The 144,179-nt window shown below is 34.2% G+C and overlaps 10 protein-coding genes, 1 long non-coding RNA gene, 1 other non-coding gene and 6 pseudogenes across 34 annotated transcripts; 8 read left to right on the top strand and 10 right to left on the bottom strand.

Moving 5' to 3' along the window:
* Window positions 1-7,609: 7,609 nt before the first annotated feature.
* Window positions 7,610-8,847, top strand: LOC146908121 (uncharacterized). The gene has a single exon (XM_085727699.1). It carries the CDS (start codon window positions 7,625-7,627, stop codon window positions 8,774-8,776), a length of 1,152 nt encoding a protein of 383 aa, XP_085583825.1. The 5' UTR covers window positions 7,610-7,624; the 3' UTR covers window positions 8,777-8,847.
* A 3,828-nt stretch (window positions 8,848-12,675) lies between these two features.
* LOC146908120 (uncharacterized) lies at window positions 12,676-13,020 on the top strand. Its single transcript, XM_085729230.1, has one exon. It carries the CDS (start codon window positions 12,676-12,678, stop codon window positions 13,018-13,020), a length of 345 nt encoding a protein of 114 aa, XP_085585356.1.
* A 508-nt stretch (window positions 13,021-13,528) lies between these two features.
* LOC146908119 (uncharacterized) lies at window positions 13,529-17,339 on the bottom strand (annotated as a pseudogene).
* An 11,438-nt stretch (window positions 17,340-28,777) lies between these two features.
* LOC146908118 (uncharacterized) lies at window positions 28,778-35,176 on the top strand. Its single transcript, XM_085729228.1, has 4 exons — window positions 28,778-29,020; window positions 29,084-29,367; window positions 31,634-31,847; window positions 33,600-35,176. The coding sequence occupies exons 1-4, from the start codon at window positions 28,778-28,780 to the stop codon at window positions 34,905-34,907; spliced, it is 2,049 nt and encodes a 682-aa protein (XP_085585354.1). The 3' UTR covers window positions 34,908-35,176.
* A 5,519-nt stretch (window positions 35,177-40,695) lies between these two features.
* LOC146908117 (protein NODULATION SIGNALING PATHWAY 1-like) lies at window positions 40,696-42,466 on the bottom strand (annotated as a pseudogene).
* A 656-nt stretch (window positions 42,467-43,122) lies between these two features.
* LOC146908116 (uncharacterized) lies at window positions 43,123-46,802 on the top strand. Its single transcript, XR_015017738.1, has 2 exons — window positions 43,123-44,010; window positions 46,535-46,802. It is a non-coding gene; the product is annotated as an uncharacterized LOC146908116 (long non-coding RNA).
* Window positions 46,803-50,820: 4,018 nt separating this feature from the next.
* LOC146908115 (uncharacterized) lies at window positions 50,821-54,468 on the top strand (annotated as a pseudogene).
* A 16,064-nt stretch (window positions 54,469-70,532) lies between these two features.
* Window positions 70,533-71,822, top strand: LOC146908114 (uncharacterized; annotated as a pseudogene).
* Window positions 71,823-76,981: 5,159 nt separating this feature from the next.
* On the bottom strand, window positions 76,982-78,991 carry LOC146908113 (protein NODULATION SIGNALING PATHWAY 2-like). The gene has a single exon (XM_085726325.1). It carries the CDS (start codon window positions 78,815-78,817, stop codon window positions 77,162-77,164), a length of 1,656 nt encoding a protein of 551 aa, XP_085582451.1. The 5' UTR covers window positions 78,818-78,991; the 3' UTR covers window positions 76,982-77,161.
* A 5,731-nt stretch (window positions 78,992-84,722) lies between these two features.
* Window positions 84,723-89,081, bottom strand: LOC146908112 (phragmoplastin DRP1B-like). Of its 23 annotated transcripts, none has more exons than XR_015018904.1 (10): window positions 88,775-89,025; window positions 88,528-88,665; window positions 87,203-87,291; window positions 86,497-86,564; window positions 86,266-86,418; window positions 86,086-86,194; window positions 85,736-85,780; window positions 85,476-85,619; window positions 85,301-85,362; window positions 84,723-84,933 (listed from the first exon to the last, which is right to left on the bottom strand). XR_015018904.1 is itself a non-coding variant. In XM_085726309.1 (10 exons), the coding sequence occupies exons 6-10, from the start codon at window positions 86,128-86,130 to the stop codon at window positions 84,889-84,891; spliced, it is 306 nt and encodes a 101-aa protein (XP_085582435.1). In that variant the 5' UTR covers window positions 86,131-86,194; window positions 86,266-86,418; window positions 86,497-86,564; window positions 87,203-87,352; window positions 88,528-88,671; window positions 88,775-89,081; the 3' UTR covers window positions 84,723-84,888. The 23 variants fall into 23 exon arrangements, 8 of the variants coding, with proteins under 8 accessions (XP_085582435.1, XP_085582436.1, XP_085582439.1 ...); XR_015018903.1 differs by having other exon boundaries at window positions 87,203-87,352; window positions 88,775-89,015; XR_015018902.1 differs by having other exon boundaries at window positions 87,203-87,349; window positions 88,775-88,976.
* Window positions 89,082-90,754: 1,673 nt separating this feature from the next.
* LOC146908110 (uncharacterized) lies at window positions 90,755-92,518 on the top strand. Its single transcript, XM_085729227.1, has one exon. It carries the CDS (start codon window positions 90,755-90,757, stop codon window positions 92,516-92,518), a length of 1,764 nt encoding a protein of 587 aa, XP_085585353.1.
* LOC146908111 (small nucleolar RNA R71) lies at window positions 90,803-90,909 on the bottom strand. The gene has a single exon (XR_015020883.1). It is a non-coding gene; the product is annotated as a small nucleolar RNA R71 (small nucleolar RNA).
* A 5,755-nt stretch (window positions 92,519-98,273) lies between the features above and the next one.
* Window positions 98,274-98,928, bottom strand: LOC146908109 (uncharacterized). The gene is made up of 2 exons (XM_085729226.1): window positions 98,819-98,928; window positions 98,274-98,709 (listed from the first exon to the last, which is right to left on the bottom strand). The coding sequence occupies exons 1-2, from the start codon at window positions 98,926-98,928 to the stop codon at window positions 98,274-98,276; spliced, it is 546 nt and encodes a 181-aa protein (XP_085585352.1).
* Window positions 98,929-102,269: 3,341 nt separating this feature from the next.
* LOC146908108 (uncharacterized) lies at window positions 102,270-103,158 on the bottom strand (annotated as a pseudogene).
* Window positions 103,159-103,807: 649 nt separating this feature from the next.
* Window positions 103,808-106,507, top strand: LOC146908107 (uncharacterized; annotated as a pseudogene).
* Window positions 106,508-110,609: 4,102 nt separating this feature from the next.
* On the bottom strand, window positions 110,610-112,846 carry LOC146908106 (protein NODULATION SIGNALING PATHWAY 2-like). Its single transcript, XM_085726324.1, has one exon. The coding sequence runs from the start codon at window positions 112,554-112,556 to the stop codon at window positions 110,790-110,792; it is 1,767 nt and encodes a 588-aa protein (XP_085582450.1). The 5' UTR covers window positions 112,557-112,846; the 3' UTR covers window positions 110,610-110,789.
* Window positions 112,847-122,048: 9,202 nt separating this feature from the next.
* On the bottom strand, window positions 122,049-123,224 carry LOC146908105 (uncharacterized). Its single transcript, XM_085722429.1, has one exon. The coding sequence runs from the start codon at window positions 123,123-123,125 to the stop codon at window positions 122,325-122,327; it is 801 nt and encodes a 266-aa protein (XP_085578555.1). The 5' UTR covers window positions 123,126-123,224; the 3' UTR covers window positions 122,049-122,324.
* Window positions 123,225-123,621: 397 nt separating this feature from the next.
* On the bottom strand, window positions 123,622-129,824 carry LOC146908104 (ethylene-overproduction protein 1-like). The gene is made up of 4 exons (XM_085722428.1): window positions 127,666-129,824; window positions 125,931-126,222; window positions 125,509-125,818; window positions 123,622-124,361 (listed from the first exon to the last, which is right to left on the bottom strand). The coding sequence occupies exons 1-4, from the start codon at window positions 129,675-129,677 to the stop codon at window positions 124,132-124,134; spliced, it is 2,844 nt and encodes a 947-aa protein (XP_085578554.1). The 5' UTR covers window positions 129,678-129,824; the 3' UTR covers window positions 123,622-124,131.
* Between the last annotated feature and the right edge of the window lie 14,355 nt (window positions 129,825-144,179).

Below are 144,179 nucleotides of genomic sequence, written 5' to 3'. Positions count from 1 at the left end.
ACATCGAGTTTCCTCACTGGCTACTCGCCTAGGCGAGTGATTGTGTTTGGGAGGCGAGCAGCTGCTCGCTGTGGCGAGTTGAGGGCGAGCAGGACCCCCTGTTCTTTGGCCTAGCTCACCATGGCGAGTAATAGCTTGCCCCGACGAGTTATGACAGTCCAGCACCTTCAAAAATGGTATTTTTGACCCAAAAACCTCAAAGCCAAGTATCTCCAAGTGTAATATGACTCTAAGGGTCATAGGAAACCTGTAAAACATAAACTTAGCAAGTATACACAAGTTAAGCAAGTATGGCATGAAAAGGAGTAACAAATTTTCTATGTATAAACCCTAAAAGTTTCATATTTTCTTACAAGAGCCAACACATAAACCTATGGATTAAATCTATCTAAGAACTCACCTTATACAAGCTGAAGATAAGCTTAAAACTCCTAGACCTTGACAGCAAAAACTTAAGAGAAGAAATCTCTAGATGAAAGAAACTATGTTGGTGAAGCTTCCCTCAAAAACATTCCTAGCCAAACTCTTAGTTCCTCTAATCTCTTGCTTAATCCTTGCTAGTAGAAGTTTGAGTGAAGATTTGGTGAAAAGTGTAACGCCCTATTTCTATTAAAGCGATAAAACACGCGAATATAATAAATAGGGTTAATCATGTTTTTGGTCCCTACAAAATTGCGACCTTGTAAGTTTAGTCCTTACTTAATTTTAATAGCATTTTTAATCCCTACAAAAAATTTCTGCACTCAATATTAGTCCTTACTCAATCCAAATTTGTTTAATTTATGCTTAAACTCTTAAGTTTTTCAACAATTTTTTACAGGCGTGTTAAGAACGTTATTAAAAGGTCCTCCCAAAAAAATATCGCAAAAATTTGATTTCTACGTCCATATTTTTGTTACTTATATCTTAAACTTTTGTCGTTTTAAAAAATTCATATTTAATTTATTTCATGTTAAAAAATTATAAATTTTAGTAAATGAACCTTTCATAGTGTTCTAAACTTGTATAAAAAGAATCGTTAAAAAATTTAAGAGTTTAAGGATAATTAAACAAAATTTATTTTAGCAGGGACTAAAATTATAAGTAAATTTTTTTTTGTAGGGATTAAAAATGGTATTAAAATTAAGTAAGGACTAAACTTACAAGGTCGCAATTTTGTAGGGACCAAAAACATAATTAACCTAATAAATATTCAAGAAATAGACGCTACGTCTCAACAAAAAATCCAAAATCCAAACATACATGCATATATATATATATATATATAACATATCTCAACAGTCGCAGCGGATACAACATATATCTCCATCAATACGTATGCCATGGTCAAATAACATCAACATAAAATTCTCCAAATCTCAACAATGAGTACACCTCAAAATAAAATAATCCAACAAAACTAGGACACCGACTTAACCGAATCAGAGCCCTAGACTACGACACCAAAAATGATAACGGAGAAAGCTCCCGCTATCCAAGCACTCACCAAAGCAACTACTCCTGCACAGCATCTACCCATCCATACAGACAGGTAGGTGGCAAAAACCACTGGGGGTAAGCATTACATTAATCATAATCAACAAATCACAATTTGATATAAATAATCCAATTCAAATCTCAAATAGTTTGTATGAATGGTTAACATCAATAATTACATTCATACAATAAATTCAACATCACAACTAGTACTCATCAAACATGTCCATCACCAACAAACAACGTTCACATACCACAACAAGACACCATGTCAATATGCAATGTGCCTATACTCGACACATATATGCATGTGGTACCAAATCTCCTCAAGGTCGTCACCTATGATGCAACAAGAACATCATATGTAAGAGTCCATCTCCTCTTACAATTCACCTATGTAAAGTCCATCTCCTTTACATTTCAACATATGACTCAATATGATTATGATGCATGGACATACAAGTAAAGACCCAATAATGCAAAAACTCCAACAATTATATCACCAACAACAATGTAAAAGTCCATCTCCTTTTACATTAATCAACTCAACAACAATTGCATTATCAAGTATTCACGTCCACACAATCAATCATAATTCAACTAAGAGTCATCATCACATTATCATCAACATACATCTACATCAATTCACAATATACCTCCACATTCCATATACTTCATAATTAAGTAAAATGGCACAACACATCATTTCATGATAAATATCATATTCAACCTTCAACAATCATCCACATATCCTCAATTAATCATACAAAACCATTCATGAAAGATTTATAAGGTAATCGGTTTAAGAGAACCATTTTCAACAAGTTTGTCTCTCAAAATCACAACATTAGAAATAATTAAGAAATTGAGCCAAAACCAAGTCAACAAGTTCCAATGCCTCAACTAATCATACCTCTAGGCCACATATGAGTTCAGTAGAGGATACCTTGGCGTTTCACCGGCTAAAAATGACAAAATCATGAAAATCACAAAGTTCGTCTCACTTTGTCATTTTTACAAAAGAATCCCATTTTCAAAGCAAAACATGTCAAGACTTGATGAAACCAATCACAACCATTTTTAGAAATCATATAAACATTATACAACCTTAATCCTACTTCAATTTCCGAAGAAAAACGAGTTTCCGAAAAATCGGCGTTCTTGGACCATTTTTCAAGAGAATTTCACAAATCCAAGTCCAATTTGATTCAAATGAAGTTCCAGTAGGTTTAATTGTATAAACAGAGTTAAATAAGTCAGAAGAAACATTTTAGAAAGCCCGGATTGGTACCCAAGTGCACGAAGTGAAGAAATAAAAATGGCTGAACTGGGAGCTGCACGCTTAAGCGTCCTCTGCACGCTTAAGCGTCCAACTTCCAGTAGCTTCTGGACTTAGCACGCTTTTGGCTCGCTATTGGTATACATTAATAATGAAGTAGATAATCATATCATCATCAGTCCTTTATCACATCATCATCAATCATTCATCATATCATCATCAGTCATTCATCATAATATTCGTTCAATTTATTTCATAAACATCATTAACAGATACATCTTATGCACACCTCACACACACACACACACACACACACACACACACACACACACACACACACACACACACACCATATTAACATCATTAGAATATATCACAGTTAACATAACATGACCTTTATGCAACATACCTCATTCATAGACCTACATGCATTCCGGCGGATCCGATCATCATAATAATGTAGTTCAAAGATGTGTTTCTGAAACATACATTTTGTCATTCGTCATTCGTCATTATGCAGTATGATATGATGCATGAAGACTCACCAAACATAATTTAAAAAGACACATGACAACACATCATCTTTACATCATAGTCATTCGTCATTTTCCATCATTCGTCATTTTTCGTCTTTCGTCATGTATTAATTTCATCATTATTGTCGTCTATTCCCTTAGATCACTAACATCGTACACTTATTTTGGAGGTTTTGTATGAATTCTTCAAATTTAATCTACGTTGTATAATACTTTTAAAGTTAAGAATATAGTAATGATATGCATTAACTTATCATTTTCTAAAAAACTACTCTTCTAAAAAAATTTGAAAGATCTTTCCATTTTCCTTCATATTTTCCACCCCTCAGAGTTTTTACTTCCCCTCCCCTCCAAACTCAAACAAAGCCTAAGTGATACAAAGTTATTGCCAGTACAATTTGGTGAGTTTGTATCTAAGCGATACCATTTTATCCTTAACAAGCACAATATTAAAAAGTTATTCTATGCTACCATTTTTATCCACATATCTCAAAACAACAATAGCCATTTTCCCCTTAGAGATTCATCATGCGATTGATCAACGATTATACAAAATTTTGAATCTCCTATTTCTTCTTAGATACATCTTTTCACTTTAGAAGACATGATATGCAAAATTTTCTTTTGAATTTTACGAGGTACACTTCGAATTATATGGAGCATTCTCTAGGACTATAAAAAGAATGTTCTTTGAAATTATATAGAATTTAATATCATTTTTTGGTAAATAGAGATAAATTTCATTAATCAAAATAGTTATTACAAATAGAAGCCACAAAACAAAGAAGCAATAGTTAATCTCACAAAAACAAAAACAAAACAAAAAAAGTCAAAGGCCTCACAATCTTAACATTAGACTCTTCGTCTTTTTAGATTTCAACCCACTAATGTAAACAATCTTTTTGATGTGATTAAGGAGTTCCTGAACTGATTGGTGAATGTGCTGAAATCTTCTGGCATTCCTTTCCTTTCAAATCATATATGCGTAATACTCAAGAGCATTATGCTCATATGATGAGTACCAGTGTTCATGTTGTACTAACATTGAATATGTTGCATCACAATCTGCCAGTTGCAAACATTAATGTTCATGTTACTCCATTGCATTGCACCTGTCCATACAACCATTGAATACTCACAAGTAAATAATAGGTGAGAAGAGGTTTCATTCTCTTTTTTTACACAAGATGCACGTTTGGTCACAATTAATTCCAACTTTACTTAATCTGTCAGAAGTTGGCAATCTACCATGAATAGCTAGCCAAGTAACAAACAAACACTTGGGGGGATAGGGTTATTACATGTCATTTTCCTCCAACTAACTTTGACAAAATCACCTCTTAAGCATTATACATTCGCTTAATAGAGAAGTTAATTAGCTTGTTGGAAAACATTACCATTGACATTGGAAAAAGTCTTTGCTCCATTAAAAACTTTTTTTACTACCCATGAAGCTTGTGATGGTACTTCCATTGGAAGCACATTTCTCTCTTTTATGTAATATTCATGAACCCACTTACCCCAAAAGACATCTTTCTTATTGGCCAAGTTCCAAAACTGCTTACTAAGAGCAGCTTGGTTCCAACAATTCAAATCTATAACATTTCATCCACCAACTGATTTTGGCAAACAAATATGCTCCGAGGCAATAAGAGGTCTTTTTGAAATACCAGATTTACCAGTCCAGAGGAGGACTCTACAAACAGTTTGAATTAGTTTCAGTACTTTTTGAGGAAGGGAAAAAACTTGGCTCCAATAAGTTTGCACACCAAATAACACTGACTTAATAGGTTGTAATCTTCCAACATAAGATAACAACTTAAATGACCAGTTTTCAATCCTACTAATAATTTTCTTTACCAAAGGTTGGCATTGCATAACAGTTAATTTTTTAGAGGATAAAGGAACACCCAAAAATTTAAAAGGGAGTTCACCTCTAGTAAGACTTAACTTGGTGAAGATTGCCTCTTGAACATTAAGTTACACCACCAAAGATATTGAGGTTTTAGATTGGTTAGCTTTGAGTCCAAATGTATTAGAAAACAAATTAAAAACATCAAACAACTGCGTTAAAGACCCCACATCTCCTCTTGAAAACAGAAGTAGATCATTAGCAAAACATATATTGCACCATGTGTAATAATCTCCTATTGTTCTTACCTCTGAAAGATCATTCATGAGAAGACAATCTGCAAAATCTTGAATTTCCTATTGAGTATAAATGGATTACCACTCAACCTATAATCAACCAACAATACACTGTTCAAATCACCTCCAATTAACAAGTTCCCTGAAGTTTTATTACAGATGTCATTAATAAAATTCCACAACCCTTTCCTTTGTTGCTAGGTCTTAAAAGCATACACATTAACTAGATTAAAACAAATGTTTGATTCTAAATGAACCACTTGACAATGTATAACTTGGGCACAAGATGCATCAGATTTAACATCCCAAATTTTTGGGTTCCAAGCAATCCAAATTCTACCATTTGCAGCAGCAACATCATAATTATTAATAACAGACCAATCTTTAAACATCAAGCCATAAACCTTTTTGAATTTGTCAACTTTAACTCTAGTTTCAAGCAGAACACAAATTTCAATCTCATAGTGACATAGAAATTAAATAAAAAAATAAAATAGCATTAGTGACAGAGAAACAATTTTATGACATTGAAATTTTATTTACTTTCGGTTCACATATTTTGATTATTTTAGTCAACGTACATCTTGAAAGAATATTTTGGGAAGGTGATTATTTTCAAAATGACATTTTTGTCCTCGAAATCGGTGAAATTGAGAGATCAACTGATGACATATTAGAATTTTATGAACTTCTATTTGCGGAAACTTTTTTTTCGAAGGGAGGAAACATTTTATTTTGTCATGATACTATAAAGTCCATATTATAAAATAAAGCAAAAGGTAATGATTGATTTTTTAAGTAATTTCAATTTTAGTAGTATTTATATTAGTAGTTGATAATAAAAATGTTTTTGTTCTAAACCAGTTGAGTTGTTCTAGTGATGCTGGTTTGAGACTTTCGTGTATGCTTATTACTTCGATTATCCCGATGCCAATTTAAATGGGGCTAATTTGGCTTCTAACAAAATGATGTTACCACTTCAATAGCCACTAACCCTATCTCTCAAGGAACAACCACTTGCTATAATTATGGCCACCACTTGAAGAGACCATCACTTCCTATAATTATGGTCACCACTTAAATTTTGTTGTTTTTGTTATGGCTTCCTTTTAGTCTTCACAAACTAACCCCAAATTCCTCTATCGTGAAACAACCTCTTCCTATAATTATTCTTCCTAAAATTATGAAAATAATTATGAAAACTAATCGATGAGATAATTAACTACAAAATGACCATATAACTCTCCAAAATAGTGAGATTAATATATTAAACGAGCGAAAAAAAATAGTTTATATCAGTTTTTAATGAATTATTTAGTAATATAATTAAAGCATAAATGCACTTTTAATCTCTTATTTATATGTATTTTAACTTTTAGTCCTCGTTTTTGTTGATAGTGGAGCTACACAATTTTTAGTCCCATTTTTTAGAACTAACTTTTTGATCCTTCATTCAGAAAGTTTAAGCTTCTCAATGGATTAGGGTTTCTCCTCCTCGAAAAAAAAAAAAAAGACCAGGGTTTCTTCTGCTTAATTTCTAGTTTTCTGATTGATAGTGGAGCTACACAATTTGATTTTCAGATTGTTAATAGCGCTACTGAAATTGATGAAACGTCCTAAATCTTGTATGTGTAAGTGTACTCTCTGACTTATATGTCATTTTTGTCATAGACTCATAGTTGCTTGTTTTTGTTGGCTGCAGATTTACTGAGTGTTCGTTCTGACTATGTACACGTTTCTGGTTTTGCTTTGTGAAAATTCTAATAACTGTATAAGTATAAAGTGATAATAAATTATACTTTTAAGCTAAATCCACTTCCACTCTGAACAATATTGGTGCTTTCATTAGTGGCGTCTATGTTATTTTTCACTTTTTCTTATTAGTCTTCTGACTTGTATTTGTTCTCTTAATTACTATCGTATAAAGCGTCGTATTGATTACTATGATTACACTTTCAAACTATCAGACTTGTATTTGTTCTCTTAATTACTATCGTATAAAGTGTCGTATTGATTACTATGATTACACTTTCAAACTATCAACCAGTTGAAATTCCTTATATTATTGATGATGTCTTATAACATCAATTAGCCTTTTATGTCAAAAGAAACATATACTTCTTGTATACCACTAATCTTTGCAAATGGCAATGATTATGCAGTGTCTCTCACTGAAAAATATGAGATGGAAGTAAAAAACATATTGACAAATCTACCAGTTGATGTGTTGGAACGGATTATGAAGCGTTTGCCTCTTAAAGATTACCTTGGATTGAGAGCCATTTGCCATTCTTGTAGGAAAACGGTTTCCAAAATCATTGAAAACAAGCATTGCTGCCCTTTACCTGAACTGCCTAGCTTGAGTACAAAAAGTTTACATTGCCTTAGGACACCACTGTTGCGGGATGATATATGTATTGGCTCAGTTGAAGGCTGGTTGATTGTGAGTGACAATTCTGAAAAAGGTTTTGCAAAGTTTTTCTTTTTGAATCCAGTGACTGATGTTAGAATCACGATACCATCAAAGTTACAATTGCCCTCTTCCGCCCAATATGATGGAAGATTACCTGTGAGAAAAATGGTGGCCTCTTCCAAACCAAACTGTGATGGTTCGGATTGTTATTTGGTTGGCCTTTTGAGTGATTATTGTCACATTGCAATTTATAAACTCTTTGAAAAGGCATGGACTATAGTTGAGTCAGGTAAGGATTCAACGACTAATTTTACGGACATAGAAATTATTGGTCCAAAATTGTATGTAACAGACTTATCCTCAGGTTCTATATTGGTTTATGATCTTAAAGACTCCACTAATGGACCTCCGAAGGCTGAAGTGTTGGCTGAATTGCCAAGGCCAGAAAGATCAAGTTTTTATATCTGTTTTCTAGCCAAAGATAAAACGTTAAGAGAGTTATACTTCATTTATATGTTCTACAAAGGTGAGATTGAAACTCAACAACATGTCTCTGACCGTTTCAAAGTCATCTCAGCATTTTCAAAGCCACCTCATGTTACCAGCTTTGAAGTGTTCAAGCAGGGCACGAACAAGAGTCCTATTGGGTGGCAGAATGTGAAGCTGGAAGATAGAGTGGCTTTTCTTAGTAATTGGAACAGCATGGTAATGACAAGAGATGAACTTAATTACAGTGAAGAGTTAGTTAGAGGGAATAGTGTCTATTTTGCCATTACTTTTCCATGTCCAAGATTAAATCCACCGACAAGTTTAGAGTTTGGGTTGTTTTGTTTGAATGTTAGAAGCATCATATACCTCCCTGAGGAGACATTAAAGCATGGTGATGTTCCTTATCCTTTATGGTTTGTACCAAGTTTATGGTAATTCCACTGTGACATTTTCATATGTTTGATTGTATGCCAATGATGTCTTCAATTTGACTTCTTCACGGCTTTAAAATTATCCATCATGCATTTGGCATACAATTTTTTTTTTTGTTATTGAAGAATGTCCAGAAGGTGCCCTTGCAGCAACCACACTATCCTTTGCCAACTCTTTTATTTCTTTTTTCTTTTCCATTCTCTTCTAGGATCTATATTTCTTAGACCATGATTTTTATTTCTTTCTTTAAAGCGTGCAGTGGTGATCCTAAAGAAAGGATTTAGTTAATCTTGAAACATTGCTCATATGTTCTTTGTTATGGATTTAATAGTTTCATATTTTTCTGTTGTTTTCCTTGCTAATTTTTATTTCTTTCTTTTGGATTTATTAGTGTCCACATAAATTGTAATCTATGACTATGCATAAAGGACTAGAATTATCCAAGTATGTAGGCAATGATCATATATGATAATCCAACGTAAGTTAACATCCATTGTTTTTTTGATTCTCCCAAAGTAACCAAAAATATTATTTCCCTTCCATAATTTCTTGATGTCATTATCGTAGCTTATTTCTTCTTGAAAAAATTGAATCAAATAGAACCTAACAATTTTTTCAAACTGTTGTATGAAATGGTTTTCGAACTGTTCTGAATTAGTTTTCTGCACTAGTTTATATCGCTTCAAAAACAGCGTTTATTAACTAGACCATGCAGCATATTACTAAAAGTTCACAAATTCATATCACAATGAATATCAAAACCAAGCCAAGTCAATACTTACTTAGCTTGAATTCAAACTCTGGTGAACTATCATGACCTTATCATTCAAAAAATAAACAAGCTCATGATGCTAGTTTTGGTGGTCTTTTACGTGATGAGAGTGAAAATTGGTTAGCTGTTTTACAAAATATCTGGACTGCTCAACTTTTGAGGCCGAGTTATAGGGCGTTTTAAAATGTTTATTCTTAGGTAGCGGTTACAAAAATATTGAGTTGCACTTGAATTCTTAAATGGTGGTTAAGTGTCTTTCAAGCAACAAAATATGATTGTGTTAGTGGCTACTAGTTGATTATACATATTAAAAGAATGCTTTGTGAATTGTGATTCTGTCAACTTCCCAAGTTCAGCGTTCCATTCAAAATGAGATAGTGTACATGTTGCTTATTTGGATTGTGATTAGATAAAAACTTTAGTTTTGTTTATGATCAGTTCCATAAGCCCATTGTTACTTTTTAACATCATTGTAAGATTTTCATTCATAATAAACTGAGACATTGACCTCTTCAGTCATTAAGAAATTGATGGTTTCCTAACACAGCACTTAATTTGAGAAATTACATAGGCTACAAATATCATCCAACAGAGGCTTATTTTATATACATCAATCCCTTGCTATTTTCCAGATGTCACTACATCCAATAAGGATAGTCGTTTCTGATGTCTCGGATTCAAGTTTTTCCGACACATATTTTTTCCTTTTCAACGATATTAAAAAGGAAAAAAATATCATTTAAGAATATCTGAAGAAGAAACATGGAGGAAAGAGAACGGTAAACTCAACCAAATTATACAGCCTGAAATTTTTGATTGATTATCCATGTTTGGAACAATATTTCTGACAGAACAATTCATGGAAAGTAGCATCCTGAAATGTAAAAATTAGTAATTAATTCTTGACATGAAATACACCTTGATGAAGCTTAGTAGTCCACAACCCAATATAAACATTGTAAGAAGTTAATTCATAATAAATTGTGACATTGAACTCTTTAAACATGAAATAAGTGAGTTTTCAGATTCCTAACATGACACTCAATTTCAGAAAGTAAAAAATGAGGGATACTTTACATGCATCAATCACTTAATGTTTTCTAGACATCATTACATATGGCAAGGATAGTCATCCATGATATGTCGTATTCAAATTTCTCCGCTGCATAATTTCCTTTCCAACAATAGAGGTTTAAGGAGGAAGCAATTCTTGCCTTTTCAAAGGGCAAATAATATCATTTACATAATACTTGACGAAGAAAAATAGCATCATGAAATTTGTGACAGAAGCATCCATTGAAAGTAGCATCCTGAAACAAAATATAATAATAAATGTATGTTCTAATTTTTTTATATGGGAAATGTAAAAATCAAGAACATTCATCCATCTAAAACAAGTAATTGACTTTGCTATTGGAATGAGAACACATGTTCATGTTACTGCTCAAGATCATTGAACTCGTTTCTAATGTGTTGATGTAAGATTGATGATCAGGTACATCATTTCAAGAAGATTAAAATCTAAAAAGAGCATGCAATTGAAAAACAGGAAACAAATAGACCTAAACTCCTTTTTCAAGTTCTTCATCAGATTCTTTCTGCAAAAGCTCTAGCTCTGCATCAGCAGCAGTCTCAGATCTACTTTTTGGCATCCTCCATTTAAGCACAGTAGTTGCATTCATATAATCTAGTTGAGTTAACAAGAATTACCTTCAATCATTGTTATTACTAGTAGATCACGGAAAATAGCAAAAAGCACAAATTCCGCTATGTTAAATACCAGATAGTGGAAGCTGAAATAAATCAATTATAAAAATGAAAAGTATGCTATATATATATATATATATATATATATATATATATATATATATATATATATATATATATATATATATATATACACCTAAAAATAAGCTGCATGCAGATAAAATACTTAAAAAACCCCCTAAAATTGCTATGTTTCGGGAAAACTAGAATTACAGACTCAAATATAGAAAACATTACAAAAGTCCCGAAATCATAGGGAATTGTTCTAATATACTCCTCCTTTTTGCTGCTAAATCCTACTAAGAATAACTGAAAAACTTACTAAGAATAACGTAAGATGACATGTTATCACCTACTTATGAAACGACTTCGCAAGCAATTTGCTTACCAAAATCTAAAAAAACTTGCAGTCGTAATGTGTTGGAGCCTTAGAGGAACACCCTTGCTTAGTACGGGTAAATATTTGGGTTTACCCTCTATGACAGGTAGGAACAAGAACTCCACTTTTGCTTTTATCAAGGATCATGTGTGGCAAAAAAAAAAATCATGGAGTAGTAAATGCTTATCTAATAAAGCGGGATGTGAAGTCATGATTTAGTCTGTTCTACAAACCATTATGTCTTTTGTGATGAGTATATTTCAACTTCCTCCTGCCCTTATTAACACGATTAAAAAGATGATGAATTCCTTCTGGTGGGGTCATGGACGCACTAATAATTGATGACAGTCCGTCATATCATATTTTTAGTGTCATTTTAATTTAAATTTTTGGTCTAATTATATTAGTTTAGTATTAATTTAAAGTCATTTTAAATAAATTGTCGTTTTTAATTTATTGAGTCAAATGATATAGGCTAAACTGCAACTTTGGCCCCTTATCTTTCAAAAAGTTGCGATTTTGGCCCCCTAACTATGAAAACTACAATTTTGGTCCCCTATCTTTTAGCCCCTTTGCAATTTTCGTCCTTTTGCTCAATTTTGACTTTGTCAACGCTGATGTGTCACCTCATTAAACGCGCTGGCATGCCACATGTGTATATATTGATTTTTTATTTATTTTAAAAGCCAGGCAGGAATTTGGTTGAATTAAAAAAAAAATGAAAATACAAAGGTTGGCACGTGAGAGAGGTATAACGGTCATGATTTAGGGTTTAAAAAGCCCCAAATCGGACCCCAATCTCCATTGTTCTTCTTATTCTTCCCTTCATTCATCCATTATCACAGAATTGTTCTTCTTCTTATTCCATCCTGCTCCATCGTTCTTGCTTCTATTGTGAGAGTTTTTTCTTCTTCCTCTCATCCTTCCATTTTTCGTTCTTCATACTGTTGTGTCATCATCCTGTTCGATTTGCAGACACAGAAAATGGCTGGGCAATCTTCATCTTCAACCGTGAGTGGTTCATCATGGATGGGGAAAACGAAGTTGGCATGTTACTGTGGCGTCGACTCCCCTCTGGTAACATCCTGGACAGATGAAAATCCAGGTAGGAGGTTTCATGGATGTGGAAGGTACTGGCAGAGAAGAAAATGTAGTTTTTTCCGATGGTTCGATCCAGAAGTTCCTGAAAGGCAGAAGAAAGTAATTAGAGGCCTGTTAAAGAAGAATGATGCATTGAAGAATAAAGAGAGAAAGCTTATGTTGATCATTGTAACTTTAGGAATACTGTTGTTTGCAAGTTTGTTGGTGATTTTCATTAAGTTTGGATAAGTTATGTAGGATTGCTTGTATGTAATGTAAACCTATGAAATGATTTCTTTTATGTAATGTAAACTGATGAAATGTTCTTATGATGGAAGAAATGAAATGAATTGAGTTTGATGTTTTCAATGAAAACTGATGTTTATTGAACACCAACTTGTAATGGTTAATGTTAATGTAATATAAATTTGCTATGATGTAAACTTATGCATTAAGAAAGGATATAACCAAGGCTTAAGAAGAGTACTTGAGATTTAGATAGCAAATTACTTATATCATTACAGTACTTAACATTATCAGTACTTAAACACAAAAGATACTCTTTAGAGTACTTAAATTCAGAGTACATTTCCAAAAGCTAATTATGTGTACTTTAGAGTACTTAAACACAACTTCTTAAACACAACTTAAGCAAAAAATAATCAAGGCTAAAGAGTACTTGACATTACATTACATAACCAAAATATCAATAAGTTTCATCACCAAAACAATAGACTAATCATTCTCCTATCATAGCCTAACTCTTATTCACTGACTGTTGAGTCCCAACATTTCCAACCTCTTCAAGTGACCTATTCACCCCTGTGGTTCTACTTTTTCTTGGCACAAACAAAGCTACCTCACCAACAACATGGTTTCCACCTCTCATTGTTCCAGAAGTGTTTGTTGTAGCATTTGATACAGCAGGGGCAGAATTGTTGTTGACAGGACCTTTAGCAAGTCCAGAAGTGTTGGTAGCTGTAGTTTTAGCAGGCACAGAAATGTTGGCAGCAGGTGTTTTAGTTGGCAAAGAAGTTGTGCCAAATGCAGCAGCAGTTGTACCAGCATCAGTCTTAGACTTTTTCTTCATTGGTTTTTTTCCTCTTACAGCACCAGATACAGCACCAGAAGGTGCAACAGCAGCTTGTGCAGGTGCAGGTGCACCAGAAGCTGCAGCACCAGCTTGTGCAGAAGTATTGTGTTGTGAAGATTGTGCAGCAGTGTTATCCTACAAATGTTAAATACGTAATTATTAATATTTTATGAAGGAAATTACAGTTGATATAAGGAAGATATTTAAAACATTACCTTGTTCCCTCCAGGTGCAATACTTCTGTCAGCACCTGTCTTTCCACCACATGTCCTGGCATTATGTCCAAGCTCTTTACACCTTCTCTATCTAACAGTTTCCTGGTTTCTCTTGCCTTTCTTGCTTCCTGATTTGGGCTCATCAATCTCTTTCCTTCTAACCTTTTTAGGCCTCCCAGGCGCCCTTCTGGCAGGAGGTGGGAGTATTGGTTCTGTAGCAACTTCTGGCCATAGTCTTGGGCCATTTGAAGGAAGGATCAAATGGTCATAGGTCTCCAAAAATGTTTGTTTCCTATCATATTTATACAAACAGATTTTTATACAAACAGAGCAATCAGCTATCATATAAACTAATTTTAACACTACAAAATAAATAACAAGTTAATATTCACTCACCTATACCAGTGTGCCACATAATCATCAGGATTAGCTTCATTGTAATAGATACAAGCAACTACATGAGCACATGGGATACCACTTAAATCCCATTTTCTGCATGCACATGTTCTGTCTTGGAGATTGACAACATATGTGTCAGTTCCATCAGTAACTGAAAACCTAGAGGAGTCTCTATCACCACACCACATTGGGGTCCAACCATTAGCATCCTTTTTAGATTTTTCCACAATCTTCCTTATCATTGGACAGATGTCCCCTTGAAACCTTAACATGTAGTCCCTTAACTTAATTATCCTATTTGTTATATAAAACTTCAACCCCTCAACAAGTGAAATAATTGGTAAATCCCTTAGATCAATTATTGCAGAGTTAAATGCCTCGCACATATTATTGACTTGCAAATCACAATTTGTGTGAGTACTATATCCTGCCCTAGACCACATACCTGGTGCATACTGCATCATTTCCTCCCAAGCTGGTACACTTAACATTTTCAGATGATCCATGGCTCCCTTGAACTCAGTCATTGTATTGGCCCTGGCTGCTCTCCATAAAGCTTCTTTCAACTGCTCCCCAGCATGCCTTTTCCTCCAGTTTTGTCTGACACATAATCTGTGCTCAACATGTTCACCAATAGCAGCTATGGTATTCACCAATCCCTTAAAAAATAAATCAATTACAATATACAATTAAGCAATGTAAATAAAACTTCAACAGAAAACTATTGTAAAATTCAAATTAAATGAATTAAATATGAAAAATAAAATTTATTGAATTAAATATTACCTTTTGTTGGTCTGATATGAAAGACCATCTCTTAAATTCTATTCCATTCAAATCTGATAACAGCAGATCCATAAACCAATCCCATGAGTCTTTTGTTTCAGCTTCCACAACAGCAAAAGCTATGGGGATCATTTGATTGTTAGCATCTTTACCAATAGCTGATAACAAATGTCCACCATACCTCCCTTTCAGAAAACAACCATCAAGTCCTATCAACGGCCTACATCTACTCACAAAAGCCATCTTACAAGCATTGAAACAAACATACATTCTCTGAAAAAACATTCCCCCTAGACCAGGCTTACATTGAATCTTAACACTGCTTCCAGGATTACTTCTGAGCAACTCCTCAGCATAGTTTCTTAGATGACCATATTGTTCATCACTAGCACCATGAATGGTTTCCAAAGCACTGATTTTTGCTCTGTATACCTGATAAGAACTCATCACCACATTCCACCTACTCTTGCACTCTTCTTTCAGACCCTTAAGGGTCATAGAAGGTGTATGCTTGAGTATAGGAACTAATTTTTTTGCCAACAATTTTGTGGTTAACACTCTAATCTTACCAGTTGGATGGCAACTATGATCAGGCTTCAAAGTAGAAATAACATAATGAGTTTGAGGAGGAACCCTACTAAATCTAATATAATATGGGCAACCTTTTGAGCACTTCACCACAATTCTTTTTGTCTCATTCTTCTCTAGGTAGACATTCTTCTTGTTCTGCAGACCATACTCCTTCACAGCATCTTTAACTAACAAACCATTTGCAAATATTTGACCAACCTCAAATACAACAGGTTCATTAATACTTCCTAACTTAAACCTATTCCTTTTCCTCTTTCTAGATCTGTCATTCTCTTCAGATGAATCATGACTTTCTAACACATCAGAGTCTTCATTCTCATCTTCAAAGTCTTCCACACCAGTCACTTCAGGGTTCCTAGATACTTCAACACCAACTATAGATTGATTAGGGTTAACTGACTGACTAACAGCAGTTGGGTTCAAAGTTTGGCTAGGCAAAACATTAGTCCAATCCCACCCTTCATCATAATCACTATCATCAACAGATACACCATCAACACTTCCATCCTCATCTTCTAATTCACATTCAGGAACATCTCCCTCATCACCAATGTAATCAGGATCTGTCTCCTCACTATCATCACACTCATCAGCTGGTTGCTTCCCTTTGTCAACTACAACTACAAGAACCTCTTCAACCTCACTTTCATACCTGCTATCTTCAATTTCAACATCTTTGGCTTCAACATAAAACTCAACACTTACTGAATTCTTATGCTCATTAATGAACCTAACAACATCCCTATCAGTTTTCAACAACCTTAGACCATCAACTATGTCAAAACCTGGACAGATATACCACAACTTGTAGTCTCCTACCACCCCAATCTCTCTGATCACTTTGTCCAGATCTATTAATTTGACCTTATCAATGTCCCACTCACCCCCATATTCATGTATTTCACCCTTCTTGTAAGTGACAACAGGGTCACAAATGAAGTAACCCTTGTAGTGAAACCTTATCTTTAAACTGTGGTCCTCAACAACCCTAAAAGGAAAGAAAAAATTAAGTACAGCTATTGCATTATACAGTATTCAGCTGTATACATTAAGTATAATTATACAATATACATATAGTATATTTATACTCTATACATACTGACTTTTTTATAAAGCTTACACATACATACATTTCTGATACGATTTTACACATACAAAGGAATCTACAGTTGGCATTTTCCATTTTAGGGTTAGGTTTCATATTTAACACATTGTTCAATACATCCACCCACCCTATTTTATTCAGTAATAAACAACATAAATGTGCTTTCCAGGTATAAAACAAAAGAAAAAAGACAAAAGGTCACTTACTTTGATATATTGATGTCACCTACATTAAGCATGTTTCCTTCATCTGTTGTTGAACTCGTCTTAGCTGCTACTGTGACCTCCATAACCTTCTTCGCCGTCCCTGCTACTTTCTTCGCTGAACTCGTCTTCTCCGAACTCGTCACCTTCGACTGTCCATTTTCGAACCACTTCATTTCGTTTGGATTTCGTTTGTATGTTGTTTTTGGTAAGAACAATCAACTTTGGTAACAATTTAGTTGTGATTAAGAGTTGGATTTGGCAGAAATTTTGATTTACAAAGATTGATTGAAAGTAGAGGGCCAAAATTGCACACCCAAAGTTAACCCTAGAAGTTGAAGAAATGAGAAAGCTCCCACGTGCCAAGCCATTTATATTTTCATTTTTCTTTTTTTTTAATTCAACCAAATTCCTGCCTGGCTTTTAAAATAAATAAAAAATCAATATATACACATGTGGCATGCCAGCGCGTTTAATGAGGTGACACATCAGCGTTGACAAAGTCAAAATTGAGCAAAAGGACGAAAATTGCAAAGGGGCTAAAAGATAGGGGACCAAAATTGTAGTTTTCATAGTTAGGGGGCCAAAATCGCAACTTTTTGAAAGATAAGGGGCCAAAGTTGCAGTTTAGCCAATGATATATTATTATTATTATTATTATTATTATTATTATTATTATTATTATTATTATTATTATTATTATTATTATTATTATTATTATTATTATTATTATTATTATTATTATTATTATTATTATTATTATTATTATTATTATTATTATTATTATTATTATTATTATTATTATTATTATTATTATTATTATTATTATTATTATTATTATTATTATTATTATTATTATTATTATTATTATTATTATTATTATTATTATTATTATTATTATTATTATTATTATTATTATTATTATTATTATTATTATTATTATTATTATTATTATTATTATTATTATTATTATTATTATTATTATTATTATTATTATTATTATTATTATTATTATTATTATTATTATTATTATTATTATTATTATTATTATTATTATTATTATTATTATTATTATTATTATTATTATTATTATTATTATTATTATGAGTGTGAACTATCACATAAATATATAAGAGGTCACATGAATGAAGAGCAAGTGTGCATGTCTTAGGAGGTGTGAATATAAAAAAAGATGAGAAAATAATTGGGCTGGCCCGTATTGGAAAAGGAACGGCATTTGGAGCAAGAAAGGAAACTAGGTTACGTGAACTCATGCTATATAACTATAAGGCAGCCGCATAACAGGGAGGGGATTCACGTTTTGGGCACAAGAGAAAAGCCACACTTTTAAAGACAAATCACGTTTTGAGGAAGCCATGGGACAAACAGTATGACACTTTTGGAGTGATTTGGTTTCTTAGAGAAAGATGGCATTTCTAGAGAGAAACACAAAGCAATGTGTTCGGAGTAGATTCTATCCAAGATTTGTTGAGACATATGAGTCTAGGCATGGAATCTTCATCTTTCTTTCATCCATTGCCAAGCTTGCATAGACACATGTAGCTACATCTACCCTTGTAGGTTTTGAGGTATTCAAACAAGCCATTATGTAAACTCTTGAACTTTTAATATATGGTTCTAACTTATTTATTCAATATTGTTATTATTCTTGCATTTAAAGCTTTATTTGAGATTTGAAATGTTATTGACAAATACTTTTGGATCTAGGTTAGAATAATAATCTATCTAAGTTTTAATTCTAGACATAGGATTTAATCTTTGATAATCACTTTGTAATCAAGAACTTAATGCTTTTGGGTCGTTTAATAGATTGGGAAATCGTCAATTAAACGATCCGATCGACTTTGTGACTGTTTAATAGTTTAGGAAATCGACTTTTGAATAGTCCATTGGAAATCACGACATCATTTGGACACGAATGATGTTGTTGAGTGATTGTGATAATATCGTTTGAAAAGCTAGAATCCGTTATTTGATCATGAGATTGCAGTTGTTACGCTTGGTTGAGTGTCTCTGACCCCAAGCGAAATGGCTCTATCTCTTCTCTATTTATTTTATGTCAAATAGTTTATATAGGTTTACACAAACACACATTTTAAATCCATACACTTAGAACAATATTGATTGTTGAATGACTTGAATATCGCGCTAGTCCCTGTGGACACGATATACAATACTTACTTTTGATTGATAGAAAAATACTACATCAATAATCAGCGAGGAATTAATTGGTTAAGCTGGGAGACATTATCTATGCACAAAACCAATGGGGGCATGGGTTTTAAGACCTTACGACTTTTAACCTTGCCATGCTAGGTAAACAAGGTGGAAATTTTTAACGGAACCAGACTCCATAGTTTACAAACCTCAGATTCTGAGCTTACAAACCTCAGAACCCCAAAGTCAACTTGTTAATTAGATTAACAACAATTAATCAATTTTAAATACTATTGTTTGTCATCATCAAAAAGGGGGAGATTATTGGAACAAAATGTGTTTAACAATGAACCTTAAAGAGTTTTGATGATAACAAGGTATTAAAAATTGTAAATTGGACTAGCTAATATTTGTTCAAGTGTACAGGACCATAATTAAAAAGTTACATCATTTATTGGTTCTAAATGAGCAAATAAAGAGCAAAAGGAATCAACAAATTTGAAGCTTAGACGCTCCTGAAGGCAACTCGCTCCTGAAGAGAAAAAGCGCTCATGAAGTAAAGCCGCTCCTGAAGTTAGAATAGTGCTTCTGAAGAATAGTGCTCCTGAAGAATAGTGCTCCTGAAGACAAGAGGTCCAGAAGCCACATCATCAGAAGCTGCGTTATCAGAAGTTGTATCATCAGAAGCTACATCATCAGAAGCTGCATTATAAGAAGCTGCCTCATCAGAAGTCATTTCACCAGAAGCTGAAGATCAATTGAATTTGAGAAATTCAAGGATTCAAGAGTTGTTTCATGGATTGAAATTCATCAAAGGACAACAAAAGATCAGTGGAATTTTGCAACGGTCATTTCAAAGGTGTTTGACGGCATGTGCTTGCAATTTGGACGAAAGCGTTGACATTGTACTATTGTACGAACTGTACAACCACCTTCTCCACTACTCTGTTTTGTGTCCACGCTACAAGACAAGAAAACAACTCCAGAATACGGCTTCGCCTGCATAGATGTTCCTTTGGATAAGGAATGGATTTCAAATTGGTTCTTCATAGGACAACAACTAAATCAGGCAAAAGATCATTGGTGAAAGATCAAGCTTCAACAACGACTCTTTGATGTGCTGGCAATTTCACAACGTCTCTTTCACACCTCTATATAAAGGAGTGAAGACTTAGAGATTTGGCAATGCTGAACAAAAAGACTCTCAACATTTTTACAAGTGCCAAACCTCTGCTGAAATTGTTTTGCATTCACTTAGAATTTCTGTGTTTCAAAGTCATATCTTAGAAATTCTTAAGTCATTGAGTCTGTATCTGATTTGTATTGTGAGCACCTCTGATTGTATATCAAGTGTTCAACCTTAAACAATTTTCTGTGTAATTTTGTTTAGTTAGAAGTCTCTTGCAGTTGTGCTTGAGCAGGGAAGTCTCTTGATTGTGTTCTTGAGCAAAGGAAGTCGCTTGCTTGTGTGCTTGAGCAAAGGAAGTCTCTTGCTTGTGTGCTTGAGCAATTGTAATCAGATATTACTCTTAGTGAAATCTCCTTGGAAGTGCAAGAGGGACTGGACTACTTCCGGATTGTGGAAGGAACCAGTATAATTGCTTTGTGTCGTTCTTCTTCTCTCTCTCTCTGTTTTATTCTGCTGCATTTAGATTCTGATTACCACTTCAGAAGCTTTCTCACTTAGCTTCTGACCAGTGTGTTCAGTTTTTAGGAGAAACGAAGAATTTTCCAAAACACAATTCAACCCCCCCCCCCCCCCCTTCTTGTGTTTTTCTCACCTTCAATTGGTATCTAGAGTCTGGGTTTGTTGTGTATCACTTAACCGTGTAACAGTCAAAGATCTGAGAAAAACATATCTGGTCCTATTCCAACTCCTATTCCTGATGGAACTAGCTATAACAATGTCTCACATGATTATAGTGATGGTAAGAAATCCAGTGTTGGAAAGATTCCAAAATTCAATGGAGATGCTGAAGAATTTTCTTGGTGGAAAACCAACTTCTATAGTTATATCATGAGCTTAGATGAAGAACTATGGGATATTCTAGAAGATGGTGTTGGTGACCTAGTCCTTAATGAAGAAGGAGCTGCTGTGGATAGAAAGAAACATACTATTGAGCTGAAGAAACTCCACAAGAAGCATCATATTATCAGAGGAGCCCTTGTCACTGCCATACCCAAAGCAGAGTACATGAAGATGAGTGACAAATCCACTGCTAAAGCTATGTTTGCTTCTCTCTATTCAAACTACGAAGGCAGCAAGAAGGTCAAAGAAGCTAAAGCTCTCATGCTTGTACATCAGTACGAGTTGTTCAAGATGAAGGATGATGAAACTATTGAGGAGATGTACTCAAGGTTTCAAACATTAATCTCTGGGCTACAAATTCTAAAGAAGAGCTATGTTGCTTCTAACCATGTGAGCAAGATACTCAGAAGCTTGCCTGCAAGATGGAGACCAAAGGTGTCTGCCATTGAGGAAGCTAAAGATTTAAACACTTTAAGTGTCGAAGATCTTGTTAGTTCTCTCAAAGTTCATGAGTTAAGTCTTAATGAACATGAGTCTACTAAGAAGAGTAAATCAATAGCTCTTCCATCCAAAGGCAAGTCATCAAGAGCTCTCAAAGTGGTTGAATCTGAAGAGGAAGAACAATCAAGTTCAGATTCTGAACCAGATGCTGCTGAAATGGCCATGCTCTCAAACAGACTTCAATATCTGGCCAAGAAGAACAGAAAGTTTCTAACCAAGAGGAGTAACTCCAGAAGCTCAAGGAAAGAAGATCAGAAGGGATGCTTCAACTGTAAGAAGCCTAGACACTTTATTGCTGAATGTCCTGATCTTCAGAAGGAGAAGTCAAAGGACAAGTCAAAGAAGTCAACGTTCAAACCAAGCAAATTCAAGAAGCAGATCAAGCAGAGTTTAATGGCAACCTAGGATGATTTGGGAAGTGAATCTGGATCTGATAAAGAGGAAGCTGATGAAGATGCAAATGTAGCAGTTGGGTTAGTTGCCACAGCAACTTCAGAAGCTGGATCAGAATCGGATTCTGAAGATGAAAATGAGGTATATTCTAAGATTCCCAGAGATGAACTTGTTGAGTCACTTAAAGAACTTCTTACACATTTTGAAGTAAGAACCAATGAGTTGAAGGATTTAAAAGAAAAATATGTTGATTTGGTAAAACAGCAAAACTCAACTCTATTGGATCTGAAAGCTTCTGAACAAGGACTTAGGGGCTTTGACTTCATGTGTAAAACTTATGAAGATCAGCTCAGGTTCTTATGTCAGAAGCTACAAGAAAAGTGTAATGAAAGACCTTTAAGCAACCATGAAATTGCTCTTGAAGATTTTATCATATCTGGCATTGACAGAAGCAGAGTGGCTTCTATGATTTATAGCATTTACAAGAACAATGGCAGAAGATTTGGTTTTCCAGAAGTGAAACTTGAGAAAACCAATCTTAAATCTTGTTGTGAATGCATCAAGGAAGGTCTAAAAACCTTCTTTGTACCTGAAGGTGCTGAGTTGGAAACTATTGTTCAATCAGAACCTGAAGCTTCTGGCTCTAAGGCTAAGATTACTTCAAAGCCAAAGAACTCTAAGCCAAAGGCTATGATCAAATCTGAATCCAAGACTTCAAAGATCAGGATCTTGAAAAGATCAGAACCTGTTCCTCAGAGTCTGGTCAAGCCAAAATCTGAGGTTTTGAAGTCTAAGTTTCAAAAGAAGACAGTTACTGCTTCTGAAGTACCAAAACCTAAGGTGATGGTTAATCAAAAGCAATCCAACTCACAGCACAAGGTACAGGAAGTGAAGAGTAAAACCTCAAGTACTAACCTTTCAGGACCCATAGGACAATGGGTACCTAAATCTGAAAATGTCAATGATGCAGGTATGTCTAAGAGCAGCACCAAAGCAAAAATCATGGTACCTAGACAGCGGTTGCTCAAGACACATGACAGGAGAAAAGTCCAGCTTCCTCAGCCTAACAATGAAGGAAGGAGGAAGTGTGAAATTTGGAGGCAACCAAACTGGCAAGATCATAGGTACAGGAACTATTGGTAATTCCTCTACCTCAATTAATAATGTATGGTTGGTAGATGGTCTTGAACATAACCTTTTGAGCATTAGTCAATTTTGTGATAATGGTTATGATGTTCTTTTTGAGAAAACCAACTGTACTGTAATCAACAAGGAAGACAAATCCATTGTGTTCAAGGGAAAGAGAGTTGATAATGTCTACAAAATCAATTTTTCTGAACTGGCTGATCAGAAGGTGATTTGCCTTCTATCAGCGAATGATAAGAAATGGATGTGGCACAGAAGGTTGGGACATGCTAACTGGAGATTAATCTCTAAACTTAGTAAGTTACAACTTGTCAAAGGGCTACCAGACATTGACTATCATTCAGATGCACTCTGTGGTGCATGTCAGAGAGGGAAAATTGTGAAATCATCTTTTAAAACCAAAGACATTGTTTCAACCTCCAGACCCTTGGAACTACTTCATATTGATCTATTTGGACCAGTTAGTACTGCATCCTTATATGGAAGTAGATATGGATTAGTCATTGTTGATGATTATAGCAGATGGACTTGGGTGAAATTCATAAAGAGTAAAGATGTTGCTTGTGATATATTCAATAGTTTCTGCACTCAAATTCAATCTGAAAAAGAATCAAAGATTTTGAAAGTCAGAAGTGATCATGGTGGAGAATTTGAAAATGAGCCATTTGAAGCTTTTTGTGAAAAACATGGAATTGTCCATGAATTCTCTTCTCCTAGAATTCCACAACAAAATGGGGTTGTAGAGAGAAAGAATAGAACTTTACAAGAAATGGCCAGAACCATGATCCATGAAAATAATTTACCAAAACATTTTTGGGCAGAAGCAGTGAATACAACATGTTATGTCCAGAACAGGATCTATATTAGACCCATTTTGGAGAAAACAGCATATGAACTCTTTAAAGGAAGGAAACCCAATATCTCTTACTTTCATCAATTTGGATGTACATGCTACATTCTGAATAACAAGCTCTACCTAAAGAAATTTGATGCCAAGGCCCCAAATCAGATAGCTGAATCTGAAGAAAGTCCAGAAGCTGAACCCACATCAGAAGCGCAAGATGAAATTGCTTCTGATGAAGCACAAGATGGCTCACATCAAGCAGATCCTCCCAGAAACACATTCAAGCACAAGTCTTCACATCCTGAGGAACTAATCATTGGAAACAAAGATAGTCCAAGAATAACAAGATCATACTTCAGACAAGAAGAATCAATGATTGGACTGATCTCAATAATTGAACCTACAACAGTTGATGAAGCACTTTCAGATGATGGATGGATCTTAGCTATGCAAGAAGAGCTGAATCAATTTCAAAGAAATGATGTGTGGGATCTGGTACCCAAACCTCAGCACAAGAACATTATTGGAACAAAATGGGTATTCAGAAACAAGCTGAATGAGCAAGGAGAAGTAACAAGAAACAAAGCCAGACTTGTTGCACAAGGGTATAGTCAACAAGAAGGCATTGATTACACTGAAACATTTGCTCCAGTTGCAAGATTGGAAGCTATCAGGTTACTTCTCTCCTATGCAGTTAATCATGGCATAATATTATATCAGATGGATGTCAAGAGTGCTTTTCTTAATGGTGTCATTGAAGAAGAAGTGTATGTTAAGCAACCTCTTGGATTTGAGGATATCAAATATCCTGACCATGATTTTAAACTGAAGAAATCACGATATGGCTTGAAACAAGCTCCCAGAGCTTGGAATGATAGGCTAAGTAATTTCTTAATTAAAAATGATTTTAAAAGAGGACAGGTTGATACAACACTCTTCAGAAGGACCCTTGGGAAAGATATTCTTGTTGTGCAAATATATGTTGATGATATAATATTTGGTTCTACTAATGCATCTCTTTGCAAGGAATTTTCTAAGTTAATGCAGGATGAATTTGAAATGAGCATGATGGGAGAGCTGAAGTTCTTCCTGGGCATTCAAATCAACCAATGCAAAGATGGAGTCTATGTTCATCAATCAAAGTATACAAAGGAGCTTCTGAAGAAGTTTAAGCTTGAAGATTGTAAAGTGGTGAACACTCCAATGCACCCTACGTGCACCTTAAGCAAAGAAGATGAAGGAGCTAAAGTAGATCAGAAGCTGTACAAAGGTATGATTGGTTCTTTGTTATACCTCACTGCATCTAGGCCAGATATTTTATTCAGTGTATGCTTGTGTGCAAGCTTCCAATCAAATCCTAGAGAATCTCATATGACTGCTGTCAAGAGAATCTTCAGGTATCTGAAAGGGACAACTAATCTTGGACTCCTCTATAGGAAATCCTTAGATTATAAGCTAATTGGATTCTGTGATGCTGATTATGCTGGTGATAGGATTGAAAGAAAGTCAACCAGTGGCAATTGTCAATTTATGGGTGATAATCTTATATCCTGGGCTAGCAAAAGACAAACAACTATTGCTATGTCTATAGCAGAAGCAGAATACATTTCAGCTGCAAGTTGTTGTACACAACTACTTTGGATGAAACATCAGTTGGAAGACTATCAGATAACTGCTAACAGTATTCCCATTTATTGTGATAATACTGCTGCTATTTGTTTGTCTAAAATTCCAATTTTGCATTCGAGAGCTAAGCACATTGAAATCAAACACCATTTTATCAGAGACTATGTTCAAAAAGGAATTTTAGATATACAATTCATTGTAACTGAAAATCAATGGGCTGATATATTTACTAAGCCTTTAACTGTTGAAAGATTTGATTTTATAAAGAAAAATTTGAACATGCACTTGGTGTCTGATTAAATGTTTGCTTGCTCCTGAATAGGATTTTAGGTTCTGAAGTTAGTTCAGAAGCAGTAGTCCATCAGAAGCTCTTTATTGAGGTTCTGAGGAAAACTCGCTTTTGATGATGACGTCAGCGTCTGAAGTCCAGAAGCTGGATTTTATGCTTCTGAATAGTGGAGTTAGTGGAAACGTTGGGAGTTACTTTTTATGGTAACTTCTGGCCCACTAACTTGGTAGTTACTCTGAGAACTTCTGACGTGGCCTATATGTATTGGTGTATAACTTAAAAGGGCAATGATGATTTAATAGCTTTGAAAAGTACTTTCACGCGCCCCCAATGTCATTAATGTTATGTTTGTTTGTCTCTTTTGAATTGCAATCGTTTTTACTCTTAACACTTTGTCAATTCACACACTACTCACTCACAACAAACACATTTGCTTTCAAACCTGTACTTGCGAAGTAAGCGCATTCTCTCAACCCTAAAACCCTAAAATCATCATCTTCTTCAATTATCATCAAATGGCATCATCAAGCTCGCAACGAGAAGTTTCAGAATCTACTGCACGAATGGTCCCTGAATATGACTACAAAGGAAGAAGCATGAAATTGGAAGAATGGGATTTAAAGGTTCAGATAGAGAATCCAGTGGATTTTGAATCACTAGCTTTTCATAAGTGTTGGATCAGAAGCTACTATGAAGAGCAAGGACTTTTGAAATACTTCAAGATGTTGAATGGACCAACATACGAAGCATTGGTTAGGCACTTCTGGGTAAGAGCAAGAGTTTATAACAAAGCAGCATCCCTAGCCGAAGAAAGTCAAATGGTTTTGATTTATCCAGAACTGGAGGGGAAGACAAGAGAAGAAATGGGACTTGAACCTTTTACCGGTGATGAAATCAGGTCCAGTATATGTGGAATTCCAGTAAGGATTACTGGATGGCAGATAGAAGCTGTACTTGGTATTGAAGCTTCTGGAAAATATTCTGGAATTGATCTTTCAAATGCTGCTGAAGAACGCATTTGGAAAGAAAAAGCTAATTTGGTTATATACAATTCCAGGAAGGAAGGAAAATATGCTGAATTGGGCATGGAAACTAAGATGCTTCTGAAGATTCAGAATGAGAACTTACTACCATGTGGTGGATGTGAAAAACCCAATTTGGCACAGAAAGTCTTTCTCCAGCACTTCATCAAGAAGGAAAAGGTGAACGTGCCAAAATACATGTTCAAGTACTTGATAGAGTGTCTGAAACAGAGTCAGCTGCAGGATAAACCCTGGGTATATTCTATCAAGGAGGTGTCTTGGACAGTCTAAGCAGTGCTCAAGCCTTCACTGATAAGATGATTGACACTAAGACTGGGAAGTTCATCAATGCTCATACACTCTTGAATATGAAGCTAATCAGTGAGGTCACCAAACTTCAAACTGATTTGAGTGAATCCCATGTCAGGTCTGATCTTATGAGAGATTTTCCACCCATCTGCAAATAAGATCCTATTGATGTGCAGATGTACTACATCAAGGATCACTATGAGGCAACCAACAAGGTCATTAGGTTGGATGAGGTACCTGAGGAAATGTATGGTGGTGCAGTGCCTCTGGCAAAAGGCAGAAGATCAAAAAGAAAAATGACTGCAGAAGAGTATGTGAAAGTTGAAAAATCTGCTAAGAAGGCAAAAACTACTTCTGACAAGCTTAAAATTGGTGGTTCTGCAATGCCATCAATTGAAGAAGTAACTGAAGACATCAATTCGAGCGTAGTCCTGAGTATTGGTATTGCTCCTGAACAGCCTGCTATACCAAAAAGGAAGAGGAAGCTAGCCTTGAGGAGGACCAAGGATTTTCCTCATGTTACCAAGATAGCTGAAGCTGCTTCTGATTTGGCCTTGAAGGACTTACAAGGGAAGAAGGCAGAAGCTGAAAAAGTTTTGGAAATTGCATCTGAGCTACAAGAGTTTGTAGCTTAAGAATCTAAGCAACTGATGTTGATGGCGAGTGAGTCTGCTAAGAAGGATTCTGATCCTGAACCAGAAGAGGTAGTGAATATATCATCAGATTCCGCATCCTCATCATCATCAGATTCTGATGATGATATACCCTTAGCTCAACTTCTTTGAAAACCAGTAAAAAGCCATTCAACATCAACCAAAACCAACAAGCCCTCTCAGTCAAGCACTTATGAACCAGTTGGTCATATAATCAATCAGAAGTTGGCTGAAATGGCTGAGCAGAGAGACAGAGTCATTGATACTATTCTCCGCCATAACCCCCAACCTCTTAATATTCAACCTCTCAACATGATCATACCAGAAGATGTTGAACCCAACTCAGAGAAAGCCTCTGAAACAACTCCAGAAGCAGCTGCTTCTGAAAAGGTTGTTTCAGAAAGCCCCCATCAACAACCACCTGAACCACACAAACCCACATCACCCCCACAATCACAATCACCAGCTGCTAACATTGACCCCCAACTCAACATTCAATCACCAACTTCACCACATCAACCACCAGCCAACACTGAAATTGACTCCCCACAAAACCTACAACCAGAGCATACTAAACCCCAACCAGAACCACAACCAGAAGAATCCTTTCCCCAACACATTCCCATGGACATTGACAATCATCAAGTCAATCTCCAAGCCTCAACCTCAATCTCACAAATTGCTTCTGACCAGCCATCATCATCAACTCCATCTCAACAAATCACCATTCCAGAATTCAGCCCTGTTCAAGACCTTAGTCTTAGTGATTCTGACCTTGAAACTCTTGAACAACCACCCCTGGACATCCTGGAATCTGAACATATTGATGTAGAGCTACTCAAGATCCTCTCTGAAATGCATGATCTGGTGGATCAAAGAAGGACAATTGATCTCACCAATGCATATGAAGAAGCATGGGCATCACTTCAGAAGAGAACTACTGAGTTGATAGAAGCTGTAAAGAACAAGTGCATCAGAATCAAGGGAGCTTCTGTCAGAAGACTAATGGAGAATCTGAAGCAAAGACTTAGAGTTAGAAGTCCCAGACTGCTTCTGTCAAACAAGTCATTCTACTCAGAAGTTGACTATTTGCCAAGAGAAGCTAGAATGTTCAAGCTTCTGAGGCAGCAGATGGCACAGCAACAGCAAGAAGCTAAGGCAAGGGAATTGGCGCTTCTCCAGAGGCAACAACTTCTTGAAGAACAGTTGAAGAAGCAAGCTGAAGAAATGGAGAAGATGAGGAAACAAATTCAAACCAAACCTTAGTTGCACACCTTTGTGTTTATTTTTTTGTTTGTTGTTTGTTTTAATTCCTGCTTCTGAATACCTCTTGTCTTATGTTTCTTACTGCTTCTGAATACTTAATGGTTCTGACTAACAATGCCTGATTTTTTTTAATCATTGCTCTGATTTACTAATTTATTTTTGCTTTGATTATATTTTTGATAAGACTATAGGCTCTGAGTTTATTATATTATACTCTCTTCTTGTTTGAGTTTTTCTCAAATCTTTTCGTCCTTTATGTTAATTTGTTATTTTTAATAATGACAAAAGGGGAAGTATATGTGATAGTATTTAAAGGCTCTGAGCCACATTAATGATATTTGAAATTTTTTGAAAAACTTATATCTTTTTGTCTTACCTAAAGAGAGGTGTATCAAAAAGGGGGAGTATCAAATTTTCAAATAAAATTAATTGAACCACTCTTCTCATCTATAACTCATTTCATTTTTAAGCTCTGAGATTATTATTGCGTGCTAAATGAATTTCATTAACCTGGATAGAACTTAGGGGGAGATTACAAACCTCACCTTAAAGTCTATCAGACTCAGGGGGAGTTTGAGCTTACAAACCTCAGATTCTGAGCTTACAAACCTCAGAACCCCAAAGTCAACTTGTTAATTAGATTAACAACAATTGATCAATTTTAAATACTATTGTTTGTCATCATCAAAAAGGGGGAGATTGTTGGAACAAAATGTGTTTAACAATGAACCTTAAAGAGTTTTGATGATAACAAGGTATTAAAAATTGTAAATTAGACTAGCTAATATTTGTTCAAGTGTACAGGACCATAATTAAAAAGTTACATCATTTATTGGTTCTAAATGAGCAAATAAAGAGCAAAAGGAATCAACAAATTTGAAGCTTAGACGCTCCTGAAGGCAACTCGCTCCTGAAGAGAAAAAGCGCTCCTGAAGTAAAGCCGCTCCTGAAGTTAGAATAGTGCTTCTGAAGAATAGTGCTCCTGAAGAATAGTGCTCCTGAAGATAAGAGGTCCAGAAGCCACATCATCAGAAGCTGCGTTATCAGAAGTTGTATCATCAGAAGCTGCATCATCAGAAGCTGCGTTATCAGAAGCTGCCTCATCAGAAGCCATTTCACCAGAAGCTGAAGATCAATTGAATTTGAGAAATTCAAGCATTCAAGAGTTGTTTCATGGATCGAAATTCATCAAAGGACAACAAAAGATCAGTGGAATTTTGCAACGGTCATTTCAAAGGTGTTTGAAGGCATGTGCTTGCAATTTGGACGAAAGTGTTGACATTGTACTATTGTACGAACCGTACAACCACCTTGTCCACTACTCTGTTTTGTGTCCACGCTACAAGACAAGAAAACAGCTCCAGAATACGGCTTCACCTGCATAGATGTTCCTTTGGATAAGGAATGGATTTCAAATTGGTTCTTCATAGGACAACAACCAAATATGGCAAAAGATCATTGGTGAAAGATCAAGCTTCAACAACGACTCTTTGATGTGCTGGCAATTTTACAACGTCTCTTTCACACCTCTATATAAAGGAGTGAAGACTTAGAGATTTGGCAATGCTGAACAAAAAGACTCTCAACATTTTTACAAGTGCCAAACCTCTGCTGAAATTGTTCTGCACTCACTTAGAATTTCTGTGTTTCAAAGTCATATCTTAGAAATTCTTAAGGCATTGAGTCTGTTTCTGATTTGTATTGTGAGCACCTCTGATTGTATATCAAGTGTTCAACCTTAAACAATTTTCTGTGTAATTTTGTTTAGTTAGAAGTCTCTTGCAGTTGTGCTTGAGCAGGGAAGTCTCTTGATTGTGTTCTTGAGCAAAGGAAGTCTCTTGCTTGTGTGCTTGAGAAAAGGAAGTCTCTTGCTTGTGTGCTTGAGCAATTGTAATCAGATATTACTCTTAGTGAAATCTCCTTGGAAGTGCAAGGGGGACTGGACTACTTCCGGATTGTGGAAGGAACCAGTATAATTGCTTTGTGTCGTTCTTCTTCTCTCTCTCTCTGTTTTATTCCGCTGCATTTAGATTCTGATTACCACTTCAGAAGCTTTCTCACTTAGCTTCTGACCAGTGTGTTCAGTTTTTAGGAGAAACGAAGAATTTTCCAAAACACAATTCAACCCCCCCCCCTTCTTGTGTTTTTCTCACCTTCAATTGGTATCTAGAGCCTGGGTTTGTTGTGTATCACTTAACCGTGTAACAGTCAAAGATCTGAGAAAAACATGTCTGGTCCTATTCCAACTCCTATTCCTGATGGAACTAGCTATAACAATGTCTCACATGATTATAGTGATAAATGCAATGTCGATGCATCATTTTCTTCAACTTTTAACCGTACGGGGATTGACATATGTTTTTGTGATGAGGTAGGTGCTTTTGTCTTAGCAAAGATTGTAATCTTTCCTTGGGTACATCAGGTTGAGGTTGGTGAAGCCATGGGTGATTTTGAAGCTCTCTAATGGCTTAGTGACATGTGTTTCGAAAATGTCGATTTTGAGCTAGATTCTAAAGTTACTTGTGATGCTTTCCATTACCGTTAAGATGATATTTCCGAGTCTGGGCACGTCATCGCATCTTGTAAAGCTCTTTATTCCTCCTTCTTTACAAACTCCAGGGTAGAGTTCACTAGGCGACAAGCAAATGCAGCTGCTCATACGCTTGCGGAAAGGCTACATTTCTAGCTAGTCCCGCTATTTATTATTGTATCCCATCTTGAATTGAGACAATTATTATAAATGAAATGCAATGAGCATATTTACTTAAAAAGGAAATTCAAATTAGTGGGATTATGAGATAATCCAAATACATATTAGGAAAAAATGGTAGATATTAGTTTTAATAGATTAGAAATATAATTAATTAATATAATAGTATGGTGTCAACGGATTCTGCCTCTAGTAATATATATAGTGTAAGAGCATACACAATGGTGGATGTTTTACCTTTTTAGCACCCTGCTAAATAAACACCCCATTGTGGAGCAAATAAATATGGTGCTTGTAGAGAAGGGTGGTTGTGAAAGCATCCTATCTCCCTCACTTTTTTGAGGTCTCCTTAAATAAATAATTAAAAGGGTTAAATAATATTTACCCCCTACCATTTGAGTGAGTTTTGGTTTAGCTCTCTGTAAAAAAATAAAGTTTTTGATTCCCCCTTGTAATTTGAAGATTCTTTGATTTTGGACATTCAACACAGCTAATTGTGCACTTAACCTTATGTGTGGCACGTTGAGTCGTCATTTTTTTGATTATGTGCAATGCTCGGAGGATATTATTAATTCTTTTAACTTTATTTTAATTTCACTTGGTTTTTTCATTATTAAATGAATTAAAAAATTATTGAAAATAAATTAAAATATTATACAAAAATAAAAACAAAACAAAATCTTTTTTATTTTCACTTTTCTCTCCTTCATCTTCTTTACCAACATGATCTTTATCTTTCTCAATCAACATCGTCAACAATAAACTCAAAAAAAAAAAAAAAATCCTTTAGTTTCATCATTCACAGGGGCTAAACCAAAACTCGTCCAAATGGCTGAGGATAAACATCATTTAACCCTTATTAAAATAAATAATTTTTAATTTTTTTAATGATTTAGAGTTATTGATGGAGCTAATTTAGTAATTTTCTATAAAGTGCAAGAGATTAGGTGATTATTCATTCGGTGTGAATGTTAAAAAATTGTAAAATTGATGACGTGTACGTATTAGACTCGCATAAGCACCCAAAATAGATGCACGGAATAGGGTTTTTCCTCCTCATAAAAAAAAAAGGACTAGGGTTTCTCGTGATCAATGATATCAATGGTTATTGGATGGCTAGTTTTCTATTTGGCAGTGGAGCTACTTAAATTGATTTTTCTCAAATTGAAGGAACGTCGCAAATCATGTACGTGTGATTTCTAACTTATATGTTATTATTTTCAGTTGTTTGTTTTTATTGGCTGCAGATTTAGTGCGAGTGTTCTGGCCATGTACACGTTTCTGGTTTTACTTTGTGAAAATTTTAATAACCGTACGAGTATAAAGTGATAATAAATCATACTTCTAAGCTAAATCCAGTGACGTGTATGTTACTTTTCACATTTTCTTTTTCTTAGTTTTCTGACTTGTATTTGTTCTGTTAAATTTAATTACTATAATATCATTTATACTTCTGCATATGATTGTTAGGTTTCGAAGTGTCAACCTAGTTGGAATTTCTTATGTTATAATGATGTCTTGACACATAAATTGGCATTTTATGTCAAAAGAAACTTATACATTTTAATACCACTAATATTTGTAAGTTGCAATGACTATGCAGTGGCTCGCACTGAAAAATACGGGACTGAAGAAAACAACGTATTGACAAATCTACCAGTTGATGTGTTGGAACTGATTATGAAGCGCTTGCCTCTTAAAGATTACCTTAGATTGAGAGCAATTTGCCGTTCTTGTAGGAAAACAGTGTCCAATATCATTGAAAACAAGCATTGCTCCCATTTACCTGAACTCCCTAGCTTGAGTACAAAAATTTTACATTGCCTTAAGACACCACTCTTGAGGGCTAATACATGTATTGGCTCAGTGGACGGCTGGTTGATTGTGAGTGACAATTCTAAAAAAGGTTTGGCAAAAATTTTCTTTCTGAATCCAGTAACTGATGTTAGAATCACGATACCATCAAAGTTGTACTTGCCGTCAATCATTGGTCAAGGAATATCATATGTGAGAAAAATGACGGCCTCTTCCAAACCAAATTGTGATGGTTCTGATTGTTATTTAGTTGGCCTTTTGAGTGATTATTGTCACATTGCAATTTATAAACTCTTTGAAAAGTCATGGACTATAGTTGAGTCAGATAAGGATTCAGGGACTTATTTTACGGACTTAGAAATTATTGGTACAAAATTATATGTAATAGGTTCATCATCAGATTCTATATTGGTTTATGATCTGAAAGACTCCACTAATGGACCTCCAAAGGCTAAAGTGTTGGCTGAATTTCCAAGAATGCCAGCAGGATCAAGTTCATATATCAGTTTTCTAGCCAAAGATAAAACGTTAAGAGAGTTATACTTCATTTCTATGTTATATAATAGTGAGATTGAAACTCAACGTGTTGTCTCTGACCGTTTCAGAATTATCTCAGCATATGCTAAGCCACCTCATGTTACCAACGTTGAAGTGTTTAAGCTGGACACGAACAAGAGTCCTATTGGGTGGCAGAATGTGAGGCTGGAAGATAAAGTGGCTTTTGTTAGTAAATACAAAAGCATGGTAATGTCAAGGGATGATCTTAATCACAGTGAAGAGTTGGTAAGAGGGAATAGTATCTACTTTGCCGTTACTTTTCCATGTCCAAGATATAATCCACTGAGAAGTTTAGAGGTTGGGATGTTTTCTTTGAATGATAGCAGCATCAAATACGGTCCTAAGGAGACATCAAAGCATGGTTATGTTCCTTATGCTTTATGGTTTGTACCAAGTTTATGGTAATTCCACTGTCTTGATACTAACCTATGTTTGATTGTTACACAATGGCATCTACAATGAATATTGGTTTTAAGATGCCTATTCATGTTACGGATCAACCCTTTTAATTCTTTTTTCTTTTCTATTAATCTCTTTAAGGATCTATATTTCTTAGTACATATTGGTTTGAAGATGCATATTCATGCAGTGTTGATCCTAAACAAAGGATTTAGTCAATTTTGGGATGCCTCAATATTGAAAACATTCTATCTGATGGATTAACTAGTTTCATATTCTTCTGTTGTTTTCCTTACCAACTTTGAATGTTTTGAAGATAATGTCTCCACATAAATTGCTTGAAACATTGTTCCGTATATGTAATCTATGACTACGTTATATCCGAGTAATGTAGGCAATGATCATATATAGTAATCCAGTGTATGCTAACATCCACTGTTTTATGAAAGAATTATTAATTATTGTACTACAAAAAATTGTAAGAAGAAAAATTCAATCATTGTTTTTATGATTTAGCTTATTTCTCCACGTGGAAGTTTATATCCTTCCATAATTTCATGATGTCATTATTGTAGCTTATTTCTCCTTGGAAAAATTGAACCGTCTATAACTTAAATCCGATTTAATTGGTTCAGTGCACTAGTTTTAAAATCTCAAAACAAACTAGTTTTTTAAACTGTTGTATAAAGGTTTTCGAACTGTTCTGAATTGGTTCTGAACTAGTTTTAAATATTTACTAAGTCAGAATTCAAACTCTAATAAACAAGCATGACCTTACCATTCAATTCCGAAAATCCTAAGATCAAAGATAGCATGTAAACTCCATAGAAATTATAAAAAGAGAGCAATATAAGAGCTCAATTTTCTCATATTTAGTAAGCTCCTGTTGCGTTGCTTGCTGGTTGTGGTGGTCTTGATTAAAGTGAAAGTTGATTAGCAATATGGACGGGACAACTTCTTTTTAGGCCAAGTTATGAGATGTTTTTGAAAGTTTATCCTTAGGTAAAGCTGGTGTTTACAAACATATTGAGTTGTTCTTGAATTCTTCTGTGATGGTTAATCGCCTTTCATGCAACAAAACTGGTCGTGTTTGTGGCTACCAGTTGATTATGCATTTTAGACGAATGCTTGGTGATTTTGTCAAAGTCAAAGTTCAGCATTTCTTTCGATAATCGAATAAGTGTAGGGATCAACATGATAACTTGAGTTGTGATCATGTAAAACTATAGTTAATTATATGATCGGTCTCCTAATTTTCTTGGTCCTTTTTTGCACTCTGATGCTTGTGGGGTTTTCACTCGAAATAAATTAAGTAGACACCCTGTCTAATTTCTAATTTTGTAATGTTCTTTTTATGTATAACAGGGTGAGTTTATAATCTGAGTTTATAGACATTAGATCATAGCATCTGAAGATGATGTAGGCGAAACAGATAAATTATATTTTCTAATTCACTTGAAGAAGAAAAGAAAAAGCAGGAAACCAAATTGGCAGAAAGAAGAGCAAAATTGTTTACATGAAGATATAAAGGAGGTAGAAAGAAACCATTCACATGGGACTGATTCAGCATTTTCAATATTCTTCAGGTACAAATATCAGTAGATTTCTTCTAAGGTCATTTGTTGACAAAGCAAGAACTATGAGCCATATATATAAATCGGCTGGAGAATTCTTACTTTTCCATTAGATTCCAAGTCCTTTTCTAGGAGACTCTCACCCTTATAAAATGAGTTGCTTATATGAATAGAATTAGAGATGCTTTCATGAAGACAAGGAATATGCCAAAAATGAATTAGACTCTCACCCTATTACTTGCTCATCAATTTTGTGTCAAGTCAAGGGAAAAGAGACATAATGTCCTCATGTACTTGTTTGTTGTTTCATTTCGCTTTCTTTATAGATGGTTGCTCCCCTCCCTCAAACTCTCTTATTTTATGTAAAACAGCCAAAGAGAAATTACATCATATTTTTGCATCCTACTTTTTATTTTGAGGCAATATTTTTCCATCACTTATATATAAAAAAACGAATCTCACAATTTTTTAAGCTAAAATAATATTGATACGAAGTTTCCAGCATCATTTAACAATAACCGATCTATGTAGAGAAATTTATGACACACATAAGACGAGTTCTTTTATTTGTAACGAATTTTCTTCATATACCATAGTCCGGGATCGAACTCCAAAATTAATATGCATAAACATGTCTTGAAATATGCGGACATATCCTAATCTATCTGTAATATTAAATTTTAAAATTTCGTTGAAATTGCTTACACGCGGAATTGCTTACATTAAGTAATTTAAAGAAACTTTTGTAAGAGGCGTGTTTCTTTCCTTTAAACTTCAAACAATATATTCTTGGCTAAACTGTACTTTTTGCCCCTTAAGTTTCAAAATGTTGCAATTTTGGCCCCCTATTAAAAAAAATGGCAAAAGTGACCCCCCATGTTTAGGGAAATATGCTCTTTTGACCCTCTAACATAAGGGAAATATGCTTTTTGACCCCTTATCTTTAGAAAAAGTTGCAATTATGGCCCCTTTTTTGGGACACGTGGCCTCTTCTCAGCAATTTTTGGACGAAGGGGCCAAAAATTCTATTTTTTTTAATAGGGGGCCAAAATTGCAACTTTTTGAAACTTAGGGGGCAAAAAGTGCGTTTTAGCCTATATTCTTTTATTTAATTATTAGTCCACATTAATTTATCACAAAATTGAGATGTTTCTTTTCTTTTCTTTTTCAGCAGTTTAAGCCTTTAGGCTCTGTTATGTTGGGAATATTATTGCAGTAACTAGTTTGTAGTCTTCTTCTTTTTTTTTACCTAAAGTATCTTCCGCTTGCAATTGTGGAGGTTAATTTTTAAGTTAACCGAGATTCATTTATGAGACTAATCTCTCCGAACATATGTTTTTTCATACGCACCGGTCAGTATTGAACACTTGACCAAATGGTTAAGAGATTCAAATATCCACCACTTATGCTAGACAATATTTTTGGTAGATTTTGCTGATTCAACTGTGCATTAGTTTGTGTTATTTTGATAAGGTCTGTGACTTGTAACAAGAAGTGACTTTAATAAAGAGTGAATCAAAGTGACTTTTTATTTTGTGGATACATAAAGAATCTTTATACAATTAAAATTATAATAACTATACTAAAAAAGTATTGTTGTAATATCCCGCCTGTCAGTATCGGAATATTACCAGTCGATCGTGCTCGGGGAATTAAATTCATGGAAGATAAGTGTGATGGAAATATTTTATGACATGTCAGCATAATACGGATGAAGTATCAGAGTCGTTTTTAATACGTTTGTGGTAAGGTCATTTTGGGTATTTCACGTGGAAAGGATATTTAATTGGTTTTTGTGCAAAATATCTCATTATTCCCATCTCCTTCTCTCTCTAAGTTTGAAGAAATATTTCTCTCTCCCTTTCCTCTCTTCTCTCACGCCATCTTCTCTTCTCCTCTTCACCAATCTTTCCTAAAACTTCATCCCCCCATGCTGAGCTTTCAATTATGTTCCCTCATGGTCTCTAAAGCATATGGAAGCTTGGTTTTGGCTTGATTCCTCTACTCCTCCTCATCAAGAGAAGTTCTAAGAGTTAGGGTTTTGGTGAAAGAAGCTTTGGAATGGATTAGAGATGAGCTAGCAAAGATCATGATGCTATGGGTTACAAGAAAACAACAAGATTGAGAAGGTTTGAACAAAGGAAGCAAGTGGATCAAAGTTAGGGTTTTGTTGCTTGGACTTGGAAGCTTGGGAATCAAGTTCACACCATGATTAGGTGAGTTCCTAGATAGCTTATCCCTCCCTTGGGTTGTGCAATTTCTCGTGAGAAAAACATGAATTTTGCTAGGTTGTGTTAGGTTATGTTTTAGGGTTCTAATGCCCCTTTGTACCATTTATGATCAATTATTGTTAATTGATGCCATGCATATGATATAAGTTGTTTGTATGATGTTTTGGAAGATTAGGATGCATTAGGACACTTGGATTTGGAGGTTTTTATGTAAAAATACGATTTATGCACTTTTGGACTGATGGCAGCACGCTTAAGCATCCACAGCACGCTCAAGCGTCGAAAATGTCGTAGCTACTGAACTGCACGCTTAGGAGCACGCTTAAGCGTCCTCAAAGCGTCCTCATCACGCTTAAGCGTCGCTTAAGCATCCAGGCATCTTTTGACAGCACTTTTTATGAAAACGTTCTGGAATGTTCACAGCTTTAGCAGCACTTTGTGTAAATGTTCTAAAATGTTCCGGAGGTCCAGAAATGTCTTTTGAGCTCCGTTTCTTGCAAACTTTTCTTGAAATATGAACCCCTCAATTCCAAGTGCCTAAAGTACAATTCCAAACAAGATTTTAAACAAGGGAAAGACATGGTAAATTGTTAACAATGCTTGTTGATAAATGATACGCAAGAGTGTTATGTTACGATAAAAATCTGGTAGCAATTTAATCATTCAGGAAGGGAATGAAAGTAGAGCTTTGACATACCTTGTCAAGAACTAGAATAGCTTGTAAAGAAATAGAATGCTACGCATTGACAATATGCTTGATAAGACGCGAAGTGATATAGAGTATTCTCTTCGCATAGGAACTAGAATGATCATGCAAGCATGACTAGACGTGAATTGATTAGATATCTCTTCACATAGTAAGTTAAGCAAGCATTTAGTTTACCTCTAGTAGGATCGTATAAGGATCCGAGGTAAAAGAGATAGCATGTATAGATGTAATCTTCATGCATATATAGACCAAGACTTTAATAATGATGTAGGTGTCTTGTCCCTTGTGATCCACACTAGGTTGGCTCAAGGGGTTTCCACTAGGTGAAACGGGGTTAGCCGTAAGGAACCCGCACGTCACAGAGGGAGTGCCGTTGGTTATACCTTAGATAGGTTTCCATCGGTTAGATAGGGATTGCGCTCTGGTTTACTCCACCTCGGGTCTCTCCGTAAAATGAATTCAGATAATGATTGTTTGTTCAACGCTAACTTAATGAATGAACTTATGTACGACCATGCATGTTATGTTTATGATTATGTTCACGATTATGTAGGAATGATTCCATGCATGATTATGATTCAAGAACAAGAGCACTAGAAGCTTTAAGACAAGTACAAGACATGAATAGAACAAGTAATGAACATGGTACCGAAGACGATCTTAGGTTTCCCCTAATCGTCCGGTATAGGTTCGTGTCATGATTATGTTATGCTTAGGCCTTGATACGTAGAGCGTATTCTTGGCAATGCGGTTTTAGTTTTCCCTCGACCGCCATGACACGTATAGGAAGTGAAGCCTATAACAAGTAAGATGAACCTATGACGGGTCTAGCATGCACTACCGTCTAGGAAAGCATGACCACACACGTATAATCAACCGTCAGGTTGTATTGTAGACACGTGGTGACCGTAGGTTTCCCTTGAGGTTACCTATAGCCTAGGATTTAGGGGAACTCACTGAGACATTATGTCTCATCCCAATCCTTATTTGTTTCAGATATCAGGTTGGACGTCAAGGTGGTAGTCGGATGGATTATTCTGCAAGAGCTCGTTCGTACCCGCGGCGTGGAGTTTTTGGATTTCAAGGATGTATTTAGTATACCTTAGACAAGATATGTTGTATTGATAATGTAAGAACGCGTTTATTGTATAATATATTCATTCTAAGTTTTTTTATGTTGTAAATTTTAATGTATCCAGTACTAAACTAACGCACATGCTGGACTTTCTAGATACGTCTAGTATGGGTGTTACAACTGTTCACTCCTAATTTTCTACACTTTAATTTTTCCAAATGGAAAATCTTAACAGTTGACTTCCTTTCCATTCCAAAACAAGTTGATTCTCATTTTTTTTCCTTCAATTCTTGCATGATAAGAACTATCATGTCCTCTCAACATTTGTCTGACTTCCATCAAAACATTTTTGCTTAATCTTCCACCTTCTTAGCTAATCTCACCTTTATGATGATAGCCATCACTTTTCATCTCTTCCCATGTTTGTAACCAATCAAGAGAAGATATACAAGGTGCCACAAACAACACTTCACATGCAATTCTTGCTTCTGAGAATTTTGTTGAAAATTGTGACTCAATTGATTGCAACAAAGCTTTATAATGGACCAAATTCCCTTCAAAAAATGACATGAAATTCAAACTATTTTTTAGTTTCTCAAATGCATCACCATCACCAAAAGTAATAATTCCCTTGATACCATAGTTCTTGATCAAATCCTCGGCTACCTTCAAAAACTCATAAGCATTTTTTCTTCTACTTCTAACCATTCCCATATGTGGAAGACCTATCATTAACTTGAAAGCCAAAAACTCTTTCTTTCCACCCGTTTCGTTCATTATTTTGATCTCACTAATCAATTCATCCAATTCCTTTTCCTCTACCTTCAATTTCAAACCACATGATTTAGCATACTCATAAAGTTCCCTTTTGGCATCCTCAAAATTCCAAACACATTCAGAATTTTCATCACTCCATTTAATTGATGTCAATTTCAATCTTTTGTTCATTTTTGAAACAGCCTCCAAGAGAAAAGGCCATTGAACACCATTTCCAAACCAATAATCAATTATGTCAATTTCATCACAATCTTCTAACATGGCAGCTTCTAGAATTGATGAAATAGCCGAAAAATGAGCCATTTTTCCAACCAAATTCCCTTGATAAAATACCTTAAAAGCAGCCTGAAAATTCTTGTATGCCTCGCCTTTGAGGTATTCTCCATGATTTGTCACTTCTTGAGCCAAATAAAATGCAAGTGTCTCAAGAGAGTCACCAATTGGAGTGGTAACTTTTTGGCTTATACACTTCAAATTAACTTCTGCTAGTGCTTTTTGTCCTTTCTCCAAGGCTTCACCATGTGCTTCCATCAAGTGTGGAAGACTCACTTGGTTTTCAATTTCCATATTTTCTTGTGGCAAAGTAAGTGATTGTTGAATTGATGAAAAATCTGATTTCATTGAAAGTGTTGGACTCCATGCATCACAGGGAGAATTTTGTAAAGGGAAATGATCATAAGTGGCACTGGCGGCCATTTTACAACTGTCTCCGAGGGGATTTGAACTATACCCTTCGAGGACATGTGGAAAATTTTGTGAAGGGAAACTCCCTTCACTTTCTTCTTGGTATTCATGTTCTTGAATATTACCAATTTGTGGACTCAAAATGGAATCAGAAGATTCTAATTCCATTAGAGATGGAAGTTCCAAGGTTTCTTCATCAATTGGAAATTGGATATGATCATTGGTGAATATGGAGATTTCAGAGAGAGTACTATTTTCTGAAGTGCTTAATAGAGTATTGAATTCATAATCATATTCAACATGATCATCCATGATGATGCCATATGGAACATAGTCATCATCAATATGGCCATCCATGATGATGCCATATGGATCATAGAGTCATCATGGTCAACCATGGTGAAGCTATACGGCTCAACAACTTGATGATGATGATGATGATGATCAAAGGTTGATGAGTCTATGTGCTCATAGATTAATGGCCATGGAGAGTGAAGAATCTCTTGCTGACTCATATTTTTTAAATGATTTTTTTCTTTTGCACACAGTAGAAGATGAGAGGATAGTGCTGGAGAGATTGATGGGTATTGCTTGAATATTTATAGGGAAAAAAAGTTCTTGGAGGAACAATGTGAAGACAAAATAGAAACCAAAGGGAGAAGGTTAAGGCAATGATATTATTATTTTTTTTCATTTTCAAACTTCATTTTAATGATGCTTTGGAAGTTTTTGATAAATGCTAAAAAGTCCTCACAGTGAATATTGTGAATGGTATGTTTACTTTATTTTATTCATTAAATGAGTTTTAGTTGCTATATATTGTAGCTAACTTCATGCCATGATATCACAATATTGACAAAAAAAAATATATATTGATCGAATTTTTTACTTTTACAAAAAAAAAAGTATATAAATACTATATATTTTGTGATTTTTTTTCATACTTTATTTCAGTATTAAAAATATTATTATTTGAATTATATATCTACTATATTATTATATATTTTATGGTTAAATATGAATTTTTTAAAACAGCAAAAGTTAAAGATAAAATTAACAAAATATGGACATAGAAATCAAATTTTACGACAATTTTTTGCAGAGGAGCTTTTAGTAATGTTCTTAACACGTCATCAAAAAATTGTTCAAAAACTCAAGAGTTTAAGCTTAAATTAAACAAATTTGAATTGAGGAGAGACTAATACTGAGTGCAGAAAAAAATTAGGGATTAAAAGAACTATTAAAATTAAGTAAGGACTCAACTTAAAAGATCCCAATTTTATAGGAAGCAAAAACATATTTAACCCTATATTTTAACTCGATTTTTTTACGAAAAAGATGTCTTTTCTTCGATGGTATAGTAAGTGTATAGACATAAATTATGGAGAGCTTATACGTATACACCCCTACATGGCTTGATACCACTCTACACCTCCCACCTGCCAATAAAATAGTGACAGCTCAAACAGACAAAATCAAACAACAACAAAAAAAGAAAAAAGAAATTGAAATGTGCCCTCAGTCTCTCTCTCTCTCTCTCTAGTCTCTTCCTTCTCCCTTTTCCTTTCTCCTTTCTCCCTCCGTTGTTTTCCCTTTTTCGAACTCCTCCACCGGCCACACCCACTCTCTGCCGTCGTCCTCACCCCAATGCTCACCATCACCGCCGCCAACTCACTTCTTTTTCGGCGACGGCTATGTAAACGACTATGCATGTTTTGTCTTAGATCTGGTATCTCCGCCGTCATCGTCTTCATCTCTGTCAACTTCGTTACCTCCGTCCTCCTCTCACCTCACCAGAACGTTGTCACTGCCCCACTGACCTCCCACCACCACCATCACCATCACCATCGTCCTCTTCTCCGTCAACTTCCTTAAACCGCTGGATCCACTCAATCCCCCGTCCTCACCACCACCAAACTCACCATCACCGTTCATATTCGTCCTCAAAGCTAGTGGTAGAGACAGAGAGAACGGGAGATGGTAGAGAGAGAAGGGGAATGTTTGAGGGTTATTCACTGTGCTGCAGAAAAGGATTGGAGAGTGACAAGATTGAAAAAAGGTGTGTGAAATTACCAAAATACCCTGCCACATGGCAGTGTGTGATTAGCCTAAATTATGTGGTTGAAGAAAGCTACTTTAAATTTATATATTTAATATTTAAATAAAGAAATCATTGAATTATGTTCTTAATTCAAAAATTGACATTATTTTTTCATTCTTTTTAATTTCAAGTTCATAATAATAAGACCAAAATACTTGTTAAGGATTTAAAAATGAAAATAATTGATAAATTTTATGTAAAGAAAATTATTTTTTAAAGTTTTATGTATTGAATACACAATATATATTCATAAATTTTCATATTTAGATTTCTTAACAAATGTCTTATAAGACACTTGTTATCATTTTCCTTATTCTTTCTTTCAATATATATATATGGGGTTTGCTAGGATACACCCACTAGTTTTTATTAAGGTGTGTTTTAGCAAAGATATAACTAAAAAGTTGTTAAATACACCTTAAGGTGAATGTTGCTAAAACACACCTTATAGAAAATAAGTGGGTGTATGTTAGCAACTCCTATAGGCATTTGCTAGGATACACCCACTTATTTTTTAAAAGGTGTGTTTTAGCAAGTTATAACTAAAAAGTAGTTAAATACACCTTAAGGTGTAGCTTGCTAAAACACTCCCACATAAAAACTAGTGGGTGTGTTCTAGCAAACCCCTATATATATATATATATATATATATATATATATATATATATATATATATATATATATATATATATATATATATATATATATATATATATATATATATATATATATATATGGTTTTGCTAGAAGACACCTTTTATGAAGGTGTCTTTTAGCAAGTTATTCTATGAGTATTTGTTAAAAGACACCAACTAATTTTTATGAAGGTGTATTTTAGCAAAGTTATAATTAAAAAGTGGAAATCACACCTTGAGGTGTGGATTGCCAAAAGACACCTTCATGGGTGGGGTAATATCCCGCTTAATATGTTGCGATGTATTATCTTTTAACGATGAATTAGGCGCGCTTAAGTCTAAGGGCATTTGTGACATTTGAGCTTGAGGAGTATATAAGTAAATTGGACCCAAAAATCTTCATTATTTTTTTCACTTCTCTCACTAGGTTAGAACAAAATTTTTGTGCTCTCTCCTCTCTCTAAGAACCGATCCATATCTTTCTTTATGAGCAATCCAAACTTCAAAATCTTTCAAGCAAGAGAACAAGCAAGCTTTGGGTGTGTAGGAACAAGTCTCACCATCTTTTTTTCCTTTTCATCAAGTGTAGAGATTCTAGGGTTTGGTGTAGAGCTTAAGGAAACTTGAAGTTCACTTCAGTTTGTGCAAAGGTGAGTTCTTAGATAGATTATACTACCTTTGGGTTGTGTGATTACTTGTGAGAAAACAAGGATTAAGTTGGTTATGTGCTAGGCGATGTAGAACCCCTTTTGATATTAATCATTGATAATATGTTGTTTCTTGCCATGTATTTGTTCTAAACTAATTTCTATGGGTTCCGGGTGTCTTGTGTACATTGGAAACTCAATTTTGAGGTTTAGAGGTCAAAAACACGAATTCTGCAGGTCTAGTACTGAAGAACTTAGTTTAAGCGAGATAAATCTCGCTCAAGCGAGATCAATGTCGAACCAAAATAAAATCTCACTTGGCATCTCGCTTGGACCTCTCTCAAGCAAGATTCCCCAGCACAGCACTCTTTTTTGAAAATTTTCTGTGATGCAGTAGTGCCGGCGAGACCTTTTCATGCAGATTCTTATAACTTTTAAAAACCTCCTCAAAGTTAAGTATTCATTGTGCATTACCCGAAAGACATTGGCAACGAAATGCGTGAACAACATTAAGTAAATTCAATGAGGAGTAGCATATGAGATGTCATGTTATGACCCTTAACGTGGGTAAGAAATAACACTAAGTGTGGTAGAAAGCATAGAGCCTCGGCATAGAAAGTCGAGAACTATAATGGAAATATTAGAACCTCGACTTATAGGTCGTGAAGCATGTAGAACGTATGTTTTAGGCATAATTATGTTATAATAAATTGCTTGCTTATGAATGAAAAGTTGTAGGTGTCGCGGCTCTCGTTATCCACATCAGTGGGATGCGAGGGATTTTCCTTCTTGGAAATGGGATAAGCTCCGTAAGGGGGGCCCCGCGGCATTGAGGGAGTCCGATTACCTTAGCTAGGTACTTTCGGATATGTATGGGATTTGTTTTCGGGGTTACTCCACCCGGAACAATCCGTAAAACGAACTCAGATAATTGTTTGTTACACACTATTATGTTATGTTTGAAATGATGTTGCAAGCAAATATATGTTAAGGCATGATATGAATATAGATGCAAAGAAGCGACCTAGTACCCCGCACGTTCGTTTAAGTATGTAATGAGCTCACACACGTATAATCAACCAATCGGTTGTAAAATAGGCACGTGGTAACCGTAGGTCTTCCCCCAAAGTTATCACTAGCCTAAGAAGTAGGAAGAACTCACTGAGACATTATGTCTCACTCCTCTTTTTTGTTGTTCAGGTTCTCAGGTTTCTCGAGGTAAAGGTAAAGAAAAAGCTTTGGATTGAATGTTCTTGCATGGAATCGACTTAGTGTTGAATTAAGAGATGCATATGTTATATTATAAGTTGTACTTTGTGAACTTTGTGCTAGACTTCATAGTACATTTTGGTGTGTAATAATGTAACATAGAAGCTTTGGATGTTGATGTATCTTAATACTCGACTTAACGTCGTCTTCTGTATTGTATAATTAATGTATCCAATATCAGTTTTAACGCACTTTTGAATATTCTAGACGTTTTCAAATTGAGCGTTACAGGTGGCTTCTAGCAAAACCCATATATATATATATATATATATATATATATATATATATATATATATATATATATATATATATATATACACACACACACACACGTACACACACACACATCTCCCTTATTCTTAAACTATTACTTTTCCTTTACTGCCAAATTTAGAAGAAGAGAGGGTTTGGAACTTTGGAAAGAAAACAAAGGAAAATACAATCAGTTCTCCTATCTGCTCACAACATCTCCAAGCATGAGCATTTTTTTTCTCTTTCAAAATACTTTTTAAGTTTCATGAGACGCCATCCCTTATTAAAAAATAAAGTCTCATGAGACGTTTTCAATCTAATCCCGATCATAGAATATTCTTCCTCCTCACATATTGAAATACTTTCAACCACATCATCACGTTTAATCTAAATAATAATTATAGCATCTATCTATTATATTTTAAGATAAGGTATACCTATTCCATTAAATTCATACATGAAATACTGAATTAATGAATTAATAGTGCAATAATGATTATGTTACTAATTGTTCTCATTTTTTTTTAGAATTTTTTCCCTCTCACTTTTTAGTTAAATAGCCCAATGTTTAAATTCACTCTTAAAGTAGGACAATGCATTATTTTGTCGCATGAGTATTAGCTCAGTTGGTAGGACAATGCATTATTATATGCAGGGACCGGGGTTCAAACCTCGGACACCCCACTTATTCACCTTACAAGGTGAATTCTAGTCACTAGGCTACCTGACCCAAAAAAATAAAAAATAAAAAATTTGAGGATTGAACTTCAACCCCTACATACTACATTGTTTCTGTCAACCGAGCTATTTTTTAGTCATGCAACCTTTAGCTTTTCACCTATCATTTCTTCATGAACTAGGAAGTCACACTGAATGTAAGCTAATTCAAGTCGAGTCAAAGATATATACTTCCTCCGGTCACATTTATAAGCAAAATAGAACTTTTTAAGCTCATTGAATAACTAATGTATTTGGTCTATAAATGTGACTAAATACATTAATTATTCCATGAACGTAAAAAAATATTTTTTGCTTATAAATGTGACCGGAGGGAGTACACTAACTCACCACATATTTAAACTTGTTATTATGCAAGTATTCTTTTTTGACCCAAAATACACGTAAATTCTATGATGTCTTATCCATAAATTTTCTTCTCTAATTTTTTAATAGTGGGTGCATGGAAGTTTTGTTTTTGGTGAAATGGATGCATGAAAACTACTTAAAACCTTTATTTAACATTTAAATAAAGAAATGATGCCATAATTGACATTATTGCTTCATTTCATTCAATTTAAATTATTATTTCCCTTTGATATCTAATTTGAGGAGAAGATAGGATTTTGGCACTATGGAAAGAAAACAAAGGAAAATACAATAACTTCAATTCTCTGCTCGAAACATCTCCAAGCATGAGTATTTTCTTCTCTTTCAAAAAATACTTGTTTTAGTCCCGTATGAGACATTTTCAATCAAATCCTGATAAAATACTCTTCTTCCTCACATATTGAAAGGTTTTCAACCACATATCCTCACGTTAATCTTAATAGATATAGAAACTATTATATTAATAAATTTAGATATAGGTATACCTATTCCATAAAACTCATGCAGAAAATAATTAATGAATTAGGAGGTCATTGAATCTTGGGAATGAGTGCATATAAAGAGACAGAACTTTCATAATATCTAATTTTATTTATTTATATGATATAAATTGGATGAGTCATAAGATAATCAAGAGGAAGAACATAAATTAGTTGAAAAAAGAAGCTAAGGTGTTGTGGATTTGAAGATCTTAGTATCCTTTCTAACAACTATATACAACTACTTACCTGGCATATTTGCTTTAAAAAAGAGGAGAGCCTACAATTTGCTTCTTTTTTTTTTCTTTTCTTGAGAGGACAATTTGAGATTGTGTCCTTATTTATTTTTTGGGTATAAATTTGAGAGCTTGTTTAAATATCGTCCAAAATTACTTTGCCACTTGAACCAACGGATATCAAGCATTGCATACTCTCTGCAAGTTTAGTTCAATTGATAGAGATATTGAATACTATAGTTCGAACTCGAAACACTCCACTTATTCACCGAAGTGAATTTCTAGACACGTAACTAGTTGACAAAAAAATAAGCATTACAAATTCTCAAAGAAAGGTAAAACAAAATTACACTAGTTTTACACATGGATGAGATAACATCTAGTCTTCTTAAGCGTTTAGATTTAAATACACTTTTCGTCTATTAAATATCGTGATTATGTGACCACCTACCTTTTTTTATGGATTTTGATCTCATATGTAATTCCTCTTTGTAATTTGTGGTAGTTCTCCTCCAATTTCCCCTGATTTTATGTTGTGAAATTATTGATGTGTACCAATACGTCATACGTAGCGTGCCTTTATAAAAAAATTGAAAAACAAAACAATAAGTTTGTGCAAGTGAGGTCGAAACAGGATGGGGAATATTGTTTCTAAATTGTGGAAGTTTCAACTCACATGCACGAGTTTAACTTTAAAGAAATTTTACGTGATAAATCATGTCGCATTAGCACAAATCAAGAAAAGTAGAGAGACACTACGAAATTGCAAAGGAGAAAACATGGAAGGTTAAAATCGCTCAAACAAAAAGTGAAATGTCAAAATCGAACAATCACAATACTTGAAAGAATAAAATTACTGTTAAATATTTCTTAGAGTTAATTATGTTTTTGGTCCTTACAAAATTGCGACCTTGTAAGTTTAGTCCTTACTTAATTTTAATAGCATTTTTAATCCCTACCAAAAATTTCTGCACTTAAGTCCTTACTCAATCCAAATTTGTTTAATTTATGCTTAAACTCTTAAGTTTTTCAACAATTTTTTACAGGTTTGTTAAGAACGTTATTAAAAGGTCCTCCGAAAAAAATATCGCAAAAATTTGATTTCTACGCCCTTATTTTTGTTACTTATATCTTAAACTTTTGTCGTTTTAAAAAATTCATATTTAATTTATTCCATGTTAAAAAATTATAGATTTTAGTAAATGAACCTTTCATAGTGTTCTAAACTTGTATAAAAAGAATCGTTAAAAAATTTAAGAGTTTAAGGATAATTAAACAAAATTTATTTTAGCAGGGACTAAAATTATAAGTAAATTTTTTTTTGTAGGGATTAAAAATGCTATTAAAATTAAGTAAGGACTAAACTTACAAGTTCGCAATTTTGTAGGGACCAAAAACATAATTAACCCTATTTCTTATCCTTATAAATATACAAATATTTTGTTTTAGTTCCTCTAAAAATTTTCTTCGACTTTTAGTCCCTATAAAATTTTCAATCACAACTTTTGGTCCCTATTTTTAAGTCAACTCATGTATTTTTTTAATGACATTGTGCATAAATATGTAGAATATTGTAAAAATCTCTTCCGTAAAAAATTAGATTTTTTTTAATCAATCATGAATTAAATATGAATTTTTGACCACCAAAAATATAAAAATTCATATTTAATTCATGTTTTTTTTAAAAATTCTAATTTTTTATGGGAGAGATTCTTATAATATTATAAACTTTTTTAAAAAATTTAATTCAAAAATATGAATTCTAGATATGAATTTACTTTAAAGGATGGACCAAAAGTGAATATGAAAAAATTTTGAAGAACAAAAAGTCGAAGAAAAATTTTAAAGGGACTAAAACGAAAAGTGGGAATATTTATAAGACCAAAAACATATCTAGCTGAAGGAAATAAGTTGTAAGCTAATAGAACCATTCTCTTGAAACCCTTAGTAAGGTAGACGTAGATTAGGGTTGCCTGTTTGTAGAACTACTATAAGAGAGTGTGCTATGAGTGTCCTAAGATTCATAGATAGACAGACTTAAGGGAACCTTGGCCTTCATTGCCTTGGGAAACACTGGAAAACCAATTTAAGTTTATGTTTCAATTACTTTTGAATTAGCAAGACCACACACGTAAGGATCACCATGCGATCAGCAGGTGCAATTAGCATCGGAGGGATAGACCAAAGTAGGTTAGTAACGTCCCAACGGCCTCAACACCTGTATAGTCTACCTAAGAAAAATAAACACGACATTATTGTTATTTAATATATCCAACAATATAGACAGGGGGATTCGAAGAATCCTAACCGCTGCTTACTTTTCTGCAACCAAAAACAGATAACTTGCTCTGTTGCAAACAGATAAAAATTGCAAGACTTTCTAACCCTTTTATCTTTTATATCGTCAACTTATAAAAATAAGTAACGAGAATTGTTTGGACGAAACGACAATCTATGTGGATACGATACTCTACTTATCACTTTATTACTTAGTAAACGATTTGGTACACTTGCCAGAATCGTGCATCAAGAGGAGAGAAACTCAGGTGCACCTTACAGAAATAATATGCAAATCAACTTATGGATTATATGTCTTAAAATTCAAATGTTCCAATTATCTTGATATACAATTGATTAGGTTTAAATTATATAATTGTATTTAAAATTATATTTTATTGTCTACATATTAAAAATTGTTTTCAATTGTTTAATTTTTTTTAATATTTTTTACTTCTAAAAAAATTGAAAACCAAACACTTACTATAATAATTTAAAATTAATAATTAATGCTTATATTTCTGAAGCTCAACCACTTCAAACCAAATATTCTTATACTTCTCTATGTCTGAGTGTTTGATGTTATATTAATTACTTTCTTTTTTCCTTACATCAAATAAATCGATCATATTCTTTTTTTTTTTAAAACTCGGTATCCGATCCAAGGACCGACTAATCCGAGGGGACCAATCCCACCGCCCACTTGCGGGGGCCCCGTTTAAAGCCAGAGCAAGCTCTGTAAGGACTTAGCCCACCGAAATTGGCACCAGAGGGAATCGAACCTGAGACCTTTGGAGGAGCAAACTCCAAGATCCCAAGCCAACCACTAGGCCAACCCCAAATGGGTTAAATCGATCATATTCTATTCATACTTTTAAAGAAGTTATTGTCATATGCCTTTAAAACATTATTTTATCATTAAAAGTATTATACCTTTTAATATATTATATTATTTTATTTATATCGACTATGAATATTATTTTCTACTACTATAAACCAAGTTTTGATAGTTTATTTAGATACAAAACTAATGTCAATATTGTTATAGGATTTTAACCATTAACATGATATGTAGTTTAATAATTTTATTTATAAATCTAAATTATTTCAATCTGATATACTTAACTCGGGCAATACCAGGTATCTACGCGGTCAGTATTATAAGCAAAACTTTACATTTTAAATACATTGGATAATTAATGTATCTAGTTTATAATAAAGACTAGATACATTAATTATTCAATGTATCTAAAAAAGTGAGTTTTGCTTATAATAGTGATCGGATGCAGTAATTATGAAAAATAATCAATGATATAATTAATTGAAAAAATGACTATATAGCCCTCCAAATTAGTGACATATATAGTGTGAAAGATTAAGCGTCTCAATGGACTAGGTTTCTGTTCCTCAAACAAAACAAAAACTAGGGTTTCTAATGATCAGTGATATCGATTGTTATTCGATTCCGAGTATTCGGTTTAATAGTGGAACTACTCAAATTGATTTTCAGATTGATAGTGGAGCTACACAAATTGATGAAACGTCATAAATCTTGTATGTGTAATCTCTGACTTATATTTTTTTTTTTTTCATAGTTGTTTATTTTTATTCGTTGCTGATTTACTTTGTGCAGATTCGAATAACCCTACAAGTATAAAGTAATAACTAATCATAGTAGTGCTTTTCATTAGTGGCGTGGATGTTATTTTTCACATTTTCTTTTTTCTTAGTCTTGTGAGTTGTGACTTGTATTTGTTTTCTTAATTACCGCTTCCTTTGTTCCCTTTTAAGTGTCGTTCTAGTACGAATATAGTGTTCCTACTGGTTCATGAATAGTTAAAATGATATATAATTGTTAAAAATTGTTGGAGAAAAAGATAGTAACTCTTGCTAGAGAAATCTAACATGTTAAAAATTGTTGGAGAAAAAGATAGTAACTCTTGCTAGAGAAATCTAACATATTAAATTTATTGGAAATAGAAAGTGTGTGCAAAAAAATAAGAATATATTTTGGATTTTGGATTGTTTATACTTCTTTTAAATCACTAATATTTGCAAAGTGGCAATGATTATGCAGTGGCTCTCACTCAAAAATATGAGATGGAAGAAAAAACCATGTTGACAAATCTACCAGTTGATGTGTTGGAACGGATTATGAAGTGTTTGCCTCTTAAAGATTACCTTAGATTGAGAGCAATTTGCCGATCCTGTAGGAAAACAGTTTCCAATATCATTGAAAACAAGCATTGCTGCCCTTTACCTGAACTACCTAGCTTGAGTACAAAAAGTTTACATTGCCTTAGGACACCGCTGTTGAGGGATGATACATGTATTGGCTCAGTTGACGGCTGGTTGATTGTGAGTGACTATTCTGAAAATGGTTTTGCAAAAATTTTCTTTTTGAATCCAATAACTGATGTTAGAATCACGATACCATCAAAGTTGTACTTGCCCTCAATCATTGGTCAAAGAATATATGTGACAAAAATGACGGCCTCTTCCAAACCAAATTGTGATGGTTCTGAATGCTATATAGTTGGCCTTTTGAGTGATTATTGTCACATTGCAATTTATAAACTCTTTGAAAAGGCGTGGACTATAGTTGAGCCAGATAAGGATTCAGGGACTTATTTTACGGACATAGAAATTATTGATACAAAATTATATGTAGAAGGCTCATCGTCAGATTCTATATTGGTTTATGATCTTAATGACTCCACTAATGGACCTCCGAAGGCTGAAGTGTTAGCTGAACTTCCAAGAGCGCCAGCAGGATCAAGTATATATAGCAGTTTTCTAGCCAAAGATAAAGCGTTAAGAGAGTTATACTTCATTTCTATGTTCTATAATGGTGAGATTGAAACTGAACAACATGTCTCTGACCGTTTCATTGTTGTCTCATCATTTGTTAAGCCACCTACACTTACCAGCTTTGAAGTGTTCAAGCTGGACACGAACAAGAGTCCTGTTGGGTGGCAGAATGTGAAGCTGGAAGATAAAGTGGCTTTTGTTAGTAAATGCAAAAGCATGGTAATGTCAAGGGATGAACTTAATTACAGTGAAGAGTTAGTTAGAGGGAATAGTATCTACTTTGCCATTACTTTTCCATGTTTAAGAATAAGTCCACCAACAAGTTTAGAGTTTGGGATGTTTTGTTTGAATGATAGAAGCATCGACTACTTTCTTGAGGAGACGTCAAAGCATGGTGATGTTCCATATTATCCTTCATGGTTTGTACCAAGTTTATGGTAATTCCACTGTCGTGACACTTTCATATGTTTTATTGTATGCCAATGGTGTCTACAATGAATTAGTTGGAAGATGCGTATTCATGTTGCGGATCAACCCTTTTATTTCTTTTTTCTTTTCCACTCTCTTTAATACTCTATATTTCCTAGTATTTGATTTTTATTTCTTCCTATAGAGCATGCAGTGTTCATCCTAAACAAAAGCATTGCTAATACATTCTGTCTTATGGATTTACTATTTTCATATTCATCCGTTGTTTTCCTTACCAACTTTGAATGTTTTGTATAATGTGTCTACATAAATTGCTTGAAACGTTGTTCCATAAATGGTAATCTATGACTATGTTATATCCAAGTAATGTAGGCAATCATCATATATAGTAATCCAACATATGCTAACATCCACTGTTTTATGTTTTATTCTTTACCACTGAATTATTAATTATTGTACCACAAAAACTGTTAGAAGAAAAATGGTTTTCGGATTGTTCTGAATTTGTTTTCTGCAGTGGTTTATATTGCTTCAAAAACGTTTTTATTGACTAGCCCATGTAGCATATCACAATCGAATATCAAATCCATTCCATCTAAATATTTATTTAGAATTCAAATTCTAATTAATAATCAAGCACGACTTTACCATTCAATTCTGAAAATCATGAGATCAAGATAGCATGTAAACTCCATAGAAATTTTAAAATATAGAGCAATATAAGAGCTCAATTTTCTCATTTAGTAAGCTCCTGTTGAGTTTCTTGCTGGTTGTGGTGGTCTTGATTAGAGTGAAAGTTGGTTAGCAATATGGACGTGACAACTTCTTTTTAGGCCAAGTTATGGACGTAAAGCTAGTGTTTACAAACATAGTGAGTTGTGCTTGAATTCTTCTATGGTGGTTAATCGCCTTTCACACAACAAAAAAGGTCATGTTCTTGGCTACCAGTTGATTATGCATTTTAGAAGAATGCTTGGTGATTTTCTCAAAGTCAAAGTTCAGCATTCCTTTCAATAATTGAATAAGTGTGTGGATCAACATTAACTTGAGTTGTGATAATATAAAACTTTCGTTTTTTATGATCAATCGCCTATTTCTCTTGGTCCTTTTTTCGTATATTAGGTGCAGATTGGCATCAAGCTTACATCACAATCGTAGCATATGAACTTTATCCTTCTTCCTCTAGTTAGATAGGGTTGGACTTTTCCATTTTGTATTCTTGAATTGGTATAACTTATATGGAACAAGAGTTGTTGCCGAATTACATTCTTCTTTTGAATGACAAACATTACTAGTGCTACCTCTCACCATCAGCAACCTGGATTTAAGTATGTGAAGTATTGGCAAGTAAAATAGAAAGAGAGAGAAAAAAAAGCATGGATCTTAAATTTTTTAGTGTAGATGACTAAAACCACTTCTTAATATTCAGTCACCTTTTTAATCTTTGCGATAATAAGTTGGCAACAGTGGTTGAGATGAAGCATTTAGGTTGAGGCGAAGGAGGTTACATCTACCCTTTCAAAACACACAAGGGTAGATGTAGCTACATATGTCTATGATAGCTTAGCAAAGGATGAAGAAAAGATGAAGATTTCATGCCTAGATCAATGATGTCTCAATAAATCTTGGGTTGAATCTACTCTTAACTACCTTGCTTTGTGTTTCTTTCTCTAGAAAAGCCCTAGTTCTCTCTCTAAAACCAGAAAAATGTAATAAAACAGTAATTGGAATGGTTGGAAAGAGAAGAGAAAACTATTTATATGGGCCAAGTCTGCATAATTTTGCTGATAGCCAAATATTTCGCTATCAGCGAAATGCTAGAAATCTGCTTCTGCACCAATGAGGTGGCTCCACGTGGCCTTTATCCTGTTTGAAATATTTGATCTCGCCAAAACTTCGCCAATGGCGAATACTCCCTGGAACAATTTCGCTATCAGCGAAATATTCACCAATAGTGAATTTCTTCAATTCTGCTTCAGTGACTTCGCCAAAACTTCGCTATCAGCGAACACTCCCTGGAACAATTTCACTAATGGCGAAATTCTCGCTAATGGCGAGTTTCTTGTGAACTTTGGCAATATTTGATCCTTGCTTGTATTTTCCTGCACAAAAAGGGCTGAGTAAGGCATGTAAAGCATAAATGGCATTAATGCACATAATTGAAGCTTTTATGTAACGCCCATACTAAATTTATCTAGAATATTTAGAATGTGCGTTAAATTTAGTACTGGATACATTAAAATTACAATAATAAAAAATTTCTACTGAATAAATATATATACATCACTGCAGGATCGTACATTTGCTATCTGAATACATGTCTGGAACCGTGATAAATAATCTGAACTACTACGACACAAGCATGTGAAAATATATCATTCAGCCTCCTGTATTTGACTCCTTGCCACGTACAACCTGCTGATCTGAAATAAAATAAAAGGGATTGGGGTGAGACGGGATGTCTCAGTGAGTTCCACCTATCCTAGGCTGTAGGCAATCTCAGGGAACCTAGGATCGCCATCTGTCTCTAAACTCAACCCTTTTTGGGTTTATACAGTTTTGTCATGCATAACTGAGCGATCAGGGGATAACTAGGATCGCTATCTGAAATACTGATACTAATGCTGAAATCATACTCACAATTATAGTCATAATGTCTGTCATATTATGTTAGAAATGTTAGCTTTGAACTAACAATATTATCTGAGTTGATTTTACGGAATAAACCCAGGTGGAATAACCCTGGAATTTATTCCACTGCTAACCGGTAATAATTCCAACAGGCGGGAACCCAACTGACGGGGATACGGACTCCTCTGATTATCGTCGGATCATCCTCACGGATAGTGCCCATTCCAACTGGCAGAAACCTTTCGTATCCAACTGGCGGGATAGCGAAAGCCACGGCTTAAACATGTTTTAATATTATAACTGAACTGATTTCTGATAACTGAAATAATTCTCAACTCCACTACTAACGGGGAGTTAAAGAGAGGAATAACTTAATTAATTTCTTATAATAACAACATCCTAAAACTGATAATAAAGACGTAGTGATTCCGTCTTTATTCTGAAATTAATTATGTTACTAACCTATACAGGTTTTAGGCATATCGTTGTCATATGCCCTTCCTAAAAGGTCATAAGATTTTCCACATATCCTGATAAACTAAATTCGACTAATTAAGCCGAACCCATGTTGGAGTATCTTAAAACATTCCTGGTTACGTAATCGAATAAAAATATATATTTCATATTCTAGCCGAACAATGGCTATATTTAGGCATGATAAACTTTCTTGTAAAATCTTTTTTAAAAAATGTAACTGATTCTAGTAACCAAGGTAAGTGTTAAATTCCAGTATTTTTCTCAATCATTTACATAAGTAAATTCATCATTGGCCTTGTTTAAACAATTTCCTCCAACATCAACACTATCATAAACATATTCATAACATAAAAGAGAATTTAGAGTAAACTAGTAACCAAACATTTGACAATTCAATTTTCCAAACTATATGTATTTCAAACTTTCATTCAAATTCTATCCTCCAACTTTAGGACTAAAGTAGTATTGCACAATAACATAAGAAATTTTAGAACAAAATAATGGGAATCTAGCATTGATACAATTATGCCAACATATTTTAATAATTCATAATCACATATTAGCATTTTAATGGAATAATTTACTACCCAAAGGTGGGTTTACTAACTAAAGGAACTCACCTCTAAATCGAACAGTATGCTGAGTTTGGGCTTACACGAAGTCCACTTCAATATCCACTTCGGAACCTCCACACTAGGCGAGGCTTCATGTTCGCTTCGGCGAGCTATCGCAATAGAACCCAAATTCTGCACAAAATCTGCATCTGGTCCCTTACTTCAAAGTTGTCCCCAGACCTCAATACTTGACAAAAATTCGTGAAACTGGTGCCAAAACGACGGCAATTTCGTTAGCTAACCACAACAAGAACCACCTGATTCGGAGTTACAGAGAGAAAGTTATTACCATTTTAGTGGAGCTCTATCCCAAAACCTGTAACCAAATTCCAGCAGGATTTTACCAACTTTAATTGCATTTTCCAAATTCGTTTCTAATCTGAATCATACGAAATTTGTGTCCAATCTGTTGGGAATTGAATGAGGAATCCAAAAATCCAATTATTACTCGATTATGGGTTACACAGCAGTATGTACAAACCAGTGAAGACCATATGAATTTCGTCTCAAAATCATGAATTCAAGTGTAATCACTTATATCAACAATTACCATTCTAAATACATCAACAACAACTCATCAAAGTTACTAAATCACTTTTCCATAATAATTCTCTTAAGTTCCATGTTTCTACATTCAATCAATTTCTCCAAAAATTCAACTTACTAACAACTCACCTTAAGTGTGCTTCCTTAGCTCCTTATGCATCAAAACAGCCACTACCTTAATCACCACAACATAATTGCATTCCTAAAGCATTAAATTGAACAATATCAACAAAGAGTGAAAATGGGCAATTTGAGTGGGTGGTTCAACCACCATATGAAATGAAAAAGGGAGGGACTTCTGATGCTTAGCTTGCTCTTAAAACATCATGGGTACTGTAACAGCCCGATTTTTCGCTAGATTTATTTTATTATTTATTTAATTGTGTTTATGTGTGCTTGTATGTGCTCGTATGTGATTATTTGCCTCTGTGTGTATTTTTGGTCGGGAATTGTAGAATTCGGTATTAGAGGGGTATTTTGGTCATTTTATGAGTGGGGGTAATTTATTAATTTTGATGAGGATTATTTTTAGTGCTTAGTGAGAGTGGTTATTTTACTAAGTGCTAGGGAGTTGTAGTGAATTGTTTTATTACCGGTAAGTGACCGTTAGTATTACATTTTACCGTTAAGTGAGTAGTAACATTTTGGTTAGAATAGAAATGGGTTAGGCCCATTAAGGTGTTGTGAGTTGAGCCCAATTAAATAGAACCTATATAAACTCTTGTTAGTAGAGAATAGGTTTTCACCAACATTTCACAATTGAGAAGAGATAGAGATAGAGAGAAGATAAGGGTTTGAAGAGGAGATCTAGAGAAGGCTAGAGGGAGGTCAAGCTTCAAGGATTGGAGCTAGGATTGGAGCTAAAGTGAGGCCCTAGTTGTTTTTGTGAAGAATTAAGGTAAGGGGGTTAGTCTTTAATCATAATCTAGTAGTCTAACTTCTACCCTAATTCTTTGCATAATTGTGGTTAAGTGCTTAATTTGATTTTGGTTGTAGAATTTCGTGTTTAATTTTGTTGACATGATTATATGCATGAATTGAATGATAATTGTGTTATTGTTGTTGAATTTGTATGTTAAAAATGGGTAAATATGAACATGATGGGTTTTGGGTGAAATTGATGATGAATAATGTTGTGGTTGTTGAATTGTTAATGAAATCATGTTCAAATGTTGTTGTTGTTGTTTTAACATGTGTTGTTGATGAATAGATACATTGGGTATCATGAATTGGTGAATTGGTGATGAGAATTGTTGTTGTTTGTTGAAAGTTGTAAGAGTTGGAGTATTGATGAATTATTGATGATTTGATGTTGTAATCTCAAAACTTGTATATGTTTAAGTGTTTTGAAGTGTATGTGACCTATAAACATCTTTGGGATTAAGTTTTGCGGTTTGAGAGAATCAAAATGGGAATTTTGGGTGAAAATGGGTTGGAACCCGTAACTGTGTTTTGAACTTCTGGTGTAGGACGCTTAAGCGTGCTTAGGACGCTTAAGCGACCCACCAGCGTGTCAATAACGAGCCATAAGCGTGCACTTCATGGAGTTTCTGGAAGTTGGACGCTTAAGCGTGCAGAGGATGCTTAAGCGTGCAACACCCAGTTCAGCCATTTTTATTTCTTCGCTTCGTGCACTTGGGGACCAATCTGGGCTTTCTAAAATGTTTCTTTTAACTTGTTAAACCTCTGTTTATGCACTTAATCCTACTGGAACATGTTTTGAATCGAATTGGACTTGAATTTGTGAACTTTCACTTAACTTTGGAAAAACGGTCCAAACGTCGATTTTTCCGAAAACTCGTTTTTCTCCGGAAATTGAAGTGGGATTAAAGTTGTATAATGTTTATAAGATTTCTAAAAATGGTTTTGGTTGGTTTCATCAAGTTTGAACTTGTTTTTCTTTGAAAATGAGAATTTTTGTGAAAAGTGATAAAGTGAGACGAACTTTGAGTTTTTCATGATTTCGTCACACTTGGCCGGTGAAACGCCAAGGTATCCTCTACTGCACTCATATGTAGCCTAGAGGTATGCTTAGTTGAGGCATTGGAACTTGTTTACTTGGTTTTGGCTTAAATGCTCAATTATTTCTAATGTTGTGACTTTGAGAGACGAACTTGATTGAAAATGATTTTTGGGAGCCAATTGCCTATGAATCCTTTATGGATAGTTGATATAACTTATGTGAAGATGTTTGGTGGTGTATATATGTGACAACTATATGTTGCTTGAATTATGGATGTTGTTGGTGATTGTATATATGTTAAGTGGTGGTGAATCGTTGTCGATTGCATATATACAAGTGTTGGTGATGTTGAGGCTGAAAGAAATTCCTATGGACCCGACGAAGAAAGTAAATAGTACTAATACAAGCATAGAAAATAGCATAGTATTGTCTGATTCATGAGGATAAAAAAACGGAATGTTTTTAGTACCAAAATAGGTATTATCAAGAAAAAGACGTCTTATGCTTTTGACATTTCGATTAATTCGATGTGAATATGTCCTCTTCCGAAAAAAAGAAGTCCTTTCATTATTATTAGTTGTTAATAAAGATAATAAATGAATTTTGTTTTTTAATTTTTTTTTCTTCTTTGCCCCATAAAGATATTGAATAGAAAGAACTATTTTTCTTTCCATTGAAATTTTGAAAATGAACATTTAAATATCCTTCAAAAACAAGTAAATAGATTCGAAACATATAAAATGCAGTTAATCCTGCTGTGGAACAAGCTATTATTGCGAAAATTGGTGAATACAACCAACTATCATTTAGAATCTCATCCTTGGACCAAAAACAAGCAAAAGGTGGAATACCACAAAGAGAAAGTGTACCTATTAAAAAAGCGGTTTTTGTAATTGGGGCAGGTGATTTGTTTGTGTGAACATATGCATTGTAATCGAGTCATATGTTCATGCATTCATGACTGATGGTGGCGGATTTTATATCCAATTGAGGTGATTGCGATGTTTTTGTTGCATCGAAGGTGACGACCTTGAGGTGATATGGTACCACATGCATGTATGTGTCGAGTTTAGGCATATCACATTGCATGAGTCTTGATTTTTGTATTGAATGATGAATGATGATGATGAGTGTGCTAAGTGATTATATACTTGCAATGAATGAGGTTGTTATATGAATGTGGATGTGGAGGTTAAATGTTCATGATGATTATTTGAGAATAGAACTGTTTATTTATGTCAAGTTAATTATATTGATTATGATTGATGTAATGCTAACCTCCAGTGGTTTTGACCGCCTATCTGTCTGTTTGGATGGGTAGACGTTGTGTAGGAGTAGTCCGCTTGCGGTGAGTGCTTGGATAGCTGGAGTTAGCCTCCACTATCATTTTGGGGTTTAGTTTAGGGCTTTGATTAGGTCGAGTCGGTGTCCCTTTACTTTTGTTGGATTTTATTTATGTTGAGATGTACTCATTGTTGAGACTTTGGAGGATTTTATGTTGATGATGATGTATTGACCATGGCATATGTATTGTTTTGATTTGGAGATGTAAGATTATATGTCCGCTGCGATTGTTGAGATTTATATCTATGCATGCAAGTTGTTGTTTAGTTTGAGACGTAGCATCTATTTTTTGAATATTTGTTATATTTGGGTGTTTTATCGCTTAAATAGAAATAGGGTGTTACAAGTTGGTATCAGAGCCATGGCCAGTCTTTTCCGGACTAGTATCCGTTGAATTTTCCTGTTAGTATGTGAATGGTAATGAGTTACCTTCGATACTTGTTTGTTGTGTTGTTGTTCTTATCGGTTGGTTGGTTTTGTGTAGTCTTGAGATGGCTGGTGGTAGAGATGATGGAGCCATTGCGCAGGCTTTGGCTTCGATGGCTCAGGTGTTGGCTCAGGCTAATGAGCAGGCGGCAGTTGGTCATCGTGATCCTGGAGAGACTGAGGAGCGGAGGCTTGATCGTTTCTTGAGAAACAGTCCGCCGACGTTCAAGGGTAGGTATGACCCGGATGGAGCTCAGACATGGATGCAGGCCATGGAGAGGATCTTTCATGCTATGGTGACTAGTGAGGATCAGAAGGTCAGATTGATATGCTTGCTGAGGAGGCTGAGTATTGGTGGACCAATGCTAAGGGAAGGCTTGAGGCTGGTGGAGCTGTGACTTGGGCTAAGTTCAAGACTGAGTTTTTGGGGAAGTACTTTCCTGAGGATTTGAGGACCAAGAAGGAAGTGGAATTCTTGAACTTGAAGCAAGAGAACCGTTCAGTGGCTGAGTATGCGGCTAAGTTTGAAGAGCTTTCGAGGTTTTGTCCGTACATCAATGCGGAGGATGCTATGGTTTCTAAGTGTGTGAAGTTTAAAAGCGGTTTGAGGCCCGATATCTATCAGTACATGTGTATTCAGGAGATCCGTGATTTTGACACTTTGGTGCATAAGTGTCGAATGTTTGAGGAGAAGATAAGATTTTGGCCCTAAACAAAGGAAAATACAATATCTTCTATTCTCTGCCCTAAACATCTCCAAGCATGAGTATTTTCTTCTCTTTCAAAATACTTGTTTTACTCCCGTATGAGACATTTTCAATCAAATACTGATAAAATCCTCCTCATATATTGAAAGGTTTTCAACCACAAATCCTCACGTTAATCTTAATAGATATAGAATCTATTATATTAATAAATTTAGATATAGGTATACCTATTCCATAAAACTCATGCAGAAAATAATTAATGAATTAGGAGGTCATTGAATCTTGGGAATGAGTGCATATAAAGAGACAGAACTTTCATAATATCTAATTTTATTTATTTATATGATATAAATTGGATGAGTCATAAGATAATCTAGAGGAAGAACATAAATTAGTTGAAAAAGGAAGCTAAGGTGTTGTGGATTTGAATATCTTAGTATCCTTTCTAACAACTATATACAACTACTTGAGGTATTCTTCCATGGTCACAAGACCAAATCAATAGTGTTTGGACACACACACATAAAAAGATGGTCCTTAAAATATTCAATCATTTTTTTATCAATTTCCTTTTTACTATTAAAAAAATATTTATTTATGTGTGTGTGACCAAACACTTTTTATTTGGTCATGTGACCATAATAGAATTTCTCCAACTACTTACCTGGCATATTTGCTTTAAAAAAGAGGAGAGCCTACAATTTGCTTCTTTTTTTTTTCTTTTCTTGAGAGGACAATTTGAGATTGTGTCCTTCTTTTTTTTCTCTCTGCAAGTTTAGTTCAATTGATAGAGATATTGAATACTATAGGTCGAACTCGAAACACTCCACTTATTCACCCAAGTGAATTTCTAGACACGTAACTAGTTGACAAAAAAATAAGCATTGCAAATTCTCAAAGGTAAAACAAAATTACACTAGTTTTACACATGGATGAGATAACATCTAGTCTTCTTAAGCGTTTAGATTTAAATACACTTTTCATCTATTAAATATCGTGATTATGTGACCACCTACCTTTTTTTTATGGATTTTGATCTCCTATGTAATTCCTCTTTGTAATTTGTGGTAGGTCTCCTCCAATTTCCCCTGATTTTATGTTGTGAAATTATTGATGTGTACCAATACGTCATACGTAGCGTGCCTTTAAAAAAATTGAAAAACAAAACAATAAGTTTGTGCAAGTGAGGTCGAAACAGGATGGGGAATATTGTTTCTAAATTGTGGAAGTTTCAACTCACATGCACGAGTTTAACTTTAAAGAAATTTTACGTGAATAAATCATGTCGCATTAGCACAAATCAAGAAAAGTAGAGAGACACTACGAAATTGCAAAGGAGAAAACATGGAAGGTTAAAATCGCTCAAACAAAAAGTGAAATGTCAAAATCGAACAATCACAATACTTGTAAGAATAAAATTACCGTTAAATATGTTTTTATCCTTATAAATATACAAAAATTTTGTTTTAGTTCCTCTAAAATTTTCCTTCGACTTTTAGTCCCTATAAAATTTTCAATCACAACTTTTGGTCCCTATTTTTTGTTGGAACAAAATGTGGAGTTTTGATGATAACAAGGTATTAAAAATTGACAATTGGACTAGCTAATATTTGTTCAAGTGTACAGGACCATAGTTAAAAAGTTACATCATATAAAGGTTTTGAAAAACAAAAGAGAGCTAAGGAATCAAGAAAAGGAAGCTTTAAAGCGTCTGAAGAAAAGTGCTCCTAAAGTCAAAAGTGCTCCTGAAGACAAAGTGCTCCTGAAGATGATGACGTCATCAAAAGCTGGAGTTCATCAGAAGCAAGTTACTCAGAAGCAACCTCATCAGAAGCTGAAAATCACCAGAAGCTGAAAATTCATGATTTAACACTTCAAAAGCTGTCTATTGGATTCGAAAGCAATGCAGAAGACTGGAAATACAAAGCAACAGTCTTTTTGTGAAGATTTGAAGGCATTGGATGCTTATCTTCAAAAAGCGTTGACAAAGTACTAAGTGTACGGAGTGTACAACCACTATCTCCACTACTCTGTAGTGTTCACGCTACAAGACAAGAAAACAGCTCTAGAATACAGCTCTGCCTGCAACTATGTTCCTTCACAATAGGAATGGATTTCAAATTGGTTCTTCATATGACAACAACCATATCAGGAAAAAGATCATTGGTGATTGATCAAGCTTCAACAACGACTCTTTTGATGTGCTGGCAATTTCACAACGGCTCTTTCACACCTCTATATAAAGGAGTGAAGACTTAGAGATTGGCATACGACTCAACTACAATTTACTAGCGCCAAAACTCTGCTGAAATTGTTGTGCTTTCAAAGTCACTTAGAATTTCTGTTTTCAAGTTCATATTGATGTAGTTTTTCTACATGTCATATAACTATGTACACGTGAGTATATATAGGATCGTTTTCCACAGGGAGTTGCGTTATATCATAAGCATTTTCACAATCTTTCACATTAAGGTATCATTTATAAAATGTTTGTTTGTAACACTATATCCATAGATGACAATAAAGTAAAAACGAGAGGGGATCGAACTATTTTGCTTGCGGTATAAGATAACGAGCAAGCATAACAGCAGCAATCTCTCGATCGATTAACAGACTCTAGCTTTATAACCAATATTATTACAATCATTTCTACAACATCCTTCGTGTCCAAAGCGACATCGTTATTTCTAAGTTAGCGTTTAAACATTCGTGTCCAAATCCCTTAAACGATAACAAAGTCGATCAGATAACTTAATCGACCGTGTCCAGCCTGATTAAGTATCCGAAAGCATTAAAACCTTGATTAAAAGTAATTATCAAAGGTTTACAAACTTGTCAAGAGTGATATAACATAAGATAGATTGTTATTCTAGTTCTAGATTCAAGAGTTCGTGTCCAAATCATCTTGAATCTCTTTGAAAGCATTAAAAGCAAGAATAACAACAATATTGAATCATTAAGCTAGAACCTTATATATTAAAAGATCAAAAGATTACATAATAGCTTGATTGTTACCTCAATACTACAAAGAAGGTGATAGCTACACATAGACATGTAAACTAATGCAAGGAATGAAGGAAAGATGAAGATTCCATGCCAAGATCCTTGATGTCTCAATGAATCTAGGGTTGAATCTACTCCTTAATCACTTGCTTTGTGTTTCTCTCTTTGAAATAGCTCTAACCGCTCTCTAAAAATGTATAAAATGTTTCAATGGAATAGTGAATAGTCCTAGAGAGAGGGAAAAGTTATATTTAAATGGGCTGAAAACGTGACACTCGCGTAAGCGAACTACATCTCGCGTAAGCGAGTAGCATAAATATCTACTTCTGACCAATGAAGTCTTGCCATGTAGCCCTTAGACCTGATGAAAATGCATCTCGCTTAAGCGATCTGGAAGCGATCTGGAAGCGAGTTCCTGAAGTTCCTTTCGACAATGATTTCGCGTAAGCGACATTAACTCGCGTAAGCGAACTTGCTTCAATCTTTAAACCGCCTTTGAACCTGGTTTGCGCGAACTGGAAGCGAGATTAAAAGCGAGATTCTTTTTGCTCTCGACATTGATCTCGCGTAAGCGAGATTCCATTATCCATGAGCGAGATGAAAGCGAGATGAAAGCGATCTGGAAGCGAAATGATAAGTTGCTCCCTGGAACTTTCTCGCGTAAGCGAAATGTACTCGCTTAAGCGAGTTTTGCTTGGTTCACAAACTTAAGTTTTGGTTCTTGCTTGTCATTTCCTGCATAAATTGGGTAGAATTAGGCATATAAAGCATAAATGGTATAAATACAACAATTGATTGCTTTTCCGTAGATAACTTGCATAACAAGTCACTAAAAATGCCTCTTTTAACACATGAAATATATTACTTTTGAGCACTTATCACATATCTTAGAAATTCTAAAATCTTAAGAGTCTGTATCTCATTTGTATTGTGAACACCACTGATTGTATATCAACTGTTCAACCTCAAACATTTTTCTTTGTAATCTTGTTTGATTAGAAGTCTCTTGCAGTTGTGCTTGAGCATAGAAGTCTCTTGATTGTGTTCTTGAGCATAGGAAGACTCTTGCGAAGTGTGCTTGAGCAAAGGAAGTCTCTTGCTGTGTGCTTGAGCAATTGTAATCAGATATTACATTTTAGTGAACTCTCCTTGGAAGTGCAAGGGGGACTGGACTACTTCCGGATTGTGGAAGGAACCAGTATAAATGCTTTGTGTCTTTCTTCTTCTCCCTCTCTCTGTTTTTATCCGCTGCATTTAGATGCTGAATATCACTTTCAGAAGCTGTCTCACTTTGCTTCTGGTCAGTGTGCGTCAGTTTAGCTACACATAGACATGTAAACTAATGCAAGGAATGAAGGAAAGATGAAGATTCCATGCCAAGATCCTTGATGTCTCAATGAATCTAGGGTTGAATCTACTCCTTAATCACTTGCTTTGTGTTTCTCTCTTTGAAATAGCTCTAACCTCTCTCTAAAAATGTATAAAATGTTTCAATGGAATAGTGAATAGTCCTAGAGAGAGGGAAAAGTTATATTTAAATGGGCTGAAAACGTGACACTCGCGTAAGCGAACTACATCTCGCGTAAGCGAGTAGCATAAATATCTACTTCTGACCAATGAAGTCTTGCCATGTAGCCCTTAGACCTGATGAAAATGCATCTCGCTTAAGCGATCTGGAAGCGATCTGGAAGCGAGTTCCTGAAGTTCCTTTCGACAATGATTTCGCGTAAGCGACATTAACTCGCGTAAGCGAACTTGCTTCAATCTTTAAACCGCCTTTGAACCTGGTTTGCGCGAACTGGAAGCGAGATTAAAAGCGAGATTCTTTTTGCTCTCGACATTGATCTCGCGTAACCGAGTTACACTCGCGTAAGCGAGATTCCATTATCCATGAGCGAGATGAAAGCGATCTGGAAGCGAAATGATAAGTTGCTCCCTGGAACTTTCTCGCGTAAGCGAAATGTACTCGCTTAAGCGAGTTTTGCTTGGTTCACAAACTTAAGTTTTGGTCCTTGCTTGTCATTTCCTGCATAAATTGGGTAGAATTAGGCATATAAAGCATAAATGGTATAAATACAACAATTGATTGCTTTTCCGTAGATAACTTGCATAACAAGTCACTAAAAATGCCTCTTTTAACACATGAAATATATTACTTTTGAGCACTTATCACATATCTTAGAAATTCTAAAATCTTAAGAGTCTGTATCTCATTTGTATTGTGAACACCACTGATTTTATGTCAACTGTTCAACCTCAAACATTTTTCTTTGTAATCTTGTTTGATTAGAAGTCTCTTGCAGTTGTGCTTGAGCACAGAAGTCTCTTGATTGTGTTCTTGAGCATAGGAAGACTCTTGCGAAGTGTGCTTGAGCAAAGGAAGTCTCTTGCTGTGTGCTTGAGCAATTGTAATCAGATATTACATTTTAGTGAACTCTCCTTGGAAGTGCAAGGGGGACTGGACTACTTCCGGATTGTGGAAGGAACCAGTATAAATGCTTTGTGTCTTTCTTCTTCTCCCTCTCTCTGTTTTTATCCGCTGCATTTAGATGCTGAATATCACTTTCAGAAGCTGTCTCACTTTGCTTCTGGTCAGTGTGCTTCAGTTTAGGAGAAACGAAGAAAAAACTAACACAATTCAACCCCCCCCCCCCCCCCCCCCCCCCCTCTCTCTTGTGTTTTTCTCACCTTCATTTTTAAGTCAACTGATGTATTTTTTTAATGACATTGTGCATAAATATGTAGAATATTGTAAAAATCTCTTCCGTAAAAAATTAGATTTTTTTAACCAAACATGAATTAAATATTAATTTTTAACCACCAAAAATATAAAAATTCATGTTTTGTTTAAAAATTCTAATTTTTTATGGGAGATATTCTTATAATATTATAAACTTTTTTTAAAATTTAATTCAAAAATATGAATTCTAGATATGAATTTACTTTAAAGGATGGACCAAAAGGGAATATGAAAAAATTTTGAAGAACAAAAAGCCGAAGAAAAATTTTAGAGGGACTAAAACGAAAAGTGGGAATATTTATAAGACCAAAAACATATCTAGCTTAAGGAAATAAGTTGTAAGCTAATAGAACCATTCTCTTGAAACCCTTAGTAAGGTAGACGTAGATTAGGGCTGCCCGTTTGTAGAACTACTAATAAAGAGTGTGCTATGAGTGTCATAAGATTCATAGATGGGCAGACCTAAGGGAACCTTTGGCCTTCATTGCCTTGGGAAACACTGGAAAGCCAATTTAAGTTTATGTTTCAATTACTTTTGAATTAGCAAGACCACGCACGTAAGGATCACCGTGCGATCAGCAGGTGCAATTAGCATCGGAGGGATAGACCAAAGTAGGTTGTACGTCCCAACGGCCCCATCACTTGTATAGTCTACCTAAGAAAAATAAACACGACATTATTGTTATTTAATATATCCAACAATATAGACAGGGGGATTCGAAGAATCCTAACCACGGCTTACTTTTCTGCAACCAAAAACAGATAACTTGCTCTGTTGCAAACAGATAAAAATTGCAAGACTTTCTAACCCTTTTATCTTTTATATCGTCAACTTATAAAAATAAGTAACGAGAATTGTTTGGACGAAACGACAATCCATGTGGATACGATACTCTACTTATCACTTTATTACTTAGTAAACGATTTGGTACACTTGCCAGAACCGTGCATCAAGAGGAGAGAAACTCAGGTGCACCTTACGGAATTAATATGCAAATCAACTTATGGATTATATGTCTTAAAATTCAAATGTTCCAATTATCTTGATATACAATTGATTAGGTTTAAATTATATAAATGTATTTAAAATTATATTTTATTGTCTACATATTAAAAATTGTTTGCAATTGTTTAATTTTTTAAAATATTTTTTACTTCTAAAAAAATTGAAAACCAAACACTTACTATAATAATTTAAAATTAATAATTAATGCTTATATTTCTGAAGTCCAACCACTTCAAACCAAATATTCTTATACTTCTCTATGTCTCAGAGTTTGATGTTATATTAATTACTTTCTTTTTTCCTTACATCAAATATTCTTATACTTCTCTATGTCTCAGAGTTTGATGTTATATTAATTACTTTCTTTTTTCCTTACATCAAATAAATCGATCATATTCTATTCATATTTCTAAAGAAGTTATTGTCATTTCTTCAAAAAAAAAAAAACAAGAAGTTATTGTCATATGCCTTTATTATACCTTTAATACATTATATTATTTTATTTATATCGACTATGAATATTATTTTCTACTACTATGAACCAAGTTTTGATAGTTTCTTTAGATACAAAACTAAAGTCAATATTGATTGATTATAGGATTTTAACCATTAACATGATATGTAGTTTAATAACTTTTATTTATAAATTTAAATTATTTCAATCTGATATACTTAACCCAAGCAACACCAAGTATCTACGTGGTCAGTATTATAAGCAAAACTTTACTTTTTAAATACATTGGATTAATTATTCAATGTATTTAAAAAGTGTGTTTTGTTTATAATAGTGACCGGAGGCAGTAATTATGAAAACTAATCAATGATAATTAATTGAAAAAATGACCATATAGCCCTCCAAATTAGTGACATATATAGTGTGAAAGATTAAGCGTCTCAATGGACTAGGTTTCTGTTCCTCAAACAAAACAAAAACTAGGGTTTCTAATGATCAGTGATATCGATTGTTATTCGATTCCGAGTATTCGGTTTAATAGTGGAACTACTCAAATTGATTTTCAGATTGATGGTGGAGCTACTCAAATTGATGAAACGTCCTAAATCTTGTATGTGTAATCTCTGACTTATATGTTTTTTTTTTCCATAGTTGTTTATTTTTATTCGTTGCTGATTTACTTTGTGCAGATTCGAATAACCCTACAAGTATAAAGTAATAACTAATCATAGCAGTGATTTTCATTAGTGGCGTGGATGTTATTTTTCACATTTTCTTTTTCTTAGTCTTGTGACTTGTAAGTGTCGTTCTAGTACGAATCTAGTGTTCCTACTGGTTCATGAATAGTTAAAATGATTAATAATTGTCGTTCTAGTACGAATCTAGCTGGCCTTTTAAGTGATTATTGTCACATTGCAATTTATAAACTCTTTGAAAAGTCGTGGACTATAGTTGAACCAGATAAGGATTCAGGGACTTATTTTACGGACATAGAAATTATTGGTACAAAATTATATGTAACAGGCTCATCGTCAGATTCTATATTGGTTTATGATCTTAAAGAGTCCACCACTAATGGACCTCCGAAGGCTAAGTGTTAGCTGAACTTCCAAGAAGGCCAGCAGTATCAAGTATATATAGCAGTTTTCTAGCCAAAGATAAAACGTTAAGAGAGTTATACTTCATTGCTATGTTCTATAATGGTGAGATTGAAACTGAACAACATGTCTCTGACCGATTTGAAGTTCTCTCAGCATTTTCTAAGCCACCTAAGCTTACCAGATTTGAAGTGTTCAAGCTGGACACGGACATGAGTCCTATTGGGTGGCAGAATGTGAAGCTGGAAGATAAAGTGGCTTTTGTTAGTAATTGGAAAAGCATGGTATTTTCAAGGGATGAACTTAATTACAGTGAAGAGTTAGTTGGGAATAGTATCTACTTTGCCATCACTTTTCCATGTCCAAGATTAAATCCACCGACAAGTTTAGAGTTTGGGATGTTTTGTTTGAATGATAGCAGCATCAAATACTTTCCTGAGGAGACAATAAAGCATGGTGATGTTTTTTATCCTTTATGGTTTGTACCATGTTTATGGTAATTCACTGTCTTGACACTTACTTATGTTTGATCGTATGTCAATGGTGTCTACGATGAATGAATTGGTTGGAAGATGCATTCATGTTGAGGATCAACCCTTTTATTTCTTTTTTCTTTTCCATTCTCTTTAAGGATCTATATATTTTGTAGTACATGATTTTTATTTCTTTCTTTAAAGCATGCAGTGTTTATCCTAAACAAAAGATATTTAGTCAATTTTTGGATGCGTCAATATTGAAAGCATTATTAATACGATCTTTCTTATGGATTTACTAGTTTCATATTCTTCTGTTGTTTTTCCTTACCCAACTTTGAATGTTTTGAAGATAATGTCTCTACATAAGTTGCTTGAAATAATGTTCCATAAATAGTAATCTATGACTATGCATAAAGGACTTATATCCAAGTAAAGTTGGCAGTGATAATAGTAATCCAACGTAAACTAACATTCACTGTTTTATTATAGAATTATTAATTATGTAAGATGAAAAATTCAAGCATTGCTTTCATGATGTCATTATTTTATCTTATTTATCCTTGAAATAATTGAACCGACTAGAACCTAAATCTGATTTAATTGATTCAGTGCACTAGTTTTAAAATCTCAAACCGAACTAGTTTTTCAAACTGTCGTATAAAATGGTTTTTGAACTGTTCTGAATTTGTTTTCTGCACTGGTTTATATTGCTTCAAAAAAGGTGTTTATGAACTAGCTCATGTAGCATATCACAATTGAATATTAAAACCAATCCATGTAGATATTTACTTAGAATTAAAACTCTAATTAACAAACATGACCTTGTCATTCAATTCCGAAAATCCTGAGATCAAAGATAGCATGTAAACTCCATAGAAACTATAAAATATACAGCAATATATGAGCTCAATTTTCACATATTTAGTAAGCTCATGTTGCGTTGCTTGCTGGTTGTGATGGTCTTGATTAGAGTGAAAATTGGTTAGCAATATGGACGGGACAACTTCTTTTTAGGCCCAGTTATGAGGGGTTTTTGAAAGTTTATCCTTAGGTAAAAGCTAGTGTTTGCAAACATATTGAGTAGTGCTTGAATTCTTCTGTTGTGGTTAATCGCCTTTCACGCAACAAGAATGGTTGTTTTTGCGGCTACCAGTTGATTATGCATTTTAGAAGAATACTTGGTGATTTTGTCAAAGTCAAAGTCCAGCATTCCTTTCAATAACCGAATAAGTGTACGGATCAACATGATAACTTGAGTTATGATCATACAATAAAACTTTAGTTTTTTAATGATCAATCACCTAATTCTCTTGGTCCTTTATTGCACTCCAAATGTTAGTTCGATGTAGTTTTATTTTTTTTGGTTTCCTTTTAGCTCCTTTCTATTCAAAAATAAAATAACTTAATGAGACACCCTGTCTAATTTATAATTTTGTAATGTTCTTTTTATATATAACAGGGTGAGTTTATCGTCTGAGTTTATACATTAATTAAACTAATCAAATTATAGACATTAGATCATAGCATGTGAGTTTTGTAATTGCTTAGATGAAGATATAAAGGAGGTACTAATATTAGTAAATGTCTTCCAAGGTCATTTGTTGACGAAGCAAGAATTATGAGCCATATAAATCAGCTGGAAAAATCTTACTTTTCCATTAGATTCCAATTCCTTTTCAAGGAGACTTCAACTGTCTAAAGTAATTCCTTTAGATCATGTTTAAAGGACTTGGAATCATATGAGCAAGTCGAGTTAAAAGGAATTACTTTTGATCAGTGTTTAAACCCCAGAAAATAGCAAAAAGAAAAAAATTCTACTATGTCAAATACCGGATAGCGGAAGTCACATATCGATTGAACATTAGATTCCAATTCCTTTTCAAGGAGACTTCAACTGTCTAAAGTAATTCCTTTAGATCATGTTTAAAGGACTTGGAATCATATGAGCAAGTCGAGTTAAAAGGAATTACTTTTGATCAGTGTTTAAACCCCAGAAAATAGCAAAAAGAAAAAAATTCTACTATGTCAAATACCGGATAGCGGAAGTCACATATCGGTTGAAATAAGTAAAAAGTTAGTTATATACAAATAACAGTAAAAAAGTGGCATAAAATTTACTCAAAAAGCTGATTAGTTCATAATTCTGGTCTCCCACCATTCTCATTGTTGAGGCGTATCTTTCAACTTCTACCTCAAAATCAAATTCTTCTAATTCTCATTGATTTTTGGTTTTGCCCATCCCTATAAACAACTTTTCATTAACGGCATCATCATAATAGGAGACTCATCGGAGAAACACTGAAGAGTCGAAAGAGATGGAGGAGGACATGTTGGAAGGGAATGGAGGCAGAGCTCAATCAGCTTGAAAGGGTTACACTTCTTTGTTATAAAAAAACCAAAAAAATCCTATCTCTGCTATGACAGCATACTGTCCACAAAAATTCAAATAATTCACTCTTGCTCCATACACGAGCCCGTAATTCATAGATTCCACCAATGCAAATAGCCGAAGATAATCTTGAATCACCATGTGATTCTCATTTCTTTCAAAATAACTTCCAAAAAAAGACTCGCAGCACACTCAGAATTCTACAGGATTCCATGGTCTGCATCCTGCTGTGCTGGCCAGAAATTTCTGCATAAATGATACTGCTAAATTCATCTGTATGCATATCGTGCCTCCCATATATTGCCATGATCACATCTGTCCACAAATGTAGACTTTAGAATGAAACAGTTGCCATAACAAACAGCCTACTTCGAGTTGAATTGCAAGTAAACTTTCTATAAATCGAACGTTTCTTATTTTCCATTATCATTACTTAAGATAGCACATCCTAGACAATAATAGAGAAAGAGAATGCAAACATTGAAAAACCTTATCGTGAACTTTTCTTATGTTAGAACCTGTGTTGGGGGTCTGTTGCAATAACTCAATCAAGAAGATGATGAAGATGAATGTGATGAAGTGTGCACATAAATTCCAAAGCGTTTGTGGGACAAACTAACCTTTAGGTTCGATTCCCCTTCAGGATACGATGGAATCCCTGATGTGACTTGCACATTCACAACAAGTGTATCGACAATGGTAGTTTACACTTACAGTCTGTCAATTTCTCTCATGCACTAGAGAAAAGAAAGAATGATTTAGAATTATTTTCAGCAGAATTCTGACACACAACAATGTGATTTTATGTCTCTATTTTTCTGACTTTTTCTCTATATTTTTCTGCCTCCAAAGTGTCTCTATTTATAGAGAAACTTATGTCCTTTGGTGAAGGGAAACAACCCTTTAAAAGATTTTGTTCATAAATGGTTACATTACTTCAATTGTAAAGCATTGCACCTTTTCTCTAAAAGGTCTATTTTAACAATCGCAACATTGTAAAGAAGAAAACTTTAACAAAAAACTCAAACCCCAATAAATATTTTTCACGCAGAAATGGAAGAGTAAACAGGAAGAGAGAAAAGGGAGACATTGAAAGAGGATGTCGAGTTCACGATCATTAGGAGGATCTTTCAAAACCTTAAGGAGATCGTCGCTTATGGAGATAAAGTCATTCACGTCGATGTTTCTAGAATAATCAGCAACCTTTTATGTGAAAAAAGATTTTTTTTTTCTCTTTCGTTGGAAGTCAGAAGAGGAAACTGAAATGTCGCATGAACAAGTTTGTGTTTGAAGCTTGGTGTTATTTTCTTTTCCTTTTATTAGAGGAGGGAAACAATTTCCTTTGAATAATTAGGATTTGTTTTTGACCGAATTAATAAAAATTAGGATTAGGAGTGGATGTTCTTAATTTTGAAACCACCGACTCTAATGTAGAAGTGTTAACTTTATGAGTTTAATAAGTTTATGAAAGAAGAAAAAGAAAATGAACAAAAATGTTTAATTATGTTTCTCCCACCGATTCAAATAATACAGTTGATCAAGTGCTTAGGCCGAAATGGTTAGTTACTGAGCGACGAATCATTTGGGAAACCCAAATTCCATTTTTGATAGGAACAATTTTGACTATGTTTTATTTATCTTTCGGTCGAATTTCGGATTGTTAGGGGCCCTTCTTATAAGAACCGAAAAAATACAGCTAAAAAAAAATATTCATAAAATCTAGTTCAACCAACAATACAAAATTATTACATTAGATTAAACAGCTTTACTTGAATTCGAAATCGGAACCTCACACTTATGTGCATAAATTTCATGATGATTACCGCTTTGTCCGCATACAAAAGAAGGGATCATAACAACGCTAATATGTAAAATTGCTTATATGAATAGCATTAGATATGCTTTCATGAAGACAAGGAATATGCCAAAAATGAATTAGTCTCACCCTATGACTTGCTCATGAATTTTGTGTCAAGTCAAGGGAAAAGAGACATTATGTCCTCATGTACTTGTTTGTTGCTTCATTTCGCTTTCCTTATAGATGGTTGCCCCCCTCCCTCAAACTCTCTTATTTTATGTAAAAAAAGCCAAAGAGAAATTATATCATATTTTTCCATTACTTATCTAAACAAACCAACCTCACAATTTTCTGCGCTACAATAATATTGATACGAAGTTTCCGCCATCATTTAACAATAACCGATCTATGTCGAGAAATTTATGACACGCGTAAGATGAATTCTTTTATTTCAACCGAATTTTCTCCATATATCATAGTCCGGGATCGAACTCCACATTTAACGTACATAAACATGTCTTGAAATATGGGGACATATCCTAATCTATTAGTAATATTAAATTTTAAAATTTCGTTGAAATTGCTTACACGCGTAATTGCTTACATTAAATAATCTAAAGCAACATTTCTAAGAGGCGTGTTTCTTTCCTTTAAAGTTCAAACAATATATTCTTTTAATTAATTATTAGGCCACATTAACTAATCACAAAATTGAGATGTTTCTTTTCTTTTCTTTTTCATCAGTTTTAGGCTCTGTTACGTTGGGAATATTATTGCTCTGTTTTTTTTTTGTGTTGGTGTAACTAATCTGTAGTACTGATTTTCTGTTTTTTTTTTTAGAATATTATCTTCTTGAAATTATGGAGATTAATTTTTAAGTTAATTGAGATTCATTTAAGAAACTGATCTCTTCCGGCATATGTTTTCTCATACGCACCGGTCAGTGTGATCGAATGCTTGACCAAATGGTTATGTGATCCACCACTTATGTTACACTATTTTTGGTAAATTTTGCTGATTCAACTGTGCATTAGTTTGTGTTATTTTGACAAGGTCTGTGACTTGTAAGATCTCTACTAACAAAGAAGTGACTTTAACAAAGATTGAATAAAAGTGTTTAAGTAAACATAAAGTTATCATTAAAATATGTTTCAGATTTACATATTTTGTAGAAACATAAAGAATCTTTATACAATTCAAAATATAATAACTATACACCTATCATTTGAATGTGTAATTTATATAGGAACATTTAAAAAACTAAAAAAGTACTGTTCACTCCTAACTTCCTAGACTTCAATTTTTCCAAATAGAAAATCTTAACAGTTGACTTCCTTTCCATTCCAAAACAAGTTGATTCTCATTTTCTCCTTCAATTCTTGCTTGATATGAACTATCACTTCCTCTCAACATTTCTCTGACTTCCATCAAAACATTTTTGCTCAATCTTCCACATTCTAAGCTAATCTCACCTTTATGATGATAGCCATCACTTTTCATCTCTTCCCATGTTTGCAACCAATCAAGAGAAGATATACAAGGTGCCACAAACAATATTTCACATGCAATTCTTGCTTCTGAGAAATTTTCTGAAAATTGTGATTGAATTGATTCCAACAAAGCCTTGTAATGCACCAAATTCCCTTCAAAAAATGACATGAAATTCAAACTGTTTTTCAGTTTCTCAAATGCATCACCATCACCAAAAGTAATAATTCCCTTGCTACCATAGTTCTTGATCAAATCCTCGGCTACCTTCAAACATTCATAAGCATGTTTTCTTCTACTTCTAACCATTCCCATATGAGGAAGACCGGTCATCAAATTGAAAGCCAAAAACACTTTCTTTCCGCCCTTTTCGTTCTTTATTTTGATCTCACTAATCAATTCTTCCAATTCCTTTTCCTCTACCTTCAATTTCAAACCACATGATTTAGCATACTCATAAAGTTCCCTTTTGGTATCCTCGAAATTCCAAACAGATGCAGAATTTTCATCACTCCATTTAATTGATGTCAATTTCAATTTTTTATTCATTTTTGAAACAGTCTCCAATAGAAAAGGCCATTGAACACCATTTCCAAAACAATAATCAATTATGTGAATTTCATCACAATCTTCTAACATAGCAGCTTCAAGAATTGATGAAATAGCTGAAAAATGAGCAATTTTCCCAACCAAATTTCCTTGATAAAATACCTTAAAAGCAGCCTGAAAATTCTTGTATGCCTCGCCTTTGAGGTATTCTCCATGATTTGTCACTTCTTGAGCCAAATAAAATGCAAGTGTCTCAAGAGAGTCACCAATTGGAGTGGTAACTTTTTGGCTTATACACTTCAAATTAACTTCTGCTAGTGCTTTTTGTCCTTTCTCCAAGGCTTCACCATGTGCTTCCATCAAGTGTGGAAGACTCACTTGGTTTTCAATTTCCATATTTTCTTGTGGCAAAGTAAGTGATTGTTGAATTGATGAAAAATCTGATATCATTGAAAGTGTTGGACTCCATGCATCACAGGGAGAATTTTGTAAAGGGAAATGATCATAAGTGGCACTGGCGGCCATTTTACAACCGTCTCCGAGGTTATTTGAACTATACCCTTCGAGGTTATGTGGAAAATTTTGTGAAGGGAAACTCCCTTCACTTTCTTCTTGGTAATATTCTTGTTCATGAATATTACCAATTTGGGGACTCAAAATGGAATCAAAAGAATCTAATTCCATTAGAGATGGAAGTTCTAAGGTTTCTTCATCAATTGGAAATTGGATATGATTATGGGTGAATATGGAGATTTCAGAGAGAGTACTATTCTCTGAAGTGCTTAATAGAGTATTGAATTCATAATCATATTCAACATGATCATCCATGATGATGCCATATGGAACATAGTCATCATCAACATGGTCATCCATGATGATGCCATATGGATCATAGTCATCAACATGGTCAACCATGGTGAAGCTATACGGCTCAACAACTTGATGATGATGATGATGATGATCAAAGGTTGATGAGTCTATGTGTTCATAGATTAAAGGTCATGGAGAGTGAAGAATCTGTTGCTGACTCATATTTTTTAAATGTTTTTCTTTTCTTTTGCACACTGTAGAAGAGGAGAGGATTGTGCTGGAGAGATTGATGGGTATTGCTTGAATATTTATAGGGAAAAAAAGTTCTTGGAGGAACAATATGAAGACAAAATAGAAACCAAACGGAGAGGGTTAAGGCAATGATATTATTATTTTTTTCATTTTCAAATTAAATTTTAATGATGTCTTTGGAAGTTTTTGATAAATGCAAAAAAGTCCTCATGATGAATATTGTGAATGGTATGTTGAGTTTATTTTATTCATTAAATGAGTTTTAGGTACTATTGTAGCTAACTTCATGCCATGATATCACAGTTTTTGATAAATGCAAAAAAGTCCTCATGATGAATATTGTGAATGGTATGTTGAGTTTATTTTATTCATTAAATGAGTTTTAGGTACTATTGTAGCTAACTTCATGTCATGATATCACAATATTGACAAAAATTTAAGTATTGATCGAATTTTTTACTTTTGCTTTTTGATAAATACTCTTTATTTTAACATATTTTTTCATAGTTAATTTTAGTATTTTTTTTAAAAGAAACAAACTTAACTCATTTCATTTCTAATAGTAGTTGTAATACAAGATGGTATATAATCATGAACTTGGGAACTAGCATAAGATAATGACGTCCTAGCTAACAAGTGGGCAACATTATTTGCTTGTCTCCTAATGAAACTTATCTTAAAGTTTTGATGATTCATAAGTGAAGTTTTGCAAGTATTGAGAATCGCGCCAAACATGGAATTGGTGCTGAAGCTGCTAGAGATGTAGTCAACCACTTACTTGCAATCAAGTTCGATAGACACCCTGAAAAACCTCATAGTACCAAGCCACATTATCGCTTCTTTTAGACCTCTCTTGCTTCTGTTTCTCTGGGTTGTGGGAAACCTTTGTACCACGTTGTCTTCGCTTTAATGAATTCCCCTCGATCACCTCTTAGACACATACCGACCCCATAACATTCTTGATCCTTAAAAATTGTTGCATCGACATTGCACTTCACTTCCCCGGCTACTGGTCTAATCCACTTCTCTTGTATGTGATCCGCCATTCCACTGTTGTGGTATTCTCCTTGTTCTCTCATTCTCTGATTTACGCAGACCTGCTGCCATTGGACTGAGACATCGCATGCCATATTCACTAAAATACGCGGTTCTGTTTCGACGTTGTTCCATAACTTGTCGTTTCGTCGTTTCCATATGCACCAAAGGATCATTATGAAATCAAGGATTTGTTGGTGTTGTAGAGTTCTAGTAACCGGAAGAAAAGAGCTACAAAACCATATGTTGTCTCAAGATTGTCTTGTATAATGTGCCAAAGGCCTACTGCACTCCAAACCTTCTCTAATTTTTCGCATCCAAAAAAGACATGTCAGTCATTTTCATAGGAGAGCTATCACAATGTATGCACTGATCACAAACATTTACACCGCGTGTTTGAAGCCTATGTTTTGTGGGTAGACATCCCTTTGCCGCCCTCCATAAGAACACCTTAACTTTTTGTGGGATTCGAAAGCTCCAAATTTTCATCCAGTTGCCTTTTACTCACAGATCGTTGTTAACCACTAGGTTCTCCATGGTATAGTGATATGCCGATTTAAGCGTGTATTCTCCGTGGGTTGTGAATTTCCAACACCGTTTGTCTTGTCCCATGTCGTCCATAATTTTAGTATTAAAAATATTACTCCCTCCGTTTCAAAATGAGTATCGTTTTAGGTGTTTACACACATATTAAGAAATGCAATGATTAAGAGAAAGAGAATGGTTATTTTACCAAATTATCCTTATTAACCATTTAGTTAGTTTTAAAAGTAATACTTTGGAAGTAGTGTGCAGAATATTAATTGGAGGGTACAATTGAAAAGAAAAAGTTATTATTGCATTGGAAACTGAAAGCGACACTCATTTTGAAACAAATTTTTTTGGCTAAAGCGACACTCATTTTGAAACGGAGGGAGTATTATTTTATCAATTCAAAAATATTACATATGAAGAAAAAAAATATTTTAATTTGAAAAAAGATACCAGATTTTAAGTACATTTTTTTTTAAGGATCAGATTTTAAGTACATAGATATCTACTATATTATTATATATTTAAACTTGATTTTTTACAAAACAAAAAAATAAAATTAAAATAAAATAAAAATTCGATGGTATAATAAGTGTATAGACATAAATTATGTGATGCAAGAAAGCTACTTTAAATTTATATATTCAATATTTAAACAAAGAAATTATCAAATTATGTTCTTGATTCAAAAATTGACATTATTGCTTCATTCTATTTAATTTTATGTAAAGAAAAAAAAGTTAAAGTTTTAAAGTGTTGAATATACTATTTATAAAATCTTATATTTAGATTTCTTGAAAAATACCTTAAGACACTTGTTATCACTTTTCTTAACCTTGAACTATTAATTTTCCATTACTACCAAATTTAGGAGAAGTGACAATTTTGGAACTTTGGAAAGAAAACAAAGGAAAATACAATCACTTCTCCCATCTGCTCAAAACATCTCCAAGCATGAGTATAATTTTTTAGTCTCATGAGACGTCCCATATTAAAATATAAAGTCTCATGAGACGTTTTCAATCTAATCCCGATCATAGAATATTCTTCATCGTCATCACGTTTAATCTAAATAAAAATATAGCATCTATCTATTATATTTTAAGATAAGGTATACCTATTCCATAAAATTCATACATAAAATACTTAATTAATGAATTAATAGTGCAATAATTAAGTTACCGTTGTCATTTTTTTTGTTGAGAATTTTTTTCATTAATTAGGAAGTCACATTGAATGTAAGCTAATTCAAGTCGAGTCAAAGATATATACAGTACTCACCACATATTTAAACTTGTTAGTCTAGCATTATTAAAATATATACACATAAATTCTTTTTTGACACAATATACACATAAATTCTACGATGTCTTATCCATAAATTTTCTTCTCTAATTTTTTAATAGTGGGTGCATGGAAGTTTTGTTTTTGGTGAAATGGATGCATGAAAACTACTTAAAACCTTTATTTAACATTTAAATAAAGAAATGATGCCATAATTGACATTATTGCTTCATTTCATTCAATTTAAATTATTATTTCCCTTTGATATCTAATTTGAGGAGAAGATAGGATTTTGGCACTATGGAAAGAAAACAAAGGAAAATACAGTAACTTCAATTCTCTGCTCGAAACATCTCCAAGCATGAGTATTTTCTTCTCTTTCAAAAAATACTTGTTTTAGTCTCGTATGAGACATTTTCAATCAAATCCTGATAAAATACTCTTCTTCCTCACATATTGAAAGGTTTTCAACCACATATCCTCACGTTAATCTTAATAGATAGATAGATATAGAATCTATTATATTAATAAATTTAGGTATAGGTATGCCTATTCCATAAAACTCATGCAGAAAATAATTAATGAATTGGAAGGTCATTGAATCTTGAGGATGAGTTCATATAAAGAGACAAATATGTAATTTCCTCTTTGTAATTTGTGGTAGTTCCCCTCCAATTTCCCCTGATTTTATGTTGTGACATTATTTATTTATTTATTTATTTTGAAAGAATGTTGTGACATTATTTATTGATGTGTACCAATATGTCATAGGTAGCGTGCCTTTGAAAAAAAATGAAAAACAAAACAAGTGAGGTCGAAACAGGATGGGGAATATTGTTTCTAAATTGTGAAAGTTTCAACTCCCATGCACGAGTTTAACTTTAAAGAAATGGTATGTGAATAAATGATGTCGAATTAGCACAAATCAAGAAAAGTTGAGAGACACTATGAAATTGCAAAGGATAAAACATAAAAGGTTAAAATCGCTCAAACAAAAAATGAAATGTCAAAATCGGACAATCGCAATGCTTGAAAGAACAAAATTACATGGGTTAATTGTTCAAATTGACCTTATAATGATCTGAAAAATGTCTTTGTAAAAAAATACAGTTTGCCTTTGTAATTTGAAATTCTTCATAATTTTTACCTTCTATTTTTTTCCTATAGACATAAAGTCCAGAAAAGTGACTTGAATTTTTTTAGGATTTTTGCAATTTTTTCAAGTTTTTTTGCATCTGGTTCCACTCGAAACCGAAGGGACATAAGGGGTAGAAGAAAACAAGAAAGACTCGTCAAGGATGTGCCTTTGGGATAACTTTTACAAATGGATGAGTGCTTATCATACAAAACTAACCATGATTATTTATTTCAATGACACCAACAATATAACAAAAAAATAAAATCTAAATTCATTTTTTTAATGATATATCAACAATAATCTTTATATTCGAAAAAAATGCTTAAGGGTATAATTGTGATAATGAAAAAGTAAGTATGAATATACTCATCCAGTTTCTTACACTTTTTATAAATAATAAAGGAAAAACAACCATATATATATATATATATATATATATATATATATATATATATATATATATATATATATATATATTTTATTTGTTACATTTTTTAATATTTAAATTTATTCTTATTTATTTGTTAAATATTTTTTTTAAAACTGATAATAAAACTTTGAAATAAGAAAAAGTAAGCCGAAAAGAGCTGAAAGAGGTTATTATATATATATATATATATATATATATATATATATATATATATATATATATATAGTATTGATTAATACATAAAAATATAGTTACAAAAAATATAGTTACATTTAGTTACAAATTTGGTGGTGGCCGGGGTTTGAACCCCGGACTCTACATATACTAATGAATTGTCCTTATTAGCTGAGCTAATTATATATATGGATTGTACCAAAAATATAAATAGATATATGGTTAAAAAAAGTTAATACCTAAATCTCATATTCCTTCAAAAAAAATACGTAAATCTCATATTAGTTAACCCATAAAAATTTAAAATCTAAGAAACAATTTTATTTTTGACATAAAAATCTAAGAGACGCATGATATATTTTTTTGACAAGTAGGTTAGTGGTTCGGATAGAAAAAAAGACACATAATATTACTAATACATATTGATAAGTAGATTTATTACGTATTTTAATTAAATTATTTAGTTTAATTCTATTTAGATTTAATTAGATTCTATGTGTTTTTATTTATATTTAAGAGCTTTTTACTTCAAAGAATCCAATATTATATTTCAGGATCAAATATATGATTTGCAAGGCTTGGAGCTAAAGAAAAGGGATTTGGAGCACAAAAATAGGAGATTTCCAAGATTTGGGACCGAAATATGCACTTGAAGAAATCAGAATTCGCTCCCCCAAGTCAGTGAAGGGCGCACGGCCCACGCCTGCAAGGCGCACGGCCGTGCGCGATTGCCAGCATCCCTTTTAGCTGCTTTTTGCTCCGAACAGCGGTTTTCTACGCAGCCTGCTTTGACGATAAAGCCCATCACTACTAGAAAAATTGAAATTGGAGACAGGCAAAATCCGTCTCTAAAATACAAAATTTCCGTCACTAAATGACTTAGAGACGGAATCAGAGACGGAACCAGTTCTGTCGTTGAATCCGTGGTCTCTAAGCTTATTAGAGACGGAATTTATATTCTGTCTCCAATTAGACACGGAATATTCCGTCTCTGACCTCAAATATCCGTCCCACACATGTGATACCAGCACACAAAAAATTCCGTCTCCAAAGCATATAATTCCGTCTCTATAGAGACAGATTCCAAATTCCGTCTCTAACAGTAATATATTTAAAAAAAAAATATTCACATTGGCCTTTTCCAAGCATGCATATAAACTTGCTTCGGTCTAAATAATAGTCTAATAGAATTTAACTTAACATCATAATTACACCATCTTAATTAAGCTTCACATATCACATTCTATATAATTTATAGTCCACCATAGATGTACAAACAAGATTTCCATCAAACTTGTTGAAGTAACATTGGTGAGTCAAAACCTTAACATTCTAAAGAATAGTTACAACAGCAAAATGAAGGCCGATTTCAATACCCTGCCAAATCCAAAAACAAGAAGACAACAATGAGGATACATACCTGACAAGGCATATATGTTGTGTATGGCATATATATATTCTATATTATTTGGCACATGAAGTTGGACTGTTCTACTAGTGTAATATTAACAACACCACATGCATAAAGGCCTTATATGTTGAATCAATTGTAGTGATGAGGAAATTCACAACAACAAGCCTATGGTGCAGCATGTAATGGCCAATTGCCATATTTTCAAGTTCCCAACCATGTTTTCTAGTGAAGTAATATATAATTTTTTTAAAAAAAAAATAAAATCATACACTTTGAGCCTTAAAATATTTTATTTCCAATTAAAAGCTTTGACACTTGAATGAACATTACCTTCTCAATGTAGGAGCGAACCATATTATCAATGCCGTGCACAATATTGTCTGGTTGGCCCTCTGTGGTTATGCAACAATATCTATTAGCATCTCACACATCATTACAAAAATATAATTCCTACTAAATATCCGTAAAACCATGTACAAGAAAGACATGTCAATTCAATGCGTACCTACAACGACCTTTGTAAGCCCAGGAAGATCGATGAGTGTCAAGTTAACAACTGCAAGAGTCAGAAGAGGTCACCAGTAATTCAACACTTGAATAAAATGAACAAACAGCCACAAGATGATGCACATTGTTGTTACTGACAGATCTACATATTATAGAATGCAGCAATAGTTAATAAAGAAAAACCAAATATTGGAACGAACCAATTGGGAGAATATAGGCTAAGATGAATAGGGACAATTGAAATTTGTTTGGATCAACCAGTTTCTCTATCGGTTTCATGTTGAATTTCCTTCCTGATCGCAGCTACACAAATTAAATCACCGGCATTAACAACCATACATACATGGAAACATTTTAAAAGCAGTCAATAACATTCAAATCAGTAAAATCTAAACGAGAGGTGAACACAACACAGCCATTTACTAAAGACCAATGAGAAACAAAACATGAACAAAAATTCATTAACATCCATCCATTCAGACATGGAAACATTTTGAAAGCGGTCAAATAGAGTCAAAAACATTCAAATCAGCAAAATCCTAACAAAAGACAAATACAACACAACTATTTACTTACAACAATGAGAAGAAAAAAATCGCAAAAATTACCAAAATCGGCGAATCTTTTGCTTGGAAGGTGAAGAAACTCAGCATATTCTCTTGTTCCCTCGTCACACTCTTGTGAAGTGGCAAAACAAGTGGCTTCGAGGAACGATCCCTACAAAAACGCATCAATTATGAACAAATTCCAAATCGCAATTCACAATCACCGATTGTATCAATAAATACCTGATCCACGAGGTAAGAAATCTTTGTGTTGACAACGCTGTCCAATCTCCATTTATGCTGCTGCTTTCTTGCTCTAACTTTCATCTATGTTCATTGTACCAAGCTTGTCCTTGATTATACAAATGATAGTGAATATCCAGCTCAATACCCCTGCTGAACTTGAATATAACAATTGATCAAACTAATGAATGTTGAAGTTGACCTAAAATAAAACAATTTTAACTTGCTTACTTCATCAGTCAAAGACTTGGTCTTCTCCTCAATTGTATTATCACTTGATACATGGAATCAATTTTCCCCTGTAAAAAATAAGCCACAATGAATAAATTTCCATATCTCAACACCAACTACTGAAATGTTAACTCATCAGCAACTAAGTTAGTATGAAATATAAACTAAACTAATATGAAAAGATTACCACACTAGAACACAATGATCATAAGTAAAATCCATTGGCAGTTAGACACGTAAACTCCAGAACAATACCTTATGAAAAGATGAGCACAATAAACATTAAAAAAGTAAGTCAACAACTATTTAAATCAACAACGATAGTGATGAGAGTAGAGGGGTTATGTAACTTTATAATAAACAATGACCTTAAACACAATTCCTACAATAATAAACACAGTGAGCCTAAACATAATTCCTTCAAGAAACCCATAACCTGTAGATAGGTTAGTCTACATATTAGTTTCACGATCAACATAGTGGAAATTATATAATAAAAATCACCTAGTCTAAAAAATAGTTCAATTATATAAGACAAACATAGATTAAGGGACTCGATGAGAGGAATAGATACACCATTAATTTTGATATTGATTCCAAAAACAAAACTTGTTAAAAGTACACCCTGAAGTATAAACTCATAGATTAAATTGTGCTTTCTTAACAAATCAGAAACAAATACATCAGCCTTGATAAAAGATTGTACCTCTGAATCATTTGTCTTGGCTAGGAAGGAATGAAACTAGAGCAAACCTACTAACATTTTACCAACCGCAACAGATGCATTTTGATTACCTAGTTCGAGCAAATTCATTGGACGGCTAATATCACCATGGTCATTGAAATATAAGATCTTCTAATACCAAAACAACAATCAGAATTTAGAAAACATACAACTTTCAAGCTAAACATTAAACTTTATCATGCTAATTATCAAATTAAACTCATAGTCACATAATTCGCAATTCACGTCGGTACGCAGTACGGGTACGGGTTCGCGGTACGCGACAATAGAAGAATTCGGTATGTGTAGGGGTATAGAGCTTCGGTACGCTTCAGTTCGTAATACTAATATTACCTAATTAAATATAGTAAGCCATCAATAAATTTTTAAGAAAAATATTTGTTTTTACTAGAATTTTTTTACAAAAAATAAATAAATAAAATATTTTACTTAAAAAAATTGAGTTCACGTTTAATTTTTTTTGCTTTCACAAAGCCATACTTATTATATTGTTTATTACTTCTGAGTAGCAATTCTCAATTCATTGGGCCAGCCAAATTTAGAAAAAGCCCAATATAAAGAGTAACTTAAATGGGTCGGGTCAAAAACATGTGCATCTATCTTCTTCAACCTAACAACACAAAACTGCAGCCGCAAGAAAACGCAGAAAAATGCAGCCACACTTCATTGCCATTCCAAAATCTATTTCAAGCCTGCGTTTGAGAGCTTAAAACTTGCGTAAATGTCCATGGTGTTCAAACGCGCTCATGGTACTTCGGTTCGTTGAGTTGCACGAATTTTGGTATGAATTTCGACGAACCAATACGCCGACGAACCGCGAACCGGTTCGCACGAACCAATTCGCGGTTCTCCATAAAACCGGTGAATTATGTTACTATGATTAAACTTACAGCTGTCACTAAGTTGCACTCTTTCAAGATAAATATTCACCACACACATACACACAAATTTCCACAATTTCACCATATCAGAACATTAAGTAAAAAAAAAAATTGCCAAACATGAAACAAAAACCTTAACTTCTTAAACATAAATATAACTTAAACTCCCAAACGAGCAAAAATGATAAGATTGGTTTAAGATAAGAATAAAAAACAGATTGTTAAGCCTTGATATGCTATTCTTAATAAGGGATTAATATTGTGTCAAACCTTGATAGAAACTCTTAAAAAATAAATAAATTATCAAATTGAAAGTGAAAATAAACAGAAACCAATTAAAGGTACATGAATTTAGTCAGTGTAAGTTGAAAGAATCATCACAGAGAAAGCAAGAGAGGAAGATACCTTGGAATGAAGGGGATTCGAAAGATTCAATGCACGACAAGTTCAGAGAGAGAGAGAGAGAGAGATAGATAGATAGATCTTCCTTCAATTCTAGGGTTCGAAAGAGGGAAAAATTGTCTATGTCTTCAATTCTAGAGTCTGCATCTTCAAATTGAAGCATTATTAATTAATTCAGTTTTAAAGTAGATTAATTTTATCAAATCGAAATTGAAGCATGCATGAAAATCAAATTGAAATTGAAACTTACCTGTGAGAGATGGATGAGTCTTCACCGAACAAAGAAGAGATTGGTTGATGGAGTGAGATGGGGTTAGGATTTTATGGAGAGAGATGGGTTTAGGGTTCAATGATTAGAGATGAATACAGTTTGATTGTGGATGGCAATGTTTGAATAGTGTCGGTGGTGGAAGGGAAAACGAATTGGAAGAGAAGAGGAAAGGGAAAAGCTTGAAATTGAAAGAGGGAAAAGTGAAAGTAAAATTACCAATATCATCACTTGGAGACAGGAGGATAATTTTTCGATTGAAATGTTGGAGGGATTTTTGTCTTTTGGTGATATTTGTGAAATAATGGTTTTGGAGCCAAATAGAGGATTTTTTTTTTTAATTTATTCTTACTTAGAGATGGAGCAGTTCGGTCTCCATTAATTTGAGTACATGTCAAAATATTCATTTAAAAAAATAAAATAATTGATTTAGTAGAGACGGAATTAGAGACAGAATAATTTTGTCACCGATACAACCGTCTCTAAATTCCGTCTCTGATGTAAAAATGTCACTTCCGTCTCCAACTTTCATTTTCCGTCTCCGATTCCGTCTCTAACAGTGACAGAAAAAATTCCGTCTCTAAAATCCGTCGGTATTCAAGACTTTTCTAGTAGTGGATCTTCAGAGAATATTCCTTCAGTTATTTCTTAGGGCTTAAGTCATTAGTAGGCTATAAATAGAGAGCTTGTTCTCCTTGTTTTATCATGTTGAATTCTGAATATTGTATTGTGACAGAATACTATTTCTGAATAAAAGTTCTCGTTTTTATTCAATTGTTCTTATTGTTTTCTTCTTATTCATTCATGGCAACACCAACCATGAGTGAGTAATTCCCTTAGACCTTGGGATTGTTGGAAGAGTCCTATGGCTTGATCCAACATTCCTAATCCGAAACCCTAGTTTATGTAACCCTACTTTTCCTATCTAAATTCACCGTTCTTCACAACGATATTAACAAGTACCAAACTTTGGATGCGAACGCGGAGGGTTAGTACTTGTTAATTCGTTACCCTAGTTATTAAGGTGATGAATCGAACGAAGAAGTCTTAATAACCGAACAAGTGAATTTAGACAAGGATTGCGAAGCATGAGAATAGCCTAGTGAACCTTGGGACTTATAGAATCTCGTACAATCAAGGATCTTAATATAGGAGTTAGCCATGAGAATAGGTCTAACACCTTGAGAGACACACTCCCCGGATATCGAACGAAGAAGGGGATAGGCTTTAGAGAGATTCGTCCTTAGAAACTAGGATTTACATAAACAAGGATTAGGATTAGGATGTTAGGTCAACCATAGGATGAACCAATAATCCCTAGGTTGCCTTTAGCTATTGTTTTCAACCGTCGTTTAGATTACCTTGAAACCCTAATTATCGATTTCTCCCTAACCTTTACTACTTTTGATTGGAATTTAAATAACTCCCTGTGGATCGATACTCTCTCTTTATTACTACTACGGTAAACCCGTGCACTTGCGGATTTACGATAACAAGTTTTTGGCGCCGTTGCCGGGGAGTTGACCAAATTCCGATCAACTTTGGTGACGGTTAGGTTTTCTTTCTGTATTTACTTTCCTCTTGTCTTTATTTCCTCTAATCGATTTCTTCTTGTTCTTTTTGACTTTCTGATAGCTTGCAGCCATGGCAGACAATCGTACCCTCAAGGAGTACGCTACTCCTTCAACGGAAGAGCCGACGGCTATCATAGTTTATCCACCCGTCCAAGGGAACAACTTTGAGATCAAGCCTGCACTTTTAAACCTTGTGCAGCAAAACCAATTCTCGGGATCCCCCGCTGAGGATCCCAATCTACACATCTCTACTTTCCTTAGGCTTAGTGGAACCATTAAAGCCAACCAAGAAGCCATCAGGCTACACCTTTTCCCTTTCTCCCTTCGAGATAGAGCGAGTGCTTGGTTCCACTCCCTAGAAAGGGGTTCCATATCCTCATGGAACCAAATGCGACAAGCCTTCCTTGCTAGATTCTTTCCACCCTCCAAAACCGCTAGAATGAGGGACCAAATAACTAGGTTTAACCAAAGGGATGGAGAGTCTTTATATGAAGCTTGGGAACGCTATAAGGAGATGTTGAGAGTTTGTCCTCACCATGGTCTAGAACAGTGGCTCATAATCCACACCTTTTACAACGGTCTTTTGTATAATACCAAACTAACCGTTGATGCAGCTGCAGGTGGAGCAATCATGAATAAAAATTATGTCGACGCCTATGCGCTGATAGAGGATATGGCCCAAAATCATTACCAGTGGACAAACGAAAGGGTCAACACTGCTGGAGCATCATCAAAGAAGGAAACAGGTGTGCATGAAGTCTCTTCTTATGATGATTTGGCTGCTAAGGTAGAGTCACTAACCCTTCAACTTGATAAAATGAATGTTAATGCTGTTTCTCCTTCTCCTTCTTGTGAGTTATGTGGAATCGTTGGTCATAGTGGCAATGAGTGCCAGCTGGGAGGTGTTGCTTTCACCCAAGAGCAAATGAACTACGCCCAATACCAAGGTATTAGGCAAGGGCAAAACTTTTACAACAGAAACTCTTTTGGGCAACAAGCAACACCGCCTAGCTACGGTACCAACCAAAGGGCACCCCAGAAATCTAAGTTGGAACTCATGATAGAAAATTTTGTCCTAGGACAAGAAAAACTAAACCAAGAGTTCAAGCAACAAACCGAACTTCTGAAGGAATCCCTCTCCACACTCTCCTATAGGGTAGATTCTATTGCCACACACAGCAAAATGTTGGAGACTCAGATCTCCCAATTGAACCAACAAGTCTCTTCATCCTCTCAAGTCTCTAGAGCCCTCCCAGGCCAACCTGAGACTAATCAAAAGAGCCACGTGAATGCTGTTAGCCTTGTGGAAGAAAAATCTTTAGGAGGACCCATCTTAGATATCCATGTCATTGAGAGTGAAGCGGTTAGCGATGCTAGGGTAGAAAGCAAAAACCCTATGACCCTAAAGTTTAGTAGAAAGATGAACCCTTCCCCACAAGGACTAGCCAAGCATAGTAAGAAAGCACAACTCCAAAGGTTCATTGAGATAATGAGAGAAATATGTGCCAAAATCCCATTCGTTGAGGCCTTGTCCCGAATTCCTCTTTATGCAAATTTTTTGAAAAATATTTTGTCTAAAGGACGCAAAGAGGATAAGGAGACGCTGGCATCACCTAAGGAGAGTGGCGACATTTTTCTAGAGAGATCAACCCCAGAATACCGTTATCCCGGTAGTTTTTCCATCCCTTGCACCATAGGGAAGGAAAGTATAAAAAACGCTAGGTGTGATCTAGGGGTTAGCGTAAACCTAATGCCCCTATCTCTCTTTAAGAAAATTGGGGTAGGAAAATTAGAACCGGCGGAGCATACCTTAGTATTGTTTGACCATTCCACCGTTGACCCAGCTGGCTATGTTTCAAATCTTCCGGTAAAAATTGGAGGCACTATCATACCGGTTGATTTTATGGTAGTTAATGCGAAGGAAGACCCCCAATTTCCAATCCTTTTTGGTTTTCCTTTCCTTGTGGTCTCAGGTGCTTTTATTGATGCGTTGAATGGTAGGATCGTGTTCTATATGAATAATGAGAGGATGGAGTTTGAATTAGGAAACCACCTGAAGGAAATCTCTCCTTCCTCCATCATGGCTGAGTATGAGATGAGAGAACGCTACCTAGCATCAACCACACAAAATGTTGTGTTCGATCCTATCTGAGGGTCCCCTCTTATCGTCAAGCTAATGACGTGAAAAGAGCGCTTCGTGGGAGGCAACCCACCTATTTTTACCGCTTTGTTTTCGTTTGTTTTGTGTTGTTTTTACTTGTTTTGTAGGTACATGTCCGATATGATATAGAAAACTTGAAAAAAATTTGACCCAGAGGACCAGAAACAGGCGCACTACCCACGCCTCAATGCGCGTGGGCGTGCGCGATTTTTTTGAAAAAAATTGCCCAGCCAGAACAGCAAGGTCCGCACGGCCCACGCCTCCAAGGCGCACGGCCGTGCGCGACTTTCCCCTCCCATAAACATCAATTTTTCATCTTCTTCCCATTCAAACCACACAAAAACCTCTCTCATCCAACTTCTCTCTCTAAACCTCCATTTTTCCTCAACCTTAAACCTCACATATCTCCATCAAAACTCCACCAATTCACACAAAACTTTCACCCAAACCAATCCAAAATCAATTCCAAAAACAAACACCCAAACAAAATCAATTTCCATCCATCCAATCCATTAACCCCAATTTTCGTATACCCCATTAACCTAAACCAAAAACCACAAATTTTCCAACCAAATCCAACCAACCACTCAAAAACCTTACTTCCAACGTATACCCATCACAAAAACTCGGTCAAAAATGTCTTCAAGCAAGCAAGGGAAGGAAGCATCACCAAGGTTCCATGGCATCAAATTTAAGAACTCCGAGCAAAGAAAAAGGTATAACAAACTTCTCTCTCGACCTTTATTTCCGAATCGTTATCCTTGTTTCTTTGCTATGTTGGACCTAGGTATAAAAGAGCAAGTAGAATCGTTAATTGAAAACCTAGGATGGTCCGGCTTGATGAGAACTTACCCGGGGTATGAAAACCTTGTCTATGAGTTTTTAAGTTCATTTTGCTTCATAAAAGATAAGACAAAGTCGGATTACCCCCAACATAAGGTCTCGTTTCGGTTTTTAGGTACTGACTATGACATGACTTTTGATTACTTTTGCCAAACCATGGGTTTCGCCGATGCGGGGCTCATCCATGATTCAAATAGTCAATACTCAAAATCCGTGAACTATGACCCTGAAGCCTTTTGGACCACAATCACAGGCTTGAATAACTACGTTGCTAGGTCCAACAAAGCTAGTGCTATCCAAAACCCTGTCCTCCGTTACTTTCAAAGAATTATGGGATGCACTATCTTCGGTAGGACGGACTTACATAGAGTTAGAGCACCTGAGCTCTTCATTCTTTGGGCTGCACTTAATAATCACCCCGTGAACACATGCTACTACTTACTTGATCACTTATCCTCTATCACCAAGAGTGATAGTGTGATTGTTGCCGGTGGTATTATAACATGCATAGCAAATAAGTTTGGGGTAAGACATGCAGGACTCAATAGGATAGAGGGAGACAACACTTTGAGCAAGCACGATCTTGTGCAAATGAACTTTATCCGAAATGAAACCGATATAGGGACCTTTGAGTTTCGAGGCAGCCGAGGAGAAACATTGATTATATTGCCTAACCCTGCCCGCACCGACATAAAGGTGGCAGGAAATTTGTTGTATGTTGTTAATCCTCAGGTACCCGAAGATGATGAAGATGCAAGTGAAGAAGGTGCTGACTTGCTTAATGAAGCCAGAACACAAATGGATGATGAGCAATGGAATTGGATGCAAAGTGAGCTCCAAAAGATCAACACCAATCAACAACAATTTGGTGAAGAGTTCTCCGGTATGCAAGAGGAGGTGCAAAGAACAAACCAAAGGCGTGAGGAGACCCATAATGCTCTTCTAGCAATGCAAGAATATCTCAACGCCCGATATCCTCCGCCGGGGAACCAATAAAAATGTGAGCTTTCCTCTTCCTTTCTCTTCTCTTCTCTTCCTCTCTTCCTTTTAATTTCTTGTTTTCTTTATGCATTGAGGACAATGCTTCTCCCAAGTATGGGGGGAGCCAATAAAGTGTCTAGGTAGTAAGAGTCGTAGTGTTTCAAACTCCCTTGAATTTTTATCTTTTGTTTTGTTTTATTGCGAAAGGCATGTAAGCGGCTAGATAGTTTTCTTGTTTTAATTGTTAAATATGACATAATCTTTTGTTAAGTTCTCTTCCAATATAGGCTAGATAATGTTCTTGTTGTGTACATGAAAATAGCTTCTTGTTGCCTTAAGTTTTTCCAATAGACCCACATTGATTCTAGGTGAACAAAACTTCTCCAATGAGAAAATTCACAGTGCATCCTTTGAGTAAGTGTATGAATAGGTATTTTAAGGACCACGTTCTAAGTTTAATGGTACATGGACCCTTTAAAGTCTCTAGGAGTAAAAGTAGTATAAGCTTGTGTGGGGAAATTTAATTAACTTTATTTAACGTTGAAATAATATGGGGGGAAGCATGATTTTCACTTTTTCACTAAGTTGAGAACACCGCCGGAGCATGGAGGGAAGGATAGTGTACTCGAACAACTCCTACGCGAAGGATGGTACCTCCTTAGTGATTGTATAGCTTCTACAAACTTCTGAAAAAAAATAGAAAGAAAAGAAAAAGAAAAAAATTTTATGAAAGAAGTTACAAACTACAGCACTACTTAGGGTGATTGCCGGAGTAGTGGAGGAAGGAGTGAGTCCCTCTCCGACTTCCTATGAAAAGGTGATATCCCCTAGGCATCTGTAGCCCCAAAAGAGACCAAAAGAAAAGAAAAATATGGTCCACAATTTAAAATTGAACCAACTTAAACTTAATTCCCACCTTGCTTATATGGAATGAAAATGAGGTTTTTCTCGGTTGATGTACTGTTGGGGTTAGAACCTGTTTCCTCATAATACCTGTTTATACAGGAGCAAAGGGGATGCACTACACACACACACTCACTTAGTTTCTCTTGTTGGGTTAAATAGGAATCATAAGGGGCTCTTGAGGTTGTGATTAGTGTATGCTTAGGACAAGGCCTTGGAGGGAACATGTGTTTTAATTTTGTCATATACTTAAATGTTTTCTATGCTGCTATGTCTATGCCTTTTGCTTGAGGACAAGCAAAGATTCAAGTATGGGGGAGTTTGATAAGTAGATTTATTACGTATTTTAATTAAGTTATTTAGTTTAATTCTATTTAGATTTAATTAGATTCTATGTGTTTTTATTTATATTTAAGAGCTTTTTACTTCAAAGAATCCAATATTATATTTCAGGATCAAATATATGATTTGCAAGGCTTGGAGCTAAAGAAAAGGGATTTGGAGCACAAAAATAGGAGATTTCCAAGATTTGGGACCGAAATATGCACTTGAAGAAATCAGAATTCGCTCCCCCAAGTCAGTGAAGGGCGCACGACCCACGCCTGCAAGGCGCACGGCCGTGCGCGATTGCCAGCATCCCTTTTAGCTGCTTTTTGCTCCGAACAGCGGTTTTCTACGCAGCCTGCTTTGACGATAAAGCCCATGGATCTTCAGAGAATATTCCTTCGGTTATTTCTTAGGGCTTAAGTCATTAGTAGGCTATAAATAGAGAGCTTGTTCTCCTTGTTTTATCATCTTGAATTCTGAATATTGTATTGTGACAGAATACTATTTCTCAATAAAAGTTCTCGTTTTTATTCAATTGTTCTTATTGTTTTCTTCTTATTCATTCATGGCAACACCAACCATGAGTGAGTAATTCCCTTAGACCTTGGGATTGTTGGGAGAGTCCTATGGCTTGATCCAACATTCCTAATCCGAAACCCTAGTTTATGTAACCCTACTTTTCCTATCTAAATTCACCGTTCTTCACAACGATATTAACAAGTACCAAACTTTGGATGCGAACGCGGAGGGTTAGTACTTGTTAATTCGTTACCCTAGTTATTAAGGTGATGAATCGAACGAAGAAGTCTTAATAACCGAACAAGTGAATTTAGACAAGGATTGCGAAGCATGAGAATAGCCTAGTGAACCTTGGGACTTATAGAATCTCGTACAATCAAGGATCTTAATATAGGAGTTAGCCATGAGAATAGGTCTAACACCTTGAGAGACACACTCCCCGGATATCGAACGAAGAAGGGGATAGGCTTTAGAGAGATTCGTCCTTAGAAACTAGGATTTACATAAACAAGGATTAGGATTAGGATGTTAGGTCAACCATAGGATGAACCAATAATCCCTAGGTTGCCTTTAGCTATTGTTTTCAACCGTCGTTTAGATTACCTTGAAACCCTAATTATCGATTTCTCCCTAACCTTTACTACTTTTGATTGGAATTTAAATAACTCCCTGTGGATCGATACTCTCTCTTTATTACTACTACGGTAAACCCGTACACTTGCGGATTTACGGTAACACATATTAGGGACATATATTTTACATTTATTTTCCCTTTTTTCTAATAAAAAGTTGAGGAGTGTTTTGGATACTCTCTTTCTAACACTCGATCACTCTCTTATTGTGTGAAATAGATGTGGGTACCACATATTCGAAATGGATCTCACATAAAGTGGTGAGATCCACGTCGGTTTCACCCAATACGATAGTGAGTATTAGAGAGGCTATTAGAAAGAAAGTGTTCCAAACATTTCTCTAAATAGTTTATATGAGTTGAGGTTTGTGGACTCACCTGAGTCGATGCAGGCCTCAAAGCACTGAACCCACAACCTCGACCTTATAGGTGAAACTTCTTACCAACTGAGTCAACTTTCGATTGATACATTTATTTTCCTATGCAAATATTAGTGTTAAATTAAAATATATTATATAGTATTACCGTCACATATATTCTCATTATATACTAAAATCTTTACATTTGTTATTATACTTATATCCTTATCTATAATACTCAACATTCAAAACTTATATAAAATAAAATAAAATTTCACAATAAACTGTGGATTGCGCGGGTCTAAATCTAGTTTTCTTTTTCTTTTTTTTTAGGAAAAATCTAGTTTTCTTAATAAGCTAGAGCAATGGATTTTAGGATTTCTCTTTAAACTTTCTATATATATATATATATATATATATATATATATGACATATCTAGTGAGAATGGGTAAGTTATATGATAATGGTGAGAATACTTCTTAACCCTTAGATCAAAAATAAATGCTTAAGATTAAAAATACTCACATGTGCCTCTCTCTAGTCTATCATTTTTTATAAACTTGTTTTACCTTTTCATATTCTTCGATTGACCAGCATCTGCAACCAATTTTCACAAGTATCTTCATAAAAAAAACTTACTTGTTCATTTTCACTTTTTACAATCTCACCATCTTAACTTTTCCGAATTTTCCAGCAGAGCATTAAAATCATTCTGGTGGATGTTGCCTTTCAAATGGACTTTCTTTTGAATAACACCAACATATGCATATCATTCTGGTGTTAATCAATTGTATTCAATTTTTTTTTGACCGAAACAAAGTTAACTATTATCATTAATCATCCAATGTTCAATACAAGAAGGATAAGAATCAAAAATACGGTGACTAACCCAAGAACAGGCCGCCCTAGCTAAACTATGAGCAACCATGTTCGCTTGTCTCCTAACAAACTTCACCTCGAAGTTGGAATGTAAAGATAACTGATAAATAATACTAGAAACAATAGCATAGAATTCTGAATCACCCTGGCACGGAGACGTTAGAGCTTGCACTAGAGTAGATGAGTCGGACTCGAAGACAACCCGGTCCCATCTGTTCGCATCAGCAAATTGAAGAGCCTCGAGTAAGGCTACTGCCTCCCCCTCCAAAACTGTCATACTTGCCCGCTGCCATTTTGTTTGAGCCTAAATAAATTGCCCGCGGGAGTCTCTAACACAACATGCAAAAGATGTAATATGGTTACGGTCTTGGAACGCGGCATCCACATTGCACTTCAACCAAGTCTCGCGAGGTTTCTCCCAAACTGAGCCGTTACCTTGCACTCTATTCTGCCCGTGTTGCACAACCGGTTGTGGGGGTTGTTTATGAACCTCCTGCCATTGCTGCCATGCATCTAGTGATGTCCTCCCAATGCTTGTTGAAGTATGATGAGCGGTATTCCAAATGACATCATTACGTGCAGCCCAAATTTGCCAAAGAAGTGAAGCCACCCGACCAGCAATGTCTCGGCTTTCGGACCGACATATATCAAAAACAAAATCTGCCAAACTGCTCACAGTTCCAACTCGCGGTTGCAGCACAGTCGAAAGGTCTGCCCAATACCAACTCTCACGCGCCACCCTACAACCCACAAAAGCATGCCAATCATCCTCAACATCCGTATCACACCAGGGACATCACCTCACATTGTACATGCCGTGATTGTAGTCGGAGACGTGTCGGAACACACCCTCTGCAAATCCTCCATAACAAATTACGTGCTTTGTGAGGGGAATTCACATTCCAAATTTTACGCCACTCTTCTTCAACATGGAACCGATCAGTATGTAACAACTCCATCATAGCAAGTTTATAATCAGTCTTAACAGTATACCTCCCATTACGTTCCATCATCCACACTATTTTATCATTCTGAACTTCTGCAAAGAGTGGTGTGTCGAGAATAGCTTGCACCATATCATCTGGAAACAGAGATTCAAGCTTATCAATATCCCAAACTCGTTCCTCGTCAACTATCAAATCAGACACACGCAAACTATGCACACCCTGACTTTGTGGGGATTGAATCCAGCTACCATGACCACCTCGAACCCATGGATCATTCATCACGCTGACTTGCTGCCCATTTCCAATTGTCCACCTACATCCATATAAAAGTAACTGACGTGAATTCCAAATACTCCGCCAAGCAAAGCTCGGGTTATGTCCGAGTGTAGCACCCAAAAACGAGGAACGTGGAAACTACCTCGATTTAAAGACTTTAGCAACCAGCGATTCAGGTTTAGATAGAAAGCTCCATCCTTGCTTAGCTACCATAGCGAGATTAAAAGCTTTGAAATTTCGAAACCCCATTCCACCAAATTCTTTGGGGCATGCCACACGTTCCCATGCCATCCATTTAATCCCTCAGTTGTTACTCCTTCCTCCCCACCAAAACGCATTGATCATCTTTTCAATATCATCTATAATAGAATTCGGCAAAAGATAAATACTCATTATGTATGCTGGAATAGATTGTAACACAGATTTGATCATAACTTCCTTTCCTGCCTTCGATAATGCTCGTCCCCTCCATGCATTTATTCGTTTCCAAATACGATCCTTGATAAAAGAAAAAACAGACCTCTTATCTCTATCAATCACATGTCGGACACCAATAATGTGTGACAAATCCTTCTGTGTCGCCTCACTCATATTGCGACTGAAAAACACCTTAGACTTTGATAAGTTTATTTCTTGTCCAGATGCTACCTCATAAGTTTTAAAAATTGTGAGTAAACATTGTGCTTCCACCACATTGGCCCTGCAAAACAAGAAACAATCGTCTGCAAACAAAAGATGGGACACCACTGGTGCGCCGCGACAAACTTGTGCCCCATGAATATCACCTCTATTAATAGCCTTATGTATTAGAGTCGAAAGGCCCTCAGCCACCAATATGAATAAATATGGTGATAGCGGGTCACCTTGGCGCAATCCTCGGCCGGGTACAATAGGCCTTACAATGTCAAAGTTCATAAGCACCGAATAAGTAATAGAACTAACACACATCATCATCCATTGGATCCATTTCTCACTGAACCCCATTCGCATAAGCACACCACGAAGAAACTCCCAATCCACTCTATCATAAGCCTTGCTAATATCAATCATGAGAGCCAATTCCCCTCTCCATCCATTTGTCTTCCTCTTCATTGAGTGGATTATCTCTGTAGCAATTAACATGTTGTCCAATATAGAGCGGCCCTCAACAAACGATGACTGCTCCTCTGACACACATTTATCTAAACATCGTTTCAGTCGATTAGCGAGCAACTTCGACACCATCTTATACAACACATTACAAAGAGATATAGGCCTAAGATCTTTCATACTATTCGGGTCTTCGCACTTCGGAATCAAACATATATTAGTTTCTGAAAGGTTTGAAGGGAAGTAACCGCGATCCAACCAAGAAACCACTGCCTGAAAAATATCATCACCACACACATGTCAAAATCTCTAATAAAATGTCGGATTAAAACCATCTGGACCTGGGGACTTGTCCGGTTGCATCTGAAAAAGGGCTTGACGCAATTCTTCTTTTGTAATAGGTGTTGTAAGCATTATATTGTCATCCATCGACACACACTGACTCATCAAATCCAGCACTGGTTCATGCACACCTGCATTCGCAGCAAATAGGTGCTCAAAATAACCTTGTGCCACGATACACATATCCTCTTGAGACGTAGCAATCCTCCCATCATCAGTTCGGAGCTTACTAACCTTCTTCACTTTGCCACGGGCTACCGCACATGTATGAAAGAACTTAGTATTCATGTCCCCTTCCTTCAACCAGTGCATTTTCGCCCTTTGCTTCCAAAAAGCCTCCTCCTGTACAAGTAGTCGGGCATGCTTCGCCCGAGTTTCGACATATTGTGTACGCATCATACCATTCAGCTGGGAACGAAGCTCCTCTAATATACGAACACATTGGTTAATTTCTTCCTTAAACCAAACTCTCTTCCTCCTACCCCAGCTTTGCAACTTCGTAGAACAATTCACAACTCTATCACCGAGCTCTAACCCCCTAGTACCACCCCAGCCATCCACCACCACCTCCTCAATATCGTCCTCCAAGAGCCAGCTGTTTTCAAATTTAAAAGAATAATTATACCTCTGACGAACCGTAGGTATAGTATCAAGCAGTATTGGAGTGTGATCTGAGTGAGAAGTAAGCAAGTTTGTAAGTTTGACTTCTGGAAAACGTTGCAGCCATTCAGAGTTTCCCATAGCCATATCCAATCTTTCTTCCATCACTCGATTGGTACCCGGACTCTTGATCCACGTAAATGGGTGACCATGCAATTTAATATCGGATAAGGCATAATCTTCAACCGCTTCACGGAAACCTGTACATAACCAATTAGGATGAGGATGAATACCAGCTTTGTCTTGTTGAGACAACAAATCATTAAAGTCCCGAATGATACACCACGGAAGAGATGACATATCCCGCAGCTCCCGAAGTAAATCCCAAGCATCACGACGACGCGCACGTTCAGGAAAGCCATAATAAGAAGTTAATCTCCAATCACCAGTTTCTCTATCCTCCACAATCAGATTAATGAAATTTCGAGAGTAATTTAACACGCGACAATTAGAAACATCATTCCAAAACACTGCCAGCCTACTGTACCTTCCTTCCACATCAACTGCTAAGCATGAATCATATCCCAACATGACACGGATATTTTCCATGCTTCACGTATTAGCCAATGTTTCAGATAGGAAAAGAATGTCTGGTTTGTGTCCCCGGGTCAGGTTTCGAAGATTTGGAACTACACTCGGGCTGCCCAATCCCCGACAGTTTCAACTCAAAATAATCATTGGTCCCGGCAGTCCTGGCTGCCAGGACGTGCCGATAAAAAATGCTGAAGTGTCTGATTTGTGGAATCCTCGACAGGTTGTTTGTCCTCTCGCATACGCTTTCTCTGAAACTGATATTCCATGTCTGCATTATTTTCATTCTCACTAGTACTATGCACCTGGTTTTGGTTATCAATAGTTGAGGAAATGACTGAACATGATGTACCCGACCGTATATCTTTAGTCAAATCAATAAAGGAGCATTTACATGCCTTAACTCCTTCACGCCATTGCTGGCCCCACATGGCACAAGCGTAGAACTAGTATGCTTACCCACCCTGAGACGTGGTCACCCTCTCCACAGAAGTCGGAGACGCCTGTTTCCTACTGGACTTAGACTGCCCATCTGTTTCGGCTCTCCTCCATCCCTCCTTTTCCACATTAGCCTGAGAACCCCCATCTTCCCGCAACCACTGTGATGATGCCCTCCCCCGGCTTCCATGGATCTGCCCTAATAGCGTTTGACCACCGTTTGGGAATCGTAACGTCTGGCTGAGAGAACCTAACCGCGCACTTGTTCTCGCTATGTCCTAGCACCCCACACACAAAACAAAAGGTTCCTAACCTCTCATATTTGAAATTCACCACACACCATTCACACCCATTCGCCTTGATCTTCGTCCCTGTCTTCAATGGCTGTCTGATATCAAACCTCACCGTCAACCTCATATACTCACGCCAGAAGCTATAATTGTTATTTCTATCATACTCCAAAAACTCTCCAATATAGTTCCCTAACCCGATTCCTACTTTCTCCTTCATCATACCGGTTGGCAAATTGTAAACCCTAACCCAGAGATTCATATAGTTCAACTGTATATCCTTTAACGGCACCCCTATTCGCAGCTTTTCCAGAACTAAAGAATGATTGTCATATGTCCACGGACCACCCTTCAGTACCTCCTCCATATCCAATTTGTGAAAAAATTGGAACAAGAATAGCCCTAGTTGTGCTTCCTTCACCGCCACCCCCTTCACCGGTTGCCACACCTCAGACATCCGTATCTTCATCTCCTTAAGTCGAACTGGACGGTTGACAAGAAAACGTCCCACCAAACATAGGCGAGGATCATGTTCAGAACTATCTTCCTCTTCAATGTCGAAACTCAGTCCCTCATCATCACTTAGTGACAAGTCTTCGAAATTTATCTCAGTCATCGTACCCATGCTAGAAAGAAAACCAACACCACAAACTCTTACAAGAAGAGAAACACAAAAGCTCTCACAATGGAGAGAAAACCGTCAACAACCGGAAACCTTAATCGAGTAATTTAGAAAACCAGAATCAATCGCAATCGCCTTTGTTGTTTTATGGAAATCGCAATCGCTTTTTTTGGCCGAGATTAAAATCGCAATCGCATATTTGCACAGTTTCTCAATCGCGTTTGTTGTTCTCAATCGCAGAATCGTTAATCACAGTAGAAAGTTGAATCGCAATCGCAAGCTCAATCGCAAGTTCTGAAGCGGTTAAGTTTCAATCGCAATCGCACTTGCCGATCTACATAAAGCTCAACTTGTTGTGAATCGCACTTGCAGAATCGTTATTTCTCAATCGCAATCGTATTCAAATATCCCCTTTTCTTTTTGAAAGGAATCTAAATAACATTGTTGCCCCTTCTTTTCTTCTCTCAACGATGCAGAAATAATTATTGGTTAATTAAATCAAAATCTGTCAAAAAACTTCAATTAAATGAGATTGGATTTAATCCAATGAATTGAGACAAGAGTGCTCAACAAAATCAATTCAATTCAACACATAACCAGAAGAAGCAGAGCCGCATGTGGGTATCACTGTAGCTGGGGGATAATGAACAGAGAAGTGTATGAAGCGGCGGAGGTGGGTGTTGACGACGATGGTGAGAAAGAAGATTCGGTTAAATATATAAATATAAACATAGTTTAAATTTTAAAAAATAAAATACAGATCTGGTGAAGATTGATCTCAACATAAATGTTGGTGGGTGGACATCAGAAAGAAAGCGATGTTGTTTGGGGAAGAAGAGTTGATGAAAATTGATAGAATATGCTAAGCCACATGTGAGTCTTTTTAATCTTAAGCATTTATTTTTGATCCAAGGGTTGAGAAGTATTCTCACCATTCTCATATAACTTACCCATTCTCACTAGATATGTCCTCTATATATATAGGAGATACATAGTTTATGGTGACTTTGTTTCCCATTTTTACCCTTTATTTTAACCTTTTTATAATATTATTTGAATTAATAATTAAAAAATAGTTAAATTCTATTAAAATAAAAACAATCGCACTACAATATGAATGATATTGAATATTAATATGAATGATATTGAATATTATAAATATAAACTTTTTTAAACCTATTTGCCAAAAATATTGATCATTGTATATGCGGTAGAAATGTGGATAAAAATAGACTTATTCGTGTTATATCTAAAACATAAAATAAAAATAGATTTTTTTTTGAGGAATAAAAATTAATCTGTAGTACAAATAATAAGTGGGGGTGTCTTTAAAAGAATTGGGCTATGACTCACGAAATCACATGTAAAACAACTAGGCCTCTTTATATAAAGTGTGAAAGTACAAATAATAAGTGGGGGTGTCTTTAAAAGAATTGGGCTATGACTCACGAAATCACATGTAAAACAACTAGGCCTCTTTATATAAAGTGTGAAAGTTCAAGCATCTCAATGTACTAGGGTTTCTCGTGACCAGACCAACGATATCAAGGTTTATTCGATTCCAAAATTTTGGTTTGATAGTGGAGCAACTCAAATTGACACACAGCCTCGTAAATCTTGTAAGTGCAATCTCTAATAATTTTGTTAATTTCAGTAGTTTTTTATGGTTTATCAGTTTATATATATGCATGTATTATGCATATTCACTGCTAATTTAGTGTGCGTGTTATGGTTATGTACACTTTTATGGCTATACTTTTCTGCACATAGTTGTTAGGTTTTGACGTAGTTGGAATTTCTTTTGTTAATAGTGACGTCAACACAGTTCAATTAGCCTTTTTATATCAAAACCAAAAGAAATTTTTAGTTCTTTTATTAAACTAATATTTGCAAGTGGCAATGATTTTGCAGTGGCTCAATAAAAAAATACGAGATGGAAGGAAACAACATATTGACAAATCTACCATTCGATGTGTTCCAGTTGATTATGAAGTCATTGCCCCTTAAAGATTGTCTTGCGTTAAAGGCAATATGCCGTTCTAGTAGGAAAACAGTTTTGAATGTCATTGAAAACAAGAATTGTTGCCATTTACCTGAATTTCCACTAGTTTTTATACAATCCAACAATTCAAGGTTCTTTTATGGTTTGAGCACAAAGACTTTACATCACCTTAAAACACAACTATTGGGGCGCGCTAATAAATCTGCTGGCACAGTTGAAGGTTGGTTGATTGTGACTGATTATTCTGAAAAAGGTTTTGCAAATAATTTCTTTTTGAATCCAGTTACTGATGTTAGAATCACGATACCATCAAAGTTTTACTTACCCTCCGTCATTGGTGATAGGATATCATTTGTGAGAAAAACGGTGGCCTCTTCCAAACCAAATTGTGATGGTTCTGATTGTTATTTAATTGGCCTTTTGAGTGATTATTGTCACATTGCAATTTATAAACTCTTTGAAAAGTCATGGACTATAGTTGAGCCAGACAAGGATTCAGGGACTTATTTTAGAGACATAGAAATTATTGGTACAAAATTATATGTAACATGCTCATCGCCAGATTCTATATTGGTTTATGATCTTAAAGACTCCACTAATGGACCTCCGAAGGCTGAAGTGTTAGGTGAACTTCCAAGAGCGCCAGCAGGATCAAGTATGTATAGCAGTTTTCTAGCCAAAGATAAAACGTTAAGAGAGTTATACTTCATTTCTATGTTCTATAATGGCGAGATTGAAACTCAACAACATGTCTCTGACCGTTTGAAAGTTGTCTCATCATTTGTTAAGCCACCTAAGATTACCAGCTTTGAAGTGTTCAAGCTGGATACGAACATGAGTCCTATTGGGTGGCAGAATGTGAAGCTGGAAGATAAAGTGGCTTTCGTTAGTAAATGCAATAGCATGGTAATGTCAAGGGATGAACTTAATTACAGTGAAGAATTAGTTAGAGGGAATAGTATCTACTTTGCAATTACTTTTCCATGTCTAAAAATAAATCCAAGGACAAGTTTAGAGTTTGGGGTGTTTTGTTTGAATAATAGAAGCATCGAATACTTCCCTGAGGAGACGTCAAAGCATGGTGATGTTCCTTATTGTCCTTCATGGTTTGTACCAAGTTTATGGTAATTCCACTGTCGTGACACTTTCATATGTTTTATTGTATGCCAATGGTGTCTACAATGAATTGGTTGGAAGAAGCATTCAATTTCATGTTGCGGATCAACCCTTTTATTTCTTTTTTCTTTTCCATTCTCTTTAATACTCTATATTTCTTAGTACATGATTTTTATTAATTCCTTTAAATCATGCAGTGTTCATCCTAAACAAAAGCATTGCTAATACATTCTGTCGTTTGGATTTACTACTGTCATATTCTTCTTTTGTTTTCCTTGCCAACTTTGAATGTTTTGAAGATAATGTGTCTACATAAATTGGTTGAAACATTGTTCCATAAATGGTAATCTATGATTACGTTATATCCAAGTAATGTAGGCAATCATCATATATAGTAATCCAACATATGCTACCATCCACTGTTTTATGAAAGAATTATTAATTATTGTACCACTAAAAATGTTAGAAGAAAAATGGTTTTCTAATTGTTCTGAATTTGTTTTCTGCACTGGTTTATATTGCTTCAAAAACGTTTTTATTAACTAGCCCATGTAGCATATCACAATTGAATATCAAATCCATTCCATGTAAATATTTATTTAGAATTCAAATTCTAATAAACAACCATGACCTTACCATTCAATTCCGAAAATCCTGAGATCAAAGAAAGCATGTAAACTCCATAGAAATTATATATAGAGCAATATAGGAGCTCAATTTTCTCATTAAGTAAGCTCATGTTGTGTTGCTTGCTGGTTGTGGTGGTCTTGATTATAGTGAAACAATATGGACGTGACAACTTTTTAGGCCCAGTTATGAGGTGTTTCCGAAAGTTTATCCTTAGGTAAAGCTAGTGTTTACAAACATGTTGAGTTGTGCTTGAATTCTTCTGTGGTGGTTAATCGCCTTTTACGCAACAAAAATGGTCGTGTTTGTGCCTACCAGTTGATTATGCATTTTAGAAGAATGCTTGGTGATTTTCTCAAAGTCAAAGTTCAGTATTCCTCTCAATAATTGAATAAGTGTACGGATCAACATGATAACTTGAGTTACGATCATATAAAACTTTAGTTTTTTATGATCCGTCGCCTAATTCTCTTGGTCCTTTTTTGCACTCTAATCATCTTGAAAGGGTTACTCTTCTTTGTTATTAAAAAAAAAAAAAAAAACTCAAAAATGCTCTCTTTTTCCACTATCTCTGCCATGATAACATACTGTCCACAAAAATTCAAATAATTCACTCTTGCTCCATACACGATCCCATAATTCAGAGATTCCCCCGATGCAATAACAAAGGTTTTTCAACACTGCCATCCTTCAACAAAATATCCAAGATAATCTTGAATCACCATGTGATTCTCATTTCTTTCAAAGTAACTTCCAAAAATGACTCCCAGCACATTCAGAATTCTACAGGCCAGAAACTTCTGCATAAATGATACTTCGAGTTGCCGTAACAGTTGCCATAACAAACAGCCTACTTCGAGTTGAATTGCAAGTAAACTTTCTATAAATCAAACTTTTCTTATTTTCCATTCTCATTACTTAAGATATCACTTCCTAGACAATAATAGAGAAAGAGCATGCAAAAATTGAAAAACCGTATCGTGAACTTTCACTCCATTTTTACCTAGTTATACTGTCAACAAACACCATAATTAAATATGCAACATTGTAAAAAAGAAAACTTTAACAAAAAACTCAAACCCCAATAAATATTTTTCATTCAGAAATGGAAGAGTAAACAGGAAGAGAGAAAAGGGAGACATTGAAAGAGGATGTTGAGTTCATGATCATCAGGAGGATCTTTCAAAACCTTAACGAGGTTTGTGCTTATGGAGATCAGGTCATTCATCACGTCGAAGTTTCTAAAATAATCAGCAGCCATTTATGTGGAAAAGGAGTTTTTTCGTTTTCGTTGGAAGTAAGAAGGAAACTGAAATGTTGAATGAACAAGGTTGTGTTTGAAGTTTGCTGTTCTTTTCTTTTCCTTTTATTAGAGGAGGGAAACAATGCAATTCCCTTTGAATAATTAGGATTTGTTTTTGACTGAATGAATAAAAATTCTGATGTAAAAGTGCTTACCTTTATGAGTTTAATAGTTTCTGAAAGAAGAAAAATAAAAGGCTTAATTGCATGTTTGGTCCCTTATGTTTATTTTAGTTTTCAAGTTGGTCCCTTATGTTTTGAAAGTTTCAAGTTGGTCCCATACGTTTATTTTAGTTTTCAAGTTGGTCTCTTACGTTTTGAAAGTTTCAAGTTAGTCCCTTATGTTTATTTTAGTTTTCAAGTTGGTCCCTTTTGTTTATTTTAGTTTTCAAGTTGGTCCCTTATGTTTTGGACCGACTTGAAAACTAAAATAAACATAAGGGTCCAACTTGAAAACTAAAATAAACATAAGGGACCAACTTGAAACTTTCAAAACGTAAGGGACCAACTTGAAAACTTTTAAAACGTATGGGACCAACTTGAAACTTTCAAAACGTAAGGGACCAACTTGAAAACTAAAATAAACATAAGGGACCAAACATGCAATTAAGCCAAAATAAAATTAACAAAAATGTTTATTATATTTCACCCACCAATTCAAATAATACAATTAACCAAGTAAGTGGTAAGTTAAAGAGCGAGAATCATTTAGGAGAACTCGAGTTCCATTTTTTACTTACCTCCCGGCCAAACTTCGGATTGTTAGGGCCCCTTCTTATGGGAACCGTAGATTATCACAAAATACAACTAAAAAAATATTCATAAAATCTAGTTCAACCGACAATGCAAAACTATTACATTTGATTAAGCAGCTTTACCTAAATTTGAAATCGAGACCTCACACTTGTGTGCGTAAATTTCATAATGTTTACCGCTTTGTCTGCTACAAAAGAAGGTATAATAACAACACTAATATAGTATATCTCATCAGAACTGTAATTAAATTAAGCGTTTATGACGGAGAATAATTGTATTAGGATGAAGGACCTCTTAAGAAGTATTTGTGTTATATATATCTTCCACATTTTATTTAAAAAAAAATAAAAAATCAGTAATATTGGAACTCAAATTTCCTATTGTGGAAAATCATTTATAATATGTAAAATTCAGTCATGTATCATTTGAAGATATATTTACCCAAAATCTTATGTGAGATGGTGAGAGAGACCAATCTTAAATCTCTTGATGAAGAAGAACTTTATCATTCATTACGGTCCTACTTTTTTTTTGAAGAAACGCTCCTACTTAACTTAAGAGTTAGTCTTTAATAAGACTTAGCTTATAAACTGCAAACTTAGCTGTTTATCCAAACATGTCTTATTGTTAAACAAATTTCATCCAAGTAAATAGAATGAATTAATTAAATAAATGCCAAAAATGTATTAGACTCTCACCCTATTACTTGCTCATGAATTTTGTTTGTTTGTACTTGTTTGTTGTTCAATTTCGCTTTCAATATAGATGGTTTGCCCCCCTCCCTCAAACTCTCTTATTTTATGTAAAAAAAGCCAAAGAGAAATTATATCATATTTTTTTCATCACTTATCTAAACAAACCAACCTCACAATTTTTCGCGCTACAATAATATTGATACGAAGTTTCCGCCGTCATTTAACAATAACTGATCTATGTCGAGAAATTTATGACACGCGTAAGATGAATTCTTTTATTTCAACCGAATTTTCTCCATATATCATAGTCCGGGATCGAACTCCACATTTAACGTACATAAACATGTCTTGAAATATGGGGACATATCCTAATCTATTAGTAATATTAAATTTTAAAATTTCGTTGAAATTGCTTACACGCGTAATTGCTTACATTAAATAATCTAAAGCAACATTTCTAAGAGACGTGTTTCTTTGCTTTAAAGTTCAAACAATATATTCTTTTATTTAATTATCAGTCCACATTAACTTATCACAAAATTGAGATATTTCTTTTCTTTTCTTTTTCAGCAGTTTTAGGCTCTGTTATGTTGGGAATATTTGCTCTGTTTTTTTGTGTTGGTGTAACTAATCTGTAGTACTGATTTTCTTATTTTTTTAGAATATTATCTTCTTGAAATTATATGGAGATTAATTTTTAAGTTAATTGAGATTCATTTAAGAGATTGATCTCTTCCGGCATATGTTTTCTCATACGCACCGGTCAGGGTGATCGAATGCTTGACCAAATGGTTATGTGATCCAAACATCCACCACTTATGTTACACTATTTTTGGTAAATTTTGCTGATTCAACTGTGCATTAGTTTGTGTTATTTTGACAAGGTCTGTGACTTGTAAGATCTCTACTAACAAAGAAGTGACTTTAACAAAGATTGAATAAAAGTGTTTAAGTAAACATAAAGTTATCATTAAAATATGTTTCAGATTTACATATTTTGTAGAAACATAAAGAATCTTTATACAATTCAAATTATAATAACTATACACCTATCATTTGAATGTGTAATTTAGATAGGAACATTTAAAAAACTATAAAAGTCCTGTTCACTCCTAACTTCCAAGACTTCAATTTTTCCAAATAGAAAATCTCAACAGTTGACTTCCTTTCCATTCCAACACAAGTTGATTCTCATTTTCTCCTTCAATTCTAGCTTGATATGAATTATCACTTCCTCTCAACATTTCTCTGACTTCCATCAAAACATTTTTGCTCAATCTTCCACCTTCTATGCTAATCTCGTCTTTAACATAACCATCACTTTTCATCTCTTCCCATGTTTGTAACCAATCAAGAGAAGATATACAAGGTGCCACAAACAACACTTCACATGCAATTCTTGCTTCTAAGAATTTTTCTGAAAACTGAGACTCAATTGATTCCAATAAGGCTTTATAATGCACCAAATTCCCTTCAAAAAATGACTTGAAATTCAAACTATTTTTCAGTTTCTCAAATGCTTCACCATCACCAAAAGTAACAATTCCCTTGATACCATAGTTCTTGATCAAATCCTCTGCTACCTTCAAAAACTCATAAGCATTTTTTCTTCTACTTCTAACCATTCCCATATGTGGAAGACCTATCATTAAATTGAAAGCCAAAAACTCTTTCTTTCCACAGGTTTCGTTCATTATTTTGATCTCACTAATCAATTCTTCCAACTCCTTTTCCTCTACCCTCAATTTCAAACCACATGAGTTAGCATACTCATATAGTTCCCTTTTGGCATCCTCAAAATTCCAAACACGTTCAGAATTTTCATCACTCCATTTAATTGATGTCAATTTCAATCTTTTGTTCATTTTTGAAACAGTCTCCAATAGAAAAGGCCATTGAACACCATTTCCAAAACAATAATCAATTATGTGAATTTCATCACAATCTTCTAGCTTAGCCGCTTCAAGAATTGATGAAATAGCTGAAAAATGAGCAATTTTTCCAACCAAATTACCTTGATAAAATACCTTAAAGGCAGCCTGAAAATTCTTGTATGCCTCGCCTTTGAGGTATTCTCCATGATTTGTCACTTCTTGAGCCAAATAAAATGCAAGTGTCTCAAGAGAGTCACCAATTGGAGTGGTAACTTTTTGGCTTATACACTTCAGATTAACTTCTGCTAGTGCTTTTTGTCCTTTCTCCAAGGCTTCACCATGTGCTTCCATCAAGTGTGGAAGACTCACTTGGTTTTCAATTTCCATATTTTCTTGTGGCAAAGTAACTGATTGTTGAATTGATGAAAAATCTGATTTCATTGAAAGTGTTGGACTCCAAGCATCACAGGGAGAATTTTGTAAAGGGAAATGATCGTAAGTGGCACTGGCAGCCATTTTACAACTGTCTCCGAGGGGATTTGAACTATACCCTTCGAGGTTATGTGGAAAATTTTGTGAAGGGAAACTCCCTTCACTTTCTTCTTGGTAATATTCTTGTTCATGAATATTACCAATTTGGGGACTCAAAATGGAATCAAAAGAATCTAATTCCATTAGAGATGGAAGTTCTAAGGTTTCTTCATCAATTGGAAATTGGATATGATCATTGGTGAATATGGAGATTTCAGAGAGAGTACTATTCTCTGAAGTGCTTAATAGAGTATTGAATTCATAATCATATTCAACATGGTCATCCATGATGATGCCATATGGAACATAGTCATCACCAACATGATCATCCATGATGAGACCATATGGATCATAGTTATCAACATGGTCAACCATGGTGAAGCTATACGGCTCAATAACTTGATGTTGATGATGATGATCAAAGGTTGATGGGTCTATGTGCTCATAGATTAATGGCCATGGAGAGTGAAGAATCTCTTGCTGACTCATATTTTTTAATTTTTTTTTTTTGACACTGTAGAGAGAGAAGGGGAAGATTGTGGTGGAGGGATTTGAGATCTGGTTCTGTTTGACTATTTATAGAGAAAAAAATGTTGGAGGAACAATGTGAAGACAAAATAGAAACCAAAGGGAGAAGGTTAAGGCAATGATATTATTATTTTTTTCATTTGTAAATTACATTTTAATGATGTCTTTGGAGGTTTTTGATAAATGCAAAAAAGTCCTCACAATGAATTTTTTTTTTTTTTTACGGTACCTCACAATGAATATTGTGAATGCATGTGTAGTTTATTTTATTCATTAAATGAGTACTAGCTAACTTCATCCCATGATACCACAATACTGACAAAAAAAAATAGGCTTAAGTGCAGTTTTACCCCCCTATTTTGACTGAAACTGGATTATACCCCCCATTTTAAAACTCGGAATTTTACCCCCCGGTTTAATTTTTTCGGAATTTTGCCCCTCCTATTTTAAAACTCAGAATTTTACCCCCCTAATTTAGGATTTGGCTGATGTGTCAGTGTTGAGGTGGCTTAAATTATATTAAACAAGTATCCACCTATTTAAATTAATTTTTTTTAATATCAAAAAATATATAAAATCCGAAGAAAAAAAATATAATAGAATTTAAAAAAAAACAGAAAAATGCTGGATAAACCAGAAGAAAAAAATACTAGGAAAATGAAGAAAAAAACAGAAAATATAAATTCATTTAAAAACAAAAATAAAATCATAAAATGCAAAGAAAATACCAAAAAAATAATAGAAAAACAAACAAAATACCAAGAAAAATCCAATTAAAAACACATGAAAAAATTAGCATGCACCTGCAAATATAAAGATAATCATTAGCATTATATCCCAAAATAATACAAGGTTGGTTGTTCATAAGCTTAAGAGCTAGTTTAAAAAAAACATGCCTAAAAGAATTATGCACCAGACCTAAAATAATTTCCAATGGTAAGCAAGTATTACAAATAATAGAGAACATTATGCATATTAAAGTATTAGCAATGACGTATTTGCACTTAGGATTATGAACAACTAGCCTTGTATTGTATTATTTTGGGATATAATGCTAATGATTATCTATATATTTGTTCCTTAAAAAAACCAGATTATCTATATATTTGCAAGTGCATGCTAATTTTTTCATGTATTTTTTAATTGGATTTTTCCCGGTATTTTGTTTGTTTTTCTATTATTATTTTGGTATTTTCTTTGCATTTTCTGATTTTATTTTTGTTTTTTACTGAATTTATCTGTTTTTTCTTTATTTTTCTAGTATTTTTTTCTGGTTTTTCCAGCATTTTTCTGTTTTTTTAAATTGTGCTTTATATTTTTTTATTTTTTTCTTTCGGGTTTTATATATTTTATGGTATTAAAAAAATTAATTTTAATAGGTTGATACTTGTTTAATATAATTTAAGCCACCCGTGCACTGACACATCAGTCAAATCCTGAACTGAGGGGTAAAATTCCGAGTTTTAAAATAGGGGAGGCAAAAATCCGAAAAATATTAAACTGAGGGGGTAAAATTCCAAATTTTAAAATAGGGGGTAAAATCCAGTTTCAGTCAAAATAGGGGGGGTAAAACTGCATTGAAGCCAAAAAAATATTGATCGAATATTTTACTTTTACAACTTTGATAAAACTCTTTATTTTGTAATCTTTTATACTGAATTTTAGTATTAAAGCTATTATTATTTTATCAATTCAAAAATATTATATATGAAGAAAAAATATTTTAATTTGAAAACAGATAACAGGTTTTAAGTATAAAAAAAAGTTTTTTTATGGTAAAATAATTGATAATGTGCATAAAAAGTTATCTACTTGAAAGAGAAAATATCCATGCATTGGTGGTTCACTTGTACTCATCAAATTTGTCATGTCGTCATTAATGGTTTATTTTCTTTCCTTCTTCAAAGCTCCCACAATTTCTATCATTGGGGTTTGGAAGCTCGCAAAATTAATTGGTTAAATTGGGACTCAGAGTTAGGAGGATTAAGGAGTTTATTTTAGCTTTGTTAGGGAAATGGTGTGTGTGTGTGTGTATAGCTAATGTGGGTTTGTGGTTTAAGGTTTTAGCAGCTAAATACGGGACTGAGGGAGGGCGGAATAGAAGAGGGGGTAGGTGTGATATTTACGAAAGTGAGGGTGGTAATGGCAATGGTTGGTTTTTGAATGGGGTGCGTCGTAAAACTGGTAATGGGAAAAAATACTTCATTTTAGATGTGCGGTGTTGTGGTATAGGTTTCGGCGTTTGTTTGAGTTTAAATCCTAATGTTTGTAGAGATGATAAGCAGACGACGGATTGGGAGGTTAACGGGGTGGGTTGGAGTTGGAGGAGGATTTTGTTTGCGTGGGAGGAGGATTAGCTGGGAGATTGTGCTAGGCTGCTTGATAATATATTTTTTTTGCAGGATAACATAAATGACAAATTAAATGAATTTGGAAACATGATCTTGTCGAAGGGTACTCAGTAAAGGGTGTTTATCATATTCTTATGGCTACTGATGACCTTCCTATTCACATTCATTCAGAGGTAATTTGGAGTAAATTAGTACCACTTAAGGTCTCGCTTTTTGCATGGAGAACGATTAACAAAAGAATTCCTACAAAGGACAATTTAAGGTGTAGAGGAGTGCTTCCAGCCAATTCAGTTTTGCATTCAGACAATTACGGACAAGAAGAAACAATTAATCATCTTTTTCCGAAGTGCGGCTTCTTTGGTGGAATTTAGCACCTCGTTCATCACAGGATGGGTATTTCAGCAGTTGTTTCATCATTTATTGGTATTCACGCACAACGGTTTTTTGGTGCCCATGCTTTCAAAAAGGACATTCGTTCTTGTTTTCAAGTTGTTTGGTTAGCATGTCTTTGGGTCATTTGAAAAGAACACAATTTGAGATTTTTTAATAGAAGGGTCGTCTCATGATCAACTTTTTGATAGTATTAAGCTTCATTCTTGGTGGTGGATGAAGACGCATAAGCTCGCAAAATTAACTAGTTAAAATGGGACAAGGTGTGCTCTAGTAAGGAGTAAGGACTATGGAGGACTGAAGGTTAGGAGGATTAAGGAGTTTAATTTAGATTTGTTGGGGAAATGGTGTTACGGCGTATGTATGTTGGTAATGTGGGTTTCTAGAAACAACTGATAAATTTTTATGTATACTAAATTTATTTTTTAAAGTTTCAATGCGTTGAATACACTATTCATAAAATTTCATATTTATATTTTTTTTTTAACAAATGCCTTAAGACACTTGTTATCATTTCATTTGATCTAAAGTGTTATTTTTGCATTACTACCAAATTTAGGAGAAGAGAGAATTTTGGAACTTTGGAAAGAAAACAAAGGAAAATACAATCACTTCTCCTATCTGCTCAAAACATCTCCAAGCATGATTATTTTTTTACTCTTTCAAAATACTTTTTAAGTCTCATGAGACGTCCCTTATTAAAAAAATAATGTTTCATGAGACGTTTTCAATCTAATCCCGATCATAGAATATTCTTCCTCTCACATATTGAAACAATTTCAAGCACATCATCACGTCTAATCTAAATAAAAATATAGCATCTATCTATTATATTTGAAGATAAGGTATACCTATTCCATAAAATTCATACATAAAATACTTAAATAATATATTAATAGTGCAATAATAATTAAGTTACTGTTGTCGTGTTTTTTGTTCAGAATTTTTTCTTTCATTTTTTTTTGTCAAATATTCTAGTGGTTAGAAATTCACCCTTAACATAAATAAATTTAAAAATTAGATTCGAACTCCGACTACTGCATACTTCTAACATTTTTGCCAGTGAGCTATTTTTTTTAGTCATGCAAATTTTAACTTTTCACCTATCATTTTTTCATGAATTAGGAAGTCACATTGAACGTAAGGTAATTCAAGTCGAGTCAAAGATATATACACTCACCACATATTTAAACTTGTTATTATGCAAGTTTTTTTTTTCTCTGAGGTATAATTAAAGTAGATACACATAAATTCTTTTTTGACCCAATATGCACACAAATTCTATGATGTCTTATCCATAAATTTTCTTCACTAATATTTTAATAGTGGGTGCATGGAAGTTTTGTTTTTGGTGAAATGGATGCATGAAAACTACTTTAACTTTATTTAACATTTGAATAAAGAAATGATGCCATAATTTACATTATTGCTTCATTTTATTCAACTTAAATTATTAATTCCCTTTGCTACCTAATATGAGGAGAAGATAGGATTTTGGCACTATGGAAAAAAAACAAAGGAAAATACAATAACTTCTATTCTCTGCCCTAAACATCTCCAAGCATGAGTATTTTCTTCTCTTTCAAAATACTTGTTTTAGTCTCGTATGAGACATTTTCTATCAAATCCTGATAAAATACTCTTCTTCCTCACATATTGAAAGATTTTCAACCACATATCCTCACGTTAATCTTAATAGATATAGAATCTATTATATTAATAAATTTAGGTATAGGTATGCCTATTCCATAAAACTCATGCAAAAAATAATTAATGAATTGGGAGGTCATTGAATCTTGAGGATGAGTTCATATAAAGAGACAAATATGTAATTTCCTCTTTGTAATTTGTGGTAGTTCCCCTCCAATTTCCCCTGATTTTATGTTGTGACATTATTTATTGATGTGTACCAATATGTCATAGGTAGCGTGCCATTGAAAAAAAAAATGAAAAACAAAACAAGTGAGGTCGAAACAGGATGGGGAATATTGTTTCTAAATTGTGAAAGTTTCCACTCACATGCACGAGTTTAACTTTAAAGAAATGTTACGTGAATAAATGATGTCGCATTAGCACAAATCAAGAAATGTAGAGAAGCACTATGAAATAGCAATGAGAAAACATAAAGGTTAAAATCGCTGAAAAAAAAAAAAAGAAATGTCAAAATCGGACAATCGCAACATTTGAAAGAACAAAATTATATAAGTTAATTGTTCAAATTGACCTTACAATGTTCTCAAAAATGTCTCTGTAAAAAAAACACATTATGTCTCTTGTAATTTGAAATTCTTCATATTTTTTACCTTCAATTTTTTTCTATAGACATGAAGTTCAGAAAAGTGACTTGAATTTTTTCGGGTTTTTTTGCAATTATGTTTATGACGTTAAATTTTAGATTTCCACAAAAAATTAGAATTTTCCAACATGGGATGGATAGATTGTGAATTTTTAAAGTGCAAAAAAAACTCAAAAAACATAACAATGAAAATCTCGACCTAGAAATTGAATTTTGAGTTGATTATTTGCAAAAACAGCTCAATTTATTTTAACTTTTCAGCCTAAACGTTCAAAATTTCATAACATTTCATAGACGCCTCGATTTATTTTGATTTTTCAGTCAAAACGTGCAAAATTGCAATTTTGTTATGAGTAAGCATATACTCATGGGTCAAAATTTTGTTCCCTAATTTTGTAGGCATGGTAAGAAACATCGTAAGAACTTTTACCATAAAAATGTGAGTTTTTAGATGGCGGAGAAATACATATTTCATCGTCATAAACATGCCTGCAAAAAATCAAAATAAATCGAGGCATCTATGAAATGTTATGAAATTTTGAACGTTTAGGCTGAAAAGTTAAAATAAATTGAGCTGTCTTTGCAAATAATTTTATTTAACGTGAGAAGGATTGTGTAGAAATAATTTTGAACTTTTACCATAAAAATGTGAGTTTTTAGAATTTTTTTGTAGAAATACATATTTTATCGTCATAAACATGCCTGCAAAAAATCATAAAAAGATTCAACATCTAGATTATTTTCCTGAACTTTATATCTACAGAGAAAAATAAAATGTCAAAAATAAGAAAATTCTCAAAAATACAAGAGTAGAATAAGTGTTGTTTATACGGAATCAATTTAAACAATTAACCCAAATTACATTTAAGCAAAAAATTTGTAGTCCATATTTTTTGTTAAAGTTTAGTAACCTAAACAGCCAGTAACAGGTAAAAGGATGAGTGAAAAAGAGAGGTGATGTGGCTAATTTTAATTGAAGAGTGTTAAAAGGGTGTGTTAGAGGGTGTGACCCCAACCTTCCTCGTATCAAAAAAAAATATCATCTTTCATTATAAGTAAACAATAAAAAAGCAAAATTATTTGGCAGTCGACATGTTTTGATGATAGGAATGGGAAGCCAACCAATCACTTTCCCACATATTGAGAATTTTCTTACCACTAGGTTGCCCGATAAACTCTGATTCCTCTTTTGGCATCTTCGATGTATAGTACACCAAATTACCAAATGATTTCACTATTCCATATTATATTAACAAAATTTTGATTAGTAGCTCTCAAAAATAAAATTATTTGATTAGTTAATACTTCATGTCTTATCAACACAATTACGTACCGAACTCATGAGAAATACAAATGTCAATGATGAAGAAGTTTTCACTTATTTTCCCGTAGTAAAATAGTCACATGAAATGTGTAGCTACTAATATGCATCCACGTTATGAAGGTTCCTTAATACAGTGACACGTTAATTTATCAATTGAAAGGAATTTATGAATATACAAAACAAAATTATAGCTCTAAATGCAGGTGACTGAAGTACACCCCTATCAACGAATGACAACAACTTTTTTATTTAAAGATGAATAATATTATGAAATGAAGATTGGTTTTAACTTGTAGTTGTACGTACTTTAAAGTTTATATAAGGTGTAAGGTGTGATCATGACAGAATAATAAAGTATATAACTTAACTTGTTGTTTGTCGTCAAGCAACATAATAGCAAAAATTAAGTTAGAATTTACATGAATTTTAGGAGTTAATATACCTTTCCTGAGATGGTGCTTAAATTGTTTCTCTTCTCATTTCTAGACTTGACTAACTTACCACTTTCATGCAAGTGGGGCAGATCTAGAGAAGATACTCATACTTCAACAACATTTAATCCACAACACACGTATGTATCTCCTAAATCCAGTGGGGTTGGTTAAGGCATTTTACACACTTCAGTCATTATGTGATTGTACCTTGCTATGTATTTGAAGCAATTTTAAACGGCCATTCAAAGCCAGCATTACCACACACACATATAGAGGTCTTCTCAAGACTATAACGTGACTTAGGTTAAGGAAGAGTATATTTGGGAAAGTAGGCTAACAAACAATTTAGACTTAGTTCCTAAGGATTCCCTAATTGAAATACTTCATGCAACCTTTAGCTTCGTGTCACAACCAGAAATGATGAGGTACTAGCATTTGTGCCAAACAATAAATGGGTACTAGCTAGTAGAAAAACTTTTTTTTTAGGGTTAATAGTGCTTTATCACCCTGTAATATAGTTTATTTCCGGTTTTCCACCCTGTAAAATTTTTTGTTTGGTTTTCGTCCTTGTAATTTGAAGATTTCTGGTTTTGGACCTTCACAAATTTTGACAGTACAAAATCGACGATATGGTAGGGGGGCTAAACCGAAATTTGCTCAAATTAACAGGGGGTAAACCAAAATTTGCTCAAATTACAGGGGTTTAAACCGAAATTTTCTCAAATTATAGGGGGCTAAATTTCCCATGAAGGTCCAAAACCAAAAAATCTTCAAATTACAAGGACGAAAACCAAACAAAAAATTTTACAGGGTGGAAAACCGAAAATGACCTATATTACAGGGGAGTAACGCACTATTAACTCTTTTTTTTTAAGAGACCAAACTTTTTTTTGTCTCTTTTTTTTTTATATTTTTGTCTACATTTTTCTTTTTCTTTTCATAACCAAGTTCTACTAGTACCCCACCCCCAAACTTAAGATGTTGCTAATTTAAAAGAGCAACCTCAAACTTAACTTCAAATAATCACAAGTATCTCTCTAATCTATCTAACTCCAAAAAAATCAAACAGATATGACAATATAGGGTTCAAAAACTTGTGGCGTGATTCAGTCACCTAAGTAACAAAGAAAGCATTAATGTGTGGAGACTTAAAAGGGTTTAGTATATGATATAAGAATAATAAATTTCGGTGGCTTAAAAAAGGAACAATGTATCAAACAAGTGTCTCGTGTGTATGATAATACCACCAATATTCTATAGAGAACGACAACACTTTCTAGCAAAAATAACAATCAACATGGAACATACATATACGAAAGAAATATAGTAGAAAGTGGAAAAATATTTGACTCAAATTCTCGCCGATTATGTTGTATAGAATTGAGATGGTAAATTTTTTTGAGTATCTTCCGCAACAAGCATCAATAGTTATTGTGCTCTTGAACTTTTGAAGTAAACTAGGTCTCTGCTATCAACGGTTGGAATAATTCTCTGAGACTAAAACAAAGTTTTTGGAAATTTTTGGAAAAGGAAAGGTTATGTAATTCATGTATAAACAACGACCATAGTTACGAGTTATCAAACAGTAAAAATAAAAGAATTGTGAGATGAAACGACTAGAAAAATAAATGACTGAAAATAAAAATTGATTGGTTGTCTCTCATTCGGCGCTTGTTTCATGCCATTAGCTCGACGCCTAGGCGGTGGCTTATGAAAGGAAGAACGCATCACCCTTCCTCTTCCTCTTCCTCTTGTTTGGTAGGGCTTCCTTGAATTTGGCATAGAGAGATAAGTGTTCCTTAATTCAATCAGTAAGCTTTTGGAATTTGTGTCCTTCCTTATTAGAGAACAATGAGATTTTTGCTCCTAATGAATCTTTCTTTGGGTGTTTGATGTCACAAAGTTTGATGAAAAGAAAAGCTTGTCTCTTTGCACCACTATGTCCTCCATTGTTCCATATGGATGTTTAATTGACCTATATGCATGGGTTACGGTGTTTAAGCATTCCTTTCTGCTCTATATGGTGAATGATATATTATCGGTCCTAATGAAAAAGATAAGTATAGTTTCTTACAATATAAAAGTGCATAATATCTATACCTATAATTTAATCAAAATCAAAATAATTTTAACTCAAATTTCATAAAAATTAATGTTCGCAATTTATACGCATTAGTATAATAAAAATTTATACGCATTAGTATAATAAAAAGATCGAACAGTGCCGTTTGAATGGTAGTTATTATCTAAACTTTCGTACGGATTATAATAGCTACTAGCTCAAAATGTTTTTGTTTTGATTGGATAAATACGAAAGGTATTTTTTTTCACGAAGAACATTTTTTGTTTATGGTTTTTTATAGGTTCATTTCACTCTAGATAATATATGACATTGTTGGACACTAAAAGTAAACACCTCTTTTAATCGGAATTTAAACTTTGATTCCTCACATTAAAAATATCTTCACAATGAAAATTTACCATTGAAGTCTTCCAACACAAAATCAAAATTAAGTATTAAAAAAAACTATAATCAAGGGCTATGGTTGCTAATATGATATTTTCAGATGTTATTGTTATTGATGATAGCCTCATATGATGCTTTGCGAATCGGCCCCTGCTGGTATAGAGATTAATATTATTAAAGAACTCAAATACTGACAAAGAAACTAAATTGTTACTTCTTTGTATGACAAATATTAGTATGTTAATTGTTATGTAAGTGCTTTCTCATTTGTGAGGATTCAAACCTTGGACCTTTAACTCCTTTAAAAGATAGGTAAACCTCAAGGTTTATCCCATTATTAAGCATTTTCATACAAAAAGAGCAAACTAGGAGAACAAATGAAGAATTCAGAATAAAAGAAAAATGAACAAAAAGAACTAAGTTATCAAAGAATATACCAAACTACTTTATTTGTCAAATACCAATTTTCACATCAGTACATGTTTTTTATGGACTGATGAACGTTGTTTCTTATGCTTTGAATTGTGCTGATGGTTCTGTGCATTTGTAGAGCATGGAAGAACAGGGCTTTTTATAGAACAAAACTTATGCTTCATACCCCAAGAGAAGAGAAGTCCCAAGCCACATCCTTTTGGAGAAGAAGCACATGAATTTCTGTCTGAACCTCTAAGACAAACCCCGTGATTCTTGTCGAAATCGTTGGAAAAATGTAAAACAGACGACGCAGCCAATGCATTAGCATCCGGAAGAAAGCGATTGATCATGTAAGTTGGAGATTGATCGCCATTAAATTCTTCAAGCTTTAACCTCAACCCATCATTGCTGTCACTATGAGCTTTTGTCTCTGATTGTTGGATGATGTCAAAGGCTTCTGATAGAGATAAAACATCGAATGCATCTGAGAAAACATCAGTCTTTTTGTTGTTGTCATCATCGTTGTCACCATCACAACCATCGTCTTTATCAAATGCAATTACACTGTTATTTTCATCAGGTTCAGCTGCTACTTTTATTGGACGCCAGAGGCATGGAGGAAGTCTTGGCCGAGGGGTTTCTACATCATCGATGCTATCAACCCTCTCCGAGTCTTTTGGCTTGCCCGGGGATTGTTCCCATGAAAATGGAACTCGTACAGTATCAAGTGAATTTGACAAGCAAGATGGAACTGCAAAATCTGAATAACCAAGACGCTTTGTTGACAAAAGAGGAGCATTGAAGTTTAACTTTCTAGAGAGAATCGAATGCATTGTCACCATATCTTCTTCCATATTAGAGAGCTTTAATAACTGGAATGAATATCTGAGAAAAATTAATTAATTGTCAAGGTGTTCATCAAAGTTGTGATTAGAGAGAGCATAGTATCTACACGGTTGGTGGGAATAAATAAAAGCAGGTTAAAATATGGATATCTTGTGGAAATCATTAAAACCGAAATCTTGCATTAAAATGGTCACGGATGGGTTGCAAAGCCTTTTCCAGGTGGGTAGGCAAACAAGAAGCCAAGTGTTAAAAGTTACATAAATAAAATTTAAAAGGTAGGCAAAAATGGGAAGGGTGTGTCAAGTATACTGAAGCAACTGAATATACATGGTTATTATTAGCATATTATTACAAGGTATGTAATGCTTAAAGACGGTAAATAATCCACAAAAATGTAATATAAGGAGGGGAGGATAAGAAACAACACACAGAAATGTCGATGAATTGAACAGATGAAAATCTTCATAGCTGGATATGGAGAAATCTTCGAATGTACATTGGCGATTGAAAGGAAAAAATGTGTATTTATACAACAAATCGAGAGTGAAAATATTACAACACAACTTACATCGGCAATTGCTTGACCAATAATATATTTGTAAATGTCTAAAACTGTTGCACAACAAATTGACTATCATGTACAAGTTTACTCTAAAACTGTGGTAACTTTGTCACCATTCCTACTGCCATGGCAGATTGGAGAAAACCAGTAGCATCAGCACTGTGCTGCACTACTTACGCCATAAGCTGACAAAAACATAATCCATTACATATATTTACAAGCTATTCTACTCTTCTACTTCATCTTTAGTTTCGATCCAGATTATCATTCTAACTCACCTTTTCCCTCCTGTGATTCAACATCCAAAAGGTCAGTGTAAAAGATACAGACAACACCTTTCCTCGTGACAGCAAGCACCAATGGGTCATTAGGCGTGAAGAAGTATTGGTTTGCATGAGTCGATCGGTCCCCAAAAGGAACACAGAAAACATGATTGTTGACTTCTGATTCTCTCACTTTCCATCGATAATTTTTTGCCGGGCTCTATTACAAATTTCTAACACCTCAGCATGGCTAGGATCAAGACAAAGGGCCGCTTCACAGTCTTGGACAGTAGAAACGTAATCATCCATTGATTCATAAAATGCCGCTCGAAGATGTAACAGTTGCAATTCTGGCTTAAAGTTGATGGCCCTTGAAAGCTCTGCAATTGCTTCAGTTTCCTTATGATCGTCCATTAACACTGATACAAAGAGACAGCGTGTCAGAACTTCAGATGTTTTGTGACACCAAGACTTATAGCAAGGGTTTTAAGGGTTCAAGACTAAATTATGATCGCATTATTATGTCACAATGCTTAAAATCAATCATAGTACTTCTGCATTAACTAAGGCCAAATATCAAGATAACAAAAGCATAGACAATAAAGGAAGTTCTAATAAATGACTGCTAGTGACAAGATAAAGTAGTCCAAAATGACAATGGCACCCTCCAGAATGTGTAACTTGATAGGCGTGTAATGATTAACACAACTATCAGAAACTTTGAACTGATATTTTATTCCTCAAGGCTTTAATATCAAAGAAATATGTAAATTTGATTTTGTACTCAATAAATGTGCAAGCTCCACTCCACATATTATTTCTCATATTCTTTAACCCAATAAGAGGTGAGTATGTGAAATAGACTGTCCCGATGCAAACGAGTCAGCAGGCCGTAGAAGACACTTGCAGTAGAATCAGGACAGAGAAAATAATTATATAATTTCCAGCTGGAGTTAAAAAGAAGATGACTCCAGCATGTTTTGTTAGTTTTGACCATCCTGATAAACACAAGCCTAAACATGATAAAGACAATAAGAAATGAGTGGATATCCAGGTAGCCGCACTGCTATGCAGATGCCCATGTATACATCCTGCTGTCCAAAAATAACAGGATTTTGTACCCACATAGGATCGTGAGTTAAATGGGTCATCAAACAGAAGGTTTGCATTTAAATTGATATATATTTAATAAGCCCGCATACGTCTACAAGTAAAACAGGCGAGTCTGTGGGTCGGCCAGCATTATCTTTGCTTACATCTGCTTACTCTAATATAACTAAACAATATCTTTTATTATTTTTGAGGGTAAACAGGTTGACATGCATAGATTAGATCCTCAGACCATGTCCTTGTATACCCAGCTCTCCAGCATGATGCTTAAAGGAATTAACATAATACTAATGCAACTTAAGTTTAGACAAAGATCGTGGATAGAAGTTGATGTAGACGCAAATATCCCAATTAAAGTAGAGAAAACTTAATTGTATATGCTACTAACTTAAACTAGTCGACTTGGGTAAAAATGGATACAGATAAATGAAGAGTAACTCGTTGTAAGGAAATTACCTGCCGCCCTATATCTGTACGGATATGTCCTTAGAGGATCCAACTGTGTTGCCAAACTAAGATCGTTCTTTGCAGGGTCACGATCGCAATATTCTGAACGTTTCTCATAAGCTGATGCATTATTTTGGGCCTTTTCTATCAGCTTTGTCATCTCATCATATGCCGCTTTGGGCTGACGTTGAAGATGATATACACGTGCCAACCCCTGATGTGCTCGTGTATGCTTGATGTTAAGTGCATGCTTGTAGCAGTCAGCAGCAAGGTCTAGCTGATCGCAATCTACATATATACTCCCTAAATTATTGAGTGCCTACAATGTTGAATGAAAAAAATAAAATTATTATTTCAGCACAAAAATCAAGATTCTATGTTTTTTTTATGTCAAGTTTCTATATTTAATTGTAATACAATATAACACTAACCTGTCCCTTCCGAAGACCATCCGAAGGACATTTAAGAGCTTCCTCCAAGAGATCAATCACACTCTTTGAAGACTCCGAATCAAGACACGGGTCAGCTAATGCATAGGCTTTGAGAAAGAAAGCTTCAAATGACCTTTGAATAGAAATCGACTCCTCAGCCTTTGCTATTGCTTCTTCACGATGACCAGTGTCATACAATATCCATCCTTCATAGACAAGTCTTTCATGTGCTGAAGAAGAATGATTTCTGGCCAGACGCAAACTACGCATGGCTGCCTTTTGAGAATTTAACCTGCAAGATTGCGGAACATCAATGCCTAAAATGAATAGGGTCATGCTCAACCATTAAAAGTATTGGACGACCGAGTATTACTTAAATATCATATTTGAACAACAACCAAATATTAGAAAGAATTAATTGCATAAATGCATAGTGTTGGACACCGGAAGGTAAAAACAAGTGGGAAAATATTAGCTTCCATGGAGTTCGAGAGGACAGGACACAGTAACAACACAAACGGGACTTCCCAATATAAATTATATGACCTTTTAAAAGCTGTAAATTTTGTAATTTCTGTTCTGCATATACTGCATTCTTCATGTTGTGGAATACGGGTTCAAAAAGTCGGTTTTTAAATATAAGAGATGTTAAAACAAGTTGTGTTTAGAAGATCTCATTATGATTAGTATACCTTTAAACCAGAGGAAGATATTTGGGCTTGGAAAACTGGAGATATCCCCTAACCTAGTTACTTATTAGTAGCAACAAAGAGAAAATGGAATAGGAACTGTGATACAGACCCAAAATGGAATAGGAACTGTGATACAGACCCAATGTAAGAAATACCGCATGTATTCTGTAAGAACCTATGTCCTAAGACAATTGTTTAGAGCACACTGGACGGTGAAAATTCAATAAAACATACACTAAATAACTGAGGTATCACTCCAATTTCCTCATATTAGTATATTACCCTCACACAGTCACACAGATGTATCCTCCTCTTCCCATGTCTTTAACTAACTTGACAACTCTTTCCTTTCTTAGTCTTACGGTCTTAACCTTCTTTCTATAAACAAGCAAAGACTTTGGTTCGTGAATGACTAGGTCCACTCCATGCCCACCTGTTGTTTCATTTCGACCTTTCTCACCATAGCTCACATCGAAATGAATGAAATGGCCATGGATTGAGAACTTCTTCACGCATACAGTCAAAACTTTCAATTCACACAAACAAAAGACAAATTGATTCCAACTTTCCTCTTTTACTTATTTTGTCCAATACAATTTTCACTCTTTATACTCATATGAAGTCTAACGAAGATAGAAAAGTAGGAGATGACTTGATCTACAAAGGGAAAATGATAGCATCATGTCATCAACAAACACATGAAAGGGGCAACGGAAACTGTTCCACCATAATTTGTTACTTTGTCTAATTTGATGTAGGCTATGCTACAATTTACAGTGTAACTAAGTCGCAAGTCACGATAAACTAATCAATAAAGTAGTAAATATAGACAAGGGTTCCATGCTTGCAGAAATATGTTCATAATTCAATATAAACAGAAAAGAATAAAGAAAACAGATCTAGCTAAATTTAAATTTAAATCATCCTCGTTAATAACAGAGAAGAATAAACAATTAATATAAAATAATTACATTCAGGGAGAATTCTTGCTGGACTCGACATTTAAAAATTGAGTTAATGTAAAGTTTCCAGTTTCCACTCACCGTAACAGAAGTAAAGATTGCCGAAAGCGTAAAATACTTTTCCCCGGGTTATTTTCTAACATCTGGTGAACAACAGCCAAAGAACCAATATCATCAACGGAAGACCATCTGTCATACAATTGCATCCAACAATCAGCCTGGTTCCACTTCTGAGCAACAGGGCGAAGGAGTTCTACCAAGCGATCGCCTTTCATATTCCCATAGAACATCATATAATTTGGATCCAATGTCAAAATTGCCCTGACATCCCTAAGGGCTCCTTCATAATCCTTCATGGCAATCAAGAACCAAGCTCTCAACTCAAGGCAGTCAGGAGAAATCTTGAAACCAATTATTTTGTTGATTTCAGAAATGGCAGCTCCAATCTTATTCTCCTCCAAGAAAAAAACAGCCCGGTGTTTATATGGAAAAGAAAGAGTTGGGTCTAACTCAGTGGCAGAGATCAAATCCATCGCTTTTTCCTTCCCGATGCAATACAAAGACCTTTCCTGATACATCCAACCAACAGGTTTAAGATCAGAAATAAGGGAGTTTATCATCTTGTATGATGAATATGTGTGACCACGCTTATATTTGGCCCTTGCAACACCCACTGAAGAATAAATATGTCCTTCCTTAACAGCAGCCTCGAACCAATTTTGTGCATCTTTGTATTCTTTTCTCTCAAACATCACAACACCTAATTGGTGATAAGCAAGTTGCTTCTGCCAACCATTCATCGCACATTCTCCTAACCTCTCTAAGAGCATCACAGTCGTGTTAGATTTCATATCTTCCTCCATCGCAACCTGACTCAAAAAACAATACAACGAAAATGACACATGCCCTACCGCTGCCAATCTATCTCTACCCTCTACACTACAAAACAATCTCATAACACTCAAACGTTGCATCGAGCTAGGGAGCTCTCTCAGAAACACCTGTAAGCAAGCGGCCACTAGCAAATACGCCATCTCCTCCAATCCATACTCAATCAACAATAATGCATCATCAATATCCAACACCAAAGCAGCCAAATGAGCATCACAAGCAGATTTCATCTCCGTACAACAAAACCTATTCGCAAAAGAAAGCATCCCAAGCACAAGATCATTCCCAAACTGACTCAACCTCTTGGTTCTACTAAAAACCTCAACCGCCCTCATCACCTCAACAGAAAAATCATTAAGAGAAAAATTTATCTTCTCCCTCCTAGACTCAACAAATCCACCATACAACATTGTCATAAAAGGCCTCGAAAGCGACGCCATAAAATATCTACTACACCTAATTTCACTATCACCTATACAAAAAGAAATATCATGGTAATCACCATCCTCATCTTCTTCATAAGAAGTTGAGCATTCACATTCCCCATCAACATTATCAACACTAACAATATTATTTTTTCGCAAACACGAACAATGATCAAAACCAGATTCATGATCACACCCTGAAACCAAACTAGCCTTAGGACATTCAACCTTTCTTCCACAACAATCCATTGCAGAAGAACCAACAAGCTCATCCTCTCTCCTCTCATACCTCAACCAAGCAGCCAACACAACCTTATCATGCACATCAACAGCATGCTGCCGCGCCGACCGGAGACTCCGCCGGAACAATTTACTATCAGAAAACCCCTTAAAAACCAAACACTGTTCCAAAAAGGCTTCAAATTTCCCACCCTCACCCTCGATCCGGCGACGCACGCCGGCGAGGGTTTGAACCAAATCAAACGGCTTCAAACAAGGCTCAATCGAAGGTTCTAGAAGCTCCGACGAAGGAAGGCCACAAGGAAGAAGAGCTTCCAGTGTGGCTGTTTTGGGTCCAACCGGTTTGGTTCGACCAGAAGTTTTGGAGCGGTCTAGTAAATGATGGAAGAGTTTTTCTGCGATGGAATCGCCACCGCCGACGACGGCGTTGATCGGAGAATCGGCGGCGGCGGAGGTGTTGAGAGCGTAGATTTGATTGCTTTTACAACCATCCGTGATTTTCGTGCTTCGGATCGAGGTGAGGATGTTGTGCTGCATCTTCGGGGGAAAAATTGTTGTGTTTTTTTTTTTGGTTGTTTTTTTTGGTTTTTTTAGTTCCACTAAAAGTGGAAAATTAACGGTGGTGGTTTGAGAATGATTCAAGGTTTTAGATTTTAAGGTTGTGGAAATGGAATGAGAGAGAGCAAAAGTGGATGAACATAAGATCATTATAAAAATAAAAAAATGAGTTTTTTTTTTTTTTTTAGATTCCACTATTTTTGTTTTGGTGTTTTCTAATTTTTATTGTTTATTGTTTTTGTCCTAACAATCATATTTTAAGACAAAGGTAATAGTAATCCGATGTTTGATTTCAAGTAAAATCTAATCATTAGTTGATAAAAGTAGTTGATAAAATTGAATGTAATATTTAAAATCGAGTTCTCTTAAACTATTTAATTTTAATTAATTTTTTTTTTTGAAAAGCTTTTTCTTGATGCATTTAGCGTCGGGGTTTGAGTTTTGGCACAAAGGAGGACGTACTTCGTCGTCTTTCTCTGAACCAGACGTAAGTTGAGGTGTGAAACACCTCAAGCTAACTTATTCAAACTGATTCACGCGTTGGACTGCATGTAAGGCATCGACAATGATCCTTTCGCAGGTTCACCTACGGAAACCTTATTACGACTTCTCCAAAAATTTATTAATCACTTTAGTTTATTCAATTAATTTTTTTATTATTTTAACACGAAACTGAAAAAAGTGGGTGACGGTGACGGTCGCCACTCACCAATAAGACATTGATGTAAAGTGGTCAGGTGGAGATCAGTGCCCGTAAAAACGATCGCTCTTGTTTTTCTCCTTTCATTACATTTGATATTGCAACTCAATAATATAATCTATATGTAAATGGAGAATTCTTACCTAGGTTGTCTTTGGGCATAATTCATCTTGTAAATGTTCCTAAATGATAATCTCAAATAGTGTTGTTTAAGTCATTCTAAGATGCGTTGTTGACACATAGTTTTATGTAGTTTTGTTCAATATACAAAATCTTCATCTAACTATTAGTTACTCTGTCTGATCACTATTATAAGTAATCAATGTACATGGATTATATTACAAACTAAACACATCAATTATTGAATGAACGTTAAAATGGAACATTTGCGTATAATAGTAACTCAAGGGATTATTCTGTTACGTTTTTTTATCAAATACCCCCCATTCGGTTTCTATTTATAAGAAACAATTATTTTTTTTTCGATCCGTGAATAACCTATGTATTGGGTATCTAACATAAACGAGATACTAGAAAATGTTGATATTACTAGATCCGGAAGTAATAAATGGGGAATTGAAATTGTTATTCATGATTCAAATGGTTTGGTGATGATGGTTCTTAGAATTGTGGTTGGACCTAACACAACTCTATAAAATTGCTTTGTGGGATGAGGATTACCCTACTTATAAATACATTATCAGGTTATTGCTCATTCAATATGAGACTCTTTAACAAACTCTAACACATTTAACAGTGTTGGTTTACTGTGTGAATATAAATGATAGTGGTCCGATAGTGTAAACCTGATAACAGTTGGCTAAATTAATCTTGAAAGAAGTTCTAATACCATATTAAAATTTGTGGTTAGGTCTAACACAATCTCACAAAACCGGTTGTGAAGTGAAGACTAAACTTGGTCTAGATTGAAGATTGTCCTCTTTGTATTGTTTTGTTTATTTTAGCTGATTGATTTAATTGTTTAATGAAATATATTTTTTGTCAAAAAAATAGTGTAACTAATTTGAGGTTGGCAATATGACTAAAGCACGTTTTAAGTAACCTCGTACTAATTTGAGTTTAGTACATTGTCTCTACTTCATCCCCATTTTCCACCTAAAGAAACATTAGTGTGGTCACACCTTCAAATATAAATTATTTGCAAATACAATTAAATGAAGAAAAAAAGATAAAGAGAGAAAGAAATTAAGAAATATTTATTTTTGTTATGAATATACCTATTAGTGGATGGCCATCCATTAACCTTCTATATGATTGTAACTCCCACTATAGGATGTCCATCTCTTAACCTTCCTTATGATTGTAACTCCCACTAGTGAGTGGATTGTAATGTGATCTTCCATTTACCTATATGTGTCCTATAAATAGGACTTATATTGCGATGTAATGATACACTTGTGAAGTAATACAATATACTTTTCTGTTCTTCCTTTAACCTTTTCTCTCTACTTTTCTATGTTGTACAATATCTTGCAATGTTTTGGATTAGTTTTATAACAATTTTAGTATAATTAAATATCAATTATTTTCGGATATGTTCACTTAAATAATTTTTATTTGAGGTTGTATCTAGGCTAAATTGCATTTTTGGTCCCTTAACTATTTAGGTAGTATCGCTTTGGTCTCTTAATTAAAATTCGATTTATTTTGGCCCATTGGGTTCTCTCTGTTACACATTTTGGTCCTTTCCGTTAGTTTTAATTTAAAAACGTTAAGTTTTCTTCATTTTTTTTCTAGAATTTTTCTTGGATTCTTGTTGTTGAAGGTTGATGGAGATGATATGAAGATGAAAAAGAGGAGAAGAAGATAACGTTTTTGAATTAAAACTAACGAAAATGACCAAAATATGTAACAGAGAGAATTAAAACTAACGTATTAAGATGTTAACTATATATGTGCCACGTCAAATCACAAAATGCCCCATGACAAACACCAACAGACATAACAAGACAACACTGCCTGACACATTGGCACGGATTGTACTTATTTCCGCACTTGTGGTTATCGATTCCTCTTTGCTTATAATAATGACGTTTTTCTTTATGTTTCTTTGGGAAAATTTATGCTCGATTATTTGCATGATCTCCTTATCCATCCAGCAAGATTGGTTTAGACGTGGGAGTGTTACGCCTCAGTTTATTGGTCATGTGTGTGTTCATGACACAATGTCATATATAAACATGCACTAGTTAATTGCTTTGGACCTTCTTGTCTCCTGCATCACATGGGGTGGAAGAGAACATTACGTGGATGGTTTATATGCCTAACATTTATATTTATAATTACGTGTGTTCATGTTTTGGTTTGAATTAATTTTGAAGGAAAAACTCATATGATTCAAAGATTTAGTGGCTGTTTGTTTTGGCGGGGTGTATGAAAAGTGGACGTGCGTTTACACTGAAGCTACAATTTGTAGCTTATGGTTTTCACGGTATAATGTTCTTGATTGTATAGTGGCGGTGAGCCAAACACACACTATTCACTAAGATAATATTCAAATTCAATCTGATTTGATCATGTGGTTGTTGTTTGGATTAAATTGATTCATTCGGTTTTTGCCGACACATAATTTTATATCTAACTTTTTTTAGTGAAACAAAATCATTGGATTTTATAGATAATTAATGATCTAGTTAAAAATATATAACATTAGTAAAAAAAAAAAAAACCAATATTAAGGGAGCAAAATAAAATGATAAGATGGGATAGACATTGTCAATAGCACCAAATGTAGCTGGTGCATGGGATATGTTCAATGAGGAGCTCTTGGTATGTTTTTAGGAAAAGAGATATATAATGATCAACAAAAGTCAAAGTTTTGGCCAAATATGTATCAATTTATGAAGACAAACTCTGATTCGAAGACGAAGCTCTGGAGGATCAAATCAAAGGTCAATGCTTTGAAGACCATTTGACTAGTTTTGTTTTCTTCTAAAAAAAATGCCATTGCCCATGTTCTATAGTATGCATTGTCATTATTGTTAAGTTAAATGAAGACATGTTGTAGAAACAGAAAAAGTTGTTACGAAGGAAAGTGGATGCAACAAATCATTCTAAAATAAGCAAAGAAATTTTAAAGTATTGTTCAACAAAATTATCTCTTAGAGGCAAAGATTCAAATCTGAAGAAAATGTCTCAACGAAGCGTGATGCACTGACACTTCTTCAAATAGCGACTCTATTCAAATCTCCTATAAAAGGACCACGATCATTTGAAGAAACATAGATTTTACATGCTCTCAACAATGCCAAAACTATGATCAAATTTATAGCGCAAAAGCACTTCAAAAAATTCTTACAAACTTTATTTTAGAATTTCTTAAGCGTTAGAAATATTTTGTTCTTAATTTAGTTTAAAATTTTTTGAGCCTAAAGTGTAAACAAAACATCAATTTTATTGTAAACTCTGATCATGTTGGATTGTAGAAAGTCCTCAAGAAGAGGCAGGAAATCTTAGACTTGTGTGTCTAAGTACTTTGTAATCAAGATTGATTATAGTGGAAAAATCTCTCAAGTGTGAGGGGACTAGACGTAATCCTTGTTGTGGGTTGAACCAGAATAAATATATGTCTTGCTTTCTTATCTCTTCTCTGATTATCTTTTGCACCCTCTAATTTGATTTTAACTTAGAAAAGATTTTCATAAAAAAAAAACACAATTCAACCACCCTTCTTGTGTTTTTCTCACCTTCACTTGTTGCTCTTGTATATAATACAATTGAACAGAAAGAACAAGAAAGCCCTCACACACCAGATATCTCTTTCCTCCTCCCTCTCATTTACATTCTCTAACTGAGTTGTCATATTGAGGTGTTCCTTATATATTCTATTTAGGAAGGGAATATTTATAAAAGCATCAATCTGGTTATCACACCCATTAATCGCATGAGCCTCGAAAACACCAATCAAATCAATCATCAGCAAGACATCATTGTCCTCTAAGATATTGTCTCCGTGAGACATCACCTTCCCTTCCATGAGGATGTGTATGAGACATGCCACGTCATATAACATGACGGTCATCTGCCCAACAGACATATGGAAGTTGATGGTCTTCTCATGTCACTTCTTAAACAAAGCAGTAAGCAATAGCATTGCACCACTCACATGAGCGACCATGTATTAGAGCTGTCAAAACGGACTAGCCCGTATGGGACGGCCCATTAAGCCCGATTAACTATAGGGCTAGGGCCTTAAATATTGAGCCCAAAATTTTATATGGTTTTTTTGCCCAGCCCTAAAAAGCCCGGTACCAATTAGGGCTAGCCCATTAGCCTGCATAACAAAAATAGTCCTAGATATTATATATATATTTTTTAAATAATTTTGTACTTAGTTGCTTATTAAAGTAAAAGATAAAAGTAAAAATTCAATAAATTAATACACAAATATAAAAGCAATAAAAAATTATATTTACTCGTTTCATTGCTTATAATTTTAAAGATCGAATATATAAATATCTAAGACCATAACATACGTAATTTATTTAAAATTGTTTTCTGCGTTGTTTTAGTTTGCGACATTTGTACTAAAATGTTTACAATTTTTTTTCTTTTGTGATAAGAATTATTTGAACATATTAAAAACATTTTTTATAAGAAATTTTATAGGAGTATTTTAGAGTACTTTTTAATTTTAAAAAAAAATAATTTTTAATACAGGCCCACCCATTTAGCCCGCGGTCCGTGTAGGGCCAGACTCGGGTAATATTTTTCAAGACCGTATTTCAACCGGGCTTTTCGGCCCGGCCTAATAAAACACAAAACCCGTTAAGACCGACCCTAAACGGGTCGGGTAGCCCCATTTTGACAGCTCATCCATGTATGCAGAACTAGGAAAAGACTCGAAACTATAATTGGAGTCCAAAACCACTTCATATGCGTTGGTGGGTTTGTAAGTGAAGTTATCTTCTTCATATGTCTGATGGCCTTACATACACGACTGTGACTCTGAAATAAAATAAAAGTTAAATATATATAAAAGAAAATAAACATTTGAATGATAAGGTGATAAAATTATACTTACATCAGCGTCATTCCAAAATCCTATAAGCAACATGATTAGAAAATGATGACGACGAAGACATATTAGAAGGGTCCCAAGGAAAATCATAAGGTGTCGATGGGGGGTGTGTCATGCTTCTCGCCAGCCTATACTCCACATTATACTGCTCAGCTTAGTAGTACTCATCATGAGTAGGATCATGATAATGCTCTTTAGTAGGATCATGTTATTACTCCTAAATCACATAGTACTGGTCTTGCGAATGGTCAACAACCTAAGACACATTGGTGTGTGAGGTACCCTCCAAATCACTCTTACGACAATGTTCCCTCTTAGGCATAGGGTTTACCTCCACTCTCTCGCTACGTGTGTTGCTGGTTATGGTCTCCTTGCCTAGTTTGTGCCTACGTGGGTAGTTTGCCATATCTAAATAACAAAAAAGACCTGAAAATATAAATCAATCAACTATTCATTAGGACATTTCATCAAACACTTGGTGCAAAATATGCATTCTTGGTACATTGTGTTATTTCATGTTTTAAACTACCACATTGAACTTAAACCTAGTTTAAACAACATTCATAGTGCAAACAATCAAGTATTTGATCAATTGTTATGAAAAAAAATTAAAATTTATATAAACCTTAAATGCTCACATTCTACCAATTTTTTTAAAAAAAATACCATATAAAACTAACAGGGTGATTACAAAAGGATTATGAATATTTGTTATTTTCTTGATAACTTGCTTGACTTTGAAGAAAGAAATTGGTTGAAAATTCATTTGAGGGAGTTTGGAGGGAGTTTAGTGTGTTTTTGAGTTTGTAAATAAGTGGGAGTTGTTGTTGCTGTTTTGGAATAACACCAGAATGCAGCTGGAAAAAGAGCGATCACTAGATAAGTTTTATTGGATAGTGAACGGTAGTTAACTATCGTTAGAGGCATTTTAGTCTTTTCGTGGTGACTGAGAGAAATATTGGAAGTTTAAAGAGTAATTTTCTAAACTAATCAAGGAATGTATGTGTGCAAAATTTGTATAGGCTTAGGAGTGCTTGGAACTCTGTCCATAGAAAATTCATATTGAATCAAGATAATTCATCTTTAGACCCCGTTTTGTTGTGAAACCAACCCCCCAAAATTATTGGAAATATCTTTTGATGGTGTAATTTTTTACTCCTTTTGCCTATTGGTATTGGAGGATATTTTTGATGGTGTATTTTGCTTGTTTTAAACAGCACGGAGGACATAAAGAGCAATCATTGAATCATTATTCTCTTCTAACTATTTTGAGGTATTCTTGTATGGACACAAATACAAATGAATAGTATTTGGTCACATACACATCAAAAACCTTTTTCTCAAAAGACTAGATCATTTTATTATTAATTTCTTTTTTATTATTAAAAAAAATCTTTTAATGTATGTGTGCCCAAACACTATGCATTTATGTTTGTGACTATGATAGAATTTCTCAACTATTTTATAGCCATCTAGTATCCATGTTCTGGTATATTGTTGTGCCTACCCATCATTGCATTGTCTTCTTAAAATTATGCTCATATTTTGCTCTGCTCATCCAGGAATCAAACCCAATACCTTTGACAAAAGTGCATGTCATGACATATTTAATTATCTAAGTGGTAGACATTGGATAACGAATTGGAACAAAACGTAAGACTGTTTTTTTAAAACTAGCATATTCACTATAAGCAAAGTAGCATATTTGCCTATTGACATATTTATCCGATTTTTAAAACCATAAGCAAAATAGCATATTCACTATAAGCGGTCACTTAAATCAAAATTCTTTCTTGGGATCATACATTAATAAAGTAGAGAGATGAATCATAATTTGCTCCAATTGAAAAAACCACATAGTCACGTAGTCATGCTTCGATGACTGTTCGATCAAAAATGTATGATTCTGATTTGAGTTCAGAATTTTAAAAGTTAAACATCGGAATTTAAATCTATTTTTAAATCTATTTTATCTAAACCCTTTGATCAAAATTGGTCGGCTAACAATATTTTGACTGCGTGAATGCATGAAAAAATCAACTGCAGTGAAACGAATTTCTTAGACACATTCAAGATTACTTTATTCTGATTGGTGGGGTAACTCTTTATGTTGTATATGATCCATCAGACCATCCACAATGCAGCACCTCGTTTGGGTGCTTAAACAGGTCCGGACTGTACACATCACTCGTTACATAATTAATAGTATATAATAAGCACATAATCTCTCCAGCCTAGCACCCGAAATAAATTATTAAATGGAACGCAGTAATAACTATATATCATTAAATTTTAACAAAAAATTATCTATTCATTCATAATTACATAACTTTGAAATATTGAATTAATTTCGTTATAAACTATAAAAAAAAAGTGAACAATTTTTTATTTTATTATTAATTCAAAAAAAATTGAAAAAAAATCAAATTATAATAAATTACACACGCTTGATTTTTTTTTTAATTTAAGATGAATAAATTATTTGATGTAGTAAAAAAAAGTCTTTCATTGAAAATTCAAAACTGATCGATTAAAAATAACACTTGTAAGTATTATTTGATTTATTTTTCTACTATTAAAAAAATATAATAATTGAATAGAGAAAAAATAACAAATTGTATATGTGGGACCCACATATAATAGGAGAGAGAGGGTGGCTATATAAACACCCAATTAATTGATGTCACGGTGGAGGTATTTATTTAGCTTGGTGCTAAACCCCCTATTGTAGATGGTCTTAGTTTCTGTTATCTCTTTGTACGAGGGTCCCAACACACCTAGGCTTAGGGGTGTTCAAAACCGAACCAACCCAAACCGAAACCGAAAAAACCGCATCTGGTTTGGATGTTATCGGATCGTTTTCTTGCTCAACCGTATGGTTTGGTTTGGTTTGTGGTTTTCATTTTACCAACCGAACCAAACCAAACCAAACCAAACAGCAACATAAGAAAAATGTTAATTAAACATATCTCACCTAGAACAATTCATAGAAACTCAATGGAAACTTTTACAAAATGACATATGTTTTCTCTTGTTAGATTCCTTCTTTGCTTTTTATTTAAAAAACGTATTTATGTGCTACTTGAAATGTCAGAGAATGATAAAATCTTAGTCTTTTGCATTTCTTACAAAATATGATTATGTTTTGTCCATGTTTTCTAACTTGGTCTATGTTGTTGGAGACATTGTAAAATGAAAATAAAATTGTAATATTTGATGAAATTTAAAACATTGTTGAAAATGTGCTGTGTTTAAGTTTTTTAACTTGATTTTAATGTTAGAAACAAAAAAATTGTACCGTAAAAAAAAGCTGCACCAATCGATCCAAACCAAACCGCATTGGTTTGATTTGGTTTGGTTCGGATTTATTTTTAAAGTCAACGGAACCAAACCAAACCGCATGTTTTTTTATCTTGCAGCTTGGATAACTTTTACCCTCAAAACCGACCAAACCGCACCGCGAACACCCTTACCTAGGCTAGTACCCATTAATAAGTTTTGAGATTAATTTGAATACTCTGACGGTGTAAAATCACTTTACACTGTCAACTAATAGAATTATGCCACATCATGTTCACTTTTAAATTATGTTAATTGAATTAAAAATAAATAAAAAATTAAGTCTGAAAATTATTGTTCTCATCCACTTATTCTCCCTTACTGCAACCCACACTGCGTCTTTGTTTCTATTGTCCTGTTCTTCATCTCTTCAATCACAGTCTCAATCCATGCTCGTTCTCGGCTCTTGACAGCAACTCACGGTGCTTTTACACACGACAAGTAATTGAGAAACATAGAACAAGAATATGCATTGATCTGAACAATAAAATTCTGAAATTTCTTTGTGAGTGAAATACCATGCCCATGATTTAACGATTACCTGAATAATATTATACTCTCTCCAATTCCAGATCAAAAATCTTACATGTATGTTAAGAATGTTCGTGACTGCCATGTTAGTTACCGTCAAACACCAAGAACTGATCATTTGCATGACATGTGTAGTTACTTGTAATTTTAGGTTTATTTTTTATTCAATTAACATATTTTAAAAGATGATACGATGTGTCATAATTTTATTGGTTGACAGTGTAAAGTGATTTTACATTGTCAGAGTATTCTAATTAATCTCGTAAATTTTTTGGGTTTATAAAAAGTAAACTAGGATAAGAAGGTAGTATATATTTATGTTATATGAATAACTCCATTTATTAAATAATAATTTCCCCCAAATAATAATAATAATAATAATAATAATAATAATAATAATAATAATTTAGTAAGTAAGATCTCATTTATTAATAAGTTTTTGCTTTATTTAATCAAGTTTCGTTTACTATTAATTTATGAGAAAGAGATAAATACAATAATTTATGAGAAAGATAAATACAAATGATAGATTAGTGGAATCTATTTTAATAAGTGGATTTCATCAATAGATACAACTAATTATGCATGGTTTCTATTGGGGGAGTTCAAAACTGAACTAATCCAATAGTAAAACTTCAAACCAAACCAAACCAACCCAAACCGAAATTGTAAAACCTACACTTATTTTAGATGTATTTGGATCATTTTTTACTCAACCACATGGTTTAGTTTGGTTTGCGGTTTTTATTTTACCAACCTAACCAAACCAAACCAAACCCAACTGCAACATAAGAAAAACACTAATTAAATTAGGTTTAATTGCACTTTTGCCCCCTATATTTTGCCAATTGTGCGATTTTGCACCCCATTGTTTCAAACGAGCGATTTTGCACCCTATATTTTGCCAATTGTGCGATTTTGCACCCCATTGTTTCAAACGAGCGATTTTGCACCCCATAGTTTTCCCCCTTTCTGATTTTGCACCCCAAAAAATCAAAAAAATATTCAGTTTTTTTCCAAAAAATTTAAAAAATTAGAAAAAAAAAATCAGAAAATATAATCAGATTTTTTTTAAAATTCTAGAATTTAATTTTCAAAATTTTAAAAAAAAGGTCAGATTTTTTTTAAAAATTCTGGAAAAAAATTTAATTTTTAAAAATCTGGATACCAATTTAAAAAAAGGTTAGATTTTTTTAAAAAATTCTGGAAAAAAATTTAATTTTTAAAAATCTGGATACCAATTTAAAAAAAGGTCAGATTTTTTTAAAATTTTGAATATTTACTTTTTTTTTTGTATTTTGAAAATTAAATTCCAGAATTTTAAAAAAAATCTGATTATATTTTCTGATTTTTTTCTAATTTTTTAAAAAAAATTCGATTTTTTAAATTTTTTGGAAAAAAACTGAATATTTTTATGATTTTTTGGGGTGCAAAATCAGAAAGGGAAAAACTATGGGGTGCAAAATCGCACAATTGGCAAAATACAGGGTGCAAAATCGCTCGTTTGAAACAATGGGGTGCAAAATCGCACAATTGGCAAAATATAGGGGGCAAAAGTGCAATTAAGTCTTAAATTTATGTCACTTTAGCCTGTATTTTCGACAGACTATAATAAATGCAGTCAATCGAGTTTGACTTAGGTTTTGAAGAGATTTAAGGAGTTCAACTCATCAGTTTGATCGAATTTATGGATTTAAAAGAGATTTGATGTTTCTATGGTGAGGATTCGACAAGCAAGCAAGAGTCGAAGATAAGTTGGTGCCAGATAAAGAAGCCAAGTAGCGGTTACTGTCGAAGGATGTCATTTGAAATTCAAATCAAAGAGATCAGATGTCTGTGGTAGTGTTTAGCAGTTACGTTCGACCGTTTTTGTGTAGGCAGTTACTTAGTATAAATAGTACTTTTTCATAGGAAAAACGGGTCACAAGTCAATCATACAGAAAACTTACACTCAAATTATCCGCATTCAGAGAGAAACGAGTAACAAGTCATAATGTATGAATCTGTGTACCAATTTACATTCGGTCAATGCAATTTATGTTTGTTTCTTTAAATTCCTTTGCAATTTACTTGTTCTTTTCAAGCGTTCTATCTTACTCCTTTGAAGATAACTTCGACGGGTTCAATCTTTGTTGAATGCAACGGTTATATTCATATTCTACATAACAATATCAAGAACATTCATTACTTTTCTGGAAAATAACAAACACAATATGTCCTAAGATTTACTAGTTGATCTTGCAAGTAACTAATTTTAAACCAGCAGTTGTTTACCAAAAACCAAGGTAAACAGTCACTTAGACCAATGCTCATAGAAACTCAATTGAAACAATTTTATAAAATAACATATTTTTAGAGAATGATAAAATCTTAGTCTTTTACATTTCATACAGAATATGATTACTTTGTCCACATTTTTAATTTGCCCTATGTAGTTTGGTGAAAATAAAATTGTAATATTTGATGAAATTTAAAACATTGCTGAAAATATGTTGTGCTTTAGCTTTTTAACTAAATTTTAATGTTGAAAACAAAAAATTGTATAGCCTCGGAAAAACTGCACCAATTGATCCAAAACCCACATTGGTTTGATTTGGACTTTATTTTAAAGGTCAACCGAACCAAACCAACCTGCATATAACTTTTAGCCTTAAAACTGAATCAAACCTCACCGCACCACAAACACCCTTAGTCTCTATACTTTTCTAAATTGAATAGTAATTTTCCAGAGTCCCTCTCATTTACCACCCTTTAAAAAAATCCTAATCATATAAAAATTTGTTATTGTTGCGTTGAACACATTTATTCAAGTTTGAATCCTAGACTCATAATTATTTATGTAAATATCATGTGGTGTTTGACTATCGTCAACACTCAACAAACAATAATAGTAAAACATTGTTTACGCTTCGTTTCAGTTCATTTAGTGCGTCTTTCGGATCACCTAATTCAATTTGATCATTTAGGTCATTTTTCTAAATGTGTCTAAACATCATTATATCTTATTTGGTTTTCTTGTGTTTGAGTGATTTGGAATGAAAGAAATTCTCGCATATTTCAGTAGACAAAGTAAAACTGCTCTCATTTTTTGTAGTTGAAGGCAAAAAAATCCTACTTTTGTCTTTTATTTTTATTTTTTATGGCTTAATCTTCTTTTATATTTGGGAGTTGTCACTTAATTTGATTGTTTGTTTTTGCCTTTTATACTTGAGAAATTCTTACATGAATTCTTACCTAAGAGATCATTCTTACACCCAATCAATTAAAATCAAACATCTCATTAAAATAATAAAAATAATTAATATCATAATTTTTTCTCATTATTTTTAATACTTCTCTCTCCTTTTTCCACTTTCTTTAACCAACAAAAACCACCCACCACCATTTATGTTTCCATTTCCTTAATTAAAATCACATTTTTTTTAAAGTTAATAACATGTGTCATATTTTTATTGGTTGGGTGTAAGAATAATCTCTTAGGTAAGAGTTCATACAAAAATATCTTTTATACTTTTCTTTTTGAACTGTTTGGATACATTGTTTTGAACTGTTATGACACATCTTGTGCCTAAGTAGAACTTCTTGTTCAGTTAATATAATTTTATTTTGGCATGTTAAAAAACAGACGATGATAGTATTAACTACTCCCTCCGTCCCGGAATAACTGACCCATTTTCTAAAAAAAAGTGTCCCAAAATAACTGACACATTTCAATTTTCAATACAACTTTCATCATTCCCAATACAATATAACACTAAATAATACTACTTTTATCATTCTCAATACAATATATTCCACTTTCCCCTTTATTTATACACTTTTCTTAATCTGTGTGAAAAACCAAAGTAGGTCAATTATACCGGGACGGAGGTAGTAATATTTAGTGAAAACTTGGTATAGAACAACAGACATTCTCGTTTGAAATATTGATACTAGCATATTTTAACAGAAGAAAACATGTTCGATCCAAATTTACAGGCTCATCATGCTTCACACACTCTTGTGTAGACTGACGGATTAGAAATTTAGAATTAAAAATTGTTATTGAAACAAAAAGGACACAGAAGTACTGTTCAGCGTTGACCAAATCAGTGACCCCATGTGTGCAATTTGGGAGTGAATCTTCTCATAACGATTCATGAGCAAATTGATGTATAATTTTATTATTTGGGTGTGTTTTATGCTTTTTTATGAGAATATAAAAATCAATTCATAACATTAATAATCAAAATATCATCACAAAATCAAAGTATAAAACCAACTTTTTTATTAAGATGTTAGTAACCATGTCATGTTTGAATTGACCATGACTAGCATTATGATGTGCTAACATGATATCGATAAAATTAAGGGACTTACTAACGAGTGTTTTAAGGTTTTTGTTGAAGAATTTTATTAAAGAAAATTTTATTTTAGAAATACAAGTTGTTATTTTTGTCAATGCATTACTACACAACTTTTTTAATATGAACTTACCACTTTTGGTACTTTAACCAATATTTTAAGTACACTCGTTAGCATTCTCCAAGAGTTAATTATATTTCTAATCAAGGTAAATTTAAAAAAATTATAATGACATTGTGATTTTTTTTTGACATAGACATTATGATTTTGTTGAACTTTAGAGTGTATCTTTTGATAAATCATAGTGGTTTAGAGCATATCCTAGTGAGTTTGGAGTCACTCTATCTAGTTGTAGATCACACCTGAAAAATTTACCGAACTATGAGGTTAGTTTCACCAAGAGGAAGTAAATCTTGTTGTTCAATCTTTAGGTAGATCACCGTACTTCATCTTGTATCATATCACACCTTGTAATTTCATTATCCCTACTGAAATAAAAAAAGTTACTTTCTTAGGATAAAGTAAA

The sequence above is a fragment of the Medicago sativa genome, chromosome 7 (genome assembly GCF_051527215.1).
Source record: "Medicago sativa cultivar Bolivia chromosome 7, Bolivia_mono, whole genome shotgun sequence".
Taxonomy (NCBI): Eukaryota; Viridiplantae; Streptophyta; class Magnoliopsida; order Fabales; family Fabaceae; genus Medicago; species Medicago sativa.
Note: the sequence above shows the minus strand (reverse complement) of the source record. Positions and strands in the feature narration are given on the sequence as shown.

Excerpts from the sequence above, each read along its gene's own strand:
- LOC146908120 (XM_085729230.1), top strand. The coding sequence starts at position 12,676 with ATGGCTGGGCAATCTTCATCTTCAACCGTGAGTGGTTCATCATGGATG.
- LOC146908118 (XM_085729228.1), top strand. The coding sequence starts at position 28,778 with ATGGACATTGACAATCATCAAGTCAATCTCCAAGCCTCAACCTCAATC. Across the intron at positions 29,021-29,083 it reads TCTCTGAAATGCATGATCTG|AAGAGAACTACTGAGTTGAT; the intron begins GTGGATCAAAGA and ends GCATCACTTCAG. Across the intron at positions 29,368-31,633 it reads CTTGAAGAACAGTTGAAGAA|ATCTGAGAAAAACATGTCTG; the intron begins GCAAGCTGAAGA and ends TAACAGTCAAAG.
- LOC146908105 (XM_085722429.1), bottom strand. The coding sequence starts at position 123,125 with ATGGAAGAAGATATGGTGACAATGCATTCGATTCTCTCTAGAAAGTTA.
- LOC146908121 (XM_085727699.1), top strand. The coding sequence starts at position 7,625 with ATGGAAGTAAAAAACATATTGACAAATCTACCAGTTGATGTGTTGGAA.
- LOC146908104 (XM_085722428.1), bottom strand. The coding sequence starts at position 129,677 with ATGCAGCACAACATCCTCACCTCGATCCGAAGCACGAAAATCACGGAT. Across the intron at positions 126,223-127,665 it reads CAATCTTTACTTCTGTTACG|GTTAAATTCTCAAAAGGCAG; the intron begins GTGAGTGGAAAC and ends GCAATCTTGCAG. Across the intron at positions 125,819-125,930 it reads ATGGTCTTCGGAAGGGACAG|GCACTCAATAATTTAGGGAG; the intron begins GTTAGTGTTATA and ends TCAACATTGTAG.
- LOC146908109 (XM_085729226.1), bottom strand. The coding sequence starts at position 98,928 with ATGGAGTTGTTACATACTGATCGGTTCCATGTTGAAGAAGAGTGGCGT. Across the intron at positions 98,710-98,818 it reads TTATGGAGGATTTGCAGAGG|GGTGGCGCGTGAGAGTTGGT; the intron begins GTGTGTTCCGAC and ends TGTGGGTTGTAG.
- LOC146908112 (XM_085726309.1), bottom strand. The coding sequence starts at position 86,130 with ATGCTGAGTTTCTTCACCTTCCAAGCAAAAGATTCGCCGATTTTG. Across the intron at positions 85,527-85,677 it reads AGCCTATATTCTCCCAATTG|TTGTTAACTTGACACTCATC; the intron begins GTTCGTTCCAAT and ends TGACTCTTGCAG. Across the intron at positions 84,934-85,300 it reads TTCGCTCCTACATTGAGAAG|GGTATTGAAATCGGCCTTCA; the intron begins GTAATGTTCATT and ends TGGATTTGGCAG.
- LOC146908113 (XM_085726325.1), bottom strand. The coding sequence starts at position 78,817 with ATGGTTGACCATGTTGATGACTATGATCCATATGGCATCATCATGGAT.
- LOC146908110 (XM_085729227.1), top strand. The coding sequence starts at position 90,755 with ATGCGACAAGCCTTCCTTGCTAGATTCTTTCCACCCTCCAAAACCGCT.
- LOC146908106 (XM_085726324.1), bottom strand. The coding sequence starts at position 112,556 with ATGAGTCAGCAAGAGATTCTTCACTCTCCATGGCCATTAATCTATGAG.